At 38.1% G+C, this 102,526-nt stretch overlaps 2 protein-coding genes across 4 annotated transcripts; one reads left to right on the plus strand and one right to left on the minus strand.

Moving 5' to 3' along the window:
* Positions 1–39,143: 39,143 nt before the first annotated feature.
* On the minus strand, positions 39,144–65,254 carry ATG3 (autophagy related 3). Its single transcript, XM_058555783.1, has 12 exons — positions 64,669–65,254; positions 61,871–61,912; positions 57,660–57,709; positions 54,567–54,637; positions 53,113–53,220; positions 49,375–49,424; positions 46,523–46,604; positions 44,043–44,077; positions 43,647–43,805; positions 42,736–42,863; positions 40,324–40,392; positions 39,144–39,414 (listed from the first exon to the last, which is right to left on the minus strand). The coding sequence occupies exons 1-12, from the start codon at positions 64,738–64,740 to the stop codon at positions 39,333–39,335; spliced, it is 948 nt and encodes a 315-aa protein (XP_058411766.1). The 5' UTR covers positions 64,741–65,254; the 3' UTR covers positions 39,144–39,332.
* Positions 65,255–65,286: 32 nt separating this feature from the next.
* Positions 65,287–91,842, plus strand: SLC35A5 (solute carrier family 35 member A5). Of its 3 annotated transcripts, XM_058555780.1 has the most exons (7): positions 65,287–65,464; positions 66,391–66,539; positions 70,401–70,499; positions 71,848–71,981; positions 74,850–74,917; positions 88,437–89,217; positions 90,621–91,842. In XM_058555780.1, exons 2-7 carry the CDS (start codon positions 66,410–66,412, stop codon positions 90,687–90,689), a joined length of 1,281 nt encoding a protein of 426 aa, XP_058411763.1. In that variant the 5' UTR covers positions 65,287–65,464; positions 66,391–66,409; the 3' UTR covers positions 90,690–91,842. The 3 variants fall into 3 exon arrangements, with proteins under 3 accessions (XP_058411763.1, XP_058411765.1, XP_058411764.1); XM_058555782.1 differs by lacking the exons at positions 65,287–65,464; positions 66,391–66,539; positions 71,848–71,981 and having other exon boundaries at positions 70,456–70,499; XM_058555781.1 differs by lacking the exons at positions 65,287–65,464; positions 66,391–66,539; positions 70,401–70,499 and having other exon boundaries at positions 71,895–74,519.
* Positions 91,843–102,526: the final 10,684 nt, after the last annotated feature.

Genomic DNA, 102,526 nt, shown 5'->3' on the forward strand with positions numbered 1-102,526 from the left:
GATTTTTATGCTGAAGGAGGATGAACAGATTTTGGGGGGTTTTATCATTTGTGAACTGTTATTCATGCACAATTAACTGCTTTTCAAGATATTGGAGTCTCAGTTGTTTTCTTACTATTTTTTTAAATTTAATAGTGTATATATTGAATACATTAAACTCTTATCACCTTGCCTGCTATATTTTCAGCAAACAGCTTGTTTTTGTCTTTTAACATTTTAATAGTAGTTTTTGATTTACAGAAGTTGCGTTTTTTAAAGTAACCATATCTAACAATTTCTGTTGTTTTTAAACTAACAATTTCTGTTGTTTTTAAATTAGAAAAGACCTTTTTTGAATGATTTCTCATTAAGACATCTAGGTGAGTGTGGTAGGCTGAATAACAGCCTCCCAAATGTATCCACATCCTAAACCTTGGAACCCTGGAACACCTGCTACCTTATGTGACAAAAGTTACCTTACACATTTGATTAAATTAGAGATCTTGAGATGGAGATATTATATTGGATTATCCAATTGGGCCTGATGTAATCGCAATCATCCATATAAGAGGGACACAGAAGGAGTCAGAGTTGGAGGAGAAGGCAATGTGACAATAGAAGCAGAGATTAAAGTGATGTGGCCACAAGCCAACGACTGCCAGCAGCCTCTAGAAGCTGGAAGAGACAAGGAACAGATTCTCCTGCTGGAGCCACCAGAAAGAACTAGCTCTGCTGACATCTTGATTTTACCTTCATAAGACTCGTTTGGGACTTCTGATCTCTAGAACAAACTTAGGTTGTTGTAACCTGTTACAGTGGCAATAGAAAAGTAACAAGTGATGTTATTTAGCTCTCCATCGCACAAACTCCCATTAAATGTCAAAGTGTTTAATGTCTAGCAAATATTTTATACTAATACAAGTGAAAACTTGCATCACTATAGGATTTTCATGGAATATCTTTTAGCAATAATGTGGGGGCTGGCCTGGTGGCACAAGCAGTTAAGTGCGCGCGCTGTGCTGCGGTGGCCTGGCATTCGCTGGTTCGGATCCTGGGAGCGCACCGATGCACCGCTTGACAAGGCATGCTGTGGCGGCATCCCATGTAAAGTAGAGGAAGATGGGCACGGATGTTAGCCCAGGGCCAGTCTTTCTCAGCAAAAAAGAGGAGGATTGACATTGGATGTTAGCTCAGGGCTAGTCTTCCTCACACACACAAAAAAAGAAAGAAATAGTGTGGACGAGGCTGGACCATAAGAAGTTGTGAAGTTCTCTGGCCTAATTAATCTCCTGTGAAGCTCAGTGTACGTGGTGACAATGGAGAATACCAGGCAGCACATTCTTAACCTTCCCTTGGAAGAATGATGACAGATCAAAGGGCTATTTTAGAAGTATGTCCCTTGAATTCTATATCCGTTTGGATTAAATTCAGCTGTGTATAGTGGAAAAATCCAAAATAGTGATGGCTTAAATAAAATAGAAGATTATTTCTTTTACATGCAAAAGAGGTTTAGAGATAGGAAAGAGAAGGCTGATATTGTGGCTCCTCATTCAGGAGCAACCCTGTCTCCTTCTGTCTTTTTGCTTCACTATTTTAATTCTGACATCCATCATCTGGATCCATGGTCCAGGATAGATGATCTCAGCTCCAGTCATCATGTCTGAGTTGTAGGCTTGAAGACGGAGGCAGAAGGGCAAAAGGGGCAGCCCTTGGGGATGAGTGAGACTCTTTAAGGAGACCTTCTGAAAATCCAACACCAAACTTTTACTTACAACACACTAACCATGACTTTGTCATATGAGCACACCTTCCTGCAAGGAAGACTGGAAATAAAATCTTCTATTCAGGTAGAAAAAATACCCAACTAAATTTGTAGGTTCCATTACTATCAAAGAAGGGCCAAAGCTGTCTCTACCACATCCACCACTTTGGCCACCTAAATATCCATGAAGAACACACTCTCCTCTCCAAATGGGACAATACCATGGTCTCACCTTGCTAGCAAAGTCAAGATATTTGGAAGACACATATCCTCCCCCATCAGATTTGCACGTAGCTCCTCATGGTTCCATGAACTATTAACTAAAAGGCATGCTATATGCTCCCAACATGTCCATAATAGTGTTTAAAAAAATTTCAGAAGCAATTTTTGATTGTTGAGTGAAGTGTTACTTGCAACAATAAAACATAACATAAAAGAGTTCCACTTTTAGAACAAGTGGTCTCTCAAAATGAAGAAAGAACATAGTATTCATAGTTCAAATTATTTTGTGACAGTAATCAATTTTAATTGGATAATATTTGGTCCATTTTGATAAAAATAGCATAAATTTCTGCATATCTTTTCTAGGCCATGGTGCATCAATGCTCCATATTATATAGAAGGCTACTTTAAGCCAAGGACAAAAATGTCGACATGATTTCTTTCCAATTTTTAGGAAAAAGAGGCACACACACACACACACACACACACACACTTTCTATTCAGAGAAGGATATAAAGAAAATATAAGTAGCCACTGGTCGAGAATGAGGGTGCCCTGCTGCAACAGCGGACAAGTGCCTTCATTAATGCAACTGCCCCAGCCTTTGCTCTCTGCAGTTTCTTCCTACTTTATGAAGATTAAATTCCCATGGAAGCAGACTCTGAGGCAGAGATTAGCATGTAGGAAATTTATGAGAGAGTGCTCTAGGGATCATTGAGTTTAGAGGCAGAGAAGCAAGCAGGATTGAGCAGAGGGAGACACCAGCTGCGATGCAGTCTCAGCAAAGGCCTCAGCCAACCACAGGGAGGTCTGAAACTGGGTTGTCCTCTTAGAGTAGTTTCAAGTTTGGCTAAGAAGATTGGGACTTTACGTCCACGTATTGACCAGTCATTGGATGTAGGCTGTCTCAAGGTGGTATGTCCTTCGGTGAAGTACTTCTCTTCAGCAATTTCCAGACAAGACTGACAGCTGAGGACCCTTAGCCAGAGACGCTCCCGCCAGCTGGAGAAATAAGTCCTTCAGTCCTGAAGGGGATCTGGATGGTGTACCATAGCTTTTACTACACTGGTCCTTTTTCCTTTATGACCACAGTTGAGGTGGGAATTGGAGAGGATGACTTAGGGGGATGCACAGCTTCATATTTTACTTCCTGTTTGTGCAAGTTGGGGTCCAGGTACAACGTTGGTGTTTAACAGTCACAGGCTATTATAAGCTAGTATTGAGGTTCCCTCAAAAATCTAGTAGAATTTTTTTCTATTATTTTTCAGTAAGTTTCCTGCACAAATAACTACAGTTAAGGAGCTTGTATAGTGATGGATTTTTAAGCCAGAAGACTTAACTAGTGGCCACAATGCTGTGCCCATCCTCCAGCTCCCATTTAATGAGAGCCATCCCAAGACTATTTGAAAGAGGATTGGATGGGAAAGTTATTCTTAATCTGATCTTTATCACTGAGCTAGCTCCCACTATCAGGCAAAGAACTGTTAAGGGATTTGTTTGAAAAAACTTGAGGTCAGATCCTTATCTCTTTCTAAGGCTACAGTTTTACAGTCACCACTGTTGGGGTAAGGAAGCAGTTGATTTTTCAAAATAGACTTTATTTTTTAGAGCAGTTTTAGAGTTCACAGCAAAATGGAGTGGAAAGTACAGAGAGTTCCCATATACTCCCTTCCCCCATACAAGCACAGCCTCTCTCACCATCAACATCCTACACCAGAGTAGTACCTTCGTAACAATAGATGCACCAACATTGACAGATCATTATCATGAAAAGTCCATAGTTTACATTAAGGTTCACTCTTTGTCTTGTACCTTCTATGGGTTTTGACAAATGTATAACGACATTTATTCACTGTTATAGTATCATACAGAGTAGTTTCATGGCCCATGTGTATGCATCCCTCCCTCCCTCCCTCCCCTCTAACCCCTGGCAACGACTGTGGCCATAATTTTGCCTTTTCCGGAATGTCATATAGTTGGAATCATACACTATGTAGCCTTTTCAGACTGGCTTCTTTCATTTAGTCTAACGTGCATTTAAGGTCCTCCACATATTTCCATGGCTTGATTGCTCATTTCTTTTTTATTTTGTGAGGAAGATTTGTCCTCAGCTAACATCCGTTGCCAATCCTCCTCTTTTTCGCTGAGGAAGACTGGCCCTGGGCTCCATCTTCCTCTACTTTATATGGGATGCCACCACAGCATGACTTGACAAGTGGTGTGTCGGTCTGCGCCCAGGATCCAAACCTGTGAACCCTGGGCCGCCGAAGAAGGGTGCACAAGCTTAACCTCTACGCCACTGGGCCAGCCCCACTCATTTCTTTTTAATGTTGAATAATATTCCATTATTACTGGAATGTACCCCAGTTTCATTTATCCATTCACCTACTGAAGGATATCTTAGCTACTTCCAAGTTTTGGAAATTATGAATAAAGTTGCTATAAACATCAATGTGCAGGTTTTTCTGTGGGCATAAGTTTTAACCCATTTGGGTAAATACCACAGTTGAATTTTTTAACTCTGCAAGATTCCAAATTGCTGAAGGCTCAGTCTGCTTAGATTGCAGGCCGCAGGCCACAGGCCACGGCTTCTCTTAGCCAAGTACTATTTCCTTCCACATCTAATTTGAGTTGATCTGTATCTTGCAGGACTTTGCTGAAAGCAGTGAGAATCTGCAGACGCACACTAAAATTTTGAGATTTTTCCTAACATTTGGGTTAATGTTACAGGCTTAGCTGGCATGGGTCTGCCCTCAGAGGATTGCTTGACATCATACAACTAGGATCACGAGCTTTTCAGTCTACAAAATCTAAATCCTTAGTATCTTCCTCCCTACTTCCTTCATGAAGCCAAAGCCACAATTTAGGTTGTAACGCTCCTTGTACACAGTCCTGGTAAAAATGACTGCATTGCAGATAACAGATTCATCTAGAGCTAGTTTAATTAGAAAAGGATTCATTTCAAATGTCTTGAAGCATCAGGAAATCAACTCAGGTGCTACGTAGTGAGAAGAAATACAGCAAGGAGAAATATCCAGTTATCCAGTAGGGTTGTTATAACGAAATCACACTGTTGCCACTGTGCTCAATATCTGTGAAGCCAGACACCAGAACTTTGCCACTACTGTTCTAGAAACTAAGCAAAACAAAAACCTCCATGATAGTACTTGTTAGAAGAGTCACATGGCCGCTGCCTCATGGGTTCACTTCCACGTTCCAAGTCTCACACGCAGAATTCTCACTACAAACGAGTCTGGGGAATGTGGTCTTCAGCTTGCCTACCTCCAGAGTACTGGAAAGCAGGATAAAAGGGAGTCAGAGATACGTAGAGGAGTGGATCTCACTGAGGAGTGACTTTGTCCCTTAGGGATATTTGACAATATCTGGAGACATGTTTGGTCATCACAACTGGGGTGGGAATAATAATAGCATCTAGTGGGTAGATGCCAAGGATGCTGCTAAATATCCTACAATGCACAGGACACACTTCACAACACAGAATTATCCAGCCCAAAGTGTCAATGGTGCCAAGGTTGAGAAACCCTAGTGTAGAGTGAGCCAACCTGCAGTGTCTGCCTCAAACTTCCTGCTCAGATTCACAGTCCCTGGTGGCAGTGGAAGCCCTAGGAGTCACTTCTGGACACTCACAATGCAGAGTCTTACTTTAAGTACTGAAGAACCACAAATGAACATATCCCCCAAAAAAGGCTCTGTAACAAAGATAGCGACAATGTTTTGTGACCACCTGAGTGTCAGGCTTCCACTCCACTTCCCGAGGCCCCTGCATCACTGCATCTTGTAACTGATAAAAATTTATGATAAATATAAAACTCTCTTCTCCTGCAATCCAAACTTGAAGAATTTGAACAACTACCTACACCAGTCTCTCACCAAAGTCGTTTCAACTTCTGTTTTAGATTTGGTTCCCCTTGAAGCGAATCCCAATTCAAATACTCGAGTGCAAGCAGTTTATTTGGAGGTGTTCCCAACACAGTAGGGGAGTGAAAAAGTTAGACAGGAAAGGGAAGGAAGCTAATAAGTGATTTGTTTTCTAGGAAGTTGCTCTTGTAGATAAGTCACCTTCTCCCCATTCTGGGAACTCTGAGAGCCAACATTGAACAAGTGCCTCAGAGTCATCCACTCAAGGACTGAGGAAGCCGGGTTTTAAACCATTTCTTTAGGTTCCTATTGCTCCTGTAACAAATTGCCACAAACGCAGTGGCTTAAAATAACACTAATTTATTATCTTACAGTTCTGTAGGTCAGGAGTCCAAAATGGGTCATACTGGGCTAAAATCAAGGTGACAGCAGGGCTGTATCCAGAGGCTCTCAGGGAGAATGTGTTTCCTTGCCTTTTCAGCTTCTAGAGGCCACCTGCATTTCTTGCCTGGCATCCCCTTCCTCTGTCGTCAAAGCCAGCAGCATAGCATTTTCAAGTTTCTCTCTGACTGTGACCTCCTTCTTCCATTTTTAAGTACAGGTGTGATAAGATTGGGCTCTCCTGAATAATCTATGATAATCTTCCATCTCATGATCATTAACTTAGTCACATCTGAAGAATAAATTTTACCATGTAAGGTAACATGTTCATAGATTTGGGGGATTAGGACGTGCACATCTTTGGGTGGGCCATTTTTCTACTCTCCACATCTACTCTCATCAGTCATTAGCTGAAGACTGCTCCCAAGAGAGGCATTAGTACTTCTAGCCTAGTGCTCAGGTAAACCAAGCAGGCTCTGGGGGCCAGGGAAAGTCTGTGAGCAAAGAAGTGCAGGTGCCAGCAACGGGAAGCTGGGCAGTGCGCACCAAGTGGTGAGAGGGAGGGAGACAGGTGGGGCCCAGACACTTTTGCTGCAATTCCTCTTGGCTGTAAGTCAGTGACTTAAAAGCACAGAGAACCCTTTCATTATTTTTTACTTTGGTTTAAGATAGGAAGGAAGGAAGGAAGGGAGGGGGTGAGAGAGGATAAAAATCATAGGATATCCATGTAAAGATATTGTTTATATTTAAGAAAAGTTTATATAAAAGTGGAGGAGGGACACAGAGTTCAAAAAGCAAGCCACCATATTTTTGAACACTTGAAAAAAACAGAAAGAGAATTTGGAAGAATCAAAGGAACCTCCTCTCTTTGAAAGAGATTTAGTAAGAGAAACAATAAATTTTAGAAAATTTTATATTCTTAAGATGATTTGAGAGTTCATTGTTTGTTTTGGGAAGATGGGGGTGGCAGTGGCACGGTTTTTGAGTCTTTCCAAATCCCCGCATCAAAACAGAGCAACTATATAGCAACACCAAAAACTCGTAAATAATATTTACAAAGATACAAAAACAAACAAATAAATGAAAACCCCCAGGTAACAAACTGGCCCCAGATCACAGATGAGGACAAACTACAACAGGCGTAAATCTGCATGGTATCAGCTGTGAGCAGAAGGAAGCAGAGGGATGCAACAGGGTATCTGATAGACCTGAGAATAGGAGAACCCCAGAATAGCTAAGGGAACTCACTGGAGCACAAAGTGGGCCAAATGGGAAATAGTAGCTGAAACTGGGAGGGGAGGTGCCCACTCCATTAGCAGGTAATCCAGGGAGCCTGCTGTGGGAGGGCAGGAGAAGACTAGGCCCATGAACTTTCCAAACTGAGCCATCACAGCCCCCTCCCAGGACAGGGCCCTACACTGAGTAGTAACTACTAGGAGTGGCATCAGAGTAGAACAGGACGAGGATGATAAAGAAGAAGCAGAAGTCCATATAAAGGTAAGGGAGGGAGAGAAACAGAGTTCAAAAAGCAAGCCACAATATTTTTGAATTATATAAAGAGAAAAAAAAATCAGAAAATAGTGCTCTCTGAAGTCAGAAAAGCTATCCTGAGTCATCCCTGAAAAGCCTTCTAAAAACTTGGAAAAACTAATGAAGAAACAGGAAAGTATTGAAGTCAAATCGTATACCAAGTTATTATAAGAAAAGAGAATAAAGAACAGAATAAATTCCCTACAAAAAATGAAAGCATGTCAGAAAGATGTGTTCACAGAACGGATTTTAAAAGAGCTAAAAGAAATTAAATAACACAAGATGTGAAAGAACAACTTAATTTAGATCAGAAAAACTCTAAATAAGGTGACAATTCAGAAAAGAATTAGAAAAAAATAAAGAAACATATTTCAGAAACAAAAACTAAATAAGAAGGAACACAAGAGTGAAGCAGCACAACAGATAATGCCTTAATAAAATAGAAGGTGAAAATGAGACAAGTTTTTAAATTCAAAAGAAATGAACAGGTAAAAATGATTTGAGAGAAAGTAACAATATTGAAAGTGGGCAAAGAAGATCCAATACACAGTTAATATAAATCTCTGGTGAAGAAAACAAAGCAAGAGAAAAATACAATAAATATAATTTAAAAATTTTCCTGAAATAAAAAATATTGTTATACTAAGACTATTATGTGCATAATGTGGGATAAAATAAATAAGTATTTTCAGGATAATATAAATTTACCAATCCCTATGTCTCTGCGAACTCTGAGTCTCTGTGAAAGAAAGGAGGTATAGATGCAATATAGAGGTCAAAGACTCTGTAGTATTCCCAAATTTTAATTGGAGGTATTAAGTATTTCATTCTAAGATATGTATATACATAAGCACAGAGCTGAGAGATAGATGGATAGAAAAAAAGAAAAGAAAAAAGGGAAGGAAGGGAAAAGGGAAGAAAAGCTAGAAGAAGGAAGGGAGAGGGGGAGGGAGGGAGATCTTTCCTGGTTCTGTCCACTGAAGAGCCCTAGAAACAACCAACAACCCGGGTAGCAATGAGCATCTATCTCTAGCACTCGAATTGTGGTCGTGACACACCATTTCCCCACATAAAACAAAACAAACAAAAACAACAACCAAAAACCAGGGCTGCTTGGAAAAACGCTTGACTCTGGGCAGGAAATATACAAGGTAAACCTGGAACATCTTGTCAGAAAGAGAGCAAGGAGTCTGTGATAGATTACTAGGCTTATATCAAATGGATTCAGAGCCAACTTGAAAAGGCTCCCATTGGCCAAATATGGGACAATTGAGCATTTACATGGATAATTGCAATTTATTAAAACTCATCAAATATGAGGAAAGAAGCAAGCAGGAAGAGAAAAGAAAGCAGGGTTCCCATCCTAGCAAGGCCAAGAGAGAAAGCTTAATGTCAATTCTAGAGTTTTGTCTTCTGCATTGGATTGAGCATAGTGATTACTGAATTATGACTGCGTTTGCCAAGATGATTCTAGGACAATCTATTACTCAAGAAAGATCAGAACAGCCATGGTCCTGCCAGAGCCTTTACCCAGAGTCAGGGGGAAGATTACTGCTACTGAATCAAGTTTGAAGCAATTGTGGAGAATAAAAATAAAGTTATGTTTTTATTGTAATCCATGTGTCATTTTTATTCAACATACTAGTTACATGCATAAAATATGATGGATCTGTCCCCAGGAAGCAGATAACCTAGGAAAGATTTTACATGTGTACAAATAGCTATAACACAAAATCATAAGAAAGAAGTGCCACAGTGGATGTACAATCAAAATTCTGTAGATCAGTAGGCAGAAATATCACTTCTGACAATGGCGAGAGAGAAGAGTAAGCTCTGAGCTGGTCTTTAAGGGATGAGTGGCATTTAGTGGGCAGAGAGGAGGAGGAGGACATGTTATTTGAAGAAATAGTTTCAACAGAAATGCAGCATAGGAAAGTATAGGGAGCATATTAAAACGCAATAGGAAATTCCGGTTGTCTGGAGCAGAACGTATGTGATGGAGGTGTGAGAGACAAGGCTTGAAAGATGGATGGGGACCAGGACATTGGATGAGGCCTTTATCATTAGAGTGAAGGTTTGGAATTTATCTTGCAATAGAGACTTCCTGAAGGTTTTTAAATGGGAGAAAGTCCTACCAACTAAAGTAGCATTTTAGGATGTGTGAAGGATATGTTAAAAGGCAGAGCACATGGAAGCAAAGAGACCAGTGAGAAGACCACTGCAATCATTAAAGAACTGAACTGCCATGGTGGCAGTGGGGATAGAAAGGAAGAGACAGGTGCCAGAAATACTTTGAAGGAAAAATCAAAATGGACTTTTGATGAAAGATGATGATAAATGATCAGATAGAGTTGAGAAACTAGAAGAGGGTAAGGATACTTGAGGGGCTGAGCCTGAGTGATTGGAAAGAGCTATGACTGGGGAGGAGAGAATTCTGTGCTTTATAAACTTGAAGTAATGTGAGTAGGAGAAGAAGGACAATTGAAATGAGAGACTGGAAACAGAGAGGGGCCGGGGCTGGAAAGAGAGTTTTGTGTGACAGGTCTATAAGTTTGCCTCTGTGAGAGTAAATGAGAACTCAAGGGAGTGTAGAGAAGAAAAAGGGAACCAATGGCAGGACCTTGGGAGAGACTCGCATTTGGTGCCGGCAGGAGGAATGGATGGAGAGAAGAGCAGAGCCCTACCGCTGTCCTCCTGCATACCAGTCTCCCAGTTCTTAGGCTGCCCTGCAGGTGTGGATGAAATCAACCTGACCATTCCTCAGCTACCATTTGAGACAGCACACCGTAGAGCGGTGCTCCACAACCTGACTGTGGCGAAAGGCCAGGTTTCTATTTCCAATTTGTTGTGATCAATACTTTTGTAAAACCAATAAAATTTAATTACTAGAAAAAATGATCAAGTGCTTGGTGGTTGTGGCAATATCAAATTGCTGTAAAATTTTCTGCGAGCTTACTTTCAGTTTCTGAAATAATTGGTGGTAAATATAAAGTAAACACCAACATGCTTGAGTAGCACTAAGAGGAACTGACCCCAAGACAAGATACTATTCCTGGCTGTTGTCATGAGAGCTCTGTCTGAGCGACTTTTAACTTCTCCGGGCTTAATGCCCTTGTTTGTAAAGTAAGGGAATTAAATTTGCCCTGAAAGTCTAGATTGTTTTGTGCCTAAATATTAGTTGACACTGAAAGGGCTGACTAAATTATCGTTCTTTCCGTAAGTGAGAACTGTTTTCTTCTCCTGGAAGCCTTTTCCCCCTCCTCTCTAATATTTCAAGGGTGCATTGCTGTGTTTTGAGGCTGGAAGGCTAGTCAGGGAAAAGCATGCCTTTAGGGAGCCAGATTTTCTCCAAAACTATCCTGAAGTAATCTCTGATTATCTCTAATCACAGCACACAAAAACCACAGGAAATCTAAAACAAAAACGTTAACTGAATCACAGACTCCAGCTTACCCAACAGGATCCATGACTCACTAGTTCAACATTCCACGGAAACAGCACCTTGCACAGACCTGAGTCTGTGTGCATTTCCATATCCGCCAGCTGACTTTGAGGTGGTCAACGGTACTTATCATTGACTGTTAATGTTTCATGCTCCTAATGCCAAACACAATGCTGCACATATGGTAGAAACTCAATGACTTTCTCCAACAAATCAATGAATAAATGAGAAGGACTCATTTCCTTTGAAAGCCTTCCACATCCCAGGCTGACACTACTAAGTTTTCTGTATTCAGTACCCCCTAGAACTTATTCTATGAAGAAATTGCCAGCTTTCTGTCATCTGCTATGGGAATTGATTCACATCTCTGGAAAATGCCTGTTTGGACTGAACTGCATCTCCCTCCCTCCCCAAATTCATACATTAAAGGCCTAACCCTCAGTGTGGCTCTATTTGGTGATAGGACCTATAAGGAAGTAATAAAGGTTAAGTGAAGTCATAAGGATGAGGCCTTAATCTGATAGGGATGGTGTCCTTATAAATAGAGGAAGAGATTTCTCTTCCCCTCTCTCCCACTCTCCTTGCACTCCACAGAGGAAAGTTCATGTGAGGACACAGTGAGGAGGTAGCCATCTGCAAGCCAACAAGAGACTCATCACCAAAAATAGAATTTGCCACTATCTTGATCATGGACTGTGAGAAACTAAATTTCTGTTGTTTAAGCCCCCCAGTCTGTGGTATTTTATTGTGGCAGCCCAAACAGACTAACACAATGCCCTTCCCTGATTTCTCTCATGTACACATCCAAAAAAAGTGCCTGAGGTCCCCCAAGTAGAAAGCCTCTAACTTCCCTTTACCACAACCTGATGGATCAGGGTATTATGCTTTGCATCCTTATATTTCATGCCCCAGACCCATCACAGTCATCAGTAACACAGGATTAGCCCACTTCTTAGGGACAAAGCTATTTTTATATACTTTGAGGCAACCACCCATACTAAATTCAATGGTTTTTAACCTTTTTGTAGTCAGACTCATTTGAAAACTGATGAAAGCGCTATTGCAGCACTGTTCAACTGAACTTTCTGAAGCAATGGAAATGTCCTTTAATCTGCGTTGTCCAATACAGAAGCTACTAGCCAGAAGCCAACTACCAAGCCTCTGAAATGTGGCTAGCATAACTGAGGAACTGAATTTTTAATTTGTTTAATTTTAATTCATTTAAATTTAAATTTAAATAGTCACCTGTGGCTACCATATTGTACACCACAGCCCTATAGTTTCTAGGCTCCTAAAAATGCACATATGTATTTACATTCAAAATTTTGCAACCCAGTATGTGGGGCGGGGGGGTCAGGTAACAAATTGACAGCAATATGCACTCAAGTCAGGTGATCTGTATTAAAAACAAACAAAGACCTATGCAAGAATGGATTTTTTTTTCAGTGTACAATTGATGTGTGGTTGGTCATTAGAAGTATACAGAGAAGATAAAGAGCTCAACTTTGTGTAGTCTCAAATATGGTCAACTAATGCTCACTAGGTTCTTAATATATATATCCAGCCCAACCACTCTGGCTAATGAAAGATGTCCATGCGCTCCTTCTATATCTACCCTGTTTCCTGTGCCTTTGGGACACAGAAGTGGTAGCACAAAAACCATGGCTTTCAGAGTTTAACAGATCTGGGTTCAAATTCCAGCTTCTTCTATTTTAATCAGAATAGACTAGGCTTTGATACAATAACAAACAAATTTCAAATCTCAGTGGTTTAACAAAACAAGTTTATTTCTCACTTTTCAAGTGTCTGCTTGACGTCCAGGCAACTGTAGGGAACACTCATTCAGCAGTGACTCAACAATTCAGGCTTTTTCTATTTGTAGTTCCATCATCTCAGTATGAGGGGAAGAGAGAGACTGAAGACACGTGCAGGGCCTTTTCACTGCTTCATATAGTAGCTCATTGATAAGAACCATCACACAGCCCCACTTAAATACAAGGGAGATGGGAAGTAAATTTCTCATACCCAGGAAGGAAAAACATCAAACTAAATGTTGATGAACACAAAGCATTGTCTCTGCCACACTCTCTAATTTCATGAACCTGACAATTTAATCAACTTTATTCTTAGTTTCCTCATTCGAAAAATGGAGATAATTTTGTCTACCTAATAGGGTTTCTTGCACAATGAAAATGAAGCTACATGTGTAAAGATAATTGCACAATGCTTTTCATACAATGGGAGCTCAGTGATGGTAGATTCGTTTTCTTCTCTAGAAAACGGGTTGCCTGGCAAACTTACCATAACACAACAGACTCACTGAACAGCGGATCAAGTCGTATCTCAAACTACCACAAATCTGATCTAATTCTTCCTGTTTTTAACTAATTTTCCTAATTTAACTAATTTTCCTCCCACTGGGTCAGCAACAACTCCTTACCTTTATGTAATTTTTAAGATGGAGCTTTTGTTGTTTCTATTAGCAAACATGGCTAATAATCATAATTATCCCAACCATTAGCTCTACTAATTAATAACTATACAGAGACAGCTTTAATGTAAAATTATAATAAAGTTAGAGTTCTAGAGTCTCAAACTCACAGACAAAAGTGCTTTTTTTCCCATCTTTTCCTTCCTTTTCATACACACTACATAGTCTGAAATGATGACATTTTTGTTATGTACTTGAATTGTTAATAAAGATAGACCTGTATAACACTATCAACCACTTTGACCTGATTGATTTTGATAGAGCAGTATATCTTGAAACTGCAGAATACATATTCTTTTCAAGTGCACATAGTGTGTTCACTAAGATGGTCCAAATGCTGGAATACAACAAGCCTCAATCAATTTAAAATGAAATTATACAGAGTATGTACTTTGACTACAATTGAATTGAATTAGAAATCAATAAGATACTTGGAAAAACTCTCTAATTTGCAAATTAAACACAGACTTTTCAATAGTCAATGAGTCAAAGAAGAAATCACAGAAGAAATTAGAAACTATTTTGAATAGAATGATAATGAAAATATAACATATCAAAATTTGTGAATGCAGCTAAAGCAATGCTTAGAGAGAAATTTATAGTTTTAAATGCCTATTTTAGAAAAGAAGAAAGGTCAAAATTAATGGGCTAAGTTTGGAGCTCAAAAAACTAACAAAAGGAGAGCAAAGTAAGCCAAAGTAGTAGAAGGAAGAAAATAATAAAGAGCAGAAATACAGGAAATAAACCAAGCAAACAACAGAGAAAGTTATCAAAACCAAAAGTTTGTTCTTTGAAAAGATCAACAAAATTGATAAAGTTCTAGCTAGAAAGAATATAAATTTCCAACATAAGAAATGAAAAAGAAGTTATCCACATAGATGCCACATACATTAAAAGGATAATAAAGAAAATATAATGAATAGCTTTATATAAACAAATTTGACGTCTCAGATGAATGGACAAATTCTTTGAAAAATACAACCAACTAACACAGGTAAAAAATGAAACAGAAAATTTGAATAGGCTTATATATATTACAGAAATTATATGTTATCAAAATCTTCCCAGAAAGAAGAGTCCAGACCCAGACGGTTGCATAGTGGATTCTGCCATATATTTAAGGAAAAAGATAAGACCAATCTTACATAAATCCTATCAGACATAACAGAGAAAGGAAGTTTTCCCAACTAGTTTTATGAGGCCAGTGTGCCCAGAATATCAAAACTTGAGAAAAATATTACAAAATACAGAGAAAGGAGAGAGAGAAAGAAACAGAGAGAGAGAGAGAAAGGAAGAAGGGGGGAGAGAGAGGAAAAATTACAGATCAATATACCTCAGGAACATAGATGCAAAATATCCTTTAACAAAATACTAGTAAATCAAATCCAGCAATATATAAAATGGATAATACGTTATAACCAAATATGGTGTATTAAGATTAGTTTAACAATAAAAATCAGTGTAATTCACAAAAACTTAAAATAAAGGAGAAAAAGTATATGATAATTTCAATAGATAAAAAATAAAACATTTAACAAAATTCAACGCTCATTCCTGATTTAAAAAATGTCTGAGATTATTTTATGGAGAAGGCAAAGCCTACTTGGAGTATATATATTTTTTATTTTCAGAGTCCTTTCAGTGCCAAGAAGAGTAAGTTATTTGAATTTGTATATGTTAATGTGGTGGTGGTACATTTGTAATCATCATTCAGAGAGGCAACAAGCATGGCGCTGCTTACACTGAAAATTCTAAGTTTATTATGTTAAATGGTTTGCAATTTAGGAGAGGAAGAGAGTCCTGAGAATCAGATCTGGAAAACAAACTCAGCAAATTATGAAGAGAAGGGACTTTCAACAATCTGATTAAGGTCATTGTCAAGAGTTGTAAAGAGTTGATATTTTACTCTACTTGCAAGTTAACAAATCAGCCTGGCATAGTTTAATGGGTGCTGGCAGAAGACACAAGACTCCTGGGTCAGCTATAAAGAACAGTTTATTTCCCATAACAATAGCAGTAGCCAGAATATTAACATTTTCTTGTGCCATTTTCCCAAGCCCCAATTCTCAAAGGGCGACACAATGAGGGCCAGGTGTCACCTGTACACACAGTGGTTTGCATTACAGAAGAGGAACCTAGAGCCTAGCAAATACAAATGTAATGGGCTGCAAGCAAACCTGCTCAACCTTTGCCCCAGAGGGAGACATTATCCTTATTATACTGGGCAGTAAACAAATCCACCCTTTGCTCTGGAGGGAGATACTATATATTCCAAGACTTTTTGCTATAAAAATATCCTTGAAAAGGAAGTCCAAAACGACAGGGTGGTTAGTACATCTTCTTGCAAGATGTATAGCAACGTGAGAGACTCACGAAGAACTGTCTCCCAAGAGGCTACATATATCCTATAGCTAACATAACTGATGATAAATATTGAATGCTTGTGCCACAAGATCAGGAGCAAGGAAAGGATGCACAGTCATATCATCTCGATTCAACATTGTACTGAAGGTCCTAGTCATTGCAATAAAAGAAGAAAAAGAAATAAAAGCATAATGTTTAAAAAGAAAAAGTAAAACTATCTCTATATGCAGATGACATAATTGTTTACATGGAAAATCCTAAGGAACCAACAAATAGCTACTAGAAATGAGTCAATTTATCAAGGGTATATTATAATATGGTTAATATAAAAAATCAATTGTATTCTTACATACTAGCAGCAAATAATGAAATAGAAGAATATCATTTACAATTGTGCAAAAATCAAAATGTCTAGGAATAAATTTCACATGTTTAAAACATCTGCACTGGAAACTACAAAATATTGCTGAGATAAATAGAAGAAGACCTAAATAAATGAAGAGATATACCATATTCATGGATTAGAATACTCAATCTTGTTAAGATGTAAATTCTCTCCAAATTTACTATAGATTTAACAGTTCCAATAAAAATTCCAACAGGATTTTTTTGTGTATAAATTGACAAACTCATTTATAATTTTGTATGAAAACTCAAAGGACCTAGAATATCCAAAGCAATCTAGGAAGAAGAAGAAAAAATTTGGAGGATATACACTACCTGATTTCAAGTCTTCCTATAAAGCTATACCAGTCAAGATCAGGTATGTTGACATATGGATTGACAAGTAGATTGAAGGAACAGAAGAGAAAGTCCAGAAGTAGACCTACACTTTTATGATCGTTTGATATTCAACAAAAATAGCAAAGCAATCCAATGGAGAAGGGAAAGTCTTTTAAACAAATTGGGCATGGTGAGGGAGACTGAACATGGACCAGTATCTCATCCATATACATAAACCTAAACATAAACACAATAGCTAAAAATATAAAGCCTTTAGAGGTAAAACAGCAAATAGGTTCATGATTTAAGAGTAGAAAGGTTTCTTTGACAGGATACAGAAAGCAACAGAAAAGAAAACAGAAAAATTAGACATCATCAAAACTAAAAAAGTCTATTTCTCAAAGGCACATTTAAGAAAATGAATAGGCAAGCCACAGACTAGAAGCAAATATTTGCAAAACATATATATGTGAAAGTCCAGTACACAGGATCTATGAAGAATTACAAACGAAAAATTAAAAAACAAGCAGTCCAATAAAAATAGGCAAAATATCTAAACAGACACTTTGCAAAAAAGACATATATATGGTCAGTAAGCATGTAGAAAAAATATTCAATATTATTAGTCATCAGGGAAATGCAAATTAAAACCTTAAGATCGACACCACAACCACCAGAATGGCTAAAATTAAAGATTGACAATATCAAACGTTGACGAGGTTTTGGAGCAACTAGGTCACTCATGCACTCTTGGTGGGAATGTAACATAGTATACCATGCTAGAAAAGGATCTGGCAGGCTTTCTGTTTTCTGGTTTTAAATAAAATTACCCATACACCTACCTTATGACCAAACAATTCTACCCCTAAGTATTTACTCAAAAGATATAAAAACAAGTAACATGAGTAGGATGGTGACTAAGAGGATCCAGTGTTTGTCCCCCACTCCCCCCAAAAAACAACGAATAAACAACTACATACTGATGAAAATAGTTCTGGGAGAGCTCCAGAGTACGACAAATAGCTGCAGAAACCCTGTGGAGCACAAAAACCAAGGATGATTTCATAGAAAAGCTAGGAACTGTACCTGTGTCACTTCATCCTCTAGTCTGGCACAGCTTATTGCCAAGAGGGATGAGTGTGACCACCCCTTATGGGGAAAAAGGAGAACAGGAGGACCTCAGCAGCCCTCGTTACTGCTGTGGACACCCAAAACTTTTGCCACCGAGGACCCCCCAATCTACAGCTATGCTGAAACCAGCTGATGGAGATGCCTGGAGTCCACACTGCTTTGCCTCTCCTGGAGGAGCCACTGCTCCTACGCCACGCCCTGCTGGGCCTCAAGCAGCAGCTGCATGCTCGCCCCAAGGGCCAGAGCTGCATCTGCACAGTGCTCACCCCTCCCCAGAATCAGAGCTATGTATGCACACTGCTGGATCATCTGGCCCCCAGTGCCAGAGCTCATGCCCCTCCTCTGCAACCATGCACACACCCCAGGCCCTATCTCTGCAACCACTGCACACGAATCTGCCCCTTAGACACTGGCACCACTGCTGCAGCAAGTGTGCATGCACGCTGGACCCTCTCCAAGAGATATCCTCTCAGCTATGACTTGCTCAAATGAAATGAAAACATGGTAAACAACAACACAAACCATGTGAAAGCATAAATCTCACAGATAAAGGTAAATATATAGACATCTACAGATTAACACAGTGAAGACGGTGTGTGAATTATTTTTAACCCTAATATAAAACTTAATAGATAAAAATTTGTTCATGGATACACAATATAAAAGGAAGCTAACTATCTACAAGTATAAAAGTGTTAGGGTGGGAAGAGTAAAAGAAGTGTTTTGTATGAAAGTGAAGTTATCTATTTAAAATAGAAGGTTATACCTACAAGATATTTTATGCAAGCCTCAAGCTGACCAACAAGAAAACCTATAATAGATACACAAAAGATGAAGAGGGGAAAAACAAAGCAAATCACTATAAAAAAAAATCATCAAATAACAAAGGAATAGAGCAAGAGAGGTAGAGAGGAACACAACTGAAAGAAAACAGAAAACAACAAATGGCAATGTAAGTCAATAATTAACTTAAAATATAAATGGATTAAACTCACCAAAAAAGGGCTCAGAGTAGCTAAATGAATAAACAAACAAGATCCATCAATATACTGTCTATAAGAGATTCACTTTTGAATTAAAGATACACATAGGCTGAAAGTGAAGGAATGGAAAAAGATATTTCATGTAAATGGCAACCAGAAGAAAGCAGGGGTAGCTATACTGATATCAGAAAAAATACTCTTTAAGTATAAAACTGTCTCTAGAGACAAAGGTCATTATATACTAATAAAGGGGCCAATTCAACTGGAAGATATAAAAATTATAAATACCTAACACACACAACATCAGAACACCTAAATATGCAAATCAAACATTGACAGATCTGAAGGCAGAAATTGACAGCAATACAATAATAGTAGGGGACTTCAATGTCCTTCTTACAATAATGGATAGAACATCCACCCAGAAAATCAATAAAGAAACAGCTGACTTGAACTCTATAGACCAAATAGACCCAACTGACTTATACAGAACTTTCCAGACAACAGCAGAAGAACACACATTCTTCTCAAGTGCACATGGAACACACTCCCCAGGAAAGATCACATGTTAGGTAACAACACAAGTCAACAAATTTAAGAAGATTGAAACCATTCCAAGTATCTTTTACAACCACCTGGAATGAAACTAGATCTATAAACATCAAGAAAACTGGAAAATTCACAAATACATGGAAATTAAACAACACATTCTTGAACAACTACTGGGTCAAAGGGAAATCAGAACAAAATTTAGAAAGTATCTTGAGACAAACAAAAATGAAAACACAACATATCAAAACCTATAAGATGCAGAAGAAGCAGTAACAAGAAGGAAGTTTTTAGTGATAAATGGCTACATTAAAAAAGAAATAAGATCACAAGTAAACAACCTAACTTTACATCTCAAACAATTAGAAAAGGAAGAACAAACTAACGCCAAAGTTAGCAGAAGGAAGGAAATAACAAAGATCAGAGCACACACACACACACATAAAAGGAAATAGACACTAGAAAGACAACAGTAAAGATCAATGAAACTAAAATTATAAACAAAATTGAAAAACTGTTAGCTAGACTAACAAAAAAAAAGAGAGAAGACTGAAAATCAGATATAAAAGAGGAAACATTACAACTGATAACCCAGAAATTCTAAGGATCATAGGAGACTACTATGAACAATTAGGTGCCAACAAATCAGATAAACTAGAAGAAATAGATAAATTACTAGAATCATACAACCTACCAAGACTGAATCAGGAAGAAATAGAAAATGTGAACAGACCAGTAATGAGTAAGGAGATTGAGTCAGTAATCAAAAATCTCCCAACAAAGAAAAATCAGGGCTATCTGGCTTCACTAGTGAATTCTACCACACATTCAAAGAATTAATACCAACCCTGCTCAGTCTTCCAAAAAATTGAAGAGAAGGGAACACGTCCAAACTCATTTCACAAGGCCAGCAATACCCTGATATTAAAGCCAGACAAGGACACTACAAGAAAGGAAAATTACAGGTCAAGATCCCTGATGAACATAGATGTAAAAATTCTCAAAAACATATTAACAAACAAAATTCAACAGTACGTTAAAAGAATCAGACAATATGATCAAGTGGGATTTATTCCTGGGATGCAAGGATGGCTCAAGATACACAAATCAATAAATATGTCATACCACATTAACAAAAGGAACGATAAAAATCATATGATCATCCCAATATATGCAGAAAAAGCATTTGACAAAATTCAACATCCTTTCATGATAAAAATTCTCAACAAATTAGGTGTAGATGGAATGTAACTCAGCATAATAAAAGCATATATGACAAGCCCACAGCTAACATCATAATCAAAAAAAAAAATCTGAAAGCTTTTCCTCTAAGATAAGGAGCAAGACAAGGATGCCCACTCTTGCCACTTCTATTCAACATAGTAGTGGAAATCCTAGCCAGAGTAATTAGGCAAGAAAAAGAAAAAAAGCATGGAAATAGTAAAGGAACAAGTTAAATTGTCTGTTTGCTGATAGCACATTATATATAGAAAACCCTAGATTCCACCAAAAAACTATTAGATATACTAGAATAAACGAATTCAGTGAAGTTTCAGGATACAAAATCAATATACAAAAACCAGTTGTTCTTCTATATACTAACAATGAACTATCTGAAAAAGAAATTAAGAAAACAATTCCATTTACAATAGCATCAAAAACAATAAAATATTTAGGAATAAATTTAACCAATGAGGTGAAAAATCTGTACCCATAAAAACTATAAAATATTGATGAAAGAAATTGAAAAAGACACAAATAAATGAAAATATATTCCATGTTCATGGATTAGAAGGAGATTTTTTAAATGTCCATGCTACCCAAAGTGATCTACAGATTCAATGCAATCCCTATCAAAATTCCAATGGCATTTTTCACAGAAATAGGAAAAACAAGCCAAAAATTCACATGGAACCACAAAAGACTCTGAATAGCCAAAGCAATCTTGAGCAAGAAGAACAAAACTGGAAACATCGCACTTCCTGATTTCAAACTGCATGATAAAGCTATAGTAATCAAAATAGTATGATATTTATGGTATTGCCATAAAAACAGACATACAGACCAATGGGAACAGAAAAGAGAGCCGAGAAATAAACCCATGCATACATGGTCAACTAATTTTTGACAAAATTGTCAAGAATAAACAATGGGGAAAGGATAGTCGCCTCAATAAATGGTGTTGGGGAAACTGGATATCCACCTGCAAAAGAATGATACTGGACCCCTATCTTACACCGTAAGGAAAAATCACCTAAAATGGATTAAAGACTTGCACAAAAGACCTGAAATCATAAAACACCTAGAGGAAAACATAGCAGGTAAGGTCCCTGATGTTGGTTTGGCAATAATTTTTTAGATTTGAACCAAAAGCAAAGGCAACAAAAGCAAAAATAAACAAGTGGGACTGGGCCAGCCCTGTGGTTTAGTGGTTAAGTGCGCATGCTACGCTACTGGTGGCCCGGGTTTGGATCCCAGGCATGCACCGACACACCGCTTCTCCGGCCATGCTGAGACCATGTCCCACATACAGCAACTAGAAGGATGTGCAACTATGACGTACAACTATCTACTGGGGCTTTGGAGGACAAAAACGGAGGAGGATTGGCAATAGATGTTAGCTCAGAGCCGGTCTTCAAAAAGAGCAAAAAGAGGAGGATTATCAGGGATGTTAGCTCAAGGCTGATCTTCCTCACACACACACACACAAAAAAACAAGTGGGACCACATCAAATTAAAAAGCTTCTGCACAGCAAAGGAAACTATCAACAAAATTAAAAGGCAACCTATAAATGGGAGAAAATATTTGCAAACTACATATCTAATAAGAGATTAATACACAAGGAACTCATACAACTCAACAGCAAATACCCTACATAATCCAATTAAAAAATGGGCAAAGGACTTGGATAGACATTTTTCCAAAAAAGACATCCAAATGGTTAACAGGTACATGAAAAGGTGCTCAACATCAATAATAATCAGGGAAACGCAAATCAAAACCGTAAGGAGATTTCACCTCACACCTGTTGAGATGACTATTGTCAAAAAGACAAGAGATAACAAATGCTGATGAGGATAAGGAGAAAAGGAAACCCTTGTGTATGGTTGCTGGGAATGTAAACTAGTGCAGCCCCTATGGAAAACAGTATGGAGGTTCCTCAAGAAACTAAAAATAGAACTACCAAATAATCTAGCAACTCCACTTCTGGGTATATATCCAAAGGAAATGAAGTCATTATCTCGAGCAGGTATCTGTATTCCCATGTTCATTGCAGCATTATTCACAATAACCAAGATACAGAAACAATCTAAGCACCCTTCGAAGGATGAATGGATAAAGAAAATGTGGCGCATACATATATATATATACAATGGAATATTATTCAGCCTTTAAAAAGAAGGAAATCTTGTCATTTGTGACAATACGGATGAATCTGTAGAGCATTTCACCAAGTGAAATAAGCCAGATAGAAGAAAAAAAATACCATATGTTATCACTTGTTTAGAATGTTTAAAAAAAAAAAGTCAAGCTCGTAGAAATAGAGAGTAGAATGGTGGTTGCCAGGGGCCAGGAGAAATGGGGAGATGTTGGTGAAAGGGTATATATCAACTTTCAGCTATAAGATAAGGTATGAGGATCTAATGTATAGCATGGTGACTATAGTTGATAATAGTGTATTGTACAATTGAAATTTAGGTAAGAGAATAGATCTTAAGCCTTCTCACCACACACACACACACACACACACACACAGACACAAGAGTAAATATGTGAGGTGATGAGTGTGTTAACTCGACTGTGAGAAACATTTTACAAGGTATTCATAAACCATATCATCACATTGTACACTTTAAATCCATTACAATTTGATCAATTATACCTCAATAAAACAAAAAATGTTTTAGTCCACTTCCCTCATTTTAGAAAGCTAAGAGTGGTGTTAGGAGATTGAAACTGCAAATAATTACAAGTGAACAATGAGTAAACCGGATGCTTCATTGTTCTTCAATAAATGGAGGGGTGAGAATCTCAACAGAAAAAATGCTCTCCAATGTTATCTGTCTCCTTCCCCCATTACAATAAAAAATATCAGAAAGTGGGAGAAGTAATTTTTGGGGTCAAGATCAGGAAAGAGAAGTCAAGATAGCAGTGTAAGCAGATTCTGAACTCACCTCCTCCCGCGGACACAGCCAATTTACAACTGCAATTACTCGTGGAAAAATTACCCCTGAGAGAGAACTGAAAACTGGATAAGAGGAACTCCTGCAACAAATGACAATCCTAATTTAGGTAGAGGAGGGAGAAATTCCATTCTGGAGAGAAAAAACGCTGCCTTCACAAGCCGCCAGTTTCATGGCTGCCCAGGAGCAGCCCAAAGGTAGGCAGCCCTCCCTGGAGGAGCGGGGCCCTGAGCCGGGGAGCGCTCCTGCTGTAGGCATTTTGTGGATCCAGCACAATCGAGATGAGTGGCATAATATCTGACTTTGCCTGCTGCTCAAACATTGGAGAGTACCCCCAGAAAAGCTGGTTCACAAAGAAATTAAAACTGGCTCTTAAAGGGCCCACACACAAATTCACCCATTTCAGAAAGCAACCTAAAATCACCAGAAAGAAAGGTGCACAGCCCTTGGGGAAAAGAGACTCACCTGATAGGCTCTGAGTGCATCTCAGTGAGAGGTGAAACCTCTTCAGGGACTGGGACATTGGCGGTGGCCATTGTTGTGGCCTGGTGTGGGCGTGCTGACACAGACACTGGCAGATGCCATTGGAGTTCTCCCTGGGGCCTGCTAGCCCAGGGTCTGCCCCACGCACTAGAGTACCAATTTAAGTGAGCTGAGCCAGGGCAGGCAGCCCACCCTAGGGACTGGCCCCACCCAACAACAAGCCTTCAGGCAACCTGTGGGCCTGCATAGATTGGTGACTGGATTCTCTGCAGCCTGGTGACTGGGCCCACTTCAGTGGGGCATGGCGTGCACAAGGAGCAGGTGGAGAGTGTGGGGCAGTGTTGGAGTGTGTCGGGCTCCTGCCGTGGAGAGACTGGGTCCACTTCAGGAGGTCAGGGCACACACACGGGGCAGGACTGTGTTGGCTGTGTGCGTAGACCTGTGGGCAGCGGGGCTTGTCAACTGCAGAAGACTTGTGCTTCTCAAAGACCCACATAGGGGGTTTGCCCCACCTTCCAAAGCCTGAAAAAATTGGGTACTCCTGAACCTGAGGCCAGCTCTACCCAGCTGCAATCATCAGAGAGCTGACAAGAGACCAAAAGGCTGGAGGCCATAGCAATTGTAAGCCCCTGAGCCTAACAACCTGTCACGCTGGGGGCCTACTCACTTAATAGAAATACAGCAATAGGAATGTGCTATTAGACCTTGCATCCAACTGTGCTGGGGCTCCACACACCCGGTAAAGAGACAGAGGGGCCCACAACAACTACAAGCAGCTGCGCATTATAACAGCTGGCGAGGAACATAGCTCAGACTTTCTGGGCACCTACAGGGAGAGCAAACATGTCACAACAGAAGGACACATGTAGCCCACAGAAGGGTCACTCCTGAAACATTAAGAACTGAGAGAAGCACACTGTAGGCCTCATAAGTCATCACTTATACAAGGTCATCTATCCAAGAGCAGGAGAGTAGCTGACCTACCTAATACATAGACACAAGCCCAGGGAAAGAGGCAAAAAGAAGAGGCAAAGGAATACATTCCAAGTAAGGGAACAGGACAAAATCCCAGAAAAGGAACTAAGTGAAATAGAAATGAGCAACCTACCCGACAGAGAGTTCAAACAAAGAGTGTTAAGGATGCTCACTGATCTGGGGAGAAGAATGGATGAACTCGGTGAGAATGTCAACAAAGAAATGGAAGATATAAAAAAGAATCAATCAAAAATGAAGAATACAATACCGGAAATGAAAAATTCACTAGAGGGACTCAAAAGCAGAGTGGAGGATACAGAACAACGGATCTCTGAGGTGGACAAAAGACTAGAAGAAATCACCCAAGCTGAAGAGGTAAAAGAAAAAAGAATTAAAAAGAATGAGGACAGTCTAAGGGACCTCTGGGACAACATCAAGCGCACTAACATCCGTGTTATAGGTGTCCCAGAAGGAGAAGAGTGAGACAAAGGGGCAGAGAATCTATTTGAAAAAATAATACATGAAAACTTCCCTAACCTAAGGAAGGAAACAGACATCCAGGTACAGGAAGCACAGAGAACACCAAACAAGATAAACCCAAAGAGGCCGACACCAAGACACATCATAATTAAAATGTCCAGAATTAAAGATAAAAAGAAAATCCTAAAAGCCACAAGAGAAAGACAAGTTACATACAAAGGAGACCCCATAAGGCTATCAGCTGACTTCTCAGCAGAAACCTTACAGGGTAGAAGAGAGTGGCATGATATATTTAAGGTGCTAAAAGGAAAAAACTTACAGCCAAGAATACTCTACCTGGCGAGGTTATCATTCAAAATGGAAGGAGAGATAAAAAGTTTCCGAGACAAGCAAAAATTAAAGGAGTTTGTCACCAAGAAACCAGTACTACAAGAAATGCTAAAGGGACTTATTTAAGGGGAAAAGGGAAGAACACAAATAGGAAAAATTATCTATTTCCATGATAAGAGGGTAATGGATACAACTGCACAAAAAAGAGGTTAGATATGATATCAAAAACATAAAATGTGGGAGGAGGGGAGTTAAAGAGTAGAGCATTCAGACAGAGGTCAAACTAAAGAGACTATCAATTCCGCATATGGACCCCATGGTAATCACAAACCACAAACCTATAATAAATACACAAAAAATGAAGAGAAAGGAACCCAAACATAATACTAAAGAAAGTCATCAAACCACAATGGAAGAGAGCAAGAGAAGAAGAAAGGAACAGAGAAGGACTAGTAAACACTGAGAAAAAAAAAGTTAAAAAATGGCAGTAAGTACATACTTATCAATAGCTACTTTAAACGTCTATGGACTAAATGCTCCAATTACAAGGCATAGGGTGGCTGATTGGATAAAAAGACAAGACCCATATATATGCTGCATACAAGAGACACACTTCAGACCTAAAGACACTCACAAACTGAAAGTGAAGGGATGGAAAAAGATACTCCACACAAATGGCAATGAAAAGAAAGATGGGGTAGCAATGCTCATATCAGACAAAATAGACTTTAAAACAAAAACCGTAAAAAGAGACGAAGAAGGGCATTACACAATGATCAAGGGAACAATCCAACAAGAGGATATAACACTTGTAAATATCTATGCACCCAACGTAGGAACACCTAAATATATAAAGCAATTATTAACAGACATAAAAAGAGAAATAGACAGTAACACAATAATAGTAGGGGATTTTAACACTCCACTTACACCAATGGATAGATCATCCAAACAGAAGATCAATAAGGAAACATTGGCCTTAAGTGACACACTAGAACAGATGAACCTAGTAGATATATACAGAACATTCCATCCAAAAACCAAAGAATACACGTTTTTTTCAAATGCACAGGGAACATTTTCCAGGATTGATCACATATTAGGCCACAAAACAAGTCTACATAAATTTAAGAAGATTGAAATAATACCAAGCATCTTTTCTGGCCACAATGGTATGAAACTAGAAATCAACTATAGGAAGAAAATCAGAAAAGCCACAAATACGTGGAGATTAAACAAAATGCTACTGAACAACGACTGGGTCAATGAAGAAATCAAAAGAGAAATCAAAAAATGCCTGGAGACAAATGAAAATGAAAATATGACATGCCAGAACTTATGGGATACAGCAAAAGTTGTTCTAAGAGGGAAGTTTATAGCAATACAGGCCTATCTCAACAAACAAGAAAAATCTCAAATAAACAATCCAACAATGCACCTAAAGGAACTGGAAAAAGAAGAAAAAACACGAAGCCCAAAATCAGTATAAGAAGGGAAATAATAAAAATCAGAACAGAAATAAATGAAATAGAGACTAAAAAAAAAATAGAAAAAATTAATAAAACCAAGAGCTAGTTCCTTGTAAAGATAAACAAAATTGACACACCTTGAGCTAGACTCACCAAGAAAAAAGAGAGAAGGCTCAAATAAATAAAATCAGAAATGAAAGAAAGAGAAATTAGAACAGACACCTGAGAAATACAAAAGATTATGAGATAATACTACGAAAAACTATATGCCAACAAATTGGACAATCTGGAAGAAATGGATAAATTCTTAGAATCATACAACCTTCCAAAACTGGATCAAGAAGAAATAGAGAATTTGAATAGACCAATCACCAGTAAGGAGATCAAAACAGTAAGCAAAAAACCTCCCCAATAATAAAAGTCCAGGACCAGAGGGCTTCCCTGGAGAATTCTATCAAACATTCAAAGAAGACTTAATACTTATCCTTCTCAAACTCTTCCAAAAAATTGAGGAGGTGGGGAAGCTCCCTAACTCATTCTACGAAGCCAACATTACCCTGATACCAAAACCAGACAAGGACAACACACACAAAAAAAAGAAAATTACAGGCCAATATCACTGACAAACATCGATGCAAAAATCCTCAACAAAATACTAGCAAATTGAGTAGAACAATACATTAAAAAGATTATACACCATGATCAAGTGGGATTTATTCCAGGGATGCAGGGGTGGTTCAACATTTGCAAATCAAACAATGTAATATACCACATTAATAAAAATCACATGATCATCTCAATAGATGCAGAGAAAGCATTTGACAAGATACAGCATCCATTTATGATACAAACTCTGAATAAAATGATTATAGAAGGAAAGTACCTCAACATAATAAAGGCTATATATGACAAACCCACAGTTAATATCATCCTCAATGGTGAAAAACTGAAAGCTATCCCTCTAAGAACAGGAGCCAAACAAGGATGCCCACTCTCAACACTCCTGTTTAACATAGTATTGGAAGTCCTAGCCAGAGCAATCAGGCAAGAAAAAGAAATAAAAGGGATCCAAATTGGAAAGGAAGAAGTGAAACTGTCACTATTTTCAGATGACATGATTTTATATACAGAAAACCCTAAAGAATCCACCAAAAAACTTTTAAAGTATTAAATCAATACAGTAAAGTTGCAGGATAAAACTTCAACATACAAAAATCAGTTGCATTTCTATACACTAACAACAAAGTAGCAGAAAGAGAAATTAAGAATACAATCCCATTTACAATTGCAACAAAAAGAATAAAATACCTAGGAATAAACTTAACCAAAGAGGTGAAAGATCTGTACACCGAAAACTATAAAACATTGCTGAAAGAAATTGAAGAAGACACAAAGAAATGGAAAGATATTCCGTGCTCTTGGATTGGAAGAATTAACATAGTTAAGATGTCCATACTTCCTAAAGCAATCTATAGATTCAATGCAATCCCTATCAAAGTTCCAACAACATTTTTCACAGAAATAGAACAAAAAATCCTAAAATTTATATAGAAAAACAAAAGACCCTGAATAGCTAAAGGAATCCTTAGAAAAAAGAACAAAGCTGGAGATATCACACTTCCTGACTTCAAAATATACTACAAAGCTATAGTAACCAAAACAGCATGGTACTGGCACAAAAACAGACACACAGATCAATGGAATAGAATCGAAAGCCCAGAAATAAACCCACACATCTATGGACAGCTAATCTTCGACAAAGGAGCCAAGAATATACAATGGAGAAAAGAAAGTCTCTTCAACAAATGTGTTGGGAAAACTGGACAGCCGCATGCAAAAAAATGAAAGTGGACCATTACCTTATAGTGTACACAAAAATTAACTCAAAATGGATTAAAGACTTGAATGTAACACCTGAAACTATGAAACTTCTAGAAGAAAACATAGGCAGTACGCTCTTCAACATGGGTCTTAGCAACATATTTTCAAGCACCATGTCTGACCGGGCAAGAGAAACTACAGTAAAAATAAACAAATGGGACTACATCAAACTAAAAAGCTTCTGCATAGCAAAGGAAACCATCAACAAAATGAGAGGACAACCTAACAATTGGATGAATATATTTGCAAACCATACATCTGATAAGGAGTTAATCTCCAAAATATAAAAAGAACTCATGCATCTCAACAACAAACAAACTAACAACCCAATTAAAAAATGGGCAAAAGACCTGAACAGACATTTCGCCAAAGAAGATATACAGATGGCCAACAGGCACATGAAAAGATGTTCAACATCATTAACTATCAGGGAAATGCAAATGAAAACTACAATGAGGTATCACCTCACACCCATCAGAATGGCGATAATTAACAAGACAGGAAACAACAAGTGTTGGAGAGCATGTGAAGAAAAGGGAACTCTCATACACTGCTGGTGGGAGTGCAAACTGGTGCAGCCACTATGGAAAACAGTATGGAGATTCCTCCAAAAATTAAGGGTAGAACTACCATATGATCCAACTATTCCACTGCTGGGTATTTATCCAAAGAACGTGAAAACACCAATGCATAAAGATACATGCACCCCTGTGTTCACTGCAGTGTTATTCACAATAGCCAAGACTTACAAGACAACCTAAGTGCCCATCAAGGGACAAATAGATGAAGAAGGTGTGGCATATATACACAATGGAATACTACTCTGCCATAAGAAACGATGAAATCCAGCCATTTGTGACAACATGGATGGACATTGAGGGTATTATGCAAAGTGAAATAAGTCAGAGGGAGAAGGTCAAATACCATATGGTCTCGCTCATTAAGTATTAGATAATAACAACAACAAAGCAACACATAGACACAGAGATTGGATTGGTGGTTACCAGAGGGGAAGGGGGGAGGGGGGAGGGCGAAAGGGATAATTAGGCACATGTGGTGATGGATTGTAGTTAGTATTTGGGTGGTGAACATGATGTAATCCATGCAGAAATAGAAGTATAATGATGTACATCTGAAATTTATAGAATGTTATAAACCAAGGTTACTGCAATAAACAAAAAAATTAAAAAAAAAAAAACAAAAGGAAGTAATTTTTGGTAACCCTGACATCTCCAGCAGGCTTAAGTACTTAAATCTTGTGCTATTCCACTGCCCTCTGCTGGATGTTTGTGACTACTGTGATCTCAAAACTGGAAGTTCTAGAGTGGCAGCAAGAGTAATCATAGTCATCGTCATACCGGCAGCAGCATGAAGGTCAAGCACTGTGCTCAGTGCTTTACATGTGTCATCTCATTCAATCCTCCCATCAACTCCATGGCTAGAAAACCCCATCCTCACTTCCCAGGTGAGAAACCTGGCGATTCAGTAGCATGTAAACCAATCAAGCTCTGGCAACTAAAGAGGAGACCTGGGAATGAAATATTGGCTCTAGAGCCCAGCTCTTAGCTGCTTCCTGTTCACTAAATATAAACGTTCATGCTATCAGCTGTATTAGAGATAAACCTGGAAAGGTATTACAATTTAAGACCTGTTGATTTACTGAATTAACAATGGAATCACGAAAATGACTTTTATTCTAAAAAGCCCAAAATAAATATCTTTCTCTAATTTTTCCCTCTCCAGAAGCCCCGAAATTTATCAAAAAGGAAAAGTTTACTCCTCAACTACACAGGAGAAAGTGTTTCTTAGGGTTTCTCAAAGCATAGTCCATGAGTCTCTGCCTTAGAATCATGTGAGTTGTGGTGCGATACACAGAATCCCAGGCACTGGGATGTACCGTGGAGGTGAGAGGACAGGATTTGTTGCTGACAGATGTGATATGTGTTAGCGGGGTAGGCATGGACAGGAAGAAGGAGGAATCAAAGATGGCTCCTATGCGGCGGCCCGGTGGCATAGTGGTTGTTTGCACACTCCGCTTTCGCCGGGGTGGGGCTTCACAGGCCTGGATCCTGGGCGTGGATCTACACACCGCTTGTCAAGCCATGCTGTGGCAAGCGTCCTACATAAAATAGAGGATGATGGGCACAGATGATAGCTCAGCGCCGATCCTTCTGAGCAAAAAGAGGAGGATTGGCAACAGATATTAGCTCAGGGCTAATCTTACAAAAAAAAAAAAAAAAAAGGTGGCTTCTAGGATTTTTGGCTCAGCCACTGGGTGGGTAGCAGTGACAGTAACAGAGATGGGGAAGATTGGAAGACAAGAATGGGTTTTTATTGTTAGCAGTTCAGTTGTGGTAGTTGCTATTTGGCAGTGGATATGAAATTGGGTGTTTTGGTTTAGACATGCTATGTTTGTGATATCAAATAAATAAAATGGAAAATAGAGGAAACTGCAAAGGAAATAACTGAGACTTTTTTGATTCAGAACTATGTTTAAGATCTATCCATGTTGTTTCACATGTGTCTATTCTGTTTCTAATTGCTGTACAGTACCTTGATTCCCTACCAATGATAAATGCCCAGATTGCTTCCAATTCCTGTCACCACAAACAATACGGCAATGAACATCCTTCTATATGTCCCGTGTGAAATAATAATAAATATATGTATTGGTCTCTGCCCCTGGTGCCTGACACAGGGCTCCTAAATCCCTTGTAAATTCCCAAATAATAATAGTAGTAAGAGCATCTTTTGTTGTATTGCGATGACTCTGGCTGGGCTTCTGGATGGCTCTTGAAGGGGGGCTGGTAACCAGAAAGACCAGGCCGTGATTAGAAGCTTAGAATTTTCAGCCCCACCTCACATCCTCCAGAGACGGGAGAGGGGCTAGAAATGGAGTCAATCATTGATCATGCCTACATGAGGAAGCCTTCGTAAAATCCCAATAGTACGGTGTTCAGAGATCTTCCAGGTCGCGAACACATCCAAACTGGGAGACTGACACAATCCAACTCTACAAGGACAGAAGCTCCTGCACTCCGTTCCCTCCCAGACCTTGCCCTATGCATCTCTCCACTGGCCGTTCATTTGTATCCTTTATCATGTCCTTTGATACACTGGTAAACATAAGGGTTTCCCTAAGTTCTGTGAGCCACTCTAGCAAATTCACTGCATCCAAGGAGAAGGTTGTGGGAACATTTGATTTGTAGCCCAATCGAACAGAAGTTGTGGGTAAAACCAGGGGCCCTAGTACTTGTGATTGGCATCTGAAGCGAGGTGGGAGCAGTTTTGTGGGACTGAGCGCTTAACCTGTGGGATCTGACACTATCTCCAGGTAGATAGTGTCACAAATTAGTTAAATTGTAGGGCATCCAGCTGGTGTCACAGACAATTAACAAGGAAAAACCTCCACATATTTGGTGACCAGAAGTGGAGTGTTCCATGTGAGTAGTAAAGGAGAGAAACGCAGGTGGAAAACTGAGTTTTTCTAATACATCCCTTCAAAGTCCTCTGCATCCACTCCTTTGGAGTATATACTCAGGAGTGAGACGTATTTCATCTGACCAGGTACTACCAGACTACTCTTTAAAATGGCTGCACCAGTCTACACTCCACCAGCAGTACATGAGGGATCCTCTATCTTCACATCTCTCTGAATGCTTACCATTATCCAATCACGTCTGCCAACTGAATAGGCATAAAAAAGCATCTCATTGTCTCAATTAACATCTCTCTGATAAGTCTGAGAATCTTAACACACTTGTTAGCATTTTGGGTTTCTTCTTCTATAAACTATTCATATTTCATCTTTATTAAAAAATTAGGATTCCTGGCTGTGGTTGTGAACCTACAAGATGGTCACAATAATCTTTGTAGGTTCCTCCCACACTGGATAAGGCTGACCTGTGTAACCAATAGGATGCTGAGGAAATGACAGCGTGTGAATTCAGAGACTAGGTCATAAAGGATATTGCAGCTCCTGCCTCACTCTGATGACTTACTCTGGGAGAAGGCCACTGTCATGTCCTGAGGACACTCAAGGAGCCTTATGGAGAAGTCCTCAAGGTGAGAAACAGCCACCAGCCAGCAGCAACTTGCCAGTCATCTGGCAAGTGAGTCATCTTCGGAGTGGATCCTCCAGCTCCTGTTAGGGCTTCAGCTATCTGCAACCATGGCCAACATGCTGCCTGCCACATCCCAAGACCCTGACCCAGACACACAGGGCTAAGCCACCCCCAAGTGCCTGACCCACAGAAAAATGTGAGAGATACGTGCTTACTATCGTTTCAAGCCACTGCATTGTGGGGTAATTTGTCACGCAGCAACAGATTAACATTCTGATGTTCTTTGCTGTTGATTTGTAGGACTTTCCGGTATAGTCTAAAAAGATGAGTCCTCTGCCAGTTTTAGACTTCATAAATATCTTCTTCCAAACTACCATTTGTCTATTGTCTATAGTCTTTTTTTGAAAATAAATTCATAATTTTGATATAATAAAGTTTACCTTTTTTCTATATTATGGTCCATGCTGGGGGGGGACTCGTATTTAAGAAGCCCTTTTACATCTTAGATGACAAGATATTTTCTGACATTTTCTTCCAGCAAGTTTATAATTTTACCCTTCACAGGAGTTTTTGGCTCACTTCTACACTTTAATCAGGGCATCTTTACCTCAATTCAGGCATATGTAATTCTCCACTGTAAGAACATGCTCCTGTAAATCTTTGTTTGGAAGTAGAAAGAGTATAAATTATAAACACAAAGCATTCTCCATTCTGTAGCTTAGGAAATAATAAGCTTTACTGATAAATCTACTTACTAGAGCTCATGTGCTTATAACAGAATTTCTTCTACAAGTCTGCTATTCTTACCCAATATTTTTACGAGAATCTAGACTTAAGTTCCTTGGTTGTCTCTCCTTTCTTGAAATAGAAGCCCAAACTCTACAAAATGAACTATGCATTCTTTAGACAAGTGAGTTTTGCAGAGTGCTTTGGGAGCTCTCAAATCATTGATTTATTTGAATTATTTAAAAAATACACCATTTTTTAAACTGTTAAAAATGTAAACACCATCATGTTATATAGCAGATGCTTGGTACACTGTATACCAGCACATTATCGTGTACTTTCAGTTAAAATCATTTATGTGCAGAGGTCAGAATAAACATTCTGCCACGACTTGGCTTAACCAAGGAGTACATCTTGAAATTGAGCTAGTGAGTTTTAAAAAACATACAGACTTCTGCGTCAGGATGTAGAGAGTTGGAAAGTGTTGCTTCCACCCTTGCAACAAAAAAAGAGCAAAACTAGCTTCAAATTTAAGACTATGTAAAACCACAGGAGACCTGAGGTTGCAGAGGAAACAAGTGGTCCAAAATCTCTATCAGAAGAGGAGAGGTGACACAAGCCTTCCTGAGGTGGTGCAGCGGGAATGGCTGGCAAACAGGTGAAGGCAGACTGCAGAATGGCAGAAGAGTGTGAAACCTTGGGGTCGAAGGTCTTGAGGGGAGTCCACATCCTCTTAAAGGCTCTTGCTCCATGAACTCTACCTGACACTCACAGAAAAGACCAGAAAGAGCCCTAGAAAGTGTCTGCTGTGGTACAGACCTGGGGTAGAGGAACAGCAGCCATGTGGAAGGGACGGAAACTCCACCACGATCTTTCCCCCCTACCTCTACTACACAACAAAATTCCTTCAAAAACACACAAAAAGTTTTTTCAAAAACACAAACACAGGAAGAAATAGTCCTATACATAATAAAGAAATTGAATCCGTATTTAAAACTTTCCAAAAAAATCTCAAGGCCCAGATAGTTTCACAGGCAAATTTTAATTCTATACAATATCTTCAAGAAAATAGAAGAGAAGGAAACACTTCCATACTCATAAGCCTAACATTACCCTAAAACCAAAGTCAGACAAAGACATTGGAAGAAAACCACTGCCAATATCCCTCACGAACATAGATGTAAAATTCATCAATAAAATTTTAGCAAATTGAATCCAGCAATATATGAAAATAACATGGAGTTCATCTGAGGAATGCAAGGCTGTCTCAATAATCAATGCAATTCATATTAACAGAATTTTTTTAAAACTATGATTGTTTCAACAGATACAGAAAATGAATCTGACAAAATCCAACGTTTATGATAAAAACTTTCAGCAAACTAGGAATAGAAAGGAGCTTCCTTAACCTAATAAAGGGCACGTACAGAAAGCTACAGCTAACAAACAACTTAATGGTGAGAAGCTGAGTGCTTTCTCCCAAAGACCAGGAACAGGCAGGGAGGTCCACTCATCACTGCTACTCAACACTGTACTGGAAATCCTATCCACTTCAATGATGCAGGAAAAACACGACACATAGGTTGGAAAGAATGAAGTAAAACTGTCTATATTTGCAGATGATACAATTGTCTGTGTAGAATATCTAAAAGGATCTACAGTAAACTACCAGAATTAAAAATGAATTCATCAAGGTTGCAGAATACAAGATCAGTATATGAAAGTCAACTATATTCCTATTACAGGCAATAAACAATTGGAATCTGAAATTAAGAGAACATACTTATAATAGCACCAAAAAGAGAGAGTACTTAGGTATAAATCTAACAATACAGTGTGTGCAGGATGAAAGAAAGAAGTCAAAGAAAATCTAAATAAATGGAGAAAGATACTATATTCATAGATGTGAAGCCTCAATATATTTTTGTGTGTGTGTGTGTGAAGAAGATGAGCCCTGAGCTAACATCCGTGCTAATCCTCCTCTTTTTGCTGAGGAAGACCGGCTCTGAGCTAACATCTATTGCCAATCCTCCTCGTTTTTTTTTCTCCCAAAGCCCCAGTAGATAGTTGTATGTCATAGTTGCACATCCTTCTAGTTGCTGTACGTGGGTCGCGGCCTCAGCATGGCCAGAGAAGCAGTGCGTCGGTGCGCGCCCAGGATCCGAACCCGGGCCGCCAGTAGCGGAGCGCACGCACTTAACCGCTAAGCCATGGGGCCGGCCTGAAGCCTCAATATTTTTAAGATGCGAATTCTCCCTTATTTATATACTCAAAGCACTTCCAATCAAAATCCCAGCACCCCTTTTTATAGATATAGACAAGATGGATTCTAAAATTCACATGGAAAGGCAAAGAAACTGGAATAGCCAAAACAATTCTGCAAAGGAACAAAGTTGGAGGAATCATCAAGGCTTACTACAGTAATCATGGCAGTGTGGAAGAGGCAAAAGAATAGACACAGCATTAGAACACCAGAGTAATTGTTGCAGGCAAGATCCATTGATGAATACCAAAATTACTGGATGAAACTTTAAAGAGAAAGTGGATATTCACTTAACCTCAAAGTATGTCCCCCCAAATTTACTAATCACTATAGTGGTTTTACATGACTACATATTCTGTGATACTCCTATCTCTAGGAAGCAAAGCTTAATTCCTCTCCCCTTGAGGCTATATATTTAGTGACATTTCCAACAATGGAAAGGAACAACTTCAGAGAAACCTAGCAGACACCACCTTAACCAACTGCTTCCTGACATAATGCAAACAGAAGAGCACATCACCTCTGTGGTATTCTTCCCCAAATTCACAACCTCAATCTAATAATGAGAAAACATCAGACAAACGCAAACTGAGAGACACTGCACAAAATTCCTGATCAATTACTCTTCAGAAGTATCCAGGTCATGAAAGATAAAGAAACTGTCACAGATGGGAAGAGACTAAGACATGACAACTAAATGCAATGTAGTATCCTGAACTGGATTCTGGAACAGAAAAAAGACATTAAGTGGAAAAACTGTCGCAATGTGAAGAAAACCTGTAGTTAATAGTATTCTATCAAGGTTGATTTGTTAGTTTTCATAAATGTATCATGGTTACGATACATGAAATGAAGAAATTAAAAGGCTTTCCTGAGCTAGAAGAGGAAAAATCTTGAGATAAACTTTGCTAACTGCAGTTGCACAGACTCAGCATAATCAACTGTTGTTTAAAACTAACCAGGTCTTTCTGTCCCTCCTTAGTATACGAGTGAGCTGTCTTTCCCAGGAAGTCAAGCTCCAGACATCAAGATTCAGCCTCACAAGGCCGAACATAGGCTGAAGATGAAAACTAACCAGAGAAGTCCAGTCAAGGGAAAAAAAACTCAGTCTTCAAGGCCAAACACAGGCTGGTGGAAAGGCACCAACCAGCACAGCCACGTGCTCCCCCCTCCCCTACCTAAAACCCCAGATAAAAACCCCTTTTTCCCTTCGAGACGTGGATGTGAGTTTTATCTCCTCGCTCCTCATCTGGCTGTCTTTTGATAATAAACCTCTTTCCTTGCCCCAAGCCTGGCATTTCAGTTATTGCCCCTCTTTTGCAGCAGGTAAAGGACGCTGTGTTTGGGTTCCGTAACAGTAATGTAAGATATTAACACTAGAGGAAGCAGGGTGAAGGGTATACAGGACTTGTAATTCTTCTGTAAATCTAAAACTATTTTGAAATAAAAAGTTAAAAAAATAAAAAACTATTACCATTTGCTACTACTTACGCAAATCAGACATTTACAAATACCATGAGGCTAATATAACAAACTGGATGCAAAGGCTTGAAACGTTGTCGACCATAATCTGAATTTCAATTTCAAGTTCATCAAAACTTCACTGTTCACCAAAACAATCCATTTTTCTCTATTAGTGCTATGAATCTGAACTCACAAAAACACATATATACTATTAACACATCCACTTTTGTTTTATGTTATTAGGGATCCATATAAAGATTTCAATTGGAACAAAGATCTGAAACTAAAAAGGTTTGACCAACAAAATTATTTATGCTACCTAACAGTGACTGAGATAAATATGACTGCTGACAAAAAAACGTTTTGAGGCTAATCTGTGCTTTCGATAAATAAGACTTAACTGGGAGAAAAATGTTGACAATGTGATAATTTCTAATATTGGATATGATTTAGACTAAAGGTATTCAAAAATACAATATTTCAGTAAAGTCAGTTTGGAAGATTAAGAAAGGAGAGTAGCTTGCCGGCTACATGAGCAAGCAGGATATCTGAAGTATATTAGAAGATGATGCCCATGTTTATATCTCCATATTATACCATATCAAACACCCTTAACTCTATCTTGTCATTACCTTCATTATGGAGATTTCCTTGCAATACAAGAATTGGACTACAATTGGAAAAAGGAGAAAAATAAAGGGGCACTTAAGGTAGAAAGAATATTGTTGAATGATGAGGAAAAAAGAAACAAAAAACTAAGGTTCCTTAGAGGCAGGGTTAGCCACTCCATTACGTGCAGAATGGGAAGAACACAGATGAGAGGCAATGCAGGAGCACAAGGAGAAGGTAAAAGGAGTCTTCAAAGGGCCTAGGTTCTACTCCTTGGCTCTCAGTGTGTGTCCCAGAATAGAAGAGACTTAGCCTTTCTGCACTCCTATACGCAGATCTTTAAAGTGATGTGATACAACAAAAGGATCCCTTTAAATTCTACCAGGCTATCACAATAGGAGAAATATTCCTGAGTCCTTAATAAAATAATTTTGGTGGTATCACCTTAATAAAACAATCAGGAAACAAGATAAGTAATAGCACTTAGCATATTTCCTGGCACACAGTAAGTGCTTCATAAATACTCCTATTCACAGAAAGGAGACTTGGGGAGGGGTAAGAGGGAAAATAAAAGGAACAAAGAGGAAGAGAAAGATGGAAGGCAGTCTGGCACATAGGATTGTCTAGTCTTGGTTCTCACACTATTACACATTTAAGTACCTTCCTCATAAACGTGAACCCAAACCACCCATCATCACTCTATGAGAGACTTGTTCACTTAAACAGTTATTTAAGGAAAATACTCTTATCACCTTTTGACAAGAAGCAAGAAAAAGAGTCTCTTTACACTCATTTTTATTAAACAAATAAGGCTGGTAGTGGAACTTTTTTTATTTAATGCATAAACATGTAAGTCCTTTTATTAGAGAAATTGTACATATTGGTGAATATGGTCAATGGTCACATCTATGGGTTAATTCTTTAAAAACCAGAACCAATTATTAGGATAGATTCTATGCTCCCTTTGTTACATTGTGAAGTGTCTTGTGTAGTCATATTCTATTGTTGGAATGACAGCTTGTACAAATTTCAAGAAAATTAGAAGATACCTAAAGGTCTTTAGCTAAGGAAAATAAATTGGTAAATAGTTCATGATTTAAGCTAACATTGTAATTATCCATTTTACTAAGAAATAATTTCTCAGAAAAAATATATAAGACAAAACCTTAAATCAAGTATATTGAAAAGTTCACTCATGCAAGTTTGTGTCTATTCAACATGAGGCTCTCTGTAACTTTAAGACTGCCTGATCCATTTCCATTTAATATTTGAAGAGGAAACTTATTAATCAGTACAAGTTCATATAAGCTCAACTATTCTGATATAAAAATAAGGACAAGGTTGTCCATGTTTAAATGAGTGGGATTTTAAGAATATCTGAAATATACTTCATGTGCTTTATTTTTTAATTAACCTATTCATTTAAGTTGAATTCTTTACTTCAGAGAGACCTCAGACTGAGACAACCTAACTTTACTTTTACCTGATGGGAAAGCACATTTTTGGTAACATGTTAAATTGGAAATATACTTAAGGAAAAGATACTCATGTTTTATCCTCTAAACTAGTATGTTACTCATCTTTCACCAATAAATTAAACCAACTGAGTTTCTTTTCCATCAAGAGCCATGGTTTTGAACTCACATTCTCTTAGCCATTTCCTCTTCGACAAACACAAGCATTTGGCAAGCTGCTGCCTAGAAGTATATCTTGATCTGAGGCTCTGCAACAAGGCAGAGCCAACTGGTGCAAAAAGGAACATGCGCCAGTCAACTGAACAAGGCAGAGCTATCATAATATAACATTTCCTAAAGGCTTCCACTCAGATTTCCAGATATGAGGAGCTAAAACAAGTTATAGGTACTGTGCCATTAAGGTTACACTAAATTTCCCAAAAAGGAAAGAAAAAAAATCCTAGGAGCCAATTTGCCACTAATCACATGTATGGGTAAGGATACATATGAACACCAAGTTCTCCCCCTCCTTCTGCAACGGTCTCAATGATTTTCTTCATCACCTCAGCATGCCTAAAGGCAAAAGAACAGATCTTATTAGTATAGCTCAATTAGATCAAAACAGGAAAAGCAAGTTTTTGTTTGTGAAGAAATCTACCTTATTACTGTTGGTGAATTAATTTTAACATACCATAGTTACACTGTAAACATTCTCCTCCTTACTCCCCAACGGGACAGATTGTTGAGTCACATAGACAGTTTTATTGGAGGACAAGGTCATTTTAAAAAGCTATGGTAGTCACAAATGAACACAATGGCACTAGTTAGCTTTCCTACAATGGAGGCAGAGGGCAGAACAAAAAAGAAAGGGAAATCATGCCAGGGTACAATTACAGAGCAAGGGCTGTCTGCTCTGAGAAACAAAAATGAATCAGACCAGGCAAATTCAAAAAAGCTACACGGTAATGGTTGGTCAAGAAAACAAAGAGATAGATAATGTTGTGATTTTGACTGTTTAAATATTTAGCTGAGAACAAGCCAAAACTGAGCTAAAGAAAAGCTAAGTGGTCAGTCAATAAGTTTATATATATTTTTTTTCTTTTTTTTTTTGGTGAGGAAGATTGGCCCTGAGCTAAAATCTGTTGCTAATCCTCCTCTTTTTGCTGAGGAAGATTGGCTCTGAGCTAACATCTGTGCCCATCTTCCTCTATTTTGTAAGTGGGATGCCACCACAGCATGGCTTGATGAGTGGTGCATCAGTCCGTGCCCAGGATTTGAACCTGCAAATCCCGAGCCGCCAAAGCTGAGCGTGTGAACCTAACCAGTATGCCACCGAGTGGGCCCCAGTTTATATATTTTTTCTTTGTCCTAATGCATTTTGTAAAATTTATCTGATTCTATTCAGAAATATTTTTTTGGCTTTATATAAAGAAAGATATTTATCTGAAGTTTTTGTCCTATCCACAGATCTCTTCATGGCCAACTGGTGTCTCTCCTGTGCTACAGAAAAGAGTGACATCAAAGTAATTGTCTGGGCACATAAACTGAGAAAACGGCAACATACAAAAAGAAATGAATGATCTGTTGATCATTCATTGATTCAGAAATGAATGATCTTTTATACAAACCTTGGCTTAAATAAATAATGCCGCCTCAATTTTTATGACTATAACCTTCACGACAGAGGCAGTCAATTTAGAGGATGACAGTAAATGCACTGGCCCTAAGGATATGAAGGCATAAGCTGAGGTGGCCCATAGCAAGTCCTGAAGTCTCATTTTATAGGCCCCTAGCTTTTTTGCCATATTTACATTATATTACATAATACAATCATTTATTAAAATGTTTAACATTAATTACCAGTTAAATCACTTATCTCTTTTCCTGAGTAAAACTGACACCTTAAAGAGACATGCCTCAGTTTGATAAGTATGTCCTAAAACCTTACACCATAAGAGGAACCAAGAAAATAACTCTCGAAAATGAAAACCTTCTAGATTAGCTAATTCAAAACTGAAACTAATGAATTACTTTTCACAGTTCACAATATTAACAGTTCTTGATGTAAATAAACTGGAAAAATGAATAGGCTTTTTACGGGATAAAGTGTGGGAATAAAGAGGCTGTAAAAAATGAGAAGAAAATATTAAAGGATTTTTTTTTAAACTAGAATGTTGCATCTAATTAGTCAATGGAATACCAGAGTTTTCATCTGAAAAATGCCATTACCAGAATTTCTCAATGATTTGTGAAAGTTACCCATTAGAAATAACTAAATGAAAGAAATCAGCATGAACAGCTTTTTTTTTCAGGAAAATTCTTAACATATCATATATACAGACTCAGCTCCACTTATTTGGCCCTGTGAAAACACACTCATACAAAGAAAATCTCAAATTATGAAATGCACTTGGTTTGATAGGGCTGAAAACCTCTTAACCGAAGAGTAAAGGAGAACAGAAACTCTGCATATGTTTCCCTTTACTAACCAATAAAAGGTGAGAAATACGTCACCTAGAAAAAGCACCAAGTTAACCTCATACTCCAAATTCACAGAAAGATACATCACAATGGAGCAAACCATGTGTAAATGATGAGTATTTTTTAATCTAAAATAGATCTTCCAAACTATTCTTAGAGCTAAAAACAGGAATAAAATCACAAAGATCTATACTATAACCAAACATATACAGAGAACAAAAAATATTCTTAATGAATGAAACAAATTGGTGAAGTTTTTTCCTTTTTCTTACATATTTAACTAAGCACAAGAAGATTTCTAAGGAAGATAAAAGAGAATTTTATTTGCTTATTAAGTAAATTTTTTCTGTTAGGGCACTAGGTTTATAGATTCCCAAGCAATAAATTCATGAAGTATACACACATCCACATCCACGTGCACACACACACACCTACCTGCATGGGTGAACGGAACACATAGGAGGTGGTGGGAGGTGAGGGTGATTTTCAATGGTCACTGTTTTCTTCACATGATCTTGACTGATGTCTTCATACATGTGCTCAACTGTTAAAGGCTGCCGTTGCTGAAACAATGAAAAAGACTTTGAAATTACTGTTTAAAAACTTTAAGGCCTAGATTTCAAATGTTTATAATGTATTTATCCCCATCTCCCACATCACTTGCAATTTAGAATTCTAGACTATTAATTATCATATTTGGGGGAAAATTTATACCAAGGAAGGAAGGAAGGAATCTGTCCAACAAGGCTTTGTGACATCAGCCACCACCTCACGCAATAAAGATCCCACAAAAAGTCAGGTTCATGGCTATCAAAACATTTTACAACTTTATAACTCATCTTTTAGGCCTATTTTGTTTTATTTTCCTTTTTCCCATTTATAGCTTTTGGAAAGGCAGGTTACACAAGTTAGTCTTATTTCAGTTATCCTTTAATTGAACTAACTGGATGAGTAAAACAAAGTTTTCTGTCTTAAGGAAAACAACACATGTGACACGATCATTCTATAAATGCCTATATATGCAATAGATGTAATCCCAAACACAATTTAACACAACACACCAAGCTCAATTTCCCTCACATTTTGAAGGGATAAGCTCAGGGACAAAGCAATAAATATGTAACAGACTATTTCTGTTTAATTCTTAGTAGTGTTGTTGTCACAGTGAATAAATTCATAGTTTCTTCAAAATAAGAATCAAGTTCAATATTAATCATAAAATTGTAAAACAAACGATTTCTAAAATTTACAAGGCCACAATATATACTCATGGACCTAATGACAAAGGAATTAAACCCAACAATTTAAAAAAATTTACATTAAAATAAGTTTTTCTTTATTTTTACCTCATCATAGCCAAATAACCATAGTCGTGGCGTCTGGTAATATTTATCATAAGTGATGTAAAGGTCGTAAGTTCTGGTTTGCAAAATAGCATCTTCACCTCCAGCATCAGTTTTATTAGCTTTACAAGATTCTACTATTTTCCTTGTGTCTAGGGTAGCCTGGCAATAATGGAGATAAATTTATAACCACTAAAATCAGTATAAATGTGACATTTTAGAAAATCTATTTTTCCCACCCTATATATTTTTTTCACAAGCAGATATAACTTAAAACTCAAAGCTAAAATGTACATATATAAATAAAAACTTATTTGAAAGCTCAAGATATTATTAATAAGAACACTCATCCCAAAGTTTACTCATTAAAAATCAACTAAAGAAACTCGATTCACAAACCTCATCTGTTTCCAACAATCCACTCTCTTCATATTCTGTTATAAAAAGCAACAAAGATTAATCAAGTTCAAAACAATTTCCTAAACCAAATGTATAGTACTTCAGAGTATCATTCAAACACTGGGTTTTTGCTTTTGTTTCTAACTGATATTGAATAAATACGAGTGAGCTAATTCTATACCTCCAGCAGCAGACACTTTACCTGACAGGGCCAGAGAAAGCCAGCATGCTTAACGCTTGGTCTGTGCTACAGTCTATTAATAATACTTATTGGCATAATAATACTGTAGAGTGAGTGACTTCATAGCATACACAAGGCCGTTTATATAATCACATAAAACGTGCTCATTAAAGTCATCAGTCACTTCCGCTTTGCTGAATCCAGTGGCGAATTCCAGTTTTCATCTTAATTGACCTCTCAGGAACACCTGGCATGATTTATTCTCTCCTCCTTCAAACACTGTCTTTCCTTGGCTTTTAAGACACTATATTTTCCTGGCTTTCCTCCCATCTCACTAGCTTCCCCTATGCTGGTTCCTCTTCATCATCTGGACCTTTTTTTTTTTTTTTAAAAAAAAAAAAAAAACCCTGCAGTAACCAAGGGCTCAGTTTTTAGACCTTGTCTCTTCTCTATTCACACTTAGTCCCTTGCTGATTTCATCTAGTCTCAATGGCTTTAATGCTGAGAACTCTCAAATTTACTCCCTGACTGCAGACCTGGATACCTAACTGTTTATTTATGGCTCCCATGAATGACAAAGGGGCATCATAAATATCACTGAGCTATTTATGATAGCTCAAAACTGAGCTCTTGACTCCCCCTCCAAAGCCATTCCTGTCCTACAATTTTCCCCAAGTTAATGACATCTTTCCATATGCTCAAGTCAAAAACCTTGGAGTCACACTTGACTACTCTGTCTTTCTCATGCCACATCCAATCCAGCAGCAAATCCTTTGCACCCCCATCCTCAAAATATGTCCAGAATTCTACTGTTTCTCATCACTTCCAATGTGACCACTTGAGCCCAAGCCTACTCTTTTTTTTCTGTCTCCCCTAAACAGAATATAAGCTCCATGAGATCATGTCTACTGCTTTATCTCTAGCACCAAAAATAACTATCTGATACATATTGCTCAGTAAATATTTGTTGAATAATGAATGAAAATTAACTGTGATATTAGATACCATCACCAGTGTTTTCTAAGCAAAATCCCATATACAGCAATTCTCTCTGTAACTCAGAAGGTGGTTCTGACAACTATGAGACATCCAAGTGGACATGAAATTAAACAAGTTGATCTGAAAGAGATGTGGGCTGGAGGTTTAGACATGGAAGCCTTGAGCATAGAGATGGTATGTGAGATTGCTGTGAGCAACTGTGGTTACAAGTAACTCACTTAGATTTCCTCAAAGAATGAGAGTTTACCATGGAAATAAGGATAAGACTGACTAGAATTCGAAAACAGATATATAGCTAGGTTTCATGGGGACTAAAAAATAATTCAGAAAACAAAACCGAAAGGTACTTTTAAGTCAAGACTACTCTGGCAATCAGGCTATGCTGTCACTTCCTCATCAGCAAACACCACTGGCCATTATGGTGCTCCAACTCTACTTGGCACCATCTTCTACCTCTGCATGCTACAAAACATCTCTATCTCAACATAAATTCTACATATTTTGGGGATTCAGCCTCCAAAATGCCTGCTCTCTTTTTTTCATATTCTATTCCTTTTTCCATCTGCTAACTCTATTTACATACATATATTCATACTTAAACTCTCTCTTAAAATCCAACAGATTGGATTTAACAGAGAGGTTGCCCTGGTGACAGCAATTTCTTCATCTATTTTTAAAAATCTGAGGTTTCGTGTGCATTAAAGATTATCATGCTAATGAAATATGAAGCTTTGAAGATCCATATACTTTTAGACCTGTATGACTCTGTTCTGTTAGTACAGTGGGTTTCAATCTCTTGTAACAGTGATCCACTAATGCAGTGATTCTCAGCTGGCAACTCTAGGAAGGCATGTCAGAATCTCAGGGAACAGTGAAGGGAATCTGTGTAGTTCAAAAGGCCCCATTAAGAATCACTATTGTAAAGTTTTCATAGTAAGATGTTATCAGAAAGGAAAAAGAAAATACAAAATGCTTGAGCAAACTTTGTTCTGCTCTGAAAGAGTTTAAGAATTAGCTTAAGAGTCTCTATCTTACAGCTGTATCCAGCATTAAAGACTTATGACTAATATTTATCCCAGTAGAAATAATGCTGTCAAGGTTATGCTCTAGGTAAAGTAGAAGAGTCCAAAATTCAAGGTAAGTTCTGCACTGATCAAATTTAAATTAAACAAAATCCTCTCTAGGCTGTTAAATGTTAAAATTTAGAACTCAATGGAGTAGAAGTCTTAATCCACATAAATCACAAATATTCCAAAATCAATATTCTAGTGTGATTAAAACAAATCTAGGACGCAAATACCTTCCATATCTGCAGCTTCTCCTTCATCTTCCTCTTCTTCCTCCTCACATAATGTTGAGCAATCTTGGAGTTTCATACTGTCCTTTGAAGTTAATTATATTTAAAGTCAAGTAAATATGTTTATTAGTTCAAGTACTGAGTACCCACATGCCAGCACAGTGCCAACCACTGTGAAAATAAGAGTGATGAGATTCTTCTTATCCTAAAGAAACTCCTCCTCCAGTGGAGATGACAAACCCTTAAACCAATCATTAAAAGCGATGTGCTAAGTGCTGTGACTGAGAAATATAAAAGGTATCACTGAAGCACCAAGAGCAATCTAAGCTAATCATTTAAAAAGTTGCCAGTTGCGGGCCGGCCCCGTGGCTTAGTGGTTAAGTGGGTGCGCTCCACTGCTGGCGACCCGGGTTCGGATCCCGGGCTCGCACCGACGCGCTGCTTCTCTGGCCATGCTGGGGCCGCATCCCACATGCAGCGACTGGAAGGATGTGCAGCTATGACACACAACTATCTACTGGGGCTTTGGGGGGAAAAAAATAAATAAATAAAATCTTAAAAAAAAAAAAAAGAAAAAGTTGCCAGTTGCATTTCCAATAAAACACTATTTTTAGTTAACCAATTCATTAGTATTAGAAAATCAATTCAAAGATAACTTGCATATATAATTTAAAGGAGAAAAAAGGTTATATTTATAAATCACAATACTCACATAAGTTAAATTTATTATTATTAATCAAACTATTATATTCTAATTTGTTAGTAATATCCTGGCTGAATTAAGCAATTACAGTTATTACAACACAAGATTTCAGTTCAGTTTCTTAACTACATTAGCACTAGAATGGAAGAATAATGCTAACCAAAGATAAGACTAATATACAATTAGTATTTTCACAAAATTAATATTCTAAAAATCTGAAGTCAATGAAGTAAAAGATTTAGACAACTAGTTTCACCTAATTTATAATTTTACTTAGGGATGATTTTATTTATCACTATAAATAAATCATATGTATCACTATTACACCAAAAATGTGAAACCATAGAAGAAAGATTGTCAGTCTCTAAGTAATTATTAGACAAGCCAATATCTGACAAACTGATCATTAAGGGAAATTTTAATCACACTGGTGATGTTCATATTTAATACAGTAGAGTACAGTAGAAATCAACAACAGACTAATACTTGGGTCTGGATGGCAAATATTCTAAGCAGTAAATTATAAAAAATAAAGTAAATTGTACATTAAATAGGAAATGACAGGAAAAAGATATATTCTAGTTGTAAATTATTCTAAGTATCCATCCCTTAGTAGGATATAAGGATTTAAGTGGGATACTAAGTACTATATTAACCATTATTACATTTATTAAAAATTCTTGCAAGAATTACCATAAACTTATCAAAACAATGCTACCCACACTACACTGCCATTTAAAGTCTGAAGCATGTACACTAACGGCTGGACTAAACAAGATCTTCTGAAGCAGCAAAGCCATTTTGCAATTTCTTCTTAGTCATTCAAACTCTCCAAAAAGTAGAATTTCAAAAAGATAAATTCTCAGGCCAATGAAGTGCACCTTAATCCCTAGCAAGCATAAAATCGTGCACCAAAAAAAACGCAACTTGTTTTAGTTTCTAACACCTTCTGTTAAACCTCAGTTGCAAATCCCAAAAGATCCAAATGACAAAAACAGAGAAGAATAGCTTAAACTAGTAACGTTGTAGTTGAATGCTGCATAAGGACAAGAGGAACACAATTACCCTGTCCAAAGATTCTACCCTCTAGGAGACTTGACTGTTAACAAAAGAACTAAGAAAAGAGAAGGGTAAAAGCATTTTGTATTATTTTTTCATACCATTTCAAACTATAAAAAATATGAAGACAATTCCAATCATTCTCTTTAGAAATGAAAAGCTAATATAATATAGATAGCCTGAATTAACTGAAAACTTACAAACAGAAAAATTCTACCCAATTATGTATTTTTACCCTCCCCCTAAAATAAATCATACAAAACCTAACTGATTTAGCTTCCACTCATTCAAAATGTCATGATTTTGGATGATATAAACTAAAGTTTAGGGGCTGGCCCCATGGCGTAGAGGTTAAGTGCGTGCACTCCACTGCTAGCAGCCCGGGTTCGGATCCCGGGCGCGCACTGATGCTCTGTTTGTCAGGCCATGCTGTGGCGGCGTCCCACATAAAGTGGAGGAAGATAGGCACAGATGTTAGCTCAGGGCCAGTCTTCCTCAGCAAAAAAAAAAAAAAAAAAAAAAGAGGAGGACTGGCATGGATGTTAGCTCAGGGCTGATCTCCCTCACCAAAAAAAAAAAAAAAAAAAAATTTAAACTAAAATTTACCTTTAAATTTTCAAAAGCAAAAAACCCACTCAAATTAGCAGTAAAACTCCTTCAGACAATGTTTAAACTACAAAATTTAAACAATATATCATTAGCATCTACTAATGAGCAAGTAAATAAACCCCTTCAAAAACCTCCACTTACAGAACATTTGGTACTTAAAACTAAAAAGCCATTCCTTTTAAACTAGCTTAGAAGTCTTCCCAATTAGTGAAAATCAGTAGTTTTTAACCAGTTACAATCCAAAAAAATGTTTTTCTTAACCATTTGACATATTAAGGAAAATAAGAGAAGCACTGGGAAACAGGAGTGTTTTGGTATATTGATGTAAGAAAATGAAAGGGAAAAAAATAACTGGAATTTAAAAGAGCTTGATAAGAAATAATCAGAGTTTGCATAGGAATAATAGGAATAATTTTAAAATATAGATATATATATATGGGCAAATAACTAGGTCACTGAATTTAGAAATATAATTAACCAGTACCTTGCTTTCCAGGGTAATCTCCTTAACCGCTTCAGTTACTCCTGCAATACCTATGTAAAATTCAACAGAAAAGAATAACTAAAATTAAGTTGTAAATATCTCTCATTTACCTGAGTCAAGTAATATAAAAACACTCAAAATTACCTAAATTCTCAAAAGTTCTCTGAAATGAGGAGGCAATGTTAGCAGCATTTTTACAAATGAACTCGAATAGGAATAATCTCAAAGGCACCTCTCAAATTAAAAATAAAATTTAAAAATACCAATTTAATTTTCACCATGAACTATCATACTCTATCATTCCTCATGTACTTTCCTTTATTTATTTTTCCTTTATTTATTTTTCCTTGTATGAGTCTATCAAAATACATATTCACTCCCAGAAAGTGAATAGATTAAGAGACTACAGGAGTCGTATTTACATTTTATTTAAATCTGCATCACAATTTTCTCAACAAGGTATTGGTTATATTAAATATGCTATTTGCTTCAGAAAACTAGGACATCCAGAGGTAGTAACACCATATCACGTTTAGTATGTGAGACTTTCTATTCTTCTGTTTCCACATCTTATTGAATCTTTACAAACACTATCCTGTGAGGTCGTTAGGGTAACAATTTCTCCTGCTGGAGAAATAAAGTCTCCAAGAGGTAAATTAACTTGCGTGAGTCTCACAGCCTGTTAAGTGAAGAGACGGGATTCAAATCCACACGTGCTGACTTTGGCTTCAACGCTCTTCCACTGCACCTCTTTAAGCAACTACCTCGGAACCTACGTGTCTCTGAAGGCGGCCCTAAGCAGATGGCAGCACCACAAGTCAGCTAAATAACATTCCAATTCAAAATACTTGTCAGTGTTCTCAATTAGATAGGTCAACAAGGATGGGAAATATCAAATAAAAAAAACTCTAAACACAAAATGTGCTTGGCTCGTTTGTTAATCTTCTAAACTTCGATATATCTGTTCAACAAGTCCAAATCAAAGAATGACTCACTTTCACAAATGGAAAATGTCAACAATCCACAGCTCTAGCATAAAGCTTTTACCTCACAGTAGTTTTTCTAGAAATTACAGTATAATAGGTATTATTATTTCATAATAGTAAAACTCAAATATTAATATATTGAATTGGTATTACAAAACAATTCACTGAATCCAGTACATAGAAACAAAATAAACCTTTTCGGTCTAAATATAATAAAGTAGCAGTATCCCATTAACCTACTCTTCTAAAACTAGGACTTACTGGCAAAGAAAAAGAAAGCTCAAACGACTCTAACGAGGGTAATACTCACAAGGGCTATAATGGTTAATTCTGTGTCAACTTGGCTAGGTTATTGTGTCTAGATATTGGTGAAATACCAGTCTAGATGCTGCTGTGAAGGTATTTTTCAGATGTGATTAAAATTTAAATTAGCAGACTCTGAGTAAAGCAGATTACCCTCCATGATGTGGGGGGGCCTCATTCAACGAGATGGAAGGCCTGAAAAGGAAAAGACTGAGGTCCTCTGGAAGGAGAAGGAATTCTGCCCCAGACTTGAGCTGCAGCATCAACCCTTCCCTGAGTCTCTGGCTTGCTGCCAGCCAGCCCTATCAATTTGAGACTTGCTAGCTCCCACAATCACGTAAGCCAATTCCTCAAAATAAACCTATCTATAGCTGTACCTATATCTATACCCACATTCTATTGTTTCTCTAGAGAACCATGACTAATACAAGGGCTAACAGAAATAAAAGAAACCCAAGAGAAGAGAAGCAGGGATGAAACAAGGGGAACTGAGGTGAAGAAGAACCAGGCACCAGGCCTTGTGAGTCAGTTGGAAGCACTGCTTTAACCCTTAATCCCATTGGGATATAGTTTAAACCTAAAATTCTAAGGGTATCTCTCAAACATTAGTTAGAATATATTATGTACATCAAATTAACCGCAGTATAATACTGTGTGGTTTTCCATATATGAAGATGATATTACTTGTGCTCTGTCAGTAGGGCAAACATTTTTTTTAGTTGTCGCATTTCTGTAACAGATTTTTGTCAATCCCATCATACTGACACCTACTTATAAATAAGCACCTGGATTTTGGGATAGTGATTACTGGAACAGAACACAACTAGACAACAGAGTAACTCATTAACGTGACATCAGAAACACACTACAATAACCAATGGCACTGGTCAGTCAAAAGACAACTTCCAACAGATGTGCTACCCACACCTTCCAATCACAGGAAAACTAAAGCAGAGCAGCTGAAAGATTTTGGAAAAATCAGGAAAAAAAGAAGTCTAACAGCACTACCCAGTGGAGGGAAAAAACGATGCTTTTTGAAATTATTTTAAAAATTGTTCAGTCTGCTATTTTCTCTAGGCCTTGACATAACAACACTCAACTCATTAAGAAACAAACGAGTTCCAAATCAAGGAGGCCAAGTCCTGAATCTATGCCTACATCACCAGAAGAAAAGAGATGGCAGTGTCCCTTACTCAGTCTGCTATTTTCTGTAGGCCTTGACAAAACAACACTCAACTCATTAAGAAACAAATGAGTTTCAAATCAAGGAGCCCAAGTCCTGAATCTATGCCTACATCACCAGAAGAAAACAGATGACAGTGTCCCTTACTCAGAGTACAGCAGAAACTGATGAACAACATGCTTTTTCCTGTGCAGATTACTCAGCCCTCTGTTGCAGTGGGTCTCAACTGAGGGCAGCACTTTTGCCCCTTGTAGAATATCTGGCAACGTCTGGAGGCATTTTTGGTTGTCAAACCGGGGGAATGCTACTGGCATCTAGTGGGTGGAGCCCAGAGATACAGCTAAACATTCTGCAATGCAGAGGAAATGCTATGATAAAGAATTATCCAGCCCAAAATGTTAATAGTGCTAAGGCTGAGAAACCCTGCTCTACTTCTACTTTTGATATACCTCCTACTCTCTAGGACTTAGAGGGAGAAAACTTGTTTTTTAGTATCCTAGACTTAAAGCCCGAACATATTTTCTTCATTAAAACTAAGTCATAAATGGTAGTTAGCTATAGCAGCATATAATACCAGGCATTTACATAGTTACATAAATATAGTGGCAAAACAGGTTTTTAGGACTTGGAATAAAAAATCTTATTCAGAGTTCCAAACAACTTATGCAAACATACACTTATGAAAGGCTTAAATTTAGTCAATTCCTTTAACAAAAATTTATTGAACAACCTCTATATCAGACACTTTGATAGATACTGAGGATTCAACAATGAATCTCTACCTTCATGGAGCCTATAGTCTTTACAATCCTTTTAGTAGTCATTCAACAAATAATTATTAAATATTTTTAATATTTAATTATTAAATATTAAATATTAAATATGAGTAAAATATGAGTACAACATGGTTCCTGTCCTAAAGCTCATTATCCAGCAATAGAATGACATGTAAATAACAGATTATAAAGCAAAGCAGTACCCATACTCAGTATTTCTAATTGGCTTTCTTTCTTTAGAAATAAAGAAAATAACAGGGATATTTTCAAATTGCTACTGAAGAAGCAGTACTATAGAAATGTGGTGTACTCCAAGGGCATTTTTCTCTTTGTTTCCCATTTGTCCTCCTGCCTCTTTTCAGTTTAAAGTCTACTAGGACAAAACTGCCTTATGTATCCTTTTTTTTTTTAAATCAAGGCGGTTTTAAAAGATTGTAAAAGAGTTTAAAACAATTTAAACCAAATATATGCCATTCTATTCTCCTCTTACCTGCATTATGATAAGTATCTACCCATCCCCCATCACCATCATCTTCTTCAATGATAGCTTCCAATTCATCGGAATATTCCATCTGTTTGCACCGCTTATAGCATGGCACTATAAAAAAATGCGAAGTTCAGTTACTAGCACATAATCTGCTTCCTGTAAATCCATTAGAAAAAGAGAAGGTTTATTCCATAAAATATACTTCCACCACCAAAATAGGAACTGTATGTACTTCACTTCTAATGAAAGTGATTAATTGAAGAGTTACATTCAGCCCACAGACATATAATTATTTGACCACATTTATCTTTCCCCAAATAGCTTTGTCAGAAGACAAATACAAAGGCTCTACTAGGAGTGTTCTATGTATTCTTTACAGTGATGGTCTGTGAAGCACAGCCGTCTGAAGCCAGAGATGACACTGTTCAACTTCAGGCTAATGAATAATAATACCTTATTTTAACGGCTTTACTCTCAGAACATGGAGGCACCACCTGTCATACTCAGAGGTGGTAGAGGTGACCTCTGGTTGGCAATACTAAAGTAACTTTCAATATGAATTTCATAACTCATATTTAAGTTCCAGCTATTCATAATGGATAAACTAGTGTAAAATTCACTAGACTAAATTTTACTCTCTCATACAACATTGGTGCCAAGTTTTTCACACAGCAAAGGTACCAATTAACAGGTATTATTATTCATATAAGCCTAAAATCGAACAATTATAAGGTAAAAACATTATGATGCAGGGTCAACAAATTACTATTAGTCTCTCTATTTCTTTAAAACAAGCAAGATATAAATGATCAATCCTAATGGAACACATGCTGTAGGAAAAAAAACCCCACTGTTTTGTACGAATTTTCCGTTTCCTATAATGGGTAAATGTGAGCAGAAATCAATGCATTGTTATGTGATTAGACAGGGACTATAACAACCTTTTGACGTTGTTTTCAAATTAACTTCCTAAATAAGATACTACCTGTTTCAAAAACATTTTTTGTGCCTACAGGCAATCTTTCAATGACACAATGAATAATAAAATCTTTAAGCTTTGAGCTTTTAGATGTCAAAGGTAGTATCAATTTCACTTTCCAAGAAAAATTTAAGTCTAAAGATTAAAATCAAATAGCTAAGAAGATTATGATTATGATGTCAATTTAAAAATATCTAATCAGAAGAAGTCCACTTTGCTTAGGGCCCTTTTCCTCCACATCTTAAAACTAGACTTTTGGCAAAAAGAAATAAAAAAAAGGAAGGAGATAAAAACCAAATAAGGAAAAAAATACTCTAGCAATAGAAAACCCAGAGCTTCACTTAATTTCCAAATTTCTGTCTGAGAGAAGCTGTGAGTACAGCTTTAAGCACAAAGTGTGATCGCTAAGTGCTAAGATTTTTTTAAAAAATATAAATGTTTGTGCAAAATTTACTAATATATGCAACATAATTCTTACCATTTTTGGTAACCAAAAATTGTTTGCCTGTTGGTAGGTATGCCTTCACTTTCAATTCTTCCCCTGTAGCCCTTTAAAAAGAGTGAAAAGCACCAAAATGCAAAAAATATTTTAAAAGGCAAAGACAGAACAGAAGATATCACATGTAAATCTCAAAACCACACAATCCACACCCCTGAGAAAACTGTTTTAGGACTGGTTTGGGAAGAGTACCATTAAGCGATATATGTCAGGGCATGGCAGAGCACAGCCATATTTTAAGTGAAATGTACTAAGAAATGCAAACAGATCGAACAGAATTCGGATTAAATATTAGACCAAAAAGGTAGAATAATGCAGAACTACTAAGCAACTATTATGTTTGCCTCTAAACAAAAAGAAAATGCTGTTCCTTAGTGAGTACCACCTCATTCAGACCTTTAATCCTAAAGTACAGCTCATCTTGAGACTAAGAGGCAGAAAAATAGCTGCACGACAGTATATAACAAGAAGTGGTTGACAAGGTCCCTGTTCCGACTACTGTATTAAAATTGGAACTAAGAGGTAAAAGATGCTTTTAATCACAAGATGATAATGTTGAGAATAATAACAACTGAAAACAAAAAAAACTTTTGAGTACTTATCAAGTATAGGACTTAGAACTTGAACATGCATTATTTTCATATAATCCTCAGAAACCTAAGAAGTGAGTAAGATTAATATCCTCACTTTATGGGTAAGTAAACAAAAGTTTAAGGAATCGGGTTGCCCATGATCACAAAGCCAGAAGGTGGAAGAGCCAGGATCAAGCCCAGTGTCTCCAGAGCTCCTGCTCTTAAACACTACTCCCCCTGCGGGTCAGAAGCAGCCATAACATCTCCGATTTTTCGGAGCTACTCTGAAATATCTCTCTAAGAAATTGTTCAAAGATTCTTCTGTGGGTCACCTACTGGAATTGGTCAGAGCTGTGGTGGCATATGGTGTCTGTCACACACATATGAGCATAAATTTGGAGTTCTGCTGCCTTGTCAAGCCTCAGTCTAAAGCTCAAACCATAGACGTGAGCAGAAGATAAAGCCAGGAAATACCCTAATATCATTTGGTAGCCTTCTAGGCTTGTTTAGACCATTTCCAAGTGTCAAATTCAACAACGTCATGGCATCTTCTGAGGGAAGATGATACAATAAGGTCATGATAGCACTAGTAGACATTAAAGTACAGCATGGAAATAATCTGTTTCAAGCCATAATTTAAAATGAATTGTTCCTTCCCGTAGCAGTTCAGCCAGAAGTGTGGACACTGGAATGGGGTATAATTGAGTTCTAAGTTACAATAAAGAATTATTTCATGGGACCAGCCTGGTGGCATAGTAGTTAAATTTGAACGTTCAGCTTCGGTGGCCCAGGGTTCACTGGTTCGGATCCCGGGCGTGAACCTACTCACTGCTCATCAGGCCATGCTGAGGTGGTGTCCCACATAGAAGAGCTACAACTCTACAAATATGATACACAACTATGTACTAGGGCTTTGGGGAGAAAAAAGAAAAAGAGGAAGATTGGCAACAGTTGTCAGTGCAGGGCCAATCTTCCTCAAAAAAAAAAATTATTTCAACCATCACAATTCATAAAGTGGAACTATAAACTACCACCTGCTAAAAAAAGATCCTGTCCATATATATAAACCCCTATAACAATACTATAAATCATGTCTAAACTAAGTAGACAGTTAAGGACTATGACACAAAAATCTGAATAACCAAAATGTCTATTCTATCATAGTGAAGAAAATCCTAAATTAGCTCTTTTTCAAAATAAATATTTTAAACTTTATATACCGATTTTACTTGAAATATATATAAATAATAGACCAGAACCTAGTAAATATAATTTTAACAATCTAAGATAGAGAAAAAAAATCAGAGAGCTTCTATGATATGAATTCAATTTTAAATATGGAACAGAAATACATGTAGGATAGACAATGACATAAAAATAAATGAACCCAACATTATGGCCTTTCTTGGTATATAAAAAACAATGCTCTAAAAGATAAAGAGCAATTGATAAAAAGCAGTGAAAACTATTTTGGATATGTGTTAAATATAAAAATTAAGGGGAATAGAATAGGCCACAGGTGAAAGTGAGTTCCAACTCTGGTTTAAAATAGTTTAATTATTTAAGCTCTTTAGATATTTAAAAAAACATTATCAATTAGAACTTTGTTAATTCCAGAACGCCTGCTCCCAAATCAAAACTGCCCTTTCCAACTACAATTGAAAAAGTGTCACTGAGGAAAAAAAGAAAGGCTATAACAAGCTGAACCACTTATATCCAAACAAGATGATAATTTGAAATGATTCTAGCCTACTTAAAATAGTTTTGCCAGTACTGGGATCATTTTTTTAGCTACTGCCAGGTGGTTTTACCCTAAGTACCTGAAGGTAATGAAACTAAAATTGTTTTAAAACATTGTTATTATTCAGATTATTTAAAATATATGAGAACTGTTAAGTTGTTAAAATTACTTTTATAATTAGAAGAAAAGTTAATGAAGAAAATAAAAGATTAACAAGTCTGTTACGGGCAGATTTCCAAATAAGACCTTATTTGGCATCATGAACCTTAACTTTTGAGCTAATTCTCAAAAAAGGAGCATATTTTTAAACCTTAATAGAAGGTATTATGGTTAAAGAACTTAAGTCTCTGCAAAATCTCTGCATTTATTAGTCATAAAAAATATTCAATAAATACTTTTTAATTTGAAGAAATCAGCTGATCAAACTTATTAAACTCTTGCACATTATTTTTTAAAGATCCACCGCAAGCTCAGACCTAGAAACTATAAAGAAAGGGAATATAAGTAAAGGAAGTAAAGGCATTTATCCCAAAAATGTCCATCTTTTGTGCTAATAGAGCAAAACAAAAGTATAATGCCCAATTTTTCTTCCTTTATTTTACTTTGAGTACAACTGGAGCAATGTTTAACAGAAAAATCTACTAGAAGAGGGTGAAACCGGTCATTCTAATTTTCATGCACTAACCTATTTTGCAAAATGCCATAACTATGAAGTCATACCTTTTACAAATTTTCTATTCTTCACTCAAGATTACTTACCATTGCCATGTTGGACAGTGGTGGACTAAGTGATCTCCAGCTGCCACAAACTATTCAGGATTTAGAAAGAATATGAAAAAGAAGAAAAAGAAACACTGAACATTACTGAATGTAAGGTGGCAAAATACCGAAGTGATCATCCTCTGTAACCTTTTTACCCAATAATCAATTAAAATGCAAACAGCACCAAACTTGCTCTACCAGCCGGAAGATTTATTTTTGAATACCATTGAAACTGCAAAATTCTTAGCATCCATAAAAATTCAATTTAATTTTGGAAGAAAAAATATTGAGTGCTATTTATTTTTTAATTCAATTTTAATCATTGGATTAAGTAATGCCAAAAGTATACAGTATCATGAAATGAATAAAGGTAACACTACAGGATTTATCAAAAAACATTTTATGGATAAATAAAATGTAGCGAGATTCTTGCTAGTGGCTGAAAACACAATGAGAATCTTTGAAAAAATTACTAAATAGATAGAGGTCTATGATGCAAGAATAGCTTCTTACATCACAGTGCACACTTTTTCTTCCTCTTTTTTTTTTTCTTTTCAATTTAGGTAACAGTCAATTGTGAAAGCTTTTTCACACTCTTACAGGAATTATTAACGAAAGTGAGAAAGGTAGTGCCAAACAATGAATGGGGAGAAAGAAGCTTTTGGATTGATCCGGAAAACACAAAGACAACTAAGAAATAGTATCCTCTAACAAACCTTGGACTTTCTAGGCAGGTTGAACATTGTACAAGTTTTTGTTTTTCTTCAAAAATAAAAAACAGACTCAGGACGAAATAGTTTAACCTTTTGAGAATTTCCATCATACATGAACATGAACTGATCTTACTGCAGGACAGAAATCTTGCTTATTCTTGAGAGCAGAAAATGAAAGTCTGGTAAGCATAAATGCAGTGTCCCAACTCGAGCAACATCCGCACATTCCTCTATTTCCCAATTACTTCTATTTCACAACAGCACCAACTTCAAATCACCAACATGGGTTTATCAACAGCAAAAAACCACAACATCTTTAATCTTCTGTCTTTCTGAGAAAAGTATATCTATATATAACACTCTAATTTGAGAGAGTAAAACTCTATAAAATAAGAATTCTGAGAGTAACTTCTTTTAAGAAGATACATTAATAACATAAGATTTAGCAGCATATTCCCAAGAGCAACTTTACAAATGTTTCTGTTCTTTTACTTCAAAGAATCTTGTTATTATTTAAACCGGTTAGGTAAAGACAAAAACCCAAATGAAAACAACAGTCTCTCTCCCAAGGTTTAAGCATTTTGGGTCACTGCAACCAGATGCTACACTGAACTCTGTGGGTATCAGGAACTAATTCATCACCACCAAAGGAGTATTAACTTAACAAAAGCAAGCAAAACAAAGAATTAAAAACAAAAAAATTCTTTAATCATATTGCGTTAAGGTCACAAGACTCTAATATTTTATTCCATGGCATCTCTGATGGCATCTATTAAAAAAATAACAAAAACACTAGAAAGAAAACTATAAAAGGACATAGAATTGCACTGATAATTAGCACAAGTATACATTTGCCCTCATTAGCAATGGCCATTATGACACACTTCATATGTTCAAATGAAATAAAATAAGACAGATTCAAATTTCTAAATTCTCAATATTGCTTGCAATAGTTTTCTCTTAGTGATTAAATATTATACAATACTGAATAACTCCAAGATAAAATCAATATTAATATTTTAGTGAGCAAATTTATTCCTCAAGCTACCCTCTATTCCTAGTACTCTACTTAATTAAGTCACACACACGTTGTACATTAGAGTATTTTTAGTGAGACAATACTATATTAGATAATGCCTGCCCCTCTTTTTAAACACAAGACTTCCACATCTCTTAAGGAAAACAAAAAGATAGCTGGAGGCTGACAGCCAGAAGCCCAGAAAAAATAAGATAAAACAAATGAACAGATGAACTCAGTATAGTATTTATCCAAAGCAAATTATGTCTTATTTTCCTCCTCTAGACTCATTCTAATCTAACTCAATCCCGTAATTGTGCTCTATCCCAATCCAGCATTATGTGGTTAGTATCCAGCTGAGCCAGTTCTGCCTTGCATTGTTTAAAAAGGGGAAAAATTCATACACCACTTCATGATACAATTAAGTCTAACAGTTATTCATTCTAAGATTAGCAGCTGTTTTAAAACAGTTAGCTTAATTCTATCCAACCACCACAGATTTGCATCTCTAACTCGAACTATCTATTTACCAATTAGTCATCTTCACATAGAGATAAAGCCAAAGAGTGCAGGAAGAACAGCACACTTTCATCTAGGCTCTTGATTTCAGATACTTAGTTTCAAGAGCCATGTCTACATTATACCTTTGTTTGGCAAGAATGTTAATGATATCCTTAAGATCAAAACTTAGTTTTATTTGGCATTTAAGGTATTAAACTCATGATGCCTAAGGTAGAATGGGTCCTTTAGAGAATGTCAAGCCAAAACCCTTCATTTTACAGATGAGAAACATAAGGCCTGTGCCTACAGAGCTTAATTGATTTGCCCAAGTCAGAATAAAAGAAATGAAAGAAATGGGTCTAGAAGGCAGGTCTCTTAGGTTCTTTCCATACTACTGATAAATAAATGAAAAGCAATAGGATATATTGGAGGATATGAGGAAGCCATTTGGTTTAAAACTAAGTTAGGCCTGACCTTGTTTTTCCAAAAGGGCCTGACGTGGCCTGCTGGGCATGCACTGTACATCTGCTTTAAACATTTACTCTGTCCCAAAGACAGGAATGATGCCTCTAAAGATAGGGATGTAGCTTCCCCCTATATCAGTATTTCTTTAAGAATAAGCATCTCTTCCTAGAAACTAAGGATTAATTACTGACCTGCTGTGCTCACCTTGTAACCACTGACCTGCTGACCACCAACCTGCTGGGCCAACTAAGCATCTCGTGACAACTGTAGAAGGGACATTGCTATCACATGTGATGCACGCACTTTGTTCCGAGACGGTATATAACCACTCTGTATACCCCACCTCTTTGGTGCCCTTCCTTCCTTGGGGAAGCAAGGCCTTGGGCTAGTCCTCAGATCTGACTCACAATAAACTCACCTCAATTTTGATTTATAGATTGATTATGGATTATCTGCATCGACACCACCATGTGTCTTCACTAAAAATAAAAACAATTTTAGATAAAAGATCAGTACACCATTCTTAAAGCTCACAAGGATTTGGGACTGAAGAGAATCCATCACAATTGAAAAGAGAAAGATCAGTTAATTCTCTGGCTTCAGGTCTTAGAAGTTACAGCAACAGCCAGATCATGCAACATGTCTCATTTCAAAACGTTTCTTTCAGAACAATGAGTAAAGTTCTATTGTCAGTGAGTGGTGTTTTTAATGCAAGTTAAAAGTGAAGCTTAAATAAATTCTTTGCCATTTACTAAAACTAAAAAATTAAGTCTGATGCAACCATAACTATTCATAAAACTGCAGTCTAAAAGGATGTTTAGACTAGTATTTATTTCTCTAAGGATAACACAATAAATTACCTAAAAGAAGGAGAACACTTTCATTATACAGATTTGGTGAACAAGTAAAATCATTCCTCAAAACATAACTCTATGTTAAAAGTTCAATAAAACACACTGGCCTACAAAATAGCCATTATTTTCAGCATTAAGCAGATTCAACATGACTTGGTTAACAGAAAAAGTAAAAGAACGGTGAGAAAAACATCAGTGTTAAGTAGTACGTAGCAATAGAATATTTAAGCTGAATACTGAGAGAAAACGAAATAACCAAGCAGTGAGCTGAAGTTTCCAAACGGAAAGCCATGAAAACTCAAGTTGGGTGTAGACAGAGTCAAGACACAGCAAACACTACAGAGCCCACTGTGCAGCTCAATATAACACAAATGAGTGAAATCTTACGACCAGAGACATCTTTTCCACTCCCTCTCCCACCCTCATTTCTAAATAAAGAGGAACTACAGAGAAATATGAGAAGCGGCAGATTGAGAGGAAGTTACATCTTCTTCTATGGGAAGCAGAAATCCCTATAAAATTGCTAACATAGTCAACAGAATCTAATTTTACTGAAATCAAGATTAAAATTCAAGATGTTTTCTTATAAAGCAAAAAAGCCACTCTGTTTACTATAATTGTAAAATATGATAGCTTCAGAGTATCTTTAACACTCACCTCTTCTGGGGTGATAACACCTGTTTCCTTAAACTTTGATTCCTAAAGAGAGCAAAAAGAATAACAGTATTATATTATCACTTTCAATTTTAAAATGTTTGTGGGCAACTATTTGCCTGTCACTCTTCTAGGCAATGGACCACATACAAAAAAAGATTTTATCACTTGTACCTGACCTCAAGAAATATACAAGTCTAATGGAGGAAACTGACATGAAAATAATTCCAATACAATTTGGTTAGTAGTAAAGCTATTTGGAAAAACACTCAAAAGTTTATACAAACATTAAGCTTTACAATAATTTTGTGGAATAACCAAATATCTTTATTTTACAGAACAGTAAAACTGTCTTAAAGATGTTTAGACATCTTACAATTCAGCCTACATCTCATTTAAATCGAGTAATACTAGAAACCAAATCTAGAAGTCATAAATCATTTAATATTTTCCCATTATTCTCATCTCCAACAAGATATTGATACAATATTCTCTTCTCTAAAGCAAGGATGTTATTTACCAAATTTTTCTAAATTTTAAGTTATATGTAAGATTTTGTGGTAGATTCATTTATGAACATTATTCATTCAACAAATATTTACTAAATCACTAGTATGTGCCACGCACTATTTGAGGTAATGGCGACAGGAGTGAATAAAATAGACCAAACTCATCCTTCTCCTCATGAAGAGTTTAAAACTCTGGTGGAGGAGAAAAGCCAAATGGTAATGAACACCATGAAGAAAAGCGAGGCAGAGAGGAGACTGGTCAGAGATGGAGGGAGAGAGATGGGTATTTAAAATAGGATGGTAAGAGAACAAAGACTTTAATAGGTGACTAGAGCGGAGACCTTAAGGAAAGGAACCAGCCACAAGGCTGCCTGGGGGAATAGCATTTCAGGCAGAGAAGGGCAAATACAAAAACCCAAGGCAAGAGAGCGCTTGATGGAGTAACAAGGAGGTCAGACTGTCTTAAGCAAAAGCGAGCCAGACGTAGAGTAGTAGATGAGATAGGGGCCTCTGCCAATCAAGTAGAGGCTTGAAGATCATCGTAAGGACTTGGGCTTTATTGTACATATGTCTTCCAAACCATGATTTTTCTTAATTTTCACTTGTTGGGAGAAGTCATTCTTTCTTTCCCAGGTACTTAGTTTTTCCTCCTTCCTTTCCCATGTCTGGTAAAAAACCACAAGGATTCTCTCTGTAAACCAACAGTTTGCACAGAAAGGGGCAAGGAGAGGGTCATTAATTCTGCTTTCCCTATTACTAAAAAGACATACTGACAAATACAGACAACTAACACTTTCTTTTCAATTGGTGAACAAGTAAAATGGTCCCTCAAAACATAATTTTATAAGTTCAATAAAATACAACTGGCCAATAAAATAATTTTATATTTAACTTGGGAGGTCTTTTTCTCTTGCTCCTCCCTCCCTGAAACTAAGAAAGTTCTAACAATCGTATATTATTTAAACGCTGTATATTTAGGTAGACATGTTTCTGAAAAAATGAGATAATATGCAAAAGAATCATTAGATTCAAATGTCAAAATTATTTTCAATTTCAAAGTTGACTGAATAATCTTAATTAAGATGGGTTTCACAGTAAACAAATTTAAGCATAGCTAGAGTTGGAATTCTCATTTATAAACTTTCCCGACTTTTTTTTAACTTGGCCCAACAAGGTATCATTTTAAAATCAGTCTTAGAAATAAATATTAAAAAAGTACAGGATTAACATTTCCCTTTGTCATGGAAAGGGAGCAAAGCAAACCTGTCCACTATTCTTCTTAGCATACCAGAATAACTTCTTGAACACAGAGGACAGACCATTTCCAAGGATATTTCATCCCCACACTAAGATTTAAAAAGTTTTAATTGAAAGCTTTAAAAAAAATTTTAATTAAAAAGAAGTGTTTGTTTTAAAAAAACACTAAGCAAGAACTCACTATTCACTTACTATCATTGCTCACTTTTCAGAAAGGAAAAATAAAGTTACAATCACAAACGATTTACTCTAAACGAGTTATAAAATTAACATTTGAACGCACTTCTACAAATTCATCTTTGAAAATAAGAAAACAGTCATCGCTGTAACAGCTAATGTGTCATAATTTTTACTTTAAAAATGCTGTATTATTGCCAATGTAAAAAAAACACACATCTAGGCAGGTCAAGCTTCTCCTTATTGTCACGGGAGCCCAACATTAACAACTAGTTTGGGCTATTTTAAAGACTTGGGAAAGGGAGGTTTTGCCCGTTAGCTGGGTTCAATGGTACTAAATTATATGATGGTTCCAGTTTCCCCTCGTTCCTCGGAAATCTAACAAGCTGGGACCACGGTCACAACTTACGATTTCAAACTCCTAATTACAAAAGACTTACTATAAAATTTGAAAGAAAAAAAGTGACATGTCATTTTAGTACCGCACACTGATCTGTTTTTCAAAGATAAAATCCTTGTTTAAAAAGTTCAAAAAACTTCTGATATTAGGAGGTACCGTTCTCAAATCCACTTAGCTGCGGACCCCCTTCCAACCCGACGCACCCAGATGCGCTGAGTTCCGACGCATGGAGACGGCAGTTCGCGTACGGGCGCTCCAAGTTTACCGCAAGAGCCGAAAAGCCCCGGACAACAGCTGGGTGAGACCCCAGGTGGGGCTGCACCTTTGCTGCGCCCCACCCTCACCACCTTCCTACACCTTCCCCCGCCGGAGGAGGCGGCGCCTCCCGCGGCGCCCGGTCCTCGTCCCCGCCGAGGGAGCGTGCACCTGACAGCCCTGGCCAGCCCGGCCCGGCTTACCTTGAGGACCGGCGTCAGGTACTCGGCCACTTCCAGTGCCTTTCCCTTCACCGTGTTAATCACATTCTGCATCCTGGGGCCGGAGCAGCGGCCGGCCCCGCGAGGGGGCGCGAACGACAGCCGGGACAGGGACCCGGAGTCAGAAAATGCCCCCGCTGCCGCCGACTCTTACCGGCCCCCGGCCGGCGGACTCGAGGGGACGGGACGCGACGGGACGGATGGGACGAGGGGGAGGGGCGGCCGGCGCCGCGCGCGCTCCTCGCGCCCCCGGCAGCGCGCGGCGGCCGGGCCCCGCTGTCACCTGGCCGCTGGGGAGGGCGGCGAGGCCGAGCGCAGAGCTGGAGGGAGACGCGGGCGCACGCGCACCCCTCGCCCTCTAGGGAGCTGTCTTCAACCCTCGCTTCACTTGCGCCCCTTCCGCCTTCCCCTTCCTTCTCTCACTCTCTCGCCGTAGCTCGGCCGCCACCTGGGCCTCACGTGACACAGGACTCTCCCGACACGTGACGCGAGAAAGGCCGCGAAGGGGCGGGATCGCGCCGCTTCTCCCCTCCCTCCGGAAGCGTAATACTGAGTGCGCCTGCGCAATGGGCAGCAGGTCCGCTCTCTACCAGTCGGGTTGTATTGTGGTTTTTGTTCCGGAACAGGAGCGTCAGGGACAGAGGCTTTTTTTCTTTCCCATAGCTTCTCCGCCTATGGACCCTAAAAGCTACTGCTGCTGCTGCTGCGGAGCGAGACGGTTACTATCTCAGCTCTAAGATGCGCGCTCTTCCATTAGGAGCTCTACGGCGGGAGTGAGGTAACCGTGCCCCGCGGGCAAAGAAGTGCGCGTGCGTCCGAGGGGAGGGCGCGCCGGTCGGGATCCCCGCTGCGCATGTGTGACAAGGCTTTCCCTGCCGGTGGAGGGAAACCTTCCCACTTCTTGTAGGGAGGTGTGGCTTTGGCCTCCCTAGGCTTGCGACCAGTTCGGCTGTCGGTGTTGGCGTTTGAAGCCCGTCTCCCATCAATCCTCCAGGCTCTGTGCGCTGTTGCTACGCCTGGAGGCTTTGGGCAGGTTACCTACCCGGCCCAGACTATGAATAATTTACATTTCTGCTGGGGGCCACGTTCATTGCGTTAAGCTCAAGTCGCATCTTACTGGTAAAATATTCGTATGAGGACTGTGTAGTGTCTTCAACATATCAAAAGAGGGCCTTAGATTTGATCGGTCATTGATTTCTAAGTTCTCATATACTTCTAACGCTAGTTCAGTATAAATTAACAGCAGTGTTGCAGATATTTCTATTTTGGTCATTATTGTAAGGAAATCTTTCCCAATAAGCTGTGTTTCCTGCTCCTAGGAAAGAGGCTGCTACTGAGTAGAAAAATACAGATCTGAAATTCTCTCCTAGAGCAAAGTTGCTAATAAGAATGAAAGTTCAAGAATCGCTTTTCTGCAGAATTGTGCAGTCTGAAAGTGTCAGTGGCTCGCTTGCTGCCTTTCACAGCACTTCTAATCTGGCCTTTGCCTTTTCTGCCTCTGGAGTTCCCGCTCCTATCAAATCTTGATTCTTGTTCATTTCCTCTCCCCGTAGTTTCTCTTGTACTTCTCAACTTTCTTGGTTCTGATACAGCCATAGCCAGGCATCTAAAAAATTCCTTTTTCTGTTCTTCACAAATCAATGGTACTTGCGTTATGCTCAGACTGCCAGCAGGGTTGCTCATGAACGTGTTCTTCTCTTAAAGGCAATTAAACAACAGTGGAATGGAAAGCAAGTGCTGTGGTCATCCCATATTAAGCTCCTTGTCGACAATGTATACGTTCCTTCTAGGGACCATATTTGTTGCTTTAAGCTCAAGTCGCATTCTCCTGGTAAAATATTCAGCCAACGAAGGTAAGTTAAGACTTGGAATATGTATGGAGCATTTCCATCTAATCACATTATTTTTCCTGTTTTTGGTTTCCTTGCGTATATAATGGGGATAATACCCTTTAAGTACCCTGCTTCATGTGAGTGATCAAGTATGTTTAAATTTGATTCTTTAAGCTTTCATTCCTTAGCAAGAAAAATTTTTGATGCTGAGTGAAATTTGGGTCAGGCAAGTATAGGATCAAACCCTTTACAGAACAGATCGTGACATCTGACTGTTGCCTCAATCAACAGCACAACAACACAACAGTGTTTCTGGGCCCATAACAATATGTATAATTATAATTTATTTTGAAATAAGCGGGAGGATATATTCGTTTGATCACCTGACATTTGTGAAGTGCTGTCTTAATTACTGTATCAATGAGACAGTATAGATTATTAGCTTTGATAAATACATGTTCAAGAAATCTTGTTTTTTTAATGTAGGAATTTATATTTAAACAAACAGTTTAATTCAACAAAACTGTATTGAGAGCCTCTCACTAGTTATTGATGACACATAAAATGATAACATCATGACCCTTAATGGTCGGCTTGGAGAGTCAGATGTATACATAAATCTCTACCTCAGTTAACATTTTTCTGCCAGGCACTAGGCTGAGTGTTTGTAGCAGGGTTCAGAATGCAAAAGACATAGACTTTGTTCTCAAGAACTCACAGTTTATTAGGAGAGACATACATGTAACTACATCATGAAAATAACAGTATAATAAATGCAGTTCTACACCAAAGATGCAGAGATTGTTTAGTGTAGAAAGTGATATATTCCGTCTGGGAGAGGATGATGTGGAGTGCAAAGGGATCAGGGAATACTTCTCTGGTAAGGTGACGGTTGATCCGCCAGAAGACAAGATGGGCAGGCTGTTCAAAACAGAGGCAACAGCCTGTAAAAATGAACAGATGCGTAAAAAAGCAGGGTGGATTATGAGACCATGTAGTTCAGAATTACTGAGCAAAAAGCTTAAGGGCTTGGAGGAGAGGGGAAGGAGTGCTTGGCCAGAGAGGGAAGTAATATAGAGAGTTAAGGACATCATATGCCATGCTGAGGACCTGGGACTTTATTCTCTAGGCCCTAGAGTCTGGGGATAAGGAATACTTGAAGGATTATAAACAGGAGGGTAAAATGAGAAAGACAATTATGGTAGCTGTATGGATGATGGAATAAAGGGGAAGAGACTGGAAGCAGGGTAGCCAATTAGGGGCTTATTGCAAATTCAAGCCACCGAGAATGAAGACTAACCAAGGCTCTGGAAGTAGGAATAGAGAAGAAAGGATAGATTCAAGAAATATTCTAAACATAGAAAAGACAGGATTTGGAGAATATATTGAATGTAGAGATTAAAAAGGAGGTGAGATTCTGGATAGTTCAAAGGTTTCTAGTTTGGAGTGATAAGTGGATTGATGATGTTCTCAGGTGAGATGGAGACTTAGGAGGAAGAGCAGGTTGGATAGAGTTCAGAGAGATTACACAGTTTTAGCTACGTACCTTCCATGAGGCCAGGAGCAATGTCCTTGTTCACTGCAGTATCCTGCAGTGTCTAGCACATCACATATGAGAAGGAAATGCCACTTAAATGAATAAATAGGAGGTAGTTATTCATAAGGGTATGCTTAGTGAGCATTAAATGTTCCAGAATGCAGATTTGGAGACATTAATGTTAAATTGACATTTAAAACCCTAGGAACAGAGGGCCAATTCAGGGTAGGCACTCAGAATGAGAAAATGAGCCAAGATCAGAAGTCTGAGGAATGCCAACATTTAACAGGCAGCTGACGCTCAGAAGGCCTTTAAGAAGGAATCGTTAGATGAAGGAACTAAATGTACGTGACTTGTAGAAGGGAAGGAATGAGTTTGAAGACTGAGAGGGAATTGCAACATTATAAGATAAGGATTAAAACGTGCTCTTTGGAATTAGTAATTAAACTATATTTGTTAATCTCAGAGAGTGGGTGGTTTGAGTACAGTGTTGGTTGCAGAAACCAGGTTGCGTGGGGACAAGACCTGAAAGGAAAGTGGGTAAAATGGAGATAATGAATGTTGACACTGTTTTAAGGAGAGAAAGAGAAGGTATGGTAGTTGGAGGGGTAGGATCTTATCTTTGATTTTTCAGATGGGAGAGTTTCGAGCATATTTATAGGCCAAGGAGAGGAAGCCAGCTAATATAGCGAAAGATAAAGGTGATATACTGAAGCCAGAGGACATGCTTATTGGAACAAAGTCCCTGAAGAGAAGGGAGGGCTTTAAAGGGGAGAATGGGTGAATAGTGGGGCTATGGCCCCTTTCTTTGGGACTAAAGGGGAGCCAGTAAGGATGGATATAATGTAGATAAGGTATGTGAATGTGGGCAGAAGGCGAGTGGAGGGAGGTCCCACGTGGTCTTGAGACACAGTGTGGGATCAACCATGAGAGAAATACAAGAAAAAAAACAATACAAGCAAGAATGAGTTCAAGAGCAGTGACAAGAGTTTCAGAGTTGTAGTCCAAAGTCCCCCACCCTGTTCTTGTGTGTGCATGTTGACTCATGTGTGTATCATGGTAGAGATCAATGCAAAATATTATTGGAGGCTAACAGAGTGTGATTTCAGTCTAGGTTTGAGCTCAGAAAAGGGAGGAGAGGTTTTAACTAGGCTTCAAGTGGTGGAGAAAGTTTAACAGGCAAATAATTAAATTCAGGTGGACGTTTATTAAGTGCCTACTAAGTGCAGAACACTGTTACCTGCTGGGTATATGAAGATGGCTAATGTGATCTCTTTCTCATAAGGAGCTTACATTCTGAGCATGTAAAAAATAACTAATACAATATCGCAAGTACTGTTAGAGAGGCTTATAGGTAGTGCTACAGGATCAGAGATGAATAAAGAATTGATTGTGCTTAGGTTGAGAAGGTCAGGGGAAACCACAAAAAAGAGGAAGAAAGGGCATTTTGGGTAGAAGGAATGTTGAGTTGGCGTTTTTCCTATGTACTTGGCCAGTTTTTGTTTTTAATATGATGACCAAGGGAAACAAGCAAATATTTTCAAAAGAAGAAAAAAATGCATTCCTCAGAATAGAACCTAATAAAGTTTATGTTTGTCCTTGCAAAATTATAGAGTAAGTTGTTTGTAAGCATTTAGGAAAGACAGGTAATAGTTAAGACCAAGGTGTACTCACCTTGTGAGTTAGAATGTAGCTTCCCAACTCGTCCGTGGGTTTGGATGTGTCAGAGTATTTCCTCTCAGCCCTAGAGGTAGCCAGAGCCCTGGGCCAGTTGCCTCTTGCCTCAAGTAGCTTCCTTCTTTTACCCAGATGTACCATTTATCCCAGAGTGCCAAACATATTATTTTCTGTGTCCCATGATATGAAACACATAGGAAAGCTCTGAGTTAAAGGAATATCACAGACAGAGTATACGTTGATTTTACCCTGTGTGCAGCAGAGCGGAATCCTGCCCGGTCTTTTTGTGTCATCCTCTCGCCTTCTGGTGCCATATCAGACAATGCTTTGCTGCTATTCGTAGGGTTTTCTGGCCAATTTTTTTGGAAGTGTGTGGCCAGGTCCTTCTTCCTGGTCTGTCTGAGTCTGAAAGTTCCACTGAAACCTTTCCACCATGGGTGACCCTGTTGGTCTTTGAAATAGTGGTGGCATAGCTTTCAGTATCACAGCAACACGCAGCCGCCATAGTGTGAGAGCCAACAGACGGGTGGTGTGGTTCCCTGACCGGGAAATGAACCTCGGCCACGTTGATGAGAGCAACAGATCTTAACCACTAGACCACCAGGGCTGGCTGTATATAAGCATTATATGGAACAAAATTTATAGTAAACATTTCTGTTACATTTCAGAGAACAAATACGATTATCTTCCAACTACCGTCAATGTGTCTTCAGAGCTGGTGAAGCTAGTTTTCTGTGCGCTTGTGTCATTCTGGGTTATAAAGCAAGGTGAGTCTTGAAATGGTACTATGTAAAAGTTGAATGGTGCTTGTTAAAAGTCACAGAATCAAAAAATGTTAGAACTGGAAGGAACATTTTATATCATTTAGTCTAGCCCATTAATTTTATAGGTGAGGATGCTAAGATGCAAACAAAAGTGTTTACCTATGTTCTGTAGGTGGAGAAACAGGCTCAGAGAGAAAGTGCTCTGCAGAGCTGGGTGGGAGGGGACAGAGCCGGGACTCCAGCCCATGTTTGTTGGCGTCTCGTCCATTGCTCTAGCCCATGACTTGTTCCTGCGATGGGTCACACAGCAAGTTAGTTTTTATTCACATTCAGGGATTTTCTAAACCACTGTTGTCTGACTTGATATGTAGCATATTGCAGAACAGTCCCCGTTTCCTTCAGGGGAGGCAGCATAAGACATTGGAGACTGTAATACGGAGAGACTGAATTCTGGGGCAGATTATTTTAACTTTTCTGAGCTCCAGTTTCATCAGGTCTGAAATAGGGATACTAATCCTTCCTCACGTCTGGGGTATCTAGCCTCTCATGGCTCTTCATGTGTATTAATTCTCCACCTTGGTTTCCTGTTTATTGAGCCTTAGCTTTCTCTACTCCTTTGACTTGCCTCCCCACATGTGGTAAACATAGAATTTAGAGTATTAAAGGGTTTGCCCCAGAAGATGTCTTTTCATACTCAAGAGTTTCAATCCATGCAAAGTTTCTAGTTAAGTTGAATACATTTCTTAATCTCATGAGATGCATGCATTATTTATAGGGCTTAAACTTAAATTGTTTTCTATCTTTTCACTTTTATTTTATATTCTCTCTGTTACGGTACCTCCCAAGTTTTTGGAAGTCTAGAGATGGGGTATTAACTCTTACTAGGATTAGTAAAAGTTCATTTTGTCTACTCTCACATATATATAAATTTTCTCCTAGTATCTCCCTTTCGTGGGGGAAAAAAATCCCAGCATGAAGGCTTGATTTTTTTCCTACTTATTTTAGCTTGTTGATCTCTCTCGGCTTTATGTTCTCAAAGTAGTAAGAAAAACACTAAATGTATCCTAAGTTGCCTTAAGTGACACTTCTATCTCAAGTTGACGGGAACTAGGAGAATCGCTATTCCTAAGGTGTTGCTGATTGTCAGGGATGAGGCATGGTGGTGGGTTGAAGAAAGACAGTAATGAAATCCTGTATCGTCTTTGATTTCTTAAGGCTAATCACTTATGGAAGCAAGTTCATAAAGCCTTTTTTAAAGAATTGTGTCAGAAATCAAATACAATTTACTTTCTTTAAAAATGTGGCCATTCTCATCAAGATCATTTGTTTATTGGTATATTTCTTTCCTTAGAGGATCGTCAAAGTAGAAACTTGAGATGTGCTTCCTGGAAGGAGTTCTCTAATTTCATGAAGTGGTCCGTTCCTGCCTTTCTTTATTTCCTGGATAATTTGATTGTCTTCTATGTTCTTTCCTATCTTCAGCCTGTAAGTAAATATGACAAAGAAAATAGCATTGGAAAAACACAGAGAATGAATCTCAGAACTAATTTTTCTTTTTTTTTTTATCATTTTCCTTGGCATCATTAGTTTCTCATTGCCCTCCCATGCCTTCCTGATGTTTGACCAGATCATCTGCATACTGACTTACCAGTCTGCTTGCCAGATTCTCTCACTGTTAAAGATGACTCTATTAAACCATGCTGACTGTTTGGCAGGAGTTACTCCCTGGCCACTGCATTTGGAGCCATCTCTCTTTGTGTAACCTTGATCAGTCTGCCTGTTTTCTAAGCCATCCTATGGTCACCAACCTCTAATATTAATCTCAACATCCAGGACCTCCAAGCAGACTGCCCTGATTAACTCAGAAAATTATACAGCTCAGTGCACCACTCTTTCTTACACCCACTTTAGTGTAGTTTATATGTATTCTATTTGTATGACTTTTTTTTATGTTAGTCCTGTCATTTAACCAGCAAGTTATTTAATGGTAGAGATTATATCCTCTCAACTCTATAAATATTATCTGTAACTGATAATACTAAGAATATTTCTCATCTCTCTTGGCATCCTCCTTACCAATTTAGAGAGCCATTAATAATCAGAATTAAAATTTGGTCTTCTGCTTTTACCTGTTACTTAGTTTGGATCATGTGTATGTTTCACTCTATTATTTTATAAAATGAAGATTTCTATTGCCATTGTTGCCAAAATGTGTTTTAAGTTTCTTTAAAGAGTAAATTCAGGCATTTGATTATAAATAGTATTTTATTGGTACTAGTCTATGTGAAGCTGCTTAAATATAGCCAAATCAGTTTGAGAATGGAATGAAAAGGAAGGATCAGGAAAGTAGTATGGTAGAAAACAGGAGTTTGATCTTTTGCATAGTTTAGAAGCTGTGTAACTAGGCAAGCCCCAACTGCTTGAGGTGTCAATTGCCCATCTGTAAGATAGAATAGTGTTACCATACCATCCTGGAAGTGGAGACCTGAGCCAGGTGATCACCTGAAGTTCCTTTCAGCTGTATGATCCGTGTTATTAGTAAGTGTTCATTCCATCTAAAATGTGTTCTCTGTTGGGGCCAGCCCGGTGGTGTAGTGGTTAAGTTCGCTCTGTCTGCTTCAGCAGCCGGGGGTTTGCAGGTTTGATTCCGGGTACGGACCTACACACCGCTCATCAAGCCATGCTGTGGTGGCATCCCATAAACAAAATAGAGGAAGATGGGCACAGATGTTAGCTCAGGGCCAGTCTTCCTCAGCAAAAAGAGGAAGATTGGCAATGGGTGTTAGCTCATGGCCAGTCTTCCTCACCAGAAAAAATAACAATTAAAAAAGAAAATATGTTCTCTCCTAAATTCTTGCTTCCACATTGTTTTTCAGATCTGAGAATTCTTGTACCCAATGACATAATTGTTCACATTCATTAAGTATATATTTGTTGTATTTTGTTTGTATCCAACAGATTATCTCTAAATTTGTATCCCTTTTCTACATCCCCACTACCAAAGCAAGACTGCAATTTCCTGTTCTTCTTCCAGCTTATTGCTCTGCGCTTCCTTCCTGATTGTGTACAACCACAGATATTAAAAAATAAATCACATGGCGTTTTCTGTGTATTGCTGTGCCCAAGTCTAGTTGGAAAGAATTAAACAGAGATGCATGGAGGTTTGGGGGCAGAGAGCTCTGATGTTTTGTTTACTCTATACTCTTCATGGAAAGAGTTTTCAGACTCCATCAGGCCAGCCAGGCCACTTGGCTAGGTGCATTTGCACTGCCCTTATTGTGATTGATCAGACCCACCACTTTCCCACTGTTAGTGGCCACTTACTTTCCTCATCTCTTACTCTTCTCCTGACGAGGAGTTCGCAACCATTTGTCTACAGAGAAGACACTGAGAAAACCTTAAAATAGTGGTTCCCATAAAAATTCAGTAGAAAAACAACAGTGTTGTGTTCTTGGAATTTTTGCTAGTTTTTATTGGATTTACTCCTATTTCTTTAATGCAGCTGCATATTAGCCATGTTAGCTGGTTATATAAGACTGTTGATGATTTTTAGGGTTTAATCAACCTAAAGTGACAGCAAGGAGGAAGGCAGGGGAACTAAATCAGTAGGATTTGTTTTTAAAAATTATTAATGTCATATCCAATTATGAGGAACGATGATAAAATTTCATACTTTCTGGGCCAAAACATACATATACATGTTCGGATTAATACTTTCATGTGAAATATGACTGAATTCACAAAAACAAATCTTTATAAAATCTGGCTAACACATTTCTAAGTGTTTAGAACAATGTGACTAAGTCCAAAGAACTGTCAGATAAGAGTTGAGTAGCGCATCACCATTATTGAATCACTACAGTTCAGCCAGGCGAGTTGATTCAATTCCTAGAACAGTAAAGATGCTTAAAAGCCTACACCTCAATTTCCTTACATATATAAGTGGGCCTAGCAGTACCTGCCTTCTCTCTCCCCGTAGAAGCAGTATTAAAAGGTTATAAAGCACTTTGAGAGCTTCAAAAGGTATGTCTTATGAGCATAATAACCATTATTTCTAAGCCTAAACCTTTAGAGTTTATAAATATTTGCAGATCTGCACATACAGATTATTTACACAGGCATTTGCTGAATTTCAACACATTTTCAAAGCCTGTACAATGATTTGATCATATCTGCATAAATTTGACAAGCAATAAAAATGGAACTTAATCCTCTAGTGAAATAGCTGACCTAATAACCCCTCTGGTTTTTTACCAAAAAGCCTTTTTTTTTGTCAGATAAACCGCCAAGCTGGGAGATTTCTGAGGTCAGTGCTTTGTTTGGATTGTAACTCTATCTTCTTTTTCTTTCTAGGCCATGGCTGTTATCTTCTCAAATTTTAGCATTATAACAACAGCCCTTCTATTCAGGATAGTGCTGAAGTAAGTAACTTGTTGTGAAAGTGTATATCGTACTTTAGAACGGCACAGCCTTGTTTCAGATGATATACCCAGAGCACCGCAGCCTCTGAATCCCAAGGCCAGGATTTTATTCCTAATTGGCTTTGTGTGTTGGGCAAATTTTCTAGCCCGTCTGGAAAGCAGCTCCAGTGCTAGCCTGTCTAAATCCTCTGCAATTCAATGTTAGAAATGTTTTTTCTTAGCATCTCAGAAAAAGATAATTTGGGTTATTATTATTTTAATTTTTAGTGCCAGATTTTCAGCAAAGAATTCATGAGTTTTTTTTTTGCGTAATCTCTGTACACTAACAGGGAACCAAGAAGTTCCTAAGATTAATATATTTGTTATTTGGAGTTTGGAGATGGTAGAGTGGCAAATTCTTTATTAAACTCCTTGAGATGAGTACATAATTTAAGCTCTAACTGGCAGAGGATTTGTATGAGGAATCTGGTTAAATTACGATTAATAAGAATGATAGATTTTTAAACTTTTCAAAAGCTATCACCAGTCTTTCCTGTCTCCAGGACGACCTTTGAATAAAATAAACATTTTTAAGTAAGTAGGCTCTGCTGGAAAGCAAAGGCCAGAATGTCCTAAAGTGATGTGGGTACTTAACCGCAGATTAATTTGTTACTTGATGATGACGAAGATGATGACAAAATAAAATTGACTTCTTGTTATATTTGTTGTGATTGTTTTTTTTTTTAATTTTACATTCATTTTCTCTTTTTAATTTCTTATTTCTCAATGTGCTTTGTCATAGTGTGTACTTTGGTAAGTTCTGTGTACAGAAGGGTGAGTGGCTTGGTACATAGGTACTCAGAAAATATTTGTTGAATCCATGATGCTTTCAGTCCGTAAATTATATGGAATTCTTGAAAGATTTTCTTTTACTGTGAGGAAGCATTAATTTAATGGCTGATGTGAGAGATGGGAAAAAATAAACATTATATCTCATCCAGTTTAAATGTTAGAGTACACTGAAATTTGCTTTGCATCATATTCTTCATTTTATTTATGAATTGTGAAAGTAATTCAACTAGCAAGTTAAAGAATGCTATTCCAAAAACATTTTAGTCTTTAGAATCAACATGAAAGTCACTTTGTAGGATAAAAAGTTGGCCTCTGAGAAAATACATGTAAGCAATAATATCTTTATATTGATTTTTGTGATAAAAGTAGATATGTACTCCCATGAAGGGAAAAAATTTTCTCTGACACGTAATGAAAGGCTCTTTAATAAGAGAGTTTCAGAAAGGGGTTTCAAAAACATGTTTTTTTAAACTAAGTTTTTTTCCCTGTGAAATGACAGTTTTGAGTACATGTGGTATTATACTTAAGTTATTATATAATACATAATTATTATGTCAAATTACATCAATTTAAAACTGAATTTACCAAAGGGAAGATGTAAAGTATGTATTGCCTGACTTAAAATTGGCCAGTAGCTTTAGTTGTGCCCACAGTTGTTTTTTTATTTTGTTTTTTAACTTCAGAGCCGAGCCATGCCTGTGAGGCCGATGTGAGGGGCACTCAGGAAGGCCCTACCCAGGGCTGGGCCAACTGCTTCTAGGCAACAGGGTGGGGAGGGTCTTCGCTGGACAGTGACAGGAAAACACTAAGGCCTCCTCAGGGCCAAGCGCTGAGCTGAGGGCCTTTCCCCTCTTTGGACTTAACCCCCCAGTGACCCCAGGAGGTGCGGCTCCGTTGACTGTAGAGCAGGGATGTCTGGGCTGGGCAGCGCCAGGGGCAGAGCGACCAACTCAAAATGAGCTGCCCCTGTCCGGCTGAGCATCCCAACACCACGGGCAAAGGTGGCCCTGTTAAATTTTTAAGCATTTAACTGTTTGTATTAAGAAAGTTAATTCTTAGTGTAACCAAATCCAAATCTATTTATATTGTAAACTTTATTTACTTTTAATACTATTAATTACAATAATATTAATTGTATTATTGCTAGTTTTAATAATAATTAACATTGTTATGAGCTAAAGTTCAAAACTTTTTCACATATTTTACCTCTTAATATTCAGAGCAGTAATATTGATTCTTACACATATGTTTGCTTTGTTGTTAATATCTCCCTGTTTTGAATCCTTGGAAGTTATTGATATTAAAGAGATAATAAAATCACTCTATTTCTGTTGTTTCCACAAGCACTAACTTAGCTCCCAGAGCGAGTCTTAATTTGATTTACAAATCAGCACTAAAGCTTCTCTTCATAGAGCTAAGATAATATGATAGTAAATCTAATGCTTTTATGAGAATCTTTTAAGAGTTTATCGATTATATTTTAAAGTCAACTTAATTTTGTTCCACTTTGATCGTTTTGTTGTTGGTAGTGTATGTTGTTTCTCTATTTGTTTTTCCCTACTTAAATAATCTACTGTTTGTGAATCGTTTGATGATCTTTTGCCCTTGGCAATAAAATGTTGACCTAGGAGTCGCAGCTTGAGTTCTACCACATATATTTAATTTGTTTGCCATAAATAACTTATTTTTCATTTAGAATATTAAAGCTCGTCTTATATTTGACTCTAGCAGAGCCATCAAATACCTTTCCCTTACAGATGAAAAATATAAGGCTATAGAGTTAGGAAAAAAGTCCAGTGACTAATGCAGGAATTTGAAAGTGGGAAAAAGAAAAGTATCACCATCCAGATGTCGTCTTGTCTTTTCTAGAGAAACCACTTGCGAATGTATAGATTGGTCCTTTGAAGGATAGCCATTGGTTCAAAGTGGAAACTGGTGGCAGACATTGTGCCTCAGAGCCTTACTGGTCTGCTCCTAAGTCTTGACAGCATTGTGTAATCTTGTTTGCTTAGGCTTTAGGAAATAACGGTATCAACCTCAGCATTGAGATTTGGGGGCAAGAGATAATTAAACCAGCACTTACTGTTACCTAAAGAATGTATGTAAGTTTCTCTGATATTTTCAAAGAGAAGCTATGGGGAAAAAAATTATTAAAAAACACATTTGGAGGGCCAGCCCTGTGGCTTAGCGGTTAAGTGCGTGCGCTCCGCTACTGGCGGCCCAGGTTTGGATCCCAGGCACGCACTGACGCACCGCTTCTTTGGCCATGCTGAGGCTGCGTCCCACATGCAGCAACTAGAAGGATGTGCAACTATGACATACAACTACCTACTGGGGCTTTGGGGGGAAAAAAAAAGAGGAGGCTTGGCAATAGATGTTAGCTCAGAGCCGGTCTTCCTCAGCAAAAAGAGGAGGATTAGCATGGATGTTAGCTCAGCGCTGATCTTCCTCACAAAAAAAAAACCAAAAAAAAAAAACATTTGGAAACGTGATGGGTGTCTTAGAAGTTATGGTAAAATTTAGTTACTCTCCAAACCAGCAGAAAAAGAAAAGTATCTCTCAGTAGTAAAAGCGTTCCTCCAAAGTCGTTCGTTCACTTGATGATTCTTTTTTATACCTTCTCGTTATAAATATGCCCCTGGTCACTCTCTCCGAGCTACTAAGACGTGTTATGTACACTTCTTTAATAAAAACAACAGTCGTGTGAGTCTTTCTGCTTAATTATTTTCCTGCTCTGCCTTGGTTTGCTACCACCAAATATGATAGAGAAATTCTTAGCTGACACAATTTGGGCCTAATTGTTGAGTTACTAGGAAGACTCAAAGTGGGGAATCATTTAAAAAAATACGTACTTTAAACAATTTAGCTTAAGATATGTAAATGTTCATTCATCTTTTTTTTTTTTTGCTGAGAAAGATTTGCCCTGAGCTAACATCTGCCACCAATCTTCCTCTTGTTTTTTTCTCGAGGAAGATTAGCCCTGAGCTAACATCTGTTGCCCATCTCCCTCTTTTTTTGCCTGAGGAAGATTAGCCCTGAGCTAGCATCTATGCCAGTCTTATGTTTTGTATGTGGGTTGCTGCCACAGCATGGCTGACGAGTGGTGTAGGTTCGTGCCCGGGATCTGAACCTGCAAACCCTGGGCCGCCAAAGCAGAAAGGCTGGACTTAACCGCTGTGCCACGGGGCCAGCCCCCTCCTCATTTAAAAAAAAGTTTTTTTTTATTGAGCTCACATTGGTTTATAACATTATGTAAATTTCAGGTGTACATCATTATGTTTCGACTTCTGAATAGACTGCAGAAGTTCACCACCAGAAGTCAAGTCGCCATCCATCATCATATGCATGTGTCATATGCATGCTGCTTTAGCCCTTTCTCCCTTCCCCCCCAGCCCCTTCCCCTCTAGTAAACACCAATCTGTTCTCCTTATCTATGTGTTTGTTTATCTTCCACAAATGACGTTATATGGTAATTGTCTTTCTCCGTATGATTTATTCCACTTAACATACTACCCTGCAAGTCCATCCATGTTGTTGCAAATGGCAGGATTTCATCTTTTTTATGGCTGACTAGTATTCCATTGTGTGTGTGTATATATACATGTGTGTATATATATACACATACCACATCTTCTTTATCCATTCATGCATTGATAGACGCTTAGGTCACTTCCAAGTCTTGGCTATTGTGGATAATGCTGCAGTGAACATAGGGGTGCATATATCTTTTCAAATTAGTGTTTCTGTGTTCTTTGGCTAAAACCCAGAAGTGGAATAGCTGGATCATATGGTATTTCTATTTTTAATTTTCTGAGAAATCTCCATATTGTTTTCCATAGTGGCTGCAGCAATTTATATTCCCAGAAGCAGTGTACAAGGGTTTCTTTTTTCCACATCCTCCCCAATACTTGTTATTTCTTGTCTTTTTAATTAATAGCAATTCTGACAGTTGTGAGGTGATATCTCATTGTAGTTTTGATTTGGATTTCCCTAATAATTAGTGATGCTGAACATCTTTTCATGTCCCTGTTTGCCATCTGTATATCTTCTTTGGAAAAATGTCTTTTCATATCCTCTGCCCATTTTTTATTGGGTTTTTTTTTTTTTTGTAGTTGTTGAGTTGAATGACTTCTTTATATATTTTGAATATTAACCTCTTAATGGGTATATGGTTCGCCAATATTTTCTCCCAGTTGGTGGGTTGTCTTTTCCTTTTGTTGATGGTTTCCTTTGCCATGCAGAAGCTTTTTAGTCTGATGTAGTCTCATTTGTTTATTTTTTCTTTTGTTCCCTTATTTGAGGAGACATGATATTCCAAAACATACTGCTAAGACTGATGTCAAAGAGCATAGTACTTAACGTTTTCTTCTAGGAGTTTTATGGTTTCAGGTCTTAGATTCAAGTTTTTAATCCATTTTGAGTTAATTTTTGTGTATAAGATAATGGTCTACTCTCATTCTTTTGCATGTTGCTGTCCAGTTTTCCCAACACCGTTTATTGAAGAGACTTTCTTTTCACCATTGTATGTTCTTGGCCCCTTTGTCAAAAATTAGCTATGCATAAATGTGTGGGTGTATTTCTGGGCTCTCAATTCTGTTTCATTGATCTGTGTGTCTGTTTTTCTGCCAGTACCATGCTGTTTTGATTACTATAGCTTTGTAGTGTATTTTGAAATCAAAGAGGGTGATACCTTCAGCGTTGTTGTTCTTTTCTCACGATTGCTTTGGCTATTTGGGGTCTTTTGTTGTTCCATATAAATTTTAGGATTCTTTGTTCTGTTTCCATGAAAAATGTCATTAAGATTCTGATTGGGATTGCATTGAATCTGTAGATACTGTTAGGTAATATGGACATTTTAACTATGTTTATTCTTCCAATCCATGAACGTGGAATATCTTTCCATTTCTTTATGTCTTGTTCAGTTTCTTTCAATAATGTCTTATAGTTTTCAATATATAGGTCTTTCACCTCCTTGGTTAAGTTTATTCCTAGATATTTTATTCTGTTTGTTGCACTTGTAAATGGGATTTTATTCTTGACTTCTCTTTCTGCTAGTTTGTTATTAGTGTATAGAAATGCAACTGATTTTTGTCAGTTGATTTTGTATCCTGCAACTTTGCTGTAGTTGTTGATTATTTCTAATAGTTTTCTGGTGGATATTTTAGGATTTTTTATATATAGAATCATGTCCTCCGCAAACAGTGATAGTTTTACTTCTTCCTTTCCAATTTGGGTACCTTTTAATTCTTTTTCTTGCCTAATTTCTATGGCCAACACCTCCAGTACTATGTTGAATAGCAGTAGTGAGAGTGGGCACCCTTGTCTTGTTCCTGTTCTCAGAGGGATGTCTTTCAGTTTTTCACCATGAAGTATGATGTTGGCTATGAGTTTGCCATATATGGCCTTTATTATGTTTAGATACTTTCCTTCTATACCCATTTTATTGAGAGTTTTTATCATAAATGGATATTGAATCATGTCAAATGCTTTCTCTGCATCTATTGAGATTATTATGTGATTTTTATTCTTCATTTTGTTCATGTGGTATATCACATTGATTTGCAGATGTTGAATCATCCCTGCATCCCTGGAATAAAGCCCACTTGATCATGGTGTATGATCTTTTTAATGTGTTGTTGGATTCTATTTGCTAGTATTTTCTTAATGATTTTTACATCTATATTCATCAGTGATATTGGCCTGTAATGTTCCTTTTTTGTGTTGTCCTTGTCTGGTTTTGGTATCAGGGTACTTTTGGCCTCATAAAAAGGGTTAGGCAGCATCCCCTCCTCTTCAGTTTTTCAGAAGAGTTTGAGAAGGATAAGTGTTAAATCTTCTTTGAGTGTTTGGTAGAAGTCACCAGAGAAGCCATCTCGTCCTGGGCTTTTGTTTTCTGGGAGGTTTTTCATTACTGTTTCAGTCTCTTTACTTGTGATTCGTCTATTCAGATTCTCTATTTTTTTTTTTTTGATTCAGTTTTGGGAGGTTATATGATTCTAAGAATTTAGCCATTTCTTCTAGGTTATCCAATTTGTTGGGGTATAGTTTTTCATAATATTCTCTTATATTTTTGTAGTATCTGTTGTAATTTCTCCTCTTTTGTTTCCAATTTTATTTATTTGAGCCTTCCCTTTTTTTTCTTAGTGAGTATAGCTAAGGGTTTGTCAATTTTGTTTATCTTTTCAAAGAACCAATACTTAGTTTCATTGATCCTTTCTGTTGTCTTTTTAGTCTCTATTTCATTTATTTCCTTTTTGGTTTTTATTGTTTCCTTCCTTCTACTGACTTTGGGCTTCATTTTTCTTCTTTTTCTAGTTCTTTTAGGTGTAATATTAGATTGTTTGTTTGAGATTTTTCTTGTTTCTTGAGTTAGGCCTTTATTGATATATACTTCCCCCACTTAGTACCACTTTTGTTACATCCCATAGGTTTTGGTAGATTGTGTTTTCATTTTCATTTGTCTCCAGGTATTTTTTTATTTTTCCTTTGATTTCTTCATTGATCCAATAGTTGTTCACTAGCATGTTGTTTAGTCTCCACATATTTGTTACTTTCCTAGCTTTCTTCTTGTAGTTGATTTCTAGTTTCATACCCTTTTGGTTAGAAAAGATGCTTGATACAATTTCAGTCTTCGTAAACTTATTGAGACTTGTCTTATTTCCCAACATATGTTCTATCTTTAAGAATGTTCCATGTGCACTTGAGAAGAATGTGTATTCTGCTGCTTTTGGATGAAATGTTCTTTATATATATCTATTAAGTCCATCTGGTCTTGTGTTTCGTTTAAGGCCAGTGTTTCCTTGTTTACTCTGTGTCTGGATGATCTATCCATTGATGTTAGTGGCATATTAAAGTCTCCTACTATTATTGTGTTGCTGTCAATTTCTCCGTTTAGTTTTATTAATAGTTGCTTTATATACTTTGGTACTCCTGTGTTAGGTGCATATATATTAATAAATGTTATGTCTTCTTGTTAGAATGTCCCTTTTATCATTATATAATATCCATCTTTGTCTCTTGTTATCTTTTTTGGCTTGAAGTCTTTTTTATCTGAAATATGTATAGCTGCATTCACTTTCTTTTTGTTGCCATTTGCTTGCAGTGTCATCTTTCATCCCTTCATTCTGAGCCTTTGTTTGTCTTTGGAGCTGAGATGGGTTTCCTGGAGGCAGCATGTTGTTGGGTCTTGTTTTTTAATCCATCCAGCCACTCTCTGTCTTTTGATTGGTGAATTCAGTCTATTTACATTTAGAGTGATTATTGAATTTGAGGGCTTAATACTGCCATTTTATTTTTTGTGTTCTGGTTGTTCTATATTTCCATAGTTTCTTTTCCCTTGTGTTTCTCTCTACCATTTCAGTTTGGTGGTTTTCTGTGATGTGTTTCTCAGTTTCCTCTTTTTTTTGTTTTGTGACTCTGCTCTGAATTTTTGTTTATGGTTACCATGAGGTTGTGTAAAAGATCTCATAGATGAGATGGTCCTTTTTCTGCTGATAGCATCTTATCTGTTAGCCTATGCATGTTCCATCCTTTTCCTTCTCCCTGTCTATGTTTTTGTTGTCACAAATTATCCCTTTTTGTATTATGAGTTTGTTAGCAAATTGAAGTGGTTATAGTTATTTTTTTTCCCCCTTTTCTCCCCAAAGCCCCAGTAGATAGTTGTACATCACAGTTGCACATCCTTCTAGTTGCTGTATGTGGGACGCTGCCTCAGCATGGCCAGACAAGCGGTGCATTGGTGCGCACCCGGATCCAAACCCAGGCCGCCACTAGTGGAGCGCACACACTTAACCGCTAAGCCACAGGGCTGGCCCCAATTATAGTTATTTTTGATGTTTTCTTTCCCTTTAGCCTTTATGTTACAATTAAGTGTTTATTAACCTATTCTGATATAGAGTTGCAATTTTCTGATTCTGTCTATCACCCTGCTCAAAGATTTGTATGCCATTGCCTTTTTGTTTCAGGTGGGAGGGGGCTACTTTCAACATTTCTTGTAAGGCAGGTCTAGTGGCGATGAACTCCCTCAGCTTTTATTTGTCCAGGAAAGCCTTTATTTCTCTTTCATATCTGAAGGATAAGTTTTCTGGATAGAATATTCTTGGCTGATAGTTTTTATCTTTCAATATTTTGAATATATCATTCCACTCTCTCCTAGCCTATAGAGTGTCTGCTTAGAAATTCCCTGATAGCCTAATGGAGGTTCCTTCGTAAGTTATTTTCTTCTCTCTGGCTGCCTTTAATATTCTTTCTTTGTCATTTACTTTTGACAGTTTTAATATAATGTGTCTTGGAGAAGATCTTTTTGTGCTGAGATAATTAGATGTTCTATTAGCTTCATATACTTGTATATCCAGTTCCTTCCTCAGGTTTGGGAATTTCTCAGCTATTACTTCTTTAAATAAACTCTCTGCTCCTTTCTCCTTCTCTTCTCCTCCTGGGATACCCATTATCCTTAAGTTGCTTTTCCTAGTTGAGTTGGATATTTCTTGTAGAATTTCTCCATTTTTTAAAAATCTTAGTTCTCTCTCCTCTTCCGCCTGAATCATTTCTAGATTTCTATCTTCAAGCTTGCTAATTCTCTCTTCTATATGATCTGCTCTATTTCCAATGCTTTCTACTTTTTTATCATCTTGTAATTGTATTCTTCAGTGCCAGAATTTCTGTTTGGTTTTTTTTAGAGTTTCAGTCTCTTTGGTGAAATACTCTTTCTGATTATTTATTTTATTCCTGAGCTCATTGAACTGTCTTTCTGAGGTTTCTTGTAACTTGTTGAGTTTCTTCATGACAGCTATTTTGAATTCTATTTCAGTTGGATCGCAATCCTTTGTGACTTCATGTTTGGTTTATGGAGAGTTGTCATTCTCTTTCTGTTCTGTAGTGTTACTGTAGTTCTTCATGTTGCTTGACGAGTTGATCCTCTGCTGGTGCATTTGTGGTAGCAAACACCTTCCATATTTGAAAACGGCTTTGGTTACTTTGATTCTGAACTGCATTTGGTTATATTTGAGAGCCTGCACTTGCCACCTTCCACACTTCTGCCAGAGGCATCGTCAGTGCCTTCTTTATCCTCAAAGTTTGCCTGTGCCTTGCTGCTTTCGATGTCACTGCATTCACGAGTGTCACAGCCAGGATCACCAGGCTGTAGGCACCTCTGCTGCTTCCAGGGTCACTTGGTCTCATGTTCCCCCACTGGCTCTCTGCAGCCCCTTCAGGGGCGCAGTGCTGTTGCATGCACCACCTGCACTGCTGCTCCTGGGTTATCTGAGGGTGTTGGCAGCGCCACTGCCAGGGGCACTGGGTTCACAGGTGTCACTGCCACTGCCTGGGGCCCGGGGTCTTGTATGCAGCCCCCACTGCTGGTAGGGCCTGTGTCGGGGGTGCTGTCACTGGGGGCGGGTCACAGGTAGTGCTGTGGCTCCTAAAGCCTCAGGTTGTGGGTGCCATCCACCACTGCTTGGGACAGAGTGGGGCCTGAGCCGTGAGTGCTATTGCTGCTCCTGTAGCCTCTGGTCTCTGGTACTGGTGCCCTTTTTGAAACCTCAGGACGCAGGCACCACTACCACTGCCAGGGGTATCCGCCTCTTGGATGCAGCACCACTACTAGGAAGACTGGTGTTGGAGGCTCCGCCACCAGGGGACCGGGACCCTGGGTCACAGGCATCTCACAGTTCTGGAATCTCTGGTCATGGGCCACAGTGATTCCTGGCATCTCTGGGAGCATGGGCTGCCTGGGTTCCTGGGGCCTCCGTTTGTGGGTGTTAGCTCAGTTCCTGGGGCATCTGGTCATAGGTGCGACCACAGGTCTGCTCTTGGGAGCTGCTGCCCCTGCTCTCTAGTTCCACTGCCTCCAGGAGGTCCAGCCTACCCGCCTTCAGATGTGTAGATGCATGGATCTCTCAGGTGCTCTGGTGTGCTGTGCAGAGTCCTTTGTTGGTCAATGGATGTCCGACTGGTTGTAACTTAAAGGGGAGAGACACAGGGAATGACTCTCTCCGCCATGATGCTGACGTCCCTCTGTTCGTCGTTCTTTTGATGAAGAGCTAAGGCCTTTCCTTTGAGTAGGTGTAGGGTTTGCTGATTGGAGTTCTTTGGCTTCTTTCATGCTTGAAGCTGCATTTGTTATACATCATCTGTGATTTCTGGGTTCAGTTTCTTTAAAGTAGAGTAAGTCCTTAAAAAATACTTTTGGAGTAGATTCTTCTAGATTTTTGTTATTCATTCCCTAATCTTAAAATTAGCTCACCTATACATAATTCAGAGGCAGTTTTTTATCTTGTGAGTGAGTTGCCTTTAACTAGTCTTTCTAAAGCATTCAACTTAGTTTTCATAAAAATAGCAATCCTTTTCTTTCACTCATAATTTATCATTTATGTAATTTTTAAAATATATAACTACAGTAATAAGGTTACCTGGCAAAAACATGTTTAGAAACATAGACTCTTTGTGAGCAATTCACTTGAGAGCGGAGGCCCTCGGGTAGCACAGCCTTCTAGCCGCAAGTGTTCAGCTGTCAGCATCAATATGAGTGTTTTCCTGGGTAAGTGGAGATGAGTTAAGTGAATTTCTACTGTTGAATCCACTAAACTGAGGAGCAGACTCTTCTAGGTACAAGCAGTCATCATTTGTAAGAGCACAGCTGACTTTACAGGACAATTTATTAAGCTTTATTTTTTTTTTTGCTGAAAATCTACTATTTTCAGCCTAATCCTTAATAATTTTTACCTTCCCTAGAACATTACCTTGAATGAGTAATTATTTACAGTAGGTACTATTTAACTTGTTTAAGGCTTTGTCTCCTTAGATCTTTTTTTCTCAATGTCACTATTAGTGGAAAATGTAAAGCTATGAGAATTGAAAACTTCTAAGGGACTATAGATTATGTCATTGCTTCATTTGTGTTGTTATGCAGTAATTGGCTATATAATGATCTTTATAAGTTGGGCACCCATTCTTCATCCCTGTCTTTTTTCTATTTCCATTTGATTTGCTCTCTACCACTCTGTACCAGCTGCACCTTCAGAAATTTATGGACTAGTTCACAGTTCCTGACCGCATGGCACAGGGCTATGCTAGCCCCGTCACTCAGTGCTAGATCTGGTTATTTGAAAGTGTCTACACGAGAAGACATATGATGTACACAGGTGTGCTGCTATCTAGGCTGGTCTTTGCATGTAGCAGTTTCATAGCTTGGAGCTCTGTGGAAACATTGGTGAAATCAGACACGTCTTTCTATATATGCATCATCGGAACTCAGAATTAAACTTGAGGTGCGTTGGTCCAGAAGGAAGACATATAAAATCATGGTTCAGATCCCTTCCTTGCTCTTTCATAAATACGTGACCTTAGGGAAGTCAGTTCACCTTTCAGAACACTGTCTCTATTAGAACAGGAATTGCCTGACCTACAGTAGGTGCTCAATAAATGCTCTGAAATTCTCATAACTTTGAGTTCTCGCCTGTTGCTTTACACTTCTGCCTTTCATTATGTTATCCTACTCTTGGTGTCCCTCTTCTTCACATGACTAATTGGTCGTCAGACTTGAAGCTTCTTTTCCCCTCAGAGGCCTCTCTGTCCACCTCAGCCTGAATCAGCAGCTCCTTTTTCCTTGGCTAACAGTATACATTCTCATTGCCCTTGCAGAGACTCTCCCTTCTGCCTGGGTTTGTCATCAGCTCCCTTTTCACATGGCAAACTTCTGGTTATTTTTCATCTTTCAGCCCAAGAGTCATTTCTTCTTTGAAGCAACACCTGACTGTTTATAGACTCCAGTGCTTCTTCCTCAGTGTACCCCAATTGTTCCATGTATCACTTGTCACACATTACATTGTCATCGTTTAGTGTCATGGCGCTCTCCCTGTTAAGTGTAAATTCCTTGAGGATGGAGATCAGGTCTTCTTTATCTCCCCAGAGTGCCTGGCACATACTAGCTGCTTATTAAATATCTGTTGAACTGAATGAATCCACAAAATGGGATAATAATAACATGTCTTCTGTATCTCACAAGTGCGTTGTTTGACAAAATAAGTAAATAAAGCATTGTTAGGACTTTGTAAACTGAAACACTAAAAATACTTTTTTCCTTGCCTTATAAAACAGTAGTTTGCTGTAAAATGCTTTATGATTAGGCCATGGATCTGGGAGCTAGCTTCCTCCTTAAATCATTTTTGCATCATGAATACCTTCAAAATTTGACAGAGCTTTGAAGGGACTCCTGGAGGTGGGGGGAGGGCCAGGAATTCACCTCTATAGAAGATTTGGCACACGCTGCAAGGACTCACAGATTTCTGAAGCTCGTCACGTTCTGGCTCATGGAGACCGGGTTGAGAATCCCTGCTGTAACTTACTTTATAGCGAGATAAAAAGTACTCTTTCCAATGTCCAGGATCAGCTCTGGAGGTAGAAAAGATGCTTGGTTAAACCTACAGATTAGAAGGAAACTTAACTCTGAGGAGAAATGACTGAATGGCCGTAAGGGATAGTTATTATAAAATTAAATAAAAATATCAAGTTTAAGAAGGAGAAAAACCAACAGATTTCCTTTGAGCTTGAATTGGAAATGCTAGCAAATACCGGGTATGGGTTATTCAGCCAAGTACTCAAGTGTCTGTCTGAGTTTTCAGTAGAAACAGTTGACATGAGAGGAGGGAAAGGAAACAGTAGTAAAATCTTGTTCTTCATCTTTGGACAGGAGGCATCTAAACTGGATACAATGGGCTTCCCTCCTGATTCTGTTTTTGTCTATCGTGGCCCTGACCGCTGGGACTAAAACTTCACAGCATAACCTGGCAGGACATGGATTTCATCATGATGCCTTCTTCAGCCCTTCCAATTCCTGCCTTCTTTTCAGAAGTGAGTGTCCCAGAAAAGACAATTGCACAGCAAAGAAGTGGACTTTCTCTGAAGCCAAGTGGAACACCACAGCCAGGATTTTCAGTCACGTCCGTCTCGGCTTGGGCCATGTGCTTATTATAGTCCAGTGTTTTATTTCTTCAATGGCCAATATCTATAATGAAAAGATATTGAAGGAAGGGAACCAGCTCACTGAAAGCATCTTCATACAGAACAGCAAACTCTATTTCTTTGGCGTTCTTTTTAATGGATTGACCCTGGGCCTTCAGAGCAGTAACCGTGATCAGATTAAGAGCTGTGGGTTTTTTTATGGCCACAATGCATTTTCAGTAGCCCTTATTTTTGTAACTGCATTCCAGGGCCTCTCGGTGGCTTTTATTCTGAAGTTCTTGGATAACATGTTCCATGTCTTGATGGCCCAGGTCACCACTGTCATCATCACAACAGTGTCCGTCCTGGTCTTTGACTTCAGGCCCTCCCTGGAGTTTTTCTTAGAAGCCCCATCAGTTCTCCTCTCCATATTTATTTATAAAGCCAGTAAGTCACAAGATCTGGAATATGCACCTAGGCAAGAAAGGATCCGAGATCTAAGTGGCAGTCTTTGGGAGCGCTCCTGTGGGGTAAGTTTGTGAGGATGCTACTTTTTGCCTGTTCTTCCCAAATTCAGAGCCTGGTTATACAGGAAAAGAAATAGATCAGTGCTGATTTATCAAAGAATGTATTGGATCTCTGTGACTTAAAAATCATTCAACAAACATTCATTGGACTCCTTATGTGTGCAAGGGCTCATGATAATGCTGCCAGGGGTCGAGAAAAGGTATAAATCACAGTCTCAAGGACCTTATGCATTAGTTGTATCATAGAGTAGTATAGAGTCACAGAGCTGGAGGATGCCTCAGGTTATCTGGTCCAGTCTTCTGAGTTTTACAAGTGAAGGCACAGATGCAGAGAGGCTAAATGGTTTACAGATAGTAAGTGAAAGAACTGGTACTAAACCCATGAGGTCTGTCTCCTAGTCCATTACTCGTTCCAGCCTACCACAGTTGGGGAGATAAACCTCATTGGGAAGAAAAGTTGATCTTCAACATTAGGAAGTCTTGTTAAACATAAGTGGAAGGCCTGGCTCCTTAATTTTCCTGTAGTTATTCGTAAAGCACAATGTGCCAGAAGGGCAGGCCTTGTTTGTCCCAGTGAGAAGGTGGTTTTCAAAAGGATCTCTACGTGTAAGAGAAAAATGTTTTCTAGAAAAATACTTATGTAGTTATTGTGAATAAGTATTATTATGCCAGTTGCTTATAATTGTTTCAGGAGGGTCCATCAGTCATGTTATTAGCAAATTAATAATGATCTTTTGGAGATTCAAGCAAGGAGTAAGATATATGTTATAAATAAAAGATGAAATAGACTATCTAGCTTTAAATTTACAATTTTCATGAACACACAAGATAGGGAATATTTCACACAATGAATGTTTCACGCTTTGGGAAAGTTAATCTCTTGCTTATTTGAGTTCATGGCAGAGCTTCCCTCAGTAATGCCACTGAAGTGGTGATGCAACAGACTCTTCAGATGAAAAAATTAGAGGCTTGAGTCCCAAATGCCCTGATCTCAGCTGGAGTATAGACCCAAGAGTCTTGTATTCTGTTTCAATGATCTGATAACACTGCGTGCCCTACTTTTTAGGTAAAACAAAATTAATTTCGGTGACAAGGCCTGGTTCATACCTATTTCTCCACTCTTTAGTCGTTTCCTCTCAAGACCAGCAGAGGGTGCTGCTTACTGGGCTCATGTTGTTAACTTTCAAATTGAAGTGCTGAGATGCGTTTCAGTTTTCTTGATCTCGTTATACCTGAAATTCACTTTCCAAGGACTTAAGTATTTATTTAATTTCATGTGACCAGGTTGTATTTATAGTGTAATGAAATAAAATCCATAATTTGTTAGTAAGATTTCTCCTTAGTAATCATTAAAAATGCTACATTTCTAGTTTTGTTTTAATTACTGATTTCATGTTTCCTTTTAGGATGGAGAGGAACTGGAAAGACTTACCAAACCCAAGAGTGATATTGAGTCAGATGAAGATACTTTCTAATCAGTACCCAAATACTTGGCATCTCTCACAAACCTTATTTTCACATTTTCAGCATGTGTAATACTTGTCTTTTCACTTTGATAAACCAAGAACATTTCTAAAGCATAATACTGTTTGCATATATCTAACCACTCCCTAAGCGGTTCCATCCAAGACTTAGAGGACCCAAAGGCTAAAAAGTTCTAAGGAACTGACAGAGGAGTGATAGTATGGAGACTGCATTAATGGCCCTGTACTTGATAAGTCAGGAAGATATATTCACAGATTATTTTCCTTGTCCTCCAAGGTTCCAAAAAACTTGTAATAATCACGTCAAGTGTACCCTATAAACATACCAATAGAGGTCAGTTTGCCAGATCATCATAATTCTGTAGTTCTACTCTGCATGCCTAAGTCTTCCCTTTTTTATTATTATAAATATTACCTAGGTTGTCTGTGAATTTTGAGGCATTGGAGAGAGACATTTTGCAATTAAAAAATAACATGACTCTTTCTAAAAAATTTGGTTGAAGGACCTTACTGTCTAGCCAAAACACTGATTCGAGGGTAACCTAGTCTTGTGCTAAATGTTTTGCTGAAGAAGCAATTTTTCAGAAACAAAATCTGAGAATTTTAATTTCTAGGAAATTATAAGAAATTTGATTTTTAGTGATCTCTTTTGATGTTTTTCTACACAAGTAAGCTTCAGTATAGGTGAAGGCTGGTTCCCAGTCACCGCGGTTATCACTTGTATTTTAAATGACTTAAACAAGTCGTGGTGGGGTTTTTTCTTCTCAGTTTGACCTCATTACTCTTGGATTATTATATTTTAAAGAACTAATAAGCCATTTCATTTTATTAGTTATTAATTAGAACTTAGGACTATTATATGTCTTTATATCATCTCCTGTTCCTAGGAGTTGAGACACTGGCTTCAGAATCATGCCAGATTGTCAGTAAGATTGATTCCTAAGAGTTCCTTTTACAAGGATCACTTTGCAAATAAGTGACTTTTACTGAGATACAAATAGTATAACTCTACAAAGAGGAAGACCAATAATAAATAAAGCCCCTTACTGTAATGATATTTCACACTTCAAGTGCACGGTATTTTTCCAGATATTTTTGCATGCAGCCAATTGACTCTATGACGTAGAGAAGTCAGATGAGAGATAATTTTAAAAGGAGAAAACACAATCGACTTGCCCAAGGTCACACAGCTGGATGGTGATTGGACAAAAGAGTCAGCTTTTGCTAATCGGCGTGTATGTTTACAGAGCACCACACTGTCAGTGTGTACGCTACACTTTAAGGTGTCGTTCTCATGCCATCTATTCATTTCTTCTCTTCTTTCCCCTAATTTTCATACAGATGAACATAATACTATTATATAATCCATCTGTGATATCCAGAATAATGTGACTGGTAAAGAGTTGGTGGAAATTTATGAATAAAATAATTATTAAACCTATATCTTGTGTCACCACTCTGTCGTGTGTGGTGGAATGCAGAGTACTTTTAATTTCAAAAAATAGAACGAAGCAAAAACCCAAACAACTTTTAAAACTTTCAGTAGATTTTGACTTCTGAGAATAGCAGAACTGTTCACCTTATCGTAGGCTTTTCCATCAGAGTTCTGTGAAACAGGAAGACTATATTATTATGGCAGTTCATTTCAAAGGTAAGGAAGATCATGTATAGGAGGACCTCAGTTTTAGGAAATACAGCATACAAAACATTTATCTTACAGAACAGATAAAATTACAACAATATTATTTGTAAAGATAGTGCCTACAGAATATATGAAACAGCAGATTCTGCTAGTTCATGGAGATTGATTTTCTTATTTATGATTACTTTTTTTCATCTTCCTTTTTGGAAAGCATTTGTTGCCCAAAGTAGGGATTCCTTGTGTTAACTTACCAATTAATGAGAGAGAAAGAGCTGGAACTAAAACGTGAAGTTCTGATATAGATCCTCTGGAGTACTTTGTGGGCACTTCTGTTTTAAAAGGAGAATACCTGGAAGATTAGAAGTCTAGAAACCGTATCCTATCATCTTAGGTGCTCTTGGTGTCAAGTGTGTAACCTGGGGAGAAGAACAGTTATGAGTGGAAAGTAGACCTCTTTCCTATTCTAGAGAACCAAACTACAGTGAATGTTGTAGGGTGATGGTTATTCTTTATAAGGAAGACTCGCCTAGTGTGATACTTTTCAACGGTAGAAAAGGCCTTCGTGAAGACTAGTAGAGAATAGTGGTAAGTTCTCTATCATGGAAGTTTTCAGAGAGATTGTATCATCAGGATGTTTTAGAAGAGATTCCTTCATTGGTACAGAAGTTGAACTAAATGATTTATAAAGTCCCTTCCTGTTTTTAGATTCTCTTCTAAGCGGTTATGACCTACAACTAGTGCACTGAATCTGCTCCCTTCATACTTTCGGAAAAGCCTTTGGTTGGACCACAAGTATGACCTGCAGTGACCTGGTTCCAGCTCTGTCATTGGTCCGAGAACCAAGCTTCTATCCAGCAGTGTACCTGATCCTGAGAGGCAGCAGGTTGTGGCTGTTGGTTATAGAGGGAGAGATGGCTTTGACCCAGGATCCGTAATCCTTGGGCCAGCTGCATCCTGCTGCCATAGATTTTCAAGGTCCATGTGCAGAGGAGATGCTCAGAATTACTTTGTTTGTAACTCGAAGGCTTTTTGCCTCTGAATCACCGTGAGGAAGCTTGTGAGCTGGACTGGACTCTGTGGAGCTGCAGGGAGTCCGTCCACTCTTGTGCAGGCCCAACAGGCTGGACCAAACAGCCCAGGGCCTCCTTGGGAACTTACCCTGTGACTTATGTCCTGATTTTTCCCTTGAACTCTTACTGTCCTAGGGTGGAGAAGAGGCAGAGAAAGTCAAACTCACAGGAAAGGAAGTTGTTCTCCTTTAAAGCCTGGAGCAGACTTTCTGAAATTGAGTAATGTGTATCCCTCCTTTAAACGAAAAGAAAAATTTCTCATAGATCGCAGTGTTGACCATTTTTCTACTTTACTGTTATGTAAATACATACAAACATAATATGAAGTGTAAACTTTTTGCTTATAGTTTTTGAAAACCAAAACAAATTTACAAATAAAACACAAACAAAGCTAGAAAACCAATAAGTTTTCAATTCAAATATGAATTCAGTGAGAAGGTGATGTTTTGCTCAAATAGAGTCACGATAAATCCCCTGACAGACCTGCAGAACCTCTGTCCTCACTTGCTAATTTACTTGCTCCAGCCTCCATCCTGTCTCTGCCAAGATAAGTGAAACCTGCTGACATTGCTAGTAATGCATTCAATCCTGCTGGGATTTATCAGCCCCTGCCCCTAACAATCCCATACGGATGTGGTGTGGATCAAGCTGCCAACTCCCATCAGCCTCGGTGCCCTGGAAAGGTTTTTAAAACGTCAGCTTTACGTGTTCTCTGAAGGTTTGAAAGAACTCGCCAATAAAATTGCCTGTGCTTGACACTTTTTTGAGGAGTACTTTTCTCGCCCACAACATTTTCTGTTTCTCCCTCATCCTCTTCTTGGTTCCCTCTTGATCATTTCTATTTTGCTAAAAAATTTAACCATCCAGATTTTCATATTATTTGCATAGAAATTTATGAATCATTTTCATAATTTTTAATTTCCTTTTCTACTATAGTTCTGTTTTTCTCATTTTTAATTTTGTGTATGAGTTATTTCCCTACTGGTTTTTTAAATAGGTTAATGAGTAGTTTCTAATTAATGTTTACTTCATTAAAGTTTATTATGTTCTGTTTTTGTAAAGTTTGTTTTGTTCTTTTTCCATCTTACCTACTTCTAATGCATTTATTTTCTTTCTTGTTTGTTAATCAACATGTTTATAAGTGGTAGAAAAATTCCTTGGAGTAAGTACACCTTAGGCCATTCCCCAAAGACTTTAAAATATAGCTGTATCATATCATTACTTTCTAATTATGCCGTTTTGAGTCAAGGGTAATGTGATTGAGGTTTTTATTCTTGCTTTTGTTAGTTTCTCGTTTTCATACACTTGGTTAGAAAATGAGATCTGCACTCTTTCTATTGTTATTTTCATATTTTTATTGAATTATTAGGTGTAATAATAACCTAATAAACCTAATAAACGAAAGTCTCATCCTTTCGTATGCAATAACTTTTGAGGAAATTGGTATTTGATATTTTGAACCAGTCTAACAAGTTTCTTGTAATATTTGAGATTTATTCTGCTTATATTTCTAGTCTGTTTCCTTACTAGTAGTTACTTTTACATTTTTAAAAACAAACTTAGAAACTTTTTTATAAATGTGTCAAGGTCAAAAATTAAAATAGTAGTCAGTGACTCCTTTCTCTGAAAGATGGGGAACTCAGGATATTATGTTTCCTTCCGACTATCAGTTTTACTTAATAAGCTCTGAGAATTTCATCCAGGTCTGCTGTTCTGTATTTCATCTATTCTAAGACTTATATGTTTTCGTATTACCGTCTCTGAAATTGGAATGTTGTAAGCAATGGCATGTTAAGATAGTGGCTGCCTTGTGGCAGGAACGAAGAATTTGTCTTTGCGCGGGCAGGCATTTGGCGTGACTGGATAACTACAACTTCTTGACATTTCAGTAAGGAAACCACTTATGGACCATTTGAGGAGAAGATAAGAGTCCTGGTTGGTGTCTGAAAATCTTTCATTGATACCTCCTGATAAGATCAAGAACATGCAGCATCAATTTTACAGAATGAGTGTCAATAGCTTGGAAGAAAACCCTGGAAACAGCAGAGAAACTGTCAGGAAAAGCTGCAGAGCCAACCCTGGTGGCCTAGTGGTTCAAGTTCGGCACTCGCACCACCTCGGTGGCCTGAGTTCATTTTCTGGTCGAGGAACCATACCACCCATCTGTCAATTGTGTACGGGAAGAGGGAGAATACCCCTTTGCCCTTTCCCTTAAGGTTCTTACAGCTGGCCAAATAATTAACAAGACAGGTTAGCAGGAGAAAATAGTACCAAGTTTAATAACATATATACATGGGAGAAACCAGGGACACTGCATTTCTCAACACAAGAGCAGAGATTCTCGTCTTAAATACCATCTTCAGCTAAAGGCAAAGGAGGATGTTGGGGGTGGAGGGAGTCAGTTACAGGAGATTACCACTAAAGCACAGTAAACAAGAGTAAGGTTATTATGCAGATTTAAGGCCTCACCTTCCACATTGATAAGTTTCTAGAAATGAAGTCATCCCCCCTCTTCCCAATACAGAGAGGGAGATACCTTTACAAATGGAGATTTCCCTTTTAAATGTAAATGTTTGTCTGGCAACTCCTTGCAGGGCCATCCAGAGACTGTGGCCAGAGAGACAGAATTTTTGACAAGATGGGCTTGTTGGTGCCTTTCCTATTGTAACATCTATTTTACATTATATTACAGCCATCAGATAGTAACTCCTTCCTGGAACAGGTCTTCTATGTCCAATTCTTTAGGCAGTTAGTGGGGGAGGTCAAATGTCCATCAGAGAAAACAATCAAAGTAAAGAGATGTATTTCAGGATGGCCAAATCTTGATCTCCTAGTTGCCATGCTGTGGTGGCGGCTCACATAGAAGAACCAGAAGGACTTACAACTAGGATATACAACCATGCACTGGGGCTTTGGGGAGGAAAGAAAAAAAGAAAGAGAGAAAAGCTGCAGCATCGTCAGTTCTCTCAGTGGCACAGAGAACTGTTCTGTGCAGGAAAACCTCAGACATTATGGCTCTGCCTCAAAAAGAGGGGGCCAGCCTGGTGCTACAGTAGTTAAGTTTGGCACACTCCGCTTTGGCGGCCTGGGGTTCACGGGTTTGGATCCCGGGTGCAGATTTACACTATTCATCAAGCCATGCTGTGGCAGCGTCCCACATACAAAATAGAGGAAGGTAGGCACAGATGTTAGCTCATAGCCACTCTTCCTCACCAAAAAAAAAAAAAAAAATGGTTTAAAAGATTTGGCTCAAAATGGGAAGAGTTTTAGACATAGCTTGATTAATTTAACTTATAGTTTCCATTTTATGTAATCAGAGAATGCTACATGATAAATAAAAAATCTTTAAAAGCTCTTTAAACAAATATAAAATAAAAATTCTAAGTGATAAAAAAGTAATATGTTTAATTGACAGTGTGCTTTCTTAGCAGGACATAAAATAGTGGTGCCCCTTAGAATTGATGCTATCATAAATAGGAAATTTGGAAGTTTATTTTTAAATTTTTATTATGCGCCTTTTCTTTCAAGAGTTAATAGTTTGTCTTTGTAATCCCAATTATCACAGCTAATTAAACTTAATTTGTTCATGACATAACTTCCTCATTCCTAACTTTTTAATGCTAATTCATCTCTCAGCTGGGAGCTGTCTTAAAATAGATTTTTTCTCTTCTGAAAGGGTTTTTGGCTGATACACTTCCTGAGTTTTTGTATTTCTTTTTAGCATTTAATAAGTACTAACTGCAAGTTATTTCTAGTCGTATTATTGCTCAAAGAGGTTTTGATTACTTTCCATAGCTGCTTAATGACAGTTTGTATGGGAAATGATTCTCGTCACCCTTTTTTTCCATCAGAAATCTCTTTTTTATCATTTAGTGTTGCCAAGAAGTTAAATGTTTCCCTGCTATATTATGTATGTATGTATGTGTGTGCATATATATATATATATATACATTTTTCCCCCTTTGCAGGTGAGCTTATTTGAAGCCTAGGTGCATGAGTGCTTTTGTATAGGTCCTTTCTTTAAGATTTTTGTGTACAGATCTTTAAACAAAGTTTAACATTTTAATCGGGCCCAATGCTTGCCACAAAATGGCAAAGTTGTAAGTAGACTCCCCCTTACCTAATCACTCTTTTCCTGCACTCTGAATGCCGTCTTTGAAGTTCTGCTAAAAGGCTGGAAGCTGCTTCAAGGAGGTTGAAGGGAAGCAGGGACCATAGAAAACTGCAGTCAGGGAACTTCCCGGGTGTGTCCTTTTCCTCTATATTGGTTGAAACTCCTGCCTGAGGGCCAGTTCCATAAAGATGGGGGTAATACTGTCTCCTGTTTGTGAGGAGGGGTATCCCTTGAGTTTTAGTTTGTTCCTCTGTTTTAGGTTGAGCCCCTACTCTGGTAAGAAGTCAGGTTCAGTGACGCGCCTTGAAAGCAGCGCCCAAGCTTTCTCTACAGCTGTGAAACTTGCTACTAGAATTCTTATATTGTATACTTACATATACTTAGATAATATTTTATATATTTTTATATTTAATATGCTATATACATATAATATGCTATATAAAATAATATTTCATATTTTGTCAATTTTTATGTGTAAAATTACGTGTATATATATACACACACATACACCACCCTGCAAAGATTTCCCAAGTTCATATATTTGAAAGGACTCACCAGCCGCTGCAGGTCACACTCGCGGACGGACACAGTACAGCAAGGAAAGAAGACTGCAGACCTTGGGGGTCCAAGAGGGATCCCATGCCTGGGCTCCCAGGGTCCTTATTTTACTCACAGACCACTGTCTCCAGCTTAAAACACCAAGATCTGTGTGAGGAATCTTGACTTTGGGAGAGCTCAAAGTAGCATTTCCCAGGATATTTATGTCTCTCTGGCCATGTAATCAGCCAGGTTTACTTAATCTATTAGGCCAGTTGGAAACTATCTTTAAAGAAACTGACCCCGGGGATCGCTGGGGTAGTTTCAGACTTTACACAGCACACCATAAATCCCACTGCCCTTATCTTGGCTGAGAGTCAAACACCAGACATCTTCATGTCCCCAGAGATAAAGATAGAGCTTTTCCAGTCTAGCTGTAAACCAACTCGTCCTCCATATACCCTCACCTCTGAACCTCCTTTCTCCAGTTAGGAAGCAGGGGGGGTCAGAAGGGGGAAAAAAAAAGACAGAGCATGGCCGTGTCACCTATCTTTGGCCTCTCAGCCACAGCTGATCCTTGCGTGGGCAATAGACTTAAGTGTATTGCTTATGTTTCCTGGTGCCCAGTTTGCCCAAGTTGGGGATGGTGAATAGGCACACGTCTCAAAGTTTATGCTTTAAGATTAAAGCTATTTCCTGGTTTCAATCTTGATAACGTTTTCTTCTATGAATTCACTACTTTTTGTTCATTTTGGTTTATTTCAAGGAGGGGCTGGTGTTGATGAATGAATTAATACTAGAGCCACCATCTTTCATGGGCATCCAGACAACTTCCTAAATCTGGGAGAGGTAAGAAGTTCTCAGGAGAAGCAGTGCCTACACTGTGAGCATCCAAAAGCCATTGACCGTGGTGCTAATGGAGTCAGTATGAGGCACTTGCTCAAATCATGTGGAGCCTGACGGGAAGAGCAATGTAATGATTCTTCTCTCCAAAAGGCTAAAAAGCTGTCATCATTCATCTCTCCCTGGTCCCTTCCTCCCACCTTACCCCCACCCCCGTAAGGACTCATTATTGATAATACTTACTATCTTGTAATTAACCGTGTACATGACTCTTCTCTACTAGTCTGTGAGCTTCTGTACAAGGAAATGTATTTTTCAGTTTTGTATTCTTGTTTTCTAGCAGACTACATAGAGGATAGTATAAATACAATAAATGTTTGAATCATCATGTAACTTGACTCTAACCTGCAAGTTAGTATCTTGGATTAAAAACTGGAATGACAAGATGGTTCTTTGCACACATCAAGGCTTTCAGCTGTTCCTGATCAGGTCTTGCCAAATTTGGGCGTATTCCTGCCTCTGCCTACCCTGTTCTAATTTGGCTCCCTAGAGAGTGTTCATGACAAGAAGCAAGCCAAAGATAGAAAAGAGGACTAAAGAAGCCAAATGGAATGATGGTGAAGTCTGCAGGAGGAATTTACTCTTTCTCTGACATTTTTGGAAAGGAAAGTGAGGCTTGCTTCCAAGGATTGCTGATCTTACAGAAATGGTCTGCCAAGCTATTCCCTACCACCCTTCTTAAAGGATCTCCTTTTGCATTGTGGATATCCTTGGAAAGGGTGGCACCTTCAGCCTATCAGTTACACCTAATCACTTGTAGCCATCTGTGAGCCAGAATGGATCATGGGGGAGGGGCTGGGAAAGGGGAAATGGCCATTAGAGAGGAAAAGGGTGCTTACAGAGGAGGAGGAAAGCCAAAGAAAATTTTACCCAGGGTCAGTTTTAGTTATTTGAAATCACCCCACCCCTCACCCAGCCCCCTTGGCACATGTATCATGACATAGATTGGAGGATGGAGGACCATTCTTTTGCTTTTTAGAAGGACAGTATTAATGTTTAATGTCACTGAGGTCTGCCAAGGGACTACCCAGTTTGTCCAAGCTTAGGATATCAGAGAGGTGACATATGTGGTCACCAAATTAAGAAATTGTGTTGAAGAACAAGCATATGCCTTGTTATTTAAGGAGGGACTCTTTAAATGTTCAGGATGCAAACTCCTTGCCAACCTGAATGTCTTTGGAAGCTCTGGTCTGGCTATAAGGAGATGATGAGGGTTTCTGTGTGTTAGAGGTGATGGCCTCACTAGGTCTCAGCCACAGCAGTGCAATATGCTGGAAAGAATTCAAGGAAGTTATGCAATACCTTTCCCCATTCCCATAAAAATCTGGAATTAGATTCTGAACTATGAAGTGTGGGTTCTCTGAAAATGAACATCAATTCAGTCATACGAAACCTCTGAGCTTAGCATTCTATTCCCTAAAGGCCAAGAAAGATTCGTTAAGTGTCGCGGAGTTAGACAGGAACTGAGATATCTAGTCTTGCTCTCTCATTTTGTACATGAGAAACTGAGTTAAAGTAACTCACCTTGGGTAACACAGGTAAGTACATGGCAGAGCAAGGACCAGCCATTCTTCCAAGTCTAGAGCCCCTTTTTACAAAACTAAGAGCAAGTCTGGCATTGGAGGCTTTGTGCCAACTCTGAGAGGACTGAGGAGAAGTAGTTGGAATTTTAACTGTGCCTCACTTTGTCATGGAGTCAAGAGTGCTCACCAACCACACCCCACTATCTGCACACCCCAAACCATTAAGTACAGAGCAGCCAAGGAAGAAAGGACGAAAGAAGGAAAACTCTCTGGCAGGGAAAGGGGATCTAGTGGTGGCAGAGAAGTGGACAGAGGTGTTTTTCAAGATACTTCTCTTTCTCTGGACTCTCCATACATTACTGAGTACTGAGATCATCAATCAGGGCCCACTGAGGCCATTGTTCACCCTGGTCTTGAGCTGTTTTTATGCTCAAGGCTTTAGAAGTTGAGAAGGTGTGAGCTTCGTTATTAACTGATCCAGACAGTGAGAACAGCAGGGCTCTACCGACTCTGCTGCGGTCTAGACCACCTGCCTTTGCAGCAGGAGAAGGGTCTCTCTGCTGGATTAGTATTCACCTTAGAGCCCTGAGCTTTCTCTGGTGAAAAGCAATTCTTCTTAATTCGTGGAAGGGAATTGTGACAACGAGCAAGTTTGGCAAGGCTGTGCCCTTCTCAGAATCTTCCAGATTTCCCTAACTCAACTGGGTGCTTCTCTTTCTAAATACCGTAATTCCATAATCTTTCTCAAAAAATCTTTTCTTTATTTCTTACCTTTTTTTGTCGCTGTCCTTTGGAAGGAAATGCTTTTATGGAAAAACAATACCCAGATTTCAAACCACCTGATCTATAGGCCCAGAAGACAGAGATTCAGGTTACCTAAGTCTCCAATCCTCCCATTTACTGAGATATATACTTTGTCTTTTTCAAGGTTATAGCATTTGAGGACATTTATTAATAGCATCTTTCTCTGAATGAGTTTCAGTCCCTTTGCTGAACTATGGCTTGTTCTGTAGTACTCCAAATGATGGTCCGTGACTTCTCAGTCCATTCATTAGAGGAAGGAAAGTTCAGACGCAGTGCCAATTATTACCTCAGTGGCAGCGAAACCAGAAGAATGCTTGAAAAGGTAATCTCAGTCAGGTTATGAAAAAGTGTTGTCTGCTGTCTTCGGTTACAGGGCCTTGTTAATGTTATTCTATAAGTAGATTTTCTATTATTCCTATTTAATTACTTTCCTTGGGAGATGGAACTCCCTCATTGTTATATTTCCTGAAATTGAGACTATTTGGGCCCCTTACTTAGAAATTGTCCCTTCGTAATTTAAGAAGCAATGGTAAAGAAATCCATTTTTATTGCCAATTTAAGCTGTGCTTCACCTTGGCAAAAATTCAAAAGCAATACACATCAACGTGTGCCTCCCATCTGCACACCTCAAGCAGCTGGTACAGACTGTTCTAGAAGGAGAGAGGAGGAAAGCTCTCCACCATGGGAGCGGAGTGGGGTGGGAGCATAGCTTACACAATAAGAGAACTGTGTTCTCAAGTACCTTGAACTTTCTGGACCTCAGTTGCCTATAAAACAGGTAAGAATGAATGGTCTTCGTGGAGAATGAGGGGCAAAACAATGATTTCTCAAATTCATTGAGCTAGAAATTCCACTTTTACTATAATTATTTGTAACAAAGTTCAGATGATGGAAAGACAAATTTGTACAAATAGGCACAGATAATCTATAGCTAATATTCTCATGTGGCTTGAATGCAGTTATTAGTATCTGTGCTCATTAGAGTTAATAATGAATACCAAGATGATTTGGAGAATTGGTTATTAATAACAGTGGCAAAAAACAAGCATCCTCATTGTTGATAGATGCTGGCACTGTCAGGATGCCAAATGCCTGCTTGGGGCAAGCGCGTGGATATTAGTTGGTAATATTACTTGGTAATATTACTTGTTGAAAAAAACAAAAGTAGGAAAGAATGAAGGAAGGGGAAGAGGAAGGGAGGAAGGGAGGATATTTAGTTTGATATGCCATATATA

This window comes from Diceros bicornis, chromosome 15 (genome assembly GCF_020826845.1).
Source record: "Diceros bicornis minor isolate mBicDic1 chromosome 15, mDicBic1.mat.cur, whole genome shotgun sequence".
Classification (NCBI taxonomy): domain Eukaryota; kingdom Metazoa; phylum Chordata; class Mammalia; order Perissodactyla; family Rhinocerotidae; genus Diceros; species Diceros bicornis.

Bases quoted from the DNA above. Each gene is read 5' to 3' on its own strand.
- SLC35A5 (XM_058555780.1), top strand. From the start codon at position 66,410: ATGGAAAGCAAGTGCTGTGGTCATCCCATATTAAGCTCCTTGTCGACA. The intron at 70,500-71,847 runs GTGAGTCTTGAA...TTCTTTCCTTAG, and splicing joins ATTCTGGGTTATAAAGCAAG to AGGATCGTCAAAGTAGAAAC. The intron at 71,982-74,849 runs GTAAGTAAATAT...TTTTCTTTCTAG, and splicing joins TTCTTTCCTATCTTCAGCCT to GCCATGGCTGTTATCTTCTC.
- ATG3 (XM_058555783.1), bottom strand. From the start codon at position 64,740: ATGCAGAATGTGATTAACACGGTGAAGGGAAAGGCACTGGAAGTGGCC. The intron at 44,078-46,522 runs GTATTTGCGTCC...TTTTTATAACAG, and splicing joins AGAAGCTGCAGATATGGAAG to AATATGAAGAGAGTGGATTG. The intron at 39,415-40,323 runs GTATCCTTACCC...AAAGACCTTTAG, and splicing joins GGAGAACTTGGTGTTCATAT to GTATCTTCTAATTTTCTTGA.